This window comes from Triturus cristatus, chromosome 6 (genome assembly GCF_964204655.1).
Source record: "Triturus cristatus chromosome 6, aTriCri1.1, whole genome shotgun sequence".
Taxonomy (NCBI): domain Eukaryota; kingdom Metazoa; phylum Chordata; class Amphibia; order Caudata; family Salamandridae; genus Triturus; species Triturus cristatus.
The window spans coordinates 1,603,794,101-1,603,938,279 of NC_140589.1; positions in this window are offsets into that span (position 1 = coordinate 1,603,794,101).

The window sequence follows — 144,179 nt, forward strand, 5'->3', positions numbered from 1 at the left end:
CATGTTCGCAGTTGTGCAGGCCAGCCAGATGCCGGTTTTCAGAAGCTTTGGGGGGGTGTATCTTGCTGTCCCATCTCACCCTCAACATCCAGCAATCACCAGGCACCCCCCAGCACCTCTTCGTTTTCTTGAGGTGCGCAACAAACGGCATGTGGACGAGAGTCGGGATCACGGGTTGCACTGTGGGCTGCAGGTCTAGTGTCCCGGCGTTCCTGGGCACGAGGCCGGACTGCTTAGTGGCTCGAGGTGGCTGGGCCAAGCAGTGGATTCAAGCTGGCCGAGGTCAAGGGCACAGCAGTTATGGGCAAGTGACGTGCTCCAGATTCATGCGCGGGCCCAGATGATTTATGGCGCGGAGCACCAGTGCCTTAGGATATGTTCTCAGAATGGGGACGTGGGCTTTATGTAGTGGGGGTCGCGGGTTGGAGGCCCCCTCCCTTTTTTTAAAACTCCCTTTCTTCCTTAAACCTAGGTGGGTGGTAGCTGAGCCACTCGCAGTTGTGACATCCGTGCTTACGGTGCCCGCACAGGCCAGAGTCAGGCACACCAATCGCGCAGCAGCTGCTGGTTCACAGGCCGACGCACACCTCAATGATATCGAGTCACCCGGGTCCACTCCGATGCGGTGCAGCGGGAGCTCTGCAGGCCCACCAGGCACCTGGGCACCCACAAGTCGGAGCGTCGCTGCAGGAGACCAGAAGCCGCAGCACCGGGGAGAGGGAAGGTAAGGCCGGCCCGCCCGCAACCACAGTGAGCCCCGCAGGCCCTCCACTCACCACCCTCTGCAGCCCTGCGCCCTTGTATGCAATGCTGGTAGGCCCAGTTTTGCCACGTCACCTGAAGCGACCAGGCCTGAGCAGCGTCACGAGTCCTCGGTCCTCCGGCCCCATGTTGGGGCACTCCGGTTCAGCATATTTGCGTAGGTGGTGCAGCCAAGCCACCAGCGCCACACAGTCTCTGGTCTTGATGCCTCCTCTTAGTGCACGGGCCACCCGTAGAGGCCTAAGCTCTCTCCGGGCCTTGCACAGTCAGCGGCCACGCCCGATGATGCTGGGAGGCAGGAACGATGCTGCCTGGCCAATGCCACTAGTGCTCACAGGACACTGCGGGTCAGTGGCGGGGATGGATGGCCTCCGTTACGGCTGGCTCATGTCGGATGTTTAGCTCAGGCAGCAGAGCTCGCCTAGAGGGCGGCCATCTTGCACCGCGGCGTAGCCACGCCCCCCAAGTTAGAGGGACTTACTAGCAAAGTGTCAAGATCCATGCCACTGTCACAGACAAGACAGCCTGACTGGGAGTTCTGACTAGGCCAGAACCCACTTCAGAACCAAAGTTTAACCCAACTAATCCATTGGGAGCTGTACTACCACTTGTACAGGTGCTAGGGGCAGCGGTTGCCTTAGGGGCAGTGGGGTTGTAGCTTCCTTGGTGTTGGCCTTAGGACAATTAGCATTCCTTGGCCTAAGGCCTTTTACCTTGTACAGGTAGCACTAAGATTTATTTTTGGAGTTGTTGGAGTTTTGGGACTCACCCTCAGAGGCAGGTTTTTGGGGACCCTGTGAAGGCTCTCTTTTGTCTTTACCCTTCACCCACCCTTAGGCCTTAGAAGAATCTTGCTTCTTTTGGTCAGCTCCACCACCATCGCTTTTCTGCTTAACCCTGGTGTGGACACATTTTTCTGCCTTCTTTCCCAATTCTTGGGGAGAGGTCAGATCAGAGTCTATGAGGCACCGGTGCAGTTGTCGATTCTGATGATTATTAAGGATGTGCTCCGTCATAAACAAATTGTACAATCCCTCATAGTTCTGTACCTTGCTTCCATGAAGCCAGCCTTCCAGAACCTTAATAGCATTGTCTATGAAATCAACCCAGTCTTGAGTGTGTGCCTTCTGGGTATTCCTAAACTTAACTCTGTACTGTTCAGTAGTTAAGCCAAACCCATCTATGAGGGCACTCTTTAAGACTGAGTAACTGTCAGCATCCTCTTCTCTAACAGTGAGGAGCTTGTCTCTACCTTTGTAAGCAAAGGAGAGCCACAGGATAGCTGCCCACTGCCCTTGAGGGACCGTCTAAACTTTACAGGCCTTCTCTAAAGCAGTAATCCATTTATGGATACCATCCCCCTCCTGGTAAGGAGGGACTATCCTGCTCAGGTTCCTAGTAACAAAAGATTATTTCCTGACTCTAGGTACACTAGTGCTGCCACCATGGGGCTCTAGTCCCGAATTCTTCCTAACCCTCTGGACTTCCAGGGTCTCTTTTTCAACGGCCACTGTTCTTGCTTGAGTTTAACTCTCTCAAGTTTGATCAGGTGGTATTCACTCTCTAAAGAGTCCTCCCTCTTGCTAGCGATGGAAGTCCCTGTGGAACTAACAGAAGCATTGGATAGGACAGTGGAGGATTTAGACCTCTCCTGTATTCTCTGCACCCTCCCAGGAGGAACAAAGGTGGACCTACCTCTAGGGACTTCCTCTGTACCATCAGTACTATTCCCTGGGGGATCAGAGTTCATCAGGGTGGAGTCATCAGACTCCTCCTGGTCATGCTCAGAATTAAGGCCACTAGGTACAACCCCTACTGGCCCATCTTCTGGAGCATCCCCACCCACTTTGTCCTGCTCTTCTGACCTATCAGGATTCTGGAGGTCATCTAGGATAAGCAGCTTTAAGAGGTGCTTAGTGGTGGGGTTACTACTTTTCTTTAACTTTCTAGCGGTACACAGGGTCCTTAGTTCTTGGAACTTACGACCACTGTATCTCGAGCTTTGGGACCCACTGGGTTCCATAACTAAAGACATGGGGGGGTCATTATGATAGCGGAAGGCCCGCCACCACCAGCCATGCGGTGGTGCGCCTTCAACCATCAGACCGCGATTTTGCCCCCCGACAAATTAGGATGGCGGGGTGAATCCAACCGCAACCGTGGCGGGTGCAAAGACCACCCGCCACAGATCTGCCACATGCAATCAGTCCGATTGCCTGGCAGAGCGGTCAGCATTTGTAAAATGGTGGCGGTGCCTAGCAGGCACCATCCGCCAAATTACAATGCTGCATCTCCACCAGCCGGTGTATGGCGGGGATTGTATTTGGGGGCCCGTTGCGGCCCCCCCTGGGGTGAGGGGGTGGGGTGCACTGGGGGGTACACCCTCTACATGTCCCTGCACTAAGTGGCAGGCACCGTGTGGTGCCTGCCACGTAGTGCTGGGAAATGCACAGCATGGCACTTTAACATTGCAGAGGGAGCGGCAGCCAGCAGCACCCGCCGCAATGTTAGAGATACATGATGCAACCGCCACGGTGGCAGGCACATTGTAATATCATGTGCGGGATGTCCACCTTACAGGCAGCCGGTCCCAAGCCCGGCAATGATGGCGGTCGGACTAAAGTCCAACCGCCATCATAATGACCCCCATGGTGTCTAGTTCTAGTGTGGTATAGCATCTACCTACCCTAGTGGAAATTAAAATTGCACAGACTGGAGAAAGGGTTGTACTGGACCCCTAACAACCAATCAAAAAGTTCAGTAGAATGTACTGGTCTACAAAAATATTTTATATGCGCCTAATGCTAGTGAGCGTTTTTCACCTAATCGACACCTAGATTAGCTGGTAAAACAGTGCCGGCTTAAATCCCCACCGCTGCACACCAATGTAGGAGGGTGGCATAGTATATGGTGCACACTTATTCAAGTTAAGCACCCTGCACTAATCCAGGCAACCCTATGGTGATTTTAGTGGTCTTAGACAACCATAGAAAGCTCTCTAAGTGGTAGCTGTGGAGATCAGCATTCAGGCTTAGTCCAGAAGGAGTGTTAAGCAACTTGTTTTACCAGGACTAATCATGTAGTGTAGGTTAAACGAAAAAGAACCACACTGTGTGATTATAAAAATCGTTATATTTATTATACAGACTCACTAACGCATTGGTACATCTCCTACCCGAATATATCAACACAGTACACACAATATTTCAAAAGGAGAACAGGTAAGTAGCACAAATTCACAGTGGTCCCCAGGGAGAGACCAAGCCATATGCTAATAAAGTGGAATGCGAACTGTGACCAGAGTCGAGACTTGCCTCAGAAAACTTAGAAGAGCTGCAGACCCAAGGAACTCCCGAGGTAAGTGCCCAGGAACCCCACAAAGGCTGTGTGCAGAGTGTAAACAGCTGTGTACTCAATGCAAGTCAATAGGAAAGTCATGGTTGCAGTTTTCGAGAAGAAGGGCCCTTACCAGAGGACCCTGAAGAATCCCCGTGGAAGATGGAAGGTTGGTGAGTTACCCCACCCATGGATACCCCAGGAACCGGGATACCTACGCCAGGGAAGCCGGGGGCATAGGTGCGAAGTGACGTCGGAAGCCGCCATAGACCACAATGGAGGACTTCAGTTAAGATGAGACATGCGAAGGTGAAAGTGTCCAGTGGAATCCAGGGGTGGATTCTTGAAGAGGAGTACCTGCAAGCAGAGGGGACAGAGTCTATGCTACTCAGGAGTGACCAGGATGCACAGAAGATCAATGACCACAGATGACGGAAAATGCAGGAGAGTTGACGGTGGCCGTGTCACTGGAGCTGTGATGACCAGGCAACACTATGGAAGACCAGGAGCCATTCACGAGCTGTCCCACGCCCCTGAGATATACATATAGGAGAGCCAGGGGGAGGCGGGACCCTGCTTGACAATGTGGAGACTATTTGATTTCTCTTTTGCATTTTGTATCCCACTGCATTGGAGTGTACTTTCTTTCTTGCCTACTGCTTGCCTACTGTCTATACAGAAGGGCAGCTAATTCGAGGCATCTGTATTGCTGTGACTCACTAGGGCTTGGATGGTTTACTTGGCAATCTGAGTTGAACGGATCAGGCTCCACTCAGATGTTAAGTAGGTGGCTACAGTCTCCACATCTTTGGCAATTGTGCAAATAATCCTGATAACAAACATGGACAAAACGGATAGAAAACAACAAAAGCTGTTGTTTGAACCACACAGGAGAGCAAGGAGGTTGATGGTAGATAAGGCCCTATTAAGAGACCAAACTCAGTTAGCCAAGGTGAAGACATGAAAACACTCCTTAAGGCCTTGCAAGCAAATCTGAAGTCCATAGATCATCAAACAGATACGCTTAACACAAGCATAGATACCATCTCCCGGAATTTTTGAGAGGCATGATGGCAGACTTACAGAGCAGGAACAACAAATTTCAGCTGTAGAATATATTCTGGCTGCTATTAGAGATATGCTCTCTAACATGGAAAAAATCCTCCATGTTATAGCTGCTAATAATTTTAGATTTAGAGACGGGTCTTGTCAGAACAACATTCGAAGAATGTATGATGGTATTCCACATGCGTTTAGCACGCATGCCTTCTGAACGCCGTCATTAGAACGAACACGTCTTAATTGTATTGTATTGTAATTGCATTTATATAGCTCTTCCTACCCCTGATGAGGCGTCAAAGCGCTTTTTCGGTGAGTAGTACGCTACTACGGAACCCTAAAGGATTAGTGTTGAATTATTATAGTGAACTATGAAAGTAATTTGAGTGGTGGATATGTTAGTCAGTTATTTTGATTGAGAAGGGTAGCTGAGAGATGGAAGAGGGGAAAAAGGTTTGCATTTAAATAGTGCTTGTTACCCCTGATGGAGTGTTGAAGCGCTTTTTGGCGAGTAGCACGCTACTCCGGAATCCATAAAGGATTAGTGTTGAATTAGTATAGTGAAATATGCAAGTAATTTGAGTGGTGGATAGGTTAGTCAGTTATTTGGATTCAGAAGGATAGCGGAGGGGTAGTAGAGGGAAAAAGGTTTGCATTTATATAGCGCTTATTACCCCTGATGGTGTGTTGAGGCGCTTTTTTGGCGAGTAGCACGCTACTATGGAGCCCATAAAGGATTAGTGGTGAATTAGTATAGTGAAATATGAAAGTAATTTGAGTTGTGGATATGTTTGTCAGTTATTTCGATCAAGAAGGGTAGCGGAGGGATGGAAGAGGGGAAAAGGTTTGCATTTATATAGCGCTTGTTACCCCTGATGGGGAGTTGAAGAACTTTTTTGGTGAGTAGCACGCTACTCCAGAACCCATATAGAATTAGTGGTGAATTAGTATAATGAAATGTGAAAGTAATGTGAGTGGTGGATAGTAGTCGGTAATTTGAATTGAGAAGGATAGCGGACGGATGAAAGAGGGAAAAAGGTTTGCATTTATATAGCGCTTGCTGCCCCTGATGGGGTGTTGAAACGCTTTATTGGCGAGTAGCCCGCTACTCCGGAACCCATAATGGATTAATGTTGAATTAGTATAGTGAAATATGAAACTAATTTGAGTGGTGGATATGTTAGTCAGTTATTTGGATTGAGAAGGGTAGCGAAGAGATAGGAGAGGGAAAAAGGTTTGCATTTATATAGTGCTTGCTACCCCTGATGATTTGTTGAATTGCTTTCTCAGCGAGTAGCATGCTACTCTGGGACCCAGAGAGGATTAGTGGTGAATTAGTATAGTAAAATATGAAATTTGAGAAGTGGACATGTTAGTCTGTTATTTTGATTGAAAGGATAGTGGAGGGATAGAAGAGTGAAGGAGTGTATTTTTTTATTTTTATTTTGGAGGTCATAGCCATAGGAGGAGGATTGGGATGAGTAAAAAGGGAAGTGGAGGGAAAGAGTCAGAGGGAAGAGTTTAGAAAGGCTTGTTTTGGGGGATCGGTATAGTAAAGAGGTGTCAGATGATGCAAGGAGGGTTGAGTAGGGGTGAGTCTAGAAAGGGTTATTTTGGGGATCATAGTAGCGGTATGGGGTTTGGGATGAATGAGATAGTGGCTGCAGAGGATATATTGATAGAGGTATAGGGTGAGAGATAGGGTAGTGCATTGGAAAGATTAGTAGAAAGAGGTTAGAGATGAGCCACAGTTGAGGTAGAAGATATATTGAGAGAGGCATAGGGTGAGGATAGGGTAGTGCATAGAATATGCTGAATTAGAAGAAAGTAATAAATATATAGATCCATAAGTACATGGAAAGAATATAGATGCATAAAAAAAGTAAGTATATGTGGATTAAAGATTTTGAAAGAGGTGTAGGGTGAGAAATAGGGTAGTGCATTAGAGAGAGTTTGAGATGAGTCAAAGAGTTGAGGTAGAGGATATATTGAGAGAGGTGTAGAGTGAGAAATAGGGTATTGCATTGTATGCTTTTTTATGAGAAAGGTAATACATTTATAGATCCAAGAACATGGAAGGTATACAATTGCATAAAGTAGGTAAGCATATGTAGATTAACGATGCATTAGATAAACTCTGGTTTTCAAGTGTTGTTGTACTTAAAACATTTTTAATTTTATTAAAACATAATTATTCTACATGTTTATACAAAGCAATGCACATATATAGGCACATCTTTATAATACAAATAAATGCTCATACACAGAGTGATAAGCTGTATATTTCTGTTTGCGTATGGTGCTTATGTGGGGAAGAGTTAATTCTTGAGTAGTTTTCTGAAGATAAGGTGGTTGTCCGTGGATCTTATGTTGGGGGGTAAAGAGTTCCATAGTTTGGCTGCTTGAACAGAGAAGGATGTGCCACCCATGGTTTTTTCTTGTATCTTGGGATTTTGAGGTGAGGTGCCACTCTAGACCGGAGGTTCCTTTGTTGAATGTGTTTGGTGATTTTATTCCTGATGAAGAGCGGTCCCATTACATCTATCGCTTTGTGGGTGATACAAAGCAGCTTGAAAATGGATCTTCTGGCAACTGGTAACCAATGCAGGGCTTTCAAGGCAGGTGAGATGTGGTCTCGCGGTTTGATATGCAAGAGCAGTCTGGCAGCCGAGTTCTGAATCTGTTGTAGTCTTTTCATGGTCGTTAAAGGTGATCCGTGGTAGAGGCTATTGGCGTAAGCGAGTTTGGACAGAACAAGGGAGATGGTAGCTTGGACCTTGTATAGAAAGCACAAATTGTGAAATATTTGTCGCAAAGTTTTTATAGTAGCAAAGCTTGAGCTTGCTAGTTTGTCCACTTGGGCATTAATCGATAGCTTGGAGTCCATGGTCATTCCGAGGTTTCTTACTTCATTTGTTACTTTAGGTGGTGATCCCAGTTCAGGCCAGACGGCAAGCAGGTCATAATGTTTCCAATCGTCACATGTGAGTATTTCCATTTTGGAAGCATTCAATTTGAGATGGCTCCAAGTCATTCATTGATCCATGGCTCTGAGACAACTGAAAATTGGTGAGTTTCCAATTTCTTTGGGGTATTCCAGTTGAAGGAATGTTTGTGTGTCATCTGCATAGTTACAGCATGTAAGGTGAAATTGATTGACCAGTACCGCTAATGACTTCATATAGATGTTGAAAAGCATGGGCGAGATGATAGAGCCTTGAGGGACTCCTGCTTTTGTGGAGTATGGTTTGGACGAGAAAGGTGAGGTATGGATGACATTAGTTCTGTTTTGAAGGTAGGACGTGATCCAGTCTAGAGCAGTCTCCTCTATGCCGGCTTCGTAGAGTCTTTGTATCAGAGTGTCAAGGTCAGCCGTGACAAAGGCAGCCGACAGATCCAAAAGGAGTAGCGCAGCAAGCCTGTTGCGGTCAACTGTGTTCTTCAGGTCATCTCAGATGGTAAGGAGGGCAGATTCTGTGCCTCTTCCTGGACATAATCCTGTCTGGAAGTCTGAAAGTATGGCATTCTCTTCTATGAATTGTGACATATAGGCGAATACTGCTCTTTGTATTAGTTTACCCAGGAAAGGTCCATTTGTAATGGGTTTGTACTTGTCAGGGTTCAGCGGGTCCGAGTTTGTTTTCTTCAGTAAAGGGCGTATGTATTACTTTTTTTTAGTTCTTCTGGAAATATTCCGGTAGTTAAGGAATCATTGATGATCCTTCTTACTGGAGTGGCAGCAGAGGTTGTTAGAAGAATTGTCTTGAAAATTTGGGGGAGACACAGGTCAGAAGGCCTGCCAGCAGGTCGGCTTGCTTTGACCAGGTCCATGAATTCATTGTGTGAAATGTGTTAGAAGGAACAGAGAGGTTGGGTTCGGGTATTCTTGGATTTTCTTTTGTAAAAAGGTTAGTGCTGGTGCTTTGACCCTGTTTTAAGTTTGACTCCAGTGTGTCTGCTTTGTCCGTGTAATGATTTGCCAGTTCGTCTATGAAATCTTGAGTAACGGAATGAGTTTCTTCTAGGAAATTAGGTTTACAAAATTCATTGAGTATTTTATAGAATTCTTTATTTGCACATTTAGCATTTTGAATTCTGTCTGAATAGTACCCTTTTTTTGCTTTTTTGATTGCTGACTTGTATGATCTGTTAAGTTTCTGTAGGCGAAGTTTGTCTTGTTTGGCTTTTGTTTTGAGCCAGGCGCGTTGCAGATTTCTAATTTGTTGTTTTATTTCTTTTATCTCTGTATTTCTCAAAGGTGCTTGTTTTCTTTTGTTGTGTTGTGTGGTTTTGAGTGGTATCGGGATATCAAAAGCTTCCTGTAGCCACTCATATAGTTTTTGAACAGAATTTATTGTTTCCAGATCTGTACTGGATGTTAGTTGTGTTTCTAAGTGTTCCAAATTTAATTTTTTCCATGGTCGATAGGTGGATGCATGTAAGGAGGTTTTAGGTGAGTTGCTTTGTGTTCTTTTATGTTGGAAAGCAAGCAAGTGGTGGTCTGACCATGTGACTGGAGTTATAGTTTGAAATGTAACTAGTTCGGTATTAGCAAAAATGACTTCTAGGAGGTGTCCAGCGATGTGTGTAGGTTTGTGGACAATCTGATGCAGGTTCAGTGCGTCTAGGCCAGTGATGACAGTTTTCGGATGGGACATATGGGGTCTGTAAAGGAGCAGGAAGTTACAGGAGGAAGACGGTGTAGAATTGCATCTGGTGAGAAGAGCCTCACAATTTTTTATGGAGATATCGTCCACTTTAGTGATATGTAATGTTTGCCTGAACATAACAGCTAGCAAAAGACACAAAATTGATGGACGGAATGCAGAACAAATCAAAACATTCACCCCCAGTCAAGAGATCTGGGTTAAATCCATCATTCTTTTGCTGACCATGCCAACCCAGTTTAGACCTGGCCATATGCAAATCAGTCTTGAACCTGTGCCTCATGGGAACAGTCTAGCCCAAACTGCCAAACCAGGTCCTCCCTAGACCGGAAACAAGCATCCTAGGACCTGTTTCTAATTAGTTGGGAGCACTTGAGCAGTCTATGTGTTTCAGAGCTGCGCCAGCATCTTTTGGACAGTAAGTTAACTGATCCCAGTGAGCTTGCTAAGGAGGTGGACTGCTTGACCAGCACCAAGGTCCACAAGGGGATTGTGGGTACCACAGCCAAAGGTGGGCAGGGTCCCCAGCAGAAGAGTGGGGGGGACAACGGTAACCAAAAGGAGTTCTCTAAAGGGCCCCAAAACAGTTCAGAGGCAAAGGAGTCCCAGCCCCCCCAGCCTAAGACGCGCAGCCCCCTAAGGGCAGGGTAACTTGCAGGGTCCTACCAGGTGTTACAACTGTGGTGAGAAGGGCCACATTGCCCCAAGGAGCCCCAAGAAATCCCAAGCACCCACTAGTGCTCAGACACCGAGTTTTGTGAGTGTAGCTTTGGGGGAGGTATTAGTTTCCAGTGAAAGGCAAGAGCAAGCAGTTATGACCCTTGTCTCTTTAGGAGACAGAGATATGGTCCAGGAGACCTACCTGCCTGAGAACACTAAAAAATACAGGCAGTGGGTGACCATCAATGGGAGGAGGGTGGTGGCTCTGAGAGACACAGGAGCCAGTGTGACATCTGTTAGGTGTCAGTGGGTGTCTGAGGAGCAGGTAATTCCGAATGCACTTCACCCTGTAGTTGCAGCAGACAACTCTGTGCGTCTCTGCAAAGTGGCGCTAATTCCCTTTGAGTGGGGGGTCTCAGGTTCCTTGAAGGTTGTTGTCAGTCCATCCATGCCTGTAGACTGTCTGCTGGCTAATGACCTGGAGAGTTCCCCATGGAGGGAGGTGGAACGCCAGGCTCATTTGGAGATGTTGGGTCTGCCTGAGTGGGTCTGTGTGACCACTCGTCAATGGCAGCCAGTAGGGGTAATCAAGCGGACCTGGAGCCTGAAACAGTGGCCCAGGTGCCTGCCAGGAAGAGAAGGGGCGGGGGGCGGGGGAAACCAGCCCCAGACGTTCCCATGGTCCAGGAGGAAGCAGAACCTGAGGGGGATGCCCTGGAACCTACAGGGGAACAGGTGGTTGAACTGTGAGACCTTCCTGAGCTGACCCATTGGCAGCATGAAGGAGGTCCCTCCAGGGAGGAGTTCTGGCAGGTCCAGATGGAATGCCCTTCTCTCATTTGTATGCGGCAACAGGCTGCAGTGCAGACCAAGCGGCAGGTGGCGAGTCCAAGACTTATCTCATTTACTGGGAAGATGGATTACTCCATTGTGAGCCTAGGGTCGCTGAGCCCGGTGCAGCCCGTGTTCTGGTGGTACCCGAGCTCTTCAGGGCCTTCCAACTTGGTCTGGCTCATGACGTGCCTCTAGCAGGACATTTGGTGTGCGACAAGACCTTTCAGAGGCTTGCCACCCACTTTTTCTGGCCCCAAATGAGGAAGCACATCAGTACACACTGCAGGATTTGCCAGACTTGCCAGGCAAGTGGCAAGAGTGGAGGAAAGTGTAAGGCTCCCCTCCTTTCCTGTGGTGAGCACCCCTTTTGAACAGGTGGGCATTGATATTGTGGGGCCACTGGAATCCAAGACAGCCTTAGACAACAAGTTTATCTTGGTCTTGGTGGACCATGCCACCAGGTACCCGGAGGCTGTCCCTCTCTGGACAATCACAGCCCCTGTGGTGGGCCATGCATTGATGGGGATCTTTTCCCGTTTGGGGTTCCCCAGAGAGGTGGTCTCCGACCGGGGTACCAACTTCATCTCGAAGTGCATGAAGTCTTTGTGGGAGTAGTGTGGGGTAACTTACAAGTTCACCACTCCTTACCATCCTAAAGGGAATGCGTTGGTTGACAGATACAAACGAACCCTGAAAGGCATTATAATTAGGCCTGGGCGAAAATTTCCGTTCCGCTCGCGGAAGTTGCGAAGTTTTGGCATATCCGCATTCCGCGTAGAACGAGGAGATGTGGAAACTTCCGCGACCCACTGCAAAAGCGGAAATATTTTCTTGTTTGTGCTTTAAAAATGCATTCTCGCGCATGCGGTAGTGACTTACTGGATCCCTGCGTTCGCCGACAAGTTTTCCTATCCGATCGCGTGCGCCATGAGATGTTGGATTGTTGATAGCCGGTCGTGCTATCCCTTGAGAGTTTGCGATCACGAACACGTCATTCGACCCGGAACAGAAAATAAGCATCGCGAGCAAGATGGCCACGCCCATTAGCACCCGCTATATTTCCCCGCGAGCACGCACAAACACATCGCGAACGGGCGGGAAAAGCAATCTCTGCGTCTTCGCGAAAGTTCCGCGTGCTCGCAGAGATTTGGAGCAATTTTGCGATAACTTGCGTAGGGCAACTACGCAAATTCTGCCCACCCCTAATGATAATGTGCCTTGCGGAACCCATGAGAAGGAAGTGGGACGTCTTTTTGCCATGCATGTTGTTTGCCTACAGGGAGGTACCTCAGAAGTCCTTAGGGCTCAGCCCCTTTGAACTCCTGTACTTTCACCCTGTGAGAGGACCTCTGAGTCTGGTGAAGGAGGATTGGGAAAGGTCCCCTGGTAAGACCCCCCAGGATGTGTTCAGGTATATGCTGGCCCTCCGCAACCAGACTCAACGCTTCAGGAAACTCGCTCAGGCGAACCTGGAAGCTAGCCAGGAGGAAAGGAAAAGATGGTTCGACCAGAATGCGACTCTGATCGAATTTCAATCTGGACAGAAGGTGTGGATGATGGCGCCGGTGGAGCCCTGTGTGCTCCAAGACAAAAGAACTGGGCCATATGAGGTGGAGGAGCGCAAGAGCGATGTAACCTATCCGGTTGACTTGAAATCTCCCAGGAACCCTTTGAGGGTCCTACATGTGAACCGCCTGAAGCCACACTTTGAGAGGTCTGATGTGACAATGCTCCTGGCTACAGATGATGGGATGGAGGAGGAAAGTGACCCTCTGCCTGGCCTCCTGTCAGCAGAGGAGCAGGATGGGTCATGGATGGGGTTAACCTCTCGCCTACCCTGACCCCAGAGCAGCAGAGGGACTGTCACCACGTGTTGGGTCAGTTCGCCTCCCTCTTCTCCCTGACGCCAGGAGTCACTGGTTGGTGCATCCAAGATGTGGACACTGGGGACAGTCTACCTGTGAAACAGAAATTGTACAGGGTAGCTGACAAGGTCAGGGCCAGCATCAAGGAAGAAGTTTCCAAGACGTTGGTGCTAGGGGTAATTGAGCCCTCCAGCAGACCGTGGGCTAGCCCAGTGGTCTTAGTACCAAAAGCTGCTGCACCCGGTGCCACTCCAGAACTGCAGTTTTGTGTGGACTGCCGTGGGATCAATGCGGTCACCAAGACTGACGCACACCCCATCCCCAGATCTGATTAGATCGTGGATCGGTTAGGCGCTGCCCAGTACCTCAGTATGTTTGATTTAACATCTGGGTACTGGCAGATTGCCTTAACTGAGGGGGCCAAAGAGAGGTCAGTGTTTCCAACACCAAAGGGGCACTTCCAGTTCCGTGTCATGCCCTTTGGGTTGAAGAACGCCCCTGCCGCCTTTCAGAGACAGGTCAACCGGGGGCTGGAGGAATTCAGCGCTGCTTACCTGGATGACACTGCTGTGTTCAGCTCCAGTTGGGAAGAACAGTTGCAACACCTCTGTGAAGTGTTGAAGGCTCTGCAAAGGTCAGGCCTCACTATCAAGGCCAGTAAGTGCCAGATAGGGCAGGGATCTGTGGTGTACTTGGGACACCAGGTAGGGAGCGGCCAGGTGGCGCCCCTAAAAGCAAAGATTGATACCATTCTGGCTTGGGAGCCTCCCAAGACCCAGACAGAGGTGAGAGCCTTCTTAGGTCTCACTGGGTATTACAGATGGTTTGTGAAGGGGTATGACACCATTGATGCCTCCTTGACAGAGCTGACTTCAAGGAAGCAGCCCAGGAAGGTGATTTGGACCGATGCCGGCCAGACCGCATTTGATGCCCTGGAAGCTGCAGTGTGCACGGCACCCGTGCTCAAGGTGCCTGATTTCTCCAAAGAGTTTGTGGTGCAGACAGATGCTTCAGAGCATGGAGTGGGAGCAGTACTCTCAAAATTAAATGACATGGGCTTGGAGCAATCCGTAGCTTTCATTAGCAGGAGGCTACTTCCCAGGTAACAGAGGTGGAGTACAATTGAAAGGGAAGCTTTTGCTGTGGTCTGGACGCTGAAGAAGCTAAGGCCCTACTTGTTTGGGACTCACTTCCGGGTTCAGACAGACCACAGGTCCCTCAGATGGTTAATGCAAATAAGGTGCGAGAACCCAAAACTGTTGTGGTGGTTCATCTCCCTACAGGGAATGGACCTTACGGTGGATCACCGCCCTGGTACAGAACATGCCAATGCTGATGGTCTGTCAAGGTTCTTCTGCCTTAGTGATGAGAACTCCCAAGAGGGTGGGTAGTTCTCCCCACTTTCAGCTGGAGGGGATACGTGTTAGACCGGCATCCTTGGCGTGGTTTCCTCTGACTTTTTGCCTTTCCCTCCTGTATTTTTGATATTGTGCTGGATTTCGTTTTTGCTGGTTTAGATGCTTTTTGGGCACTTTGCTACTGCTGATCAGTGTCAAAGTGCAAGTACTCTCTGTGTAAATTGTCATTGTGATTGGTTATCCATGACTGGCTTATTTGTTTTACCAGTAGGTCCCTAGTAAAGTGCACTGAGTGTGCCAGGCCTGGTATTTCAAATGCTACTAGTGGGCTTGCAGCACTGATTGTTCCACCCACATGAGTAGCGCTGTAAAGAGGTCTCAGACCTGCTTCCGCAGTGCCTGTGCGCAGTTTGTTAATTGCCCTGTTGACCTGGCCAAGTGTACCCACTTGCCAGGCCTGACCCTTCCCTTTCTTACACATTGGACACTCCTATGGTAGGCCCAAGGTACCCCCCCGCTGGGCAGGGTGTGTTTATGTGAAAGGTAGGACTTGTACTCGTGTGGGTAACATGTCCTGATAGTAAAATACTGCCAATTTCGTTTCCCATAGGAGCAAGATGGAAAATTGGGGTCTGGTATCCCTGAACTCAGAATTTAATAACATCTTTTAGTAAAGATGTTTTTTAAATACTGTGTTTGAAAATAGCACTTTTAGAAAGGGGCTATTTTCTTGTTCAACCTTTCTGTGTGCCTCTGCCTGTTAGTGGATTGATGTCTGATTTGAGAGTGACAGGGGCTGGGGTGGCTCCAGGAGTCTGGGTGAGTCGGCACTAAGCTGAATAGACCTATCAGCATTTGGAGTGGTGGGAGGAGTAGCACCTGGGCCTGAATAGGGCTGTGCATGCCTTCCACAATGCTAGTTCCACCTCCTGTGGTGTGTCTAATGGCCCTGGCCCACACTCACAAAGGAAGAAGATGTGCACTGGCAGAGTGCCCCCAGAACTGGTTTGGACTGGGTCCAGAACCCCTCACACATGGAGAACAAAGAATGTTGGGGTATAAATATGATAGCTGAAACCCCTGAAAGTTAGACTGCTTTGTGATCAAGAGGAATCCCTGCCAAAGAAGATCAGCTGAAGAGACTGAGGACAAGTACCTCCCTTGCTGTGTGTCTGGGGTTGGCCTATGGTTTGCGGTTTCTACTGAGGAGAGGACCAAGGGACTTTGCTGTGTGCTGTGTCCCCTGCTTGAAGAAGGCCTTTGCTGTGTGCTGTGTCCATCTGAAGAAAAGTCTCCAAGGGCCCGAGAAGAGCTGGCCTCCTGTTTCTGAAGTCCCAGGCACAGAAGGACTTCACCCACAGCTTCCCTGAACTTCCTTGCTGGGAGTTCCAGTCTGCTAGGAGGGCCTGTAACTGTGTGTGAGGCTTTTTTGCTGTTGGGAGCTGGAAGCATGACGCAGCGAGAGAGAAGCCTGACGCCGCCGCAGCAGCCGCTTTTGCATCATCAAGGAAGCGTGTCGCAACTGCCGCTGTTCGCCGTCGCATCACCGGAGAAGCGTGCCGCCACCACAGAGGGTGCCGTCGCATCACCGGAGAAGCGTTTCACAGGGCCGTCGAATCGCTGAGGAAGCGCACTGCCGCAGCACCGGAGAAGCGTGTTGCAGTCGCCGAGGGTGTTGTCGCATCACCAGGGAAGCGTGTCCCAGGGCCTGTCGCGGCAGCCGTCTGGCGTGCACGCATCGCCTCCACGTTGCATTGCAGTAGAGACTCCATTTTGTCGCAGCGCACCAGATCGTCGAAAAGCATTGAGGCTCCATCTTTCTGCATCGAACCGAGCCCAGGAAGAATTGTTTTGCGTTACGCATCCCAGGTACTTTGAGACTAAAGTGTCACATTTATCATCTACAAGTTTATTTTTGCAACAACCCTTTTTAAAGATATTCTACTGAGTTCCTGTATGTTGGATTTTTGTTGTTTTGGTCTTGTTTAGTTTAGATAAAGATATTTTATTTTTCTAAACTTGTGTGGTGTCCATTTGTGGTGTTTTCACTGTGTTACCGTGAGTGTTGGTACAAATACTTTACACGTTGCTCTTAGGATAAGCCTGTCTGCTCGTGCCAAGCTACCAAGGGGGTGAGCAGGGTTTATCTAAAGTGTGTATCCCCCTTGCCCTGACTAGAGCAAGGGTCCCCATTTGGTCAAAGGTACCTATCTCTGCCAACTAGAGACCCCCATTTCCAACTCAAGTGCTTAATTTGTAAAAAGTAAAAAAAAAAAAAAAAAATGCCAGGTCTCTAGTCAGCAGGACACTTCCACTTGCACTGCCCATTGCCGCATAAGTAATAAGGCACACTCCTACAAGTATGAGAATTCTGACTATTTCAGGCCCCCAAAGTTAAAAGAAAGGCTTTGGCAGCATGCATTGCTCATTGTTAATTTATACTGAATTAATAAACAACAGTTGTTGTGCTCATCTCTGAATTTAAAAAAACAGTGCCACTGTGTCACAGACTGTCATAGGTGCTGGTGCTGACAATTAAGTTCTGGTGCTGAGTACCGGAAACCACCTGCTCAAATTAAGCACTGGAAAGTCCAAGGCTCTACAGGCACACACTTGCAGCGAGCCACCAAAGGTATAACCTCTGGGGCTCTGATTATGATTTGCATGCTATTGAAGAAGATTTACTGCACAGTCAATTCGCATGAAAATTTACTTGTGGCATAATCGCCCTTGTACAGTGGGTGGAGTAGGGAAGTAAAAGGAAGGTTTTTTTCCAGCTGGCGGAAGCATTGTATTCTTACTCCATTAAAAAAAGCAGGATGAAACTTGGCTCTGCTGCAGCAAAATACTCAGGTAGTTTTTCCAGATGGTTTTACCTGCCAGAGAAATTGGGTCAGGTTCTTCCACAACCAGTAAAACCAAGAAAAACTTAAACAGTAGTAATCAGGCGGAGCTAAATTCATGCATAAAACCATGCATCAATTCCGCTCGCTTGACTGTTAATTGGACCATGGATGATGTCATACTCTCAGCAGGACTCAGTGATTGGCCTTTGTGATTAATCTGTATTTTCAATAAGGAGCTATAGAGGGAATTAATGTGCCAGGTCACCCTCCAATCAACATTAAATCAAACAAAAAAGACCTGTAACTAATAGGCAACCTCATCCATTTTATAAGTATCTTGGATTGATATGGGGTGATGCTCATCATTTCCCACATTCAGATGCTATTGTATGCACTCTGACCTAATCCACTATGCCTGGTTGATAAATAATTTAAAACAACCCACAATGAGAAAACCAGTCGTCTGTCAGATCACTTGGAAGACAACACTCACAAAATTAAGTGTATATCCAAAAGGAAAAAGTGTGGAGAAAAGGAGAAAGTGTCTCACGTATGCACCACCAAACAGGCAGGTACACACATACTTATAGCTTCTAATCCAGCACGTGAGTTCGCCCAAAATTAAAAACACGGCATGTTGTGAACCACTTCAAGGACGGACAACATGTTTAATTGTCAAATCAATAGTAGCGGCAAATTCGTCAGGGCAACCGAGGTCACACGTCACCTCCCTGGACGTCTACTGTAATATCAAAAGCGACTACTGAGAGCCATGGGCCAACATACCAGCTCTCAAAAATCACAGGGGTGTATACCATATATACCGTTCTCCCCTTTCCTGTCAGCACTTTAGTTGCTCATAGAATAATCGCTTTGTGTAAAGATCCTCACGGTGAATCGTCCCGGGGTCCTTCGTGATTAATCAACAGTTGCCCCGTAGTTTTGAGGAGCTGATTCAGTTGTTTGATAAAGGAAAATTGGCGAGGGAAGGAAGTCATCTAAGAACCTAGCCCAGGGCAGATCCTGCAGATGCCATTGCTGAAATTGCCTGCATGAATATTGAGTGAATGCAGTTGAAAAGTGCAAACAAAGAGTGAATACAGTTGAAAAGTTCACAGACGTTCTTCTCTGCTGATGAACTGAACTACACAAGATGTGTTTCCACTGCACAGTGGAACTTTGTGTGCTCACCTTTTGCTTAATCGCACAGACATCCTTGCACCATCTCTTCTCCTGGCATGATGTCATCTTGAGGTCACAGAGCAAATCCTGGGTTCAAAGGAAGTGTTCATTTCAAGTAACAGCTGTTTTTGGCGCGTGCCACTAGTTTGAGACTGCAATCAACCCCACAAGCACTGTAGACATATACATCACAAATAGGTCTCTTCTACAGTGTACATTGGTAGGCGGACACAGCAGAAACGGCTCCTCCGTAATGGCAGAGGAGCGTCGCCCCACCTGCCAGCAGCTGAAAAAATTAAAAATAACATTTTTCTCTCAGAGCTGAGGCTTGGGGGCGGGGCCAGGGTGATGTCAGGCTGGAGAGGGTGTATTGGGCACTGCTACTCAAGTGTGCATGGCATCGGCACTGCTACTCAAGTGTGCATGGCATCGTCTGCATTGGTTGCAGAGTTCGTTTTAAAGCGCTCTGTATGACGCATAAGATATTCTTACAGGCATCGGCCCAGGAATCCTGAGTAATCTATGCGCCCATTACGTACCCTCACGAGCGCTGCGCTCGGCGGATCTGCTCCTGGCAAGAATTCCACGAATACGAAGGACCGGATCGGGTGGTCGATCTTTTAAACGGCTGGCTCCCGCTTTATGGAACTCCCTCCCTCTACATATCCGTAGCAATCCTGATCACCTGGTCTTCAGAAGGCTTGTAAAGACCTGGCTTTTCTACCACTACTATTTCTCTGCCTTGCTTCCTTATTCTGTGCTCTGCTTCAGCGCCGGGACGCCTCGTTGCTGGGGCAGCCATGCGCTATACGAGTATTCTAATCTAATCTAATCATGGAATGCTCACTGAAGCTCTCTTCAACCCCAGGTGCGTTGCCGGGATGGAGAGAGAAGGCACAGGCTACCAGTCTAACTGAGAGCACAAATCATCAGCACTCAGGCCAATTCTGATGCTGCTTTCAGCAGCATGAAAGCAGCAACAGGATTGGCCGCAGTGCACTCTGGGAGTTTGTGCCTGAAAAATCGAGGGGTGCGATGTGGCGAGCAGGTAAGTGCTTTTTAAATATTATTTGTCTCCCCCTATGTCCGTTGTACCCCTTTGCCCTCACCTGTTCTCCACCTCTTCCCTGCCCTGCAACTCTGTTAACACCCAGGCAGCTACTGGGACACAGATGAGCTGTGCAGGGAACTCCGGGTAACCTTTAGGGGGCGCAGGGCATGTGACAGAAACTAAACCCAACATGGTTTGCAGACTACTCTCCAGACGTGGTGCACATGAGTGTTTGGTGAAATAACTGAGATATCATTTTTTTCAGGTGAGCAACGCTCAATGGGCTGTAAGGGCTTCAGCCCTCCTCCCCTATGTGTTCTGTAGCCTGGGCTGCAGCTGTGTGGGTGTCTGTCCCAGGGAAAGTCTGGGCAAACTACAGCTGATGAACAGAGTGTTTGAACAAACATTTTCTCCAACAGACCCCTTCAGCTTATCTTGCTTCTGCAGTGTCCTTTTACGGAGGTGATAAGGGTCACAGATGAACCACCACACCCAGGACAAAAACCTCACAGTGGGGGTTCAAATGTGTAAGGCAGTGTGCTTTACTTATCACCATTTGTTTTAAAGAGAGACAATGCGTGCTCTTTAACGCTCTATTTAAGGGACTGCGTCTACACTTCAAAAGCAGTTTCTGCCGTCCTCCTCTGCTTTCAAGCAAACAAGGCAGAAATAGCAAATTGGCTTGCTTTGGAATTGCATTTATAAAGTGCTTACTACCCATATATGATGAGTAATAAGCAATAAATAAATGCTAAAAAGATAAAGAAAGACATTTTGTTTTTTAAATGCAGCGACCAGACTCTTCTGCCAATAGCGCTTTCATGATGGGGGACTGGGGCTCAAAGGCATCATGGCACTTTACACAAGCACCAGATTAAATAACACAAAATCAGATTTGTTTTTTAAGCACAGGGAGAATAAGTGATCTGCCCAGGATCACAGGACACTGAGCTGACGCTGGGATTCAAACTACCCAGTTCCAGAGTCAGCAGCTCAGGCTGTTAGGCCACATCTCGCCTATTGGTATTGGCGTGAATGGCTGCTGATCTTTGAAAGTGGTGGGGTGCAATACTCCCCAGGAGTTCAGCCCATCCTTTTCAAAATTTGGGATGGGTTTGCATCTCAAAAGGGACGCACACCTACTCAAAATGTGTTTTAATTTACTTTCCAGCACAAAACCTGTTTTGCACTGGAAAGTTGCCTGAAAGTAATGCAAAGCAGTGCAAATAGCTGCTTTGCTTTATTCTGTGTCAAGGGGGCGTTCTATGGGTGGAACATGGGTGTTACTGTGCAACCACCTATGGTTTTTGATGCAAACCCCTATCTACTAACAACAATTGAAAGGGTTTGCAGCAAAATATAAACACCACTTGAAAACAGGCATTAAAAAGTAGTAACACCTTTATTTCTCATAACTTTTCCCGCTTTGAAACTGTACTACACTGTACAGCACACATCCAAAGCAGGAAAAGTTGTATTGTTAGACAAAGCATAGTATTTAGTGCTGGAAGGGCTCCCTTCCAGTACAGAAGCTATGCTACAATTTAAACACACATCTTTGCACTACAGTGCAAAGCTGTCTGTATGACGCTTGGCTGCCTTATTGTACACCAGTGATGCGGAGAGGGCAGGATAGTACCACATCTTTGCAGCTATGGTGCTTTCCAGCTCTCTTATGCAACACAGCAATGTTGGGTGCTGTTCTGCATTGTGTGAAAGTATTGATAATCTGTGCCTTAGTCTCTTCCCCTCACTCACTCCAACTCACATTCTGTCACTTGCTCATTTCTTCCCACTCAACATTACTCATACACAAACGTACTCTCAATCACTGGTTCTCATTCTCACTTGCTAACACACTTATACACTCTCCACACACAGGTCCTCATACCCAGTGGTGGCTGGACAGAGTGCAACCTGAATCCCCCTGCCAAAAAAATAATCTTCACCCTCTCGGTCTCAGTAATAATTGGCCTTTCTCCTTATTACCTGGAATCTACAAACTCTCAGAAAAACAGGTTAATAAAATCTCTTCCCTGTCCTCGAATCCAAGGAAGTGCTTCATCCAACTCAAATGGCCATCCGCCCACAGCACTGAAACAGCTCTGTTGGTGGTGCACCAGGAACTGAGACATCTCCTTGATCAAGGAGGATCTGCAGCCATTATTCTCTGTGCTGCCTTTGACACCGTGGACCATCTAACTCTCACTAAGAGGGGCATATTAGCAAGGGTGGTATCGCCGCTTTAGCTGCACTTGGATATTTCTATTGCCCTATTAGCAAGCTGTCGCTAACAGCCGTTAGAGACAGCTTTATGCCACTTTGCATGTCAGCGATATTTATCGCTAATGACATGCAAAGTTGGCATTCCTCCACACAACTCCTTGGCAAACACTCGCTAACACAACTTCGGGATATTAGCAAGGCTGCACAAGACCCCCTTTACCGCCCGTTTTTAACACCTGCTAAAAATAAAACTGAGCCATCTTTAACATGGGAGGTGGATTGCATGGCTGAGTCCATGCCTGCCTATCAGCAAGGTATGCCGTATCGCAGGGAAATCATCGCTTGTTTTCCCGCGATACAGCATGTTATCACGGCTATCGCTGGATTTAATATCGCCTTGGAGATACGCGTTGCTAATAACGCAGAATCTCGGCGATAAAATCCAGCGATATCCGGCGGTAAAAAAATGAGCGCTAAGCGCGCTTTGCGATATTTATCGCAAAGCGTTGCTAATATGCCCCAGAGAATTTCAAAGGCCGGTGTCAAGGGCCGGGCACTAGAAGGGCTCGACTCTTTTCTGGAGAACCAAACTTTTCAGGTCTCGGATCAGTCCTATAACTCAGCCAGACTCCCCCTTAGCTGTGAGGTTCCTTAGGGCTCCTCCCTGAGCCCCAACCTTTTTAATCATTATATGCTCCTCCTTACCGACATCGTGCGCACACTTGGGCTGTCATTGGTCTCAAATGCCGATGACACCCAGTTGGTCATGTCAGTTTCCCCCGACCCCAACTCCAGACACCTGTCTTTGATTCCATGTCTCCAGGAAGCAGCCAGTTAGATGGCTGGTTGTAAATTTAAACTCAATGAGGAAGAAGTGAAATGCGATGTTCAGGAAATAGGCAACCGTGTAGCGACCCTTGAAAACCATGAAAAGAGAAGGGATGAGGAACTGAATATGATGCAGCAAGAAATCCTCCGACTCAAAGAGCAGAATATTGAGCAACAGGGACACAGAGAAGATCTGGAAAACCGCTCCTGCTGAAACTATGTGTGCATCAGAGGTGTTAAATCAGGTGCAGATGAAGAGGACATTAGGGAGTTTGTTGTGGCCCTCTTTCGAAAGGTGTTGGGTGACAACCACACGGCCGACATCCAGATTGACAGGGCCCATCGGGTGGGGTTGCCGAGAAGTGGTAAGGCTCCACCGCCGGACATTCTGGTTTGTGTAAACGACTTTCAGCTGAAGGAACTGATTATTAAGAAGGCGAGCACCGCTCACCCCTTGCAGTTCCGCGGTCATTCGCCTACATTTTTCTAAGATCTGTCGACTGCCACCCTGTTCAAGCAACGTGAAATTCGGCTAATTACGATGCACCTGAAAGAGAAAGGAATCACATACTCCTGGGGTCAGCCCTTCCGTAATATCTTCTGCTATGAGGGTAAGCTGCGACAGATACGTTCACTTCAGGCCAGGGATGTCCTGGGAATTACGAAGCCCATGTCCCCGGAAATGCAACGTAAATCCCTGGAGGGATCAAGGCACACTCAACCTCACTGCAGACGGTGGGGAGGACCCCCTCCTTCCACAAACCAGACACAACGACTATAGTGAAGGGACAAGAAGCAGTCATTTCTTTGCTGGCCACTAGCTCGGGGTCTTTCATCCCCCAGCTGAACGCTTAGAGAAAGCACGATGAGCACAACTAAGTGGCAGAGTCAGAGACCGCCCTCACCTTCCCTTGAAGCTCGGCCGTGGACACATGCCCCTTTACCCAGTTCTACCTAGACAAACTTTTGTCTCCAGGAATGCTTGCTCTTGTTCCACCCAGTCTGATGGGAAAGTTTATGTTTTCTTGCATGGGGTCTATTTTTTTTTGTGTAACCTGCACCGGTCATAGGGAGGCCAGATATGTGAGGATAGCGCCGCACACTCCCTGGCCCACCCCACTTCACCCATCCTACTATGCGTACACCTCCATATATCACTTAACATCTGATACACCACATGGGTAAGGATCAAAAGATCGTATCCCTCAATGTACGGGGCCTCAACCACCCTGTGAAATGCGCTGCCATCCTCTCGCTGCTGGGGAATGTAGACGATTACATGTGCATGTTACAAGAAACCCACTTATTATCTAGAGACACGGCCCGCATGCATACATGCCGATTTCCACACCAGTACTGGTCCTCGAGTGCCACCAAAAAAAATGGAGTGCTATCCTGTTTAGAGCAAACTTCGAAGGGAAAGTTCTCTCTACCCTATATGAGGTGAAGGGGAGGGTTCTCGCACTTAGAATTTAATGGGGCTCCACTCCTTTCACCTTAATTAATATCTACACACCAAACACGCACCAAGAACCCTTCATTATGAGGACCCTCTCAGAAGGTCTAGCATCTCCTGACGCAGCGATCCTGGTGGGAGGCAACTTCAACTTAGTAATAGATAATGCCAAGGACCATTCCAACCAGCGGTCAGCTCAGATAGGGGCACTCTCCCCAGTGGGTAAACAATGGTTCAAAGATAATGGGCTGCATGAAGTCTGGCGCAACCACCACCCAGAGACAATGGAACTACACACAATACTCAGCTACACACAAATCTTATGTGCGCCTAGACCACTTACTAGCCTCCACAGCGCTTCTGCATAGGGTGCGTGAAGCAACTATAGAGCCACAGTCCCAGTCGGAACATGTGCTGATCACTGTCACCATTCAACCAGATGAGGCCAGCCACAAATACACAAGATGGCGCCTGCGGGAGGGCCTGTTGCAGTCTTCGGAGACGGTGAAGGTGATCTGGGCCAAAATTGTAGAATACATACAACACAATGATGGGGAGGACACTTCGCTAGCGGAGATATGGGAGGCCCTGAAATTAATAATGAGGGGGGAATTTGTAGCTGTCTCTTCCGCTGACAATAGAAAGCGTCGGGAGATCCATCAGAACAAAGAACAAGAGGTGAGAGAGCTGGAAACTATACATAAGCGCACAGGTGCACCATGGGTATGGAGAGAACAGGAGAGCAAAACGTCTCCTCCTAAAGCGCCTAGACCTGGATAGGGTGGAATACGCCCTACTCTGTCTCCGCCATACGTTCTACCTGTGCAGTGACAAATGCGGGAGGTTGCTTGCTCAGAGGTTTAGAGCTTAAACTCTGCCGGCGGCTATACCGTCGATAAAGAAGCCCTGAGGTGAGGAGGTGAGCTCGGACTCTCATATACCGGCGACCTTTGGTCAATTCTACCGGTCTCTGTATACCGAGGAGGAGGCAGGGCAGCCGGTAGCCCATGCGTACCTGGAGGCAAGTAATTTCATGCGACTACCCAGGCCCTGGCCAGCCAACTGGACGAGCCCAAATGCCCGGAAAAAATGATCTCAGCCATCGCTAGGCTGAAATTAAATGAAGCCCCTGGACCCGACGAGTTTCCTTCTCTGTTTTATAAAACCTTCTGCGTGGAACTGGCGCCTTTGTTGATGTAGCCTTTCAACTCCTTTTTGGAGAGCGGTGCGGTGACTGACTCCATGGCAGAAGCTGCGATCTCAGTAATCCTCAAACCTCACAAGGATCACAATGTATGCAGCTTTGATCGACCCAGACCAGGTGGAGTTCATCCCCACACGACAGGAGATTGATAATACAAAGCGACTCCTACACATTTTGGATAGTATACATAGATGCCTTAAGGAAGTCTTACTTCTGTCGATAGATGTGGAGAAAGCATTTGACAGAGTGCGATGGAACTACTTGTTTGACACACTTCATTGCTTTGGCTTCGGCGAGCGCTTTATAAAATGGGTTTGATGTATCTATCAGCCCCCCGTGCATTTGTCAGGGTGACTGGGGTGTCTTCGGAACCCTTCCCAATAGCACGAGGCATGGGTGTCCACTTTCACCCCTCCTCTTCGCTCTGTACATGGAGCCCCTTGCCCAATGGATTCGGGACCACCCGCAGATACAGGGACTACGATTTGTAGGCGATGTCTATAAGATAAGCCTTTATGCGGACAACGTAATTCTATCCCTAGTGGAGCCACTCACCTCTCTGCCCGTCTTCGTGGCCGAGCTGGAGGCCTTTGAGGAAGTGTCAGGATTTTTAGGTGAACCTAAGGAAGTCACAGATTCTTAACCTTTCCACCCCCCAGGCACATGAAGAGATTTTAAGGTAGAGATTCCCCCTAAAATGGGTCAAGCAACCGATAACTTACCTGGGCATCCGCCTGGCTCCAATGATTGCGAAAACCCTGGGTATAAACTACTCAGCAATGGTGGAACAAACGACTAAGGCCCTGGATGGGTGGTCGAGACTAAAACTAGCCTGGTTTGGGCGAATAGCCGCAGTAAAGATGATGGTGCTACAGCAGATTCTATCAGTTTTCCAGAATCTACACCTGCCCACCCCCCACCAAAAGATATACGCGCTGTGCAATTAGCCATTAACAAATTTGTCTGGGGAGGGAAGAAGGCACGATTACCCATTTCCCAAATGACGCAACCTAAGCAGGACGGAGGGGTGGGTCTCCCGCTGGTGCATAGATATCTTCAAGCCTCCCACCTTCTGTATATTCTGGAGTGGAATCGTCCGCTGTCTGAAAAACACTAGTCCTTTATGGACCAAGCAGTAGCTGGAGCAAATATATGGAGGGAGGCATGGCTCCCGCATAATTTAAGGGCCTGGGGTCTCTACTCTTTCCCTGTCACTGTGGCAACGCTAAAGGTACGGGATGCAGTGGCATTAAGGAGAGGCCTGAGAGAACATCCATTACAGGGCACACCATACAGCCTATAATACTGCAGGGGCCGAATCAGCATACAAAGTCACATCCTATTGGTATTTCACTCCAGCCCGCATTCATAGCTGGGACAAAAATCATACTGAGAAATGTTGGAGGGAGTGTGGCCTTTACGGCTCTTTAGTGCACTTACTCTGGCACTACCCAAGGCTGGAGCGCTTCTGGCAGGGGGTGTTGAATGATATTGACAAAGCCTTTGATACTGAGACCCCACGCTTCCCGGCATTCACACTACTGGGGCTATCAAACGCGCTGACATTTCCCCTTCGCTCACTGAGAGGTAGGCAGATGGCACTGGCATTGCTAGCAGCACGCCAAACGATCCTTGCACAATGGGGCTCCATGAATGTCCCTGACCACACGGCCTGGCTGCATAGACTTTGGCTGACTCTCGCCATGGACCGCCGCTCACTAGTTAAAGATCACAAGGGCGAGACCCTATGCCGAATTATGGGCCCCATTCATCCAGCTTCTGTCGAAGGAGTTTAGGGAGGTAACATGCCCCAAATATCTCAAAATATTGCATTTGATTCCTGAGGTAGAAGGGGCGAAGACGTCCCGCATGTAGTGGGGCACACCTTATAAGAAGTCTAGGAGCTTATGGTGGGCGGTATCAACGCTAATGAATCCACGAACGGTGCAGGTCTTTTTTCTTTGAGGGGTGGGAGGGAGGGACTTTTGCTTATCTCTTCATTCAGTCCTGTGCTGTTTCTAGATTTGTTCTCATTATTGTAGTTAGGTTTTCTACACAATCCAGACGTCGCTGCCAGCCCTCGGGTTGTAGGCACTGAAGCTGTGTAAATGTAATTTGCTCTTTGACCCCACGCTGTCAGCCAATATGGTTGTAGGCACACAGCTGTGTATTGCCTCAGGATTGTCGCCTAATATTAATAAAAAGATTGGTTCCATAAATTCAATGAGGATAAGATGAAAGGTATGCTGCTGGGTAATAACTTCTGCAGTAATGCCCCAAGCCCCTTACCAGACTGGCAAGTTGCCTGCTCCAAAAAGCTCAATAAAGAGCTTTGGGATGTGGCTGGGCCCCAATCTCAAGATGGACCATCAAGTTAAAAAGCTTGCTGCCAGCTGCAATAGCATCTTCACATGATTGAGGAAGGTTCTTAACCTTCTTTCATTTACAGCCAGAAGAGTGATCATACAGGCCATTGTCCTATCAGGCCTTGATTACGGGAATGCCCTGTATCTTGGTTCACCCAGTTACGTTGTCAGAAGGTTGCAGATTGTACAAAATTCTGTTGCCTGACTTCTAATGAACATACCCAAACATCAGTCTGCTGATAAGGCTCTAAAAGACCTCCACTGGCTTCCGATGGAACGCCAAGTTCAGTTCAAGTGCCACTGCATTATGCATAGGGCAATTGATAGGAAAAGCCCTTTATTGTTAAGACCATTGGCCTCCCAATATCTGCCTGGGAGACTTCTTCGATCTTCCTCATTTATTGAAGGTTCCCTGGATTCGTAGACCTGGTTGAAATGGATGCTCCACCTCTTTTCTGGCATCCAGACTTTGGAATACCGTACCTCTTGAACTGTGTCTACTGAAGCACCAATTGACCTTCTGTAAAGCCTTGAAGGCCTGGCTGTTTAGAGATTAATCCTTTGCAGCCCACGATGATCTACGGTTTCTGTTGCAGCACTGGAAGGGCCCCCGGGTAGCCATGCACAATATAAAAACTGCAGAATAGAATAGAATAGTTGTGGAAAATCATTTAATCAAAATCTGCCTAAAATGTAAATGTGTGAGATACTACTGTAAGTATGGGCAACAAGAAGATTTAAGCTACCACTTGAAGAATACAATCCAGCATCATTTTCCATCACTTCCCATAATGTGCAACGTTCTGTTGCTCTGAGGCTAGGTTCATGCTATAGGAATACCAACACATGCGTGCTTTTACTTTGTGAACAGGTAATTAGCTTATATTCTCTGTGGCTACTCCTTCCTTTTGAGCTGTTGGTGAGCCCCCCTCATGTTGTGACAGCCAGATAGAAGGTCCCTACAATTGTCTTTATTCCAGTTTATTCTTCACACCTCAAGTCTACTTCTCGATGTGTGTGGGAGCACTTTCGTGGGCACATTGGGAGATTCTTCCCACACTCATCTTCTTGTTCCTTGGAAGCATTTTATCATTATGCAGTTCATGCTTCTTTTAATCAGATAAGACACTTTTCTTTTCTGTGCCTCGGATAGGGGGCATAGCTATCACTGGTGCAGCAGGTGCAGTGGCACCGGGGCTCAGAGCCCTGAGGGGCCTGTTGAACCCTGACTATTGCTGTATTTACTACCACACCAGCATTCAAGGTGGCCATTTCTTCTGCTTGCACCAGGGCCTATGGCAACCTTGCTAAACTGCTTCCTCAGACATGCATAGGACCTGCTTGCTAGCAACCATCTTGCAGAAATCTGATGCTCGCAGATCTCGTGTACACACTCTGCGCCCCAGTAGCGCTCGGTGTCTCAGAGGAATGCTTTGGTGAAGATAAAAGATCTGGCTTTAATGTGCTTACATTATGATAGAACAGGCATGCACACTTGCCTTTTCCATGCATTAACACATTAAACCTGGACCTATTGGCCTTCCAAACGTGTCTGGTTCCCAGTGTGCGAAACTGTGGCCCCACCATCACTTTTAAGTACTAGTAGCCACCCCCCCCCCCGTCCACCCCCAAGTTCAGGTCTAGTTGTGCCCCTGATTGACATCATAGCTAGCTGCATCACAGTGAGTTTTAGTGTATTCATTAGCATATATTGTAGGATCCGCTGCGTTTCTGCTTAGCGATTTGTTGTCTGCTAAAATACATGGAAGAACGACAGAAACTTAGAACCCAAGATGGCAGCCGTGAAGAATGCTAAATTAGGAACTCTGCTCCATATGCCAAACAACTTGAAATGTTCGTCTCTTGCAAAAAAGTTCCACCCCAAATCTAAACGCCAACAGAAAGCATAAGAGAAACTGGAAACTAGTGCCGCACTACCAACAAACAGTCCATTTAAGACATCTTGGCTCCTTCTCTGGACATATTCTCCCCACTGGCTCACCCCCATCCACCAGTGATATATGTGCTGACTGGGACTATGAGAATGTTTTTTTTTTCATGTGAACTTCAAATATTTCCCAATAAAACTATGAAAAATGTGCAGTGGCTGTGAACTTCTAAGCAAGTTATGCACTTGTGCACAAAATCCATGCGAGTTACTGGTACGAATATGTTGAAGGCGCTCATGAGAAAGAGCCAATCAGCATATGCACTCCCATAAAAAATGACTAGAAGTTGCTCATGTGACAATGTTTCTGAGTACTCGAAGAATAAGCTGAGCAAGGTATGCACTAGCAAACATGATGCTTACGAGCTCCTGGTACCAGCTAATGTTCAAGGCAGGAGAATGGCAATCAGGAACATCTGCAAACACCTTGCAAGCCAGTAATTGCAAACTATGCAAACCTATATTTATGCAATGAAAACTGCACATCCTGGTGTGGTGTATTCTGGCGCTGTTATGGATTAACATATGTAGTTGACTTTAACATAATGTTTATTTACCATGAGTTTTGCTCGTTCAGACTCTGCAGAATAATCTCTTTTTTATGTGCATATTGCCACATGCCTCCTGCTCAACACTACTCGGCTTCAAGGGCGCGTTACACTTCTGCACTGATAAATATTGAAAACATCAAGGAGGGAGAACTTTACTTGCAGAACAATCTAATGAGGTCGCCAGTTTCCGGAATAATGGGGGTCCAAACTTACAAGAGCACTTCTGATGCTTCGAATGATAGTTGTGTCCATCAATATCTGGCTATTGCCCAACATGGGGTTCTCAGTTTGAGAGGTGCCCTCACCAGCTCCACAGAGCCGCTATAGAATGAAGTCTAGATAGGATCCCCTCTATTAGAGAAGAGGGAGAGGGATTGTTGCAGGAGTCACCAGTTATCCTAAATGGGGTGGGGGGTTGGGAGGGAGGGTGTGTGTTTGTGTGGATGTGTGTGGGGGGATGGGTGTGTGTGTGTGTGTGTGTGCGTGCATGCGTGTGTGTGTGTGTTAGTTAGATGATAAAGAAAAAGCGCAGACAGGACAATCACATATTATTATTATTTTTGAATGCCAGCGAATGGGGATTACTAGCCCACACCACCTCCCTTGAGTAAGTCTTGGACTGCTCTACTCACTCCCCTAAGAGTCAATTGCTACAATGGGGTGTTTGGCTCCTAGGGCAGTGGGAATGTAGACCCATTGCTTGGGTAGGCCACACAACTAATGGCTTGTTCTCTTAGAGATGCTAAAATTGCACACATGCATCATGTTTCTGCATGCATACATTTTACCCATTTGCGTATTCCTGGAAATGTATCCCTGCCTTTCATTTCTTGGAGCAAGTGGATCCCATAAAATGTGTAAATTCACTCCTAATTTAGGAGTAGCTTTGGGGAATACAATCACTAGCTCACTGTTTGCCACGTTACATATTTTTATGGTAGCACTCTGCAGCTGGCAAAATGACAATTTCTGTGTATGACCAGACCTCTTTTATTCCAAGGCCTAAATGGTCCACTGGTTGAGCAAATTAACACTGCTCCCATAACCCCTGAAAACAAATACTTATTTCATCAGGGAACTTTAAGTGAGATGAAGCGTAAAACACGAATACGCTGCTAGCATTCCACCTGGGAGTAATTCCACTTCAGGCAGCGTTCCTTGCATTAGTAAAAGAGTATGCTCTTAGAAGCTAAGAGTGAAAACAAGCAGACGGTGATTAAATTCCACAGGCAAGCAATTACTTTCTCATTTGGGGAGGTGTGCGTTAGTGAAAGTATGCTTTTATAAAGCAGGCAGGTTACATTGCTGTAGGAGCATGCACATGTTTTTTTTCTTCAAATAAAGATGTCAGACAGGATTACATTTTGCACCCTTTCTTTTTCTCTTTTATATAAATGCCCTAAAGAAAGAACAGACACTAAGATGCAAAGATCTCCCATGGATTGCGAACCAGGTTGTCCCTGTGATTCTTTACGCAGACGACGCAGTCCTTTTAGCCCGCAGAGCGAATGGGCGGGAGCTGTTTGTGAACACTTTTACCGGCTTCATGAGAGACCTTAGCTAGAAAATTAACCATGCAATGTCTCAAACCATGATGTGCAGGACTAAAAAGACCCCTCCTCGTCTTCATAACGTCGCAGGTGCCCCTATTTCTGGAGTCCAGAACTTTAACTACCTGGGGAAAATGTTCTCTCCCGATTTAAAATGGGAAAAAACTCCTGTCACTGAGAGTTGGCAACATGGCGGGGCAATAGAGGCTATACTTTGGAAAACATACGGGGGAAGAGTGTGGAGCTATACCTCACCTGGTATACTACAAACAATCGAGAACAAGTTTCTCTGTAGGCTTTTTAGCTACACCATGGACTACAGCCAGTCTAATCACCCACTTGGAATTTGATCTCCATTTTCTTGTAGATGCAGTCCTGATTTTGTGCAAGAAAGTCTAGACTTCTCTGGTTTGCTCATTTTCCAAAGAGATCTTGGTGGACTGCCTAAACCTTGAACAAACAAACGCTATTCTTTGGTTATCTTATGTTAAAAAATCCTTCTTGGCCCTTGAACTTTCTCATTTTTTTTTCTCTCCAATCGAATTACTGGCAGCACAAAATACAATGTGAAAACTGCATTGTATTAACTTAGAGCCCAGATGAGACTTCGCAATCAACAATCTCTAGTTACAGTATCACCTTACCTAGGTTTTAAACAAGAAGTGGGGTTGAACGTTATATCCTTTTGGTTAACAACACAGAACACAGGTTCTATCTTACCGTTTTAGGCTAGATTTGGTCCATTTCCTAGTAGCGCACTCACAAAACAGGGATCATGGTACTACAGTTTACCACCCTATTTCTGTGATGGCACCTCAAAACAAACACTCAGGTTTTTTGAGCCTTTTACATCCAACCTAGAAGGTCTTTTCTATGACCCATCTTGCAGTCCTCTGGTGTCAGATCTCACAATAGTTGTTTGTCTCGCCTTTTCTGCCTAGAGTCAGAATTATGTGGTCTTGCTATCATTACATTTATTTTTGGGGCTGTAAATATCAGGAAATCTCTGAGCTAAAAAGTTTTTCTTCTTAATTGCAGCATTTGAACATCGCACTTGCACTTTGAGTATTGACTATTTTAACTTTATTATGCCTTTTAAGACTGATTCTTACTCCTGAAGGCTTTTACTGGTTGCTGTCTCTTTTTTTCTTAATACGTTTTTGCCCATGTGGCAGGTTTTTATTATTATGGATTTATGCAGACCTAAATAGCTCTGATTGATATAAATCTATGATAGTTAGCCGTTAAGCTATCCCGGGCAACTTGGCGGATCCCTAATGTGCCTTTTTTACGGACAATTTGGAGGTTTTTGTTTCCTTGGTCTCGGTCTTAAGTATATGGCACTTTATTATCAGCAGAGGTATTATAATGATTGTAATTCATTCCATACATTTTGCATTGTGATCTGCATTTATCTTGTTTTACATTTTTATCTTGTGTTCTTTTATGTCTCAGCAGAAATAAAATTGATTGACTGACTGACTTCAGCACAAGAATATTTCTCCAGTTTCTCAACATTTAAGGATAAACTATTCCCCTGAATCAAATCTCTTATCCAGGACAGAATGATCTTGTGGAGACACTTTCTCAATATTTAATCTATTGGCTACAGTCAACTGTGAGGCACCCCTAACCATGCGGTTTGCCCTTCCAATGACACAGTTGGCCTGGGGATTATATAAAGCAGTGCGTGAATGCCTCAAACTACAAGTATTCAAAAACTCCTTCATATTCTGGGATGTTAATTGGGTACCATTGTCGTTGATGAAAACAGCATGAAAACCCAACTCCTGAAAACCCTCGCATAACACATTTATGGTCGTCTTGGTAGAGATTGCAGAAAGAAATTGAGAGAGCAAAGGTGTTTCCGCTCATCTATCTACAACAATTTTAAACAGAATCGATTTGGGATACTATTCTACATGAAAATGACAAAAATGTGTATTAGGCTTCACATTTCAAGAAACATGCGAATGAAGTTCTGATTTAGATGCCTCATCGTAAAAGCATGCATAATGTTAGAAATAGCTTTCTATAATACATAAGTCAATAAGTAGATGTGGAATCTGACATTTTATTGACGTGTTCTTATGATTTATTAAACGTGATCAATAAACGATAACAAATAAATGTCCATATGAAAATTAATCCTTCATGTGTTAGGTAAGAATAGCAACATTAGGATGTATAACGTGAGCACTAAAAATGACAAGAAAGAAGTAGGTGCTACATGAGGGTATGTTAAGACTGCATTACGTAAAGCTAATCTTTGATGTGCCTTTAAAACGTATGTGCTGTAATAACATATAAAGTGCAAAAGAAAGTAACACAATTATATGGGAAGAGATAGTGATACATTAAATTTTTATGAGTACCCTATACCTACATAAAGTAACTGCAATTCATATTGAAGTGATATTAATACATTTGATTGAATAATTAATGCACTATTCTAAGTAACGCAAGATTCATATCATATTTTAGCACAATTTCATTGTGTATGAGCTGTACTTCATGAAGGCCTTAACTTTGCTTCCTTTTCCTAATATGAACTTATGAACTGAATAGTCAACTAATGGGGCAGAGTGGTCTGATAAATTTGGTGATGTCAAGCGGTGTAACCCTGGAATCGATGGAGTATAATTGCCCACATTTTTGAACTGGTGGTGGTCACCTCCTTCACACATCTTGTGGTATAGAGACTGACAATTTGGACTTCCAGAAACACGGACTGTGACGGCATACTGCGATTTGCCATTGGCTGGTGTACTAGCCTTTTAGCAGAAAGGGTTCACATAAGAGCAGCTGTAGCGATGATGCTGCAGTGTTGGACAGAGGCAGGCATTCTGTCTATGAACTGGAACTGGTCATTAGGTACTCACTGAACACTCCTGAAGGGTTAGTATGTGACGCAACTGAGTTCCCAGTTAATCAACTTTCCTTAAGATAATAATCTCCCTCGGCTGAGGAAGATTGCTCTCTTCACATTTGAATCTCGCAGAGTTTGCAAATGCTTAATAAACCTGATCTAATTTGAATTTAGGGTTGTGTGCTATTCCTTTGAAACCAAAATAGAAATTCAAAAAGTAATATAAATTACTCTTCTGATTCTGACTCATTATTTGTTTGGGGCTAAATCCATTTTTATTTTAGGGGCTCATCAGAACTAGAGGTGGGATCAATTGAGAGGTACACAGAATATTAAATGCAAGCAATGATCTTATTCCTAGTCCTCATTTGGTAATTGCTCATCCTCTAAATATTCCAGTCCCTTCCAGCACATAACAAGAGGACCGTAGAGGTTTCATATGGTAACTAAAGTTAATCTGAAATAAGAGAAAATTAGACAAATTATAGTTTTTGGGGCCCAAAATCTTAACGCTACAACAAAATCTTACAACAACCATCTCGAGTGAACATCCATCATAACAATGCCTGACATGGAATCAATAAAGTCAATGCAAACACTGTGCCACACCCAGCTTGGGTCACGAATACTGCCTAAATTTGCCTGAGAACCAACTTTGAGCCTTTTCACACATCCCTTGCACATATCACAACATTCCACCCAGGAGACTACAGTACCATCCATCCCAGGCCACCAAAGTTCATCATCAACCTTTTTTTGTAACAGTTTGCCACAAATGCCCTTCATGTGCTATATCAAACACCCTCTTCCATACATCACTGGGCAGTACAATCTTGTCACCACGCAATCACATTACCAGCAGCTAGGGACAATTCGTCCAAAACGTAACCGAAAGACCTCAGAGTGCTGGGAAATGTACTCCCTCTCCTCCCACCTTTCTTGATCATCTTCAACACAGCCTTCAACCTATCATCCTTGTTCATAGCTAAAGACCACTCTGAGTCACTAACAGCTCCATGACGCCTTCAATGACATCCACCTCACGCAAGTCAATGCTCCATCGTTTTCACTCCTAACCATGCCTTCCTCATCTACACTCTTCCAATGCAAGGGCATCTGCCACAAGCAATCTGCTTGGGCGTTCCTGCTCCCTGGTATGTATTCAATGGTAAAGTTGTATTCCTGTAAGCGCGAGGCCGACCTGGCAAGCCTTGCTGAACCCTTCCCAACTCCACCTGGCGATAAGATTTGTACAAGAGAATTGAGGACTGTGTGGAGCACTATTTGGTATCGCCATGCATACGTTATAAAATGCTCTGCCCCCAAAGCTGCAGCTAGTGCTCTACTCCGCCGCCCGAAGAGTCAAGTGCAACAATGGGGTGCTTGGTTCCTAGTGGAGGGTGAATGTGAGCCCATTACTTGTGCAGGCAACACTACTAATGGCCTGTTCCCTTACAGGTGCTAATAATGCACATGTGCATCATGTAACTGCATGCATACATTTTACCCATTTGGTTACTTCTGGAGATTTATCACTTCCTTTTATTTCCTGGAGCACGTGAATCCCATTAAATGTGTACATTCACTCCAAATTTAGGAGTAGCTTTGCAGAATCCTATGTCTGGTTACATACTTTAAGAACCTGCTTGGTGCACAACATAGTATTAATCTGTAGCTAGCAAAATGACCATTTCTCTGTATGACCAGGCCCCTGTAATTCCGAGGCCAAAATGTTCCACTGGTTGAACTAGGAAACACTTCTCGCATCTCACCTGTCAACAACTACTTATTTTATCAGGGAACTTTCAGTGGGATGAAGTGTAAAACACAAATACACTGCTAACATTCCACCTGGGAGCAATTCCACTTCAGGCAGCGTTCCTTGCGTTTGTAAAACAATTGTGTTCTTAAAAGCTAAGAATGAAAACAAGGACACGCTGCTTAATTTTCACCTGTAGGCAATTACTTTCTGTTTTGGGGAAGTTTGTGTGAGTGAAAGTATGCTTTTATAAAGCAGGCAGGTTACATTGCTGTTGGGGAATGCAAATGTCTTCAAATACTCCAGTGTCTAGCTCCTTTCACGCAGCCTGCTATGCACAAAACTCCAGCTTAATAACATTGTGCAGCATTTCTTTGTTTCATGAAGAACAGTGGCATAGCAAATGTGCTTTGGGTCCTAGTGCAGGCAGGAAAAGACCCCTCTGGCCGCTAGTTAGGTGGAAAAATAAATAAAGAAGTGTTAAAATAAAGAAATAATCAGGCTTTTCGGGCACCTTCAGTCCACTGAGCCCAGGTGGCACTGTACCTGCTGCGCCTCTGAAAAAGAATGACTCAGAAATACACCTTATCAAAACCGTCTTAAACATTTAAAATAGTCAGATTACATTCATGAACTACTATAGTATCAGCCCACACATTAGTACTTAATGCTATCCATCCTAGAATATTAATGAGAAAAACGTATACATTAAATACTAACCAAGATATATCAGATGGCATTATCTCTCCCAGGGTGATTTGTGTGCATTAATAATGAGCTGAGTCCCTCCTGTGGAATCGCACATACGTTACACAGCCAGACCCAGAGCAGTGAACAGCCGGTGGCAGTGAGCCCCTTGCCAGATGCTTCCAGCGTGAGTCGCCAGGACTACTAACATACATCCCACTGACTGCAATTGCTGCTGAGACCAGACATCCGAGCCCTGGGCAGAACTTATCATGTGTTGAAATCAGGTAACAGCCCAATACCTACAGAACTTCAACACATACGACATTCTTTTCTTAGAGTAACATCCAAAAGGAAATCACAAAATATTTCCCTTCTTTATTAACACAAGCTGACGACAATTACAATGTATGGGAAAGCCAAATAAAAAAACAAAAAAACATTAGCATGAAAATAAAACAATGTTCATTGAAACAATGTTCATCTTACAAATTCTTGCAGATAAATCAGAGGTCTCCGGATTCTGGGTATTCTTTCCATTTAATTGATACTACCTTTTTTTTCTGAGACCATTTTCCTTTCAGAGACTTACCCTATTACTGGTCTCACCCAAATTGTCACCACTTTCACCGGGAGTGGGAAGGTTGGCATTCAGCCCTGTATCACCCACTACTTGATCATCCTGCATCAACATAACTCTACTGCACTTCCACGTCAGCTCCTCTCCCACATTACCTTACTTCCACATACCCACGCATGCCATACTTTGATACCCTTCATAAATTCTATCTGCCTTCATTGATCAAAACTACATACCACTGATGGGCTTCTTGGACTTCTAGGCACCAACAGAACTTGCTTAACCCCTTATTCACACGTCCAGTATGTACTTTGACCCAATCACCTGGATTCAGGGGCAGCTCCTCCATGTGGGCGGAGGAGCGTCACCCCACTGCTTTCTCGCAGTGCGAGAAGCTGAAACATAAAATGGTGTTATAAATACCATGTTATGTTTCTGCTTCTTGCACTGCGAGAAAGCAGAAGAATTTGGTTGGGAGCGGGCGGGTGGGCTGTCCTGCTCTAGGGCAGGGGAGGAGTGGCTTACCCACTCTGAGGGTTCTGACTGTTTGGTCGGCCCCAGGGCTGACCAAAACAGTCATACACACTCTCCCTTTTCTCCATGTAGGCTGCATGTAGCCTATATGGAGAAAATGGCCTCTCTATAGATGCCTTGTTGGCTGGCATCCCAACCAATCACAATGCTACCATTGCAGCATTGTGATTTTATTAGGGGAGGGAAGGGAGGCTTTCTGCTCCCTGTGTGGAGCAGAGAAGCAGTGACGATGTGGGACCGGACTGGTGAAGGTAAGTTAACTTGAAAAAAAACAAAAAAAACCCTCCCACGCGCACCCTCCTCCCCGCGCCCCCTCTCACCCCCCACCCGTGAGTCATGTTGGCCGCGACTGCCTGGATTGATTCTCCCTGTAACATTGACTTTAGCATGAGAATATTTTTCCATTTTCTCACCATTTAAGGATAAACTCTTCTCCTCAATCAACCTCTTATCCAGGACGGAATAAACTTAGCGGTGGGTTTCCTTCCTTTCATTACACAAAAAAGGAAAATGTCCCTTGACTGAATTCTCTGTAGTGCAATATGCCCACACCGAATTGGAGACCACTTCCTCAACATTCAATCTATTGGCTGCAGCCAACTCCAAGGCACCCTTAACTATGCAGCTTTCCCTCTCAACAATACAGTTGGCCTGTGGATTATATGAAGCAGTGCGCGAATGCTTAACAGTCAAGTATTCAGAAATGCCTTCATATCCTGGGATGATAATAGGGTACCATTGTTGGTGATGAGAACAACAAGAAAACCCTCCCGCTGAAAGACCTTGCGTGACACAGTTATAATTGTCTTGGTAGAGACCTGTAAAGAAATCTTGCAACCAACCATCTCGAGTTGACATCCACTATAACAATGGCAAATCTTCCATGATCAAAGCCTGACATGGAACCAATAAAATCAATGCAAACACTGTTCCACACCTGGCCTGGGTTACGAGTACAGCCCACATCTGCCTGGAAATCAACTTTGAGCCTTTTCTCATATTCCTTGCACACATTTCAAAATTCTACCCAAGACACAACATCACCATCCATCTCTGGCCACCAAAATTCCATCCTCAACCTTTTTTTGAAACCGTTTTTCCCAAATGCCCTTCATGTGCTATATCAAACAGCCTCTTCCTTATATCACTGAGCAGTACAATCTTGTCACCACACATAATCACCTTACCAGCAGCTAGGCGCAACTCCTACAAAACTTTACCAAAAGGCCTCAGAGAATTTGGCAAAATACTCTCTCTCCCTCCACCTTTCTATATTATTTCCAGCACAGCCTTCAACACATCATCATTGTACAAAGCACAAGACCACTTCAAGTGACATCCCCCACGCTTGCCACTGCTCCATCCTTTTCCTCCTAACCACACCTCCTCATCCACAATCTTCCAATCCAAGGGCATCCACAACAAGCAATCTGCTTGGAAGTTCCTCGACCCTGGTATGTATTCCATGTTAAAGACCAACCAGGCAAGCCTTACTGAACCCTTCCCAGCTCCACCTGGCAATGATATTTTTACAAGAGGCTTGTGATCAGTGCAGAGTACTATTTGGCATCCCTACACATACACTCTCAAATACTCCCCCAAACTTCAGCGAGTGTCTCTCTCTCTCTCAATTACAGAGTAATTACGCTGAGTTGCAGTCTGTGAACTTGAGGCAAATGCAACAGGCTTCTGCGAGGACCTATATATTTGTGATAACACTGCCCATATGTCAGTATCAATCGCATTCACAGTAATATTCATTTTCTTTTTTATGTCATAAGAAATGAAGATCCCAGCCTTGTAGACCTCCTGTTTGAGCCTCAAGCTTAACTCTGACAAGACCGAAGTACTCATCCGAAGACTCACACTTTCAGTCTGGGATGACTCTTGGTGACCAGCCGCTCTGGGATCCCTTGCCATCCCGACGGACAACGCACGCAACCTCGGCATCATACTGGCCTCGTCGCCCACAATGGACTGCCAAGTCAAAGCAGTTTCTTCAGCCTGCTTCCACATGCCCTGCCTGCTTCAAAAGACATTCAAATGGATCTCCACAGAATCCAGAAAAACCATCACTCATGCACTCATCACCAACAGGCTTGACTACGACAATGCATTCTACGCCTGCATCACCCAGAAACAGCTCAAGAAACTACAGAATGTCTAAAACGCTGCAGCCAGACTGGTCCTCGACATTCCTCGCCGCAGCCACATCATGCAACACCTCCGACACCTCCATTGGCTCCCAGTCAACAAGAGAATCAACTCTGTTCAGCTCAGCTAACCCTTGCCTCTGTCCCCAGGATCCACAGGAGCAGAACCTGAGGAAGATCCTTCTCCTAACTCGCCGCCAACTCCTGGAACACCCTGCCCCTCCACCTCAAGCTATCTATTCAAGACGAACCTCAAGACCTGGCTCTTCGAATGATCCTACCCCCAGAGGGACCAGCAGCCCCCCCGTGCCTTGAGACCCAATTTATTGATTGATTGATTGATTGGCACTCTCAAAACATTTTTGCTGGTCCAGTCCCCACAAAACCTTTTACTCCCTTTCTCATCAGCACTTTCAAACATTCAGTTTTGCTTGCAAAATTTCAGACACATATTGAATAATATTTGATGAATCCAAGAAAGGACAGTAATTGATGTTTATCCTGCTGCATGGGTGCCAGCTTTATCACTGCAAGCAAATCCTTCTTTGGTTTAACATCCTCATTAGACAAGGTATGTCCCAAATATTCAACCTAAGACACCAAAAATACACACTTCTCATTATGCAGTGTCAATCTTGAGTCAGGCAGCATATCCAATGTCTGCTTTAAGGCAATATTGTGACTTTCCACACTGTCGCCAATATGTAATTTGCAAATATATGACATTGTTCAAACCCCTAAACACCTTGCTAATCATTCTCTTGAAGACACTGGCCATGGATGCCAACCCAAACAGCATCCTAATAAACTGGTAGATACCTTCCCTTTTTATGAATGCTGTTAAGGGTTTCAAACAATTGTGAAGATGACTTGACGATACGCATGTCTGAGGTCTAATTTTGAAAAAAACCTTCCCTCCTTTTAGCAACAAAATAAGCTCATTTATGATTGGCAGAGGAAAATTATCAGTGACAATGTTCTCATTGAGTCTCCTTAGATCCACAGAGAATCTTAATTTTCCATCCGCTTTCACTATTATGACTACCAGAGAGATCCATGAAGATATTACAATGGGTTCAATCACCCCATTTTTCGGTCTAGCATCAGGGCGCATGCCCTGTCTGCAAGACCTCCTGTAATCACTCTACAGAGTGAAAATACAGCAGCTGCTTGCCATTGGTTCATAAGTCTATCACTTTTGTATCCTGACTCCTTATTGGCCGGTGCTCCAGATACATCACTTCCGTTTGGAAGATAGGAGCACCGGCCAACTACAGTTTCCTTACACTGTAGATCTTATGTGTTTATTTATGAACTACTGAACTATTTTCATTGTTTTAATGAGCGCCCCATTCCACGCTTTCACTTTCATGGTGGCCCCACTACTTTCTTTAGACTGGGCTCGTCTAAACAAAGGTGCGCGGCTGCTATTACAGTGAAAGTCCGGAATGGGGCACTTTTATTTTTTTAAAAGCATTTGTTTGTCGACTTGATAAACAAATGCTTTGATTTGTAAAAGCACCCCATTCTGTGCTTTCACTTTAATAGCGGCCACGTACCTTTGTTTAGATGAGCCCAGTCTAAAGAAAGCAGCAGGGCCACCATGAAAGTGAAAGCTCAGACCCGCCACTTGTTTCATGTTGTATTCAACATTCAATGTCATCTTCTTATAAACAAATCACTTCTGAGTTCCTAGTGTGTCTGATTAAATAGCGGAAAATGGTCAAGAGTCGGAAGGTAAAAGGACCATTGCTGTGCTTTTTTTATTCAGTGTCTATTATAGAGCGGCAAATATTGTGCCTGAGATTGGTTACACCAGTGAACAGTTTTGTAACAAGTCGCACCATTGCATGCTTATTTCGCAGAAAGGATGACAAACAAGATTTCTAACCTCCAAATGTTGTTTAAAAAGTGAGACGCTCACAGTGTGTTGTTCAATGGTGCGACGCAAATAGAAGCTTCCAGAATAATACGGTAGTGGTGTATGTTGAATGAAATCGTTCGTCTTGTCCGCTTGACATTGTCATTTATACGTGTAACTTGTCCACTGGAAACTGGACAGATGTTTCTACGAAGTCATGAACCCAAGCATACAAAAATGCTGCAGAAAGAATAAAGTTAATTAGTAAAGTCTGCACATCACAGAACCTCCACTGCTGAAATGGAAAGATGTGCTTTGAAAACAATCTAGAGACCTGCAATGTTCATCTGACTGCCACCGCATTTGGTGCCAGAAGTAGTGGGTGACAAGCCTGTCAAAGGTCTTGTCCCGGGCCAAATGTCCTGCCAAAGGCACGTCATGAGCCAGACCCAGTAGGAAGGTCCTGAACCGCTAGGGTACCACCAGCACACTGGCTGACCCAGGCTCAGCGACCATAGGCTCACTATACAGGAGACCATTCTCCCAGTAGATCCAATGTGATCCGAACTGATCACCAGCTGCCTGGTCTGCAGCCTGCAGCCGTAGACCCTCCAGAGAAGGGCAATCTTTCTGCTCCCTGCAGAATTCCTCCCTAGTGGGACCCCCTTCTTGCTGCCAATGGGTCAGCTCAAAGGTGTCCCCCAGTTCAGCTACCTGCTCCCCTGTAGGCACCGGGTCGTCCCCCTCAGGGTCCACCTCCTCCCGGCCCGTGGGATCTTCAGGGGCCGGTTTCCCTTGCCCCTTCTCTTGGCAGGGACTTGGGCCACTGTTTGAGGCTCTAAGTCCTTCTGATCACCCTTTCTGGCTGCCATTGACCGTGTAGACACGCATACCCACTCTGGCAACCCAAGCATCTCCAAGTGAGACCTGAGCTCAACATCCTTCCATAAGGACTGCTCCAGGTCGGTACCTAGCAGACAATCTACAGGCATGATAGAGCTCACAACCACCCTCAAGGGACCTGGGAACCCCCCATTCAAAGGGAATCTGTGCCACCATACACTGGCGCTCCGAGTTGTCTACAGCAACTACTTGGTGCAATGCCCTGGGGACTATCTGCTCCTCAGAGACCAGGTGACGCCGGACAGAGGTCACACTGGCTCCAGTATATTTGAGAGCAGCTACCCTTTTCCCATTGATGGTCACCCAGGTGCTGTATTTCTTTGTGTTAGGGGGCACCTGGTTTCCTGGGACCATCTCACTGTCCCCTAGTGAGACGAGGGTAATTTCTGTGGGATCTCCACCCTCCTGTGGGTACCTCTCCTCCCCAAGCGCTACACTAGCCAACACCTTGGACTGCCCACCGGTGGGTGGCTGTGCCCCCTTTGGGCACTTGGGGTCCCCCTTCATGTGACCCACCTGGTCACATGCAAAACACTTGTGGGGGCCGGTCTCTGCAGGCTTTCCTGAAGAAACCACAGCTTTCTTGTCTCTTGGGGTATGGGAACCCTTACCCTGGGTATTAGTTTGGGGCCCTTTACAGAACTCCTGTGCTTTACCCTTGTCCCCCCCACTCTTCTGCTGGGGACCCTGCCCACCTTAGGCTGAGTCTCCCCCAAACGCTTTCTTGTGGACCCTGGTACTCACCCAGCGGTCCGCCTCCATAGCAAGCTTCCTGGGGTCAGTCAACTTACTATCAACTAGGTGCTGGCACAGATCTGCAAAACATAGACTAGACAAGGGCTCCCATGCAATCAAATTGTAGAGCCCCTGAAAATCTGTCACTTTACTGCCCTTCACCCAGCCATCCAGTGACCTGCAAAACGAATCTACACATTCCAACCATGTGTTGGCATCAGACTTCTTACTGGACCTGAACTGATCTCTGTCCTTTGCAGGAGTGAGACCATACTTAGTGAGAAGGGCCTCCTTCATGTCAGCATAGGTGAGGTTACACCCCTTACCCAAGGCTATCAAAGTATCCCTTGCTTCTTCTGGAAAGAGGCCACAATCCTGCTCTCCAATTCTTCTCAGGGACCCAATTCATGTGTATCGCTGCCTAGTAACCCTGAAACCACCTTTGTATGTCATCCCCCTTCTTGAATTCCTTGCCTACATTGTTAGGGATGTGCTGCTTGTCCTGACGGGTTGCTGCCACCATCTGAGATGGATCTACTTCTCTGATCCAGCTCCTTTATACTGATCTCATGGTCTAACATCGTTCGTTTCTCCTCCATGGCTAACTTCAGCTTCTCTAGTTCCATAGCAACTCTCCTTGCTTCCCGCCTGTCCTCCAGCTCCTCTGGGGACAAGCCACTGCTGCATGGTTTAGGGGGTGCTCCCCTCCCAAAAGCACAGCCACCCTTGGAATAGGCTCCTCTGCCTCCATGCCAAGATCCCCTGACAGCTCACTAGCATTTCTGGCTGCTACCCAGGCCCTCAGCGCCTTTTGTAGCTCCTCTTTTCTGGTGAGGCCCCTGATTTGGACTTTGAGGTTTTTGCAGATAGCCTTCAATTCCTTCACGTTGTAGGTTTCTAACCTCTCCTCCTCAAAGGCCACTTCCAAGGATGCAACAGATGATGCAATTTATTCAGGCATGTTGTACTAGAAAGTTCAAGTTCAAGACCAATGGAAAAGCAAAAACAGAGCCCCAAAAAAGTATGTGGTACATAATGGTCTGCAATATGGTAGTAGTGCACACCATTCACTTTAAGTCAAGTGCAAACACAAGTCCTATCCTCACCGCTGACAACCAATGATAGAAATGGGGGTCTCTAGTTGGCAAGGGCTTGCACCTTTGTCCAAGTAGAGACCCTTCTTCCTAGTCAGGATAAGGGAGTTACACTCCTAAAATAACCCCTGCTCACCCCCTTGGTAGCTTGGCACGAGCAGCCAGGCTTATCTTAGAGACAGTGTGTAAAGCATTTGCACATAACCAACAGTAATACAGTGTAAGCACTACAAAAGGACACCAAACCAGTTTAGAAACTATCCAATATTTTTATATACTTAAGACAAGACCAAAAACGATTAAAAAAATCCACAATACAGTACTTAGAAATCTTCAATTATCACAATAACCTTGAAAAACAGTTCCTTGAAGTTGATAGCTCCCTCTGGGGCTATTACGGCGTCGTGAACAAACAAATCAAAATAGTTCTGGCTGACCGCAGCGTCGCAGACCAGCTACGGTGTCGGGGAGACCAGCAAAACAGTACTTTTTGAATTGCAGGGTGTCTGCGACCTCCTGTTGAGCTTCCAAAAGCACGGCATCCACAGGCGTCGGTTTCGGAGGTCGGTGCGGTAGTCGTTTGGCCCTTGAAGTCACACGCGTTGCAGATCAAACTCCTCGCGGTTGCAGTCAGGAGCGCTGGCGTCAGCAGGCGTTGGGTGCTGCGGTGCGAAGTGCAGTGGTGCGGCGTGCAATGCCCTCAGGTCACAGTACGAGCAGTGGCTTGGTGGCGGCATCAGATGGTGGCGGCGGTGAGACCAGGTTAACGGTGCAAAGTGATGCGGTGCTCGTCGCGGTGCTGGCGGGTCCCGGTTCAAGCAGCGGCATCGTCTTTGCTGAAGCGCTTTTGTCGGCTGATGAACTGGAGCGGGCGTCGGTAGGCCAAGGCTGCGGTTCAGGAAGAGAGCGATACATTGTGTAACTTTACGAACGGTGCCCCCGAACCACGGTGCAAGCAGCAGTGTCGATTTTGGCGTGGGGCGACGTTGTCGGGGATACCAAGGCGGGGACATGAAGCGAGGTGATGCAGAGTGTGATGCCCACAAGTTGTGGTGCGAGCAGCGGCTCGGTGGTGGCACCAGCAGCCCTCGTCGGTGATATAGGGTCGTTGTGCGACTTTGCGGCGGTGCCCTCTGCGGTGCCTTCAGGACACTGAGTTGGCAGCAGCGTCGTAGACCGCGTTGGGTTGCTTATTCTTCTGTTGCAACACAAAACTCACAGTCCCCAGTGCTGAGGGAGAATAACTTGAAGTCTTTGCTGTTCCTGAGACTTCTTGAACAGGGGGCCAGCTCTACCTCAAGCCCTTGGAGAAACTCACAAAACTCACAAAAATAGATTGCAGAAAGATCAATCCAGTCCTTTCTCTGCCCAAGACAGAAGCAGCCACTGCAGGCCAACACAGCAAAGCACTCAGCAAAGTGGTAGTTCCTCCTCACAGCTTCTACAGCTCTTCTTCTTGGCAGTCTTCTTGGTCCAAAAGAGTTCTAAAGTTCAGGGGTTTGGGCCGCAATATTTATACCACAAAATCCTTTGTCCTCTCAGGCAGAGAGTGTCTGTGCCCAGCCAGAACCAGTTCTGCCCTCCCTGGTGTGGCTTCCAGGCAGGAGGTGGAGACGGCATTGTCAGAGGCAGACAAGGCTCATTCAGGTGCAAGGAAATCTCCTCCCCCTACTCTAAATGCAGCCCAGGTCTTTTGAGCCCTTTCCTGACCCACCTATAATATCTGGAGTCTCTGCTGCTCCCCAGCCCCAGTCATCCAAAAACCAGACAGTCAATCCACAAACCCAGCAGAGGCCTGCTGGATGGCTGAGCAAGAAAATATCTACTTTCTAAAAGTGGTATTTTCAAACACAGAATGTAAAAATCACCTTCACTAAAAGATGCATCTTTAAATTCTGAGTTCGGGCATACTAAACGTTATTTTCTTACCTAGTTCCCAGGGCCAGTTATGTTTAAAAGATGTTATAAATAAACTCCCCATTCTGTCCTATGGTAACAGGTAGCCTTGCAATAGTGAAAAACAACATTTGCAGTGATTCACTATCAGGACATGCCACACACACCAGGGTATGTCCTACCTTTCACATATACTGCACCCTGCCCACAGGGGTACATTGGGCCTACCTTAGTGGGTACACTTGCTGAGTCGACATTGCAGTCCCAGACTGCACACAGGCTCTGCAATAGCAGAGTTACATTTACAGGCTGTTTGTGTGGGTGGCACAATCCAGTGCTGCAGCCCACTAACAGCATTTGATTTACAGGCTCTGGCACACTCATTGCACTTTACTAGGGACTGACACATAAATCAAATAGGCCAATCATGGAAGCACCAATCTATAACACATTTTACCACAGGAGCACTTGTACTTTACCACTGATCAGCAGTGAGAAAAGTGCGCAGAAACACTAAGCCAGCAAAAACAGAGTCAAAACCAGGAGGTCAGAAAGCAAAAACTCAGGGGAAACACACCAAAAGATGTCAAGTCTAACACCACCTAACAATGGTAGCCAGCAGATGCCCAGGTCTTGCCCGGTCGATAGAAAAGTGACTATAAATCTGATACCTAACTGGGTCTACCATTTGGAAAAAAATCATCTTAATCCTGGGGTTAAATTAATGAGGTTAGCCAATTTACAAGCCTCACCTGGTAGCCCTACAAAAGGAAAGGTCCCCCATAAGGGCTCAGAAGCTCATTAGAGTCCAGCCTGTCTCTCTACCCTGCATGATCGAGGTTGGCGAGGTCTACATATTCTATCCAGCCACTCTGGCCTGGCTAAGACTTGGGCAATATGTCACTGGGCACCCTGTCATGGCTGAGTGACGAGGGAAACAAAGACACCCTTGCAAGCCGTCCAAAATATTTGAACATAAATATACATACCCTAGAGTTTTAGGTTATTTTCAGAGTGCCACCAGGTTAGAGGCTTTTTTGGGGCTAGGTGCATGCATCGCTAGGGTCTGCTGGATATCCCAACTACCCCAACCCCATTATAGCACAGGGTAAAACCCACAAAATTGTTGGGACAGGGTCTACCCACACAGAGTGACAGAAGCAGTTATGTGGCGTAGTTCCTACAAATCTATATAGGATCTGTGCGTTTAGACAACATAAACTAAGGATTGGTGTCCAGACTGACTCTAGGCACCCCCGAAGGATATGTTAGTCTGTAGACCAGCTAGCTCACAGTGCCACTATGAGCCTCTGTTATCAAGGAGCAAATAGTTTCTGGCAACTATCGAACATGACAACCCTGACCCCTCAGAGTTCGTGTCAACAGTACAGTACTTTTTGCCCAGTCACTCGTGCTTACCTTGTCTCAAAGAGATACACAGAATAAACTGTGTCATTCTAGTATAAAATGCATGTGCTGCAACAACCATTAGACGCAAACAGATATATACGGTTATGAGCACCAATAGTGTAAACAAAAGCTAGAATTCTACCATAGTGCTAAAACAATGATAATATGCTGACATATATAAACATAACAGTAATAATGTCTACTCCTACGATGAGAACCCTAACTAGTTGTACCTAGCATGTATGTAGGTGTGAAGCCAAGAATCCCCTTAGGATAGAGCCAACTGCATTACCTGATGTAGGAGAGCAAAGCACCCTGTCGTGATCTCGAGATGGACACCCCGCAAGGGATGTCATACCACTGCGTGCTGGAGTATCTGAGAGCAGGGACCTCAGTGTCTTGCGTCAGGGTGTCGGCATGTAAATCTTTCTCCTCTGGTTTGCCCAGCGAAGATGTAGTGCTTATATACGCAAAGGGTACCCTCAGGGGTTCTACCTAGAAGTGTACTGTTGGCATGTCGGTCAAGGATGACGATACAGAGTTATAACGCAGAAGATGGTAATCCTGATGTGATACTGAGAATCCTCATGTATAATACATGACGCTAGTTTTCAGAGAAAACCATATGACAGTCATGTGGCACCTAACTAGATAAAAGGTCAGTGCCAACCTGTTATGTAGAGCAATGGTAGGACAGATGTAGATAAAGGATTGTTTAACTACCTAGGCCTATATTAGTGTACATTGGGTTTCATAACACCCACTCCTCATCCGATTGGATGACATAATGCTAAATGCTAAAATATGCCTGTTTTTAAAGCAAAAACAATTGCTAGAAATATGAATTTAGAAAACATCTAAAAACCAAAGTCAATATACTGCAAGATCAACTGAACACGCCAAATGCCATAGTGCTCAGTGAGAGATGAAGAGGAAAAATAAAACAAAAATTATGTTTTTGAATTCCAGATTTAGTTGCTTTCGAAAAAAGGCCAAATCGTTCCCAGCACACGGAAAGCCAAATATTTGTGTGTCCTGTGCGGGAGACGCAAAATCACTGTTGCCAGGCCGTCACAGACAATGGTCCTGGTAACACTTCTTGAATCAGGTCAATGGAGCAAAGGTGATCTTCTCTGGTTTCCACAGCCGTTGCTGAGGAAGCTTTCGATGCCTGTAAGCCTGCTGCAGAGCCAGTGTCCATTCCAACAGGAGCTGAAGCATCCTGTGGTGGTTCTAAGAATGCCAACATCGGATTGTAATACGCTGAGGACACCACACTACATGGGCCTTCAACGGGTCCAGCAGTACATCCCTGTCTGGAGGCGCAACCGATGGAAGCGTTAGACAGATGTCCAACACACCTTCTTGTCCGCAGAATAAGCAGCAGAGTACAGGCAAGAGGCAGTCAACCGAGACTGATCTGAATGACAGAAATCAATGCTCACTTAGTTTCGGAAGCCGAGTTGTGCCCAGATGGACTACCATGCATTCACGGCAACGTCGCTCCAAGAGCGCTTTTTCCATCTCCTTGGTATTTGGGCCATCCAATGCGTAGCAGAAATATTAAAACCAGGATACCCACTACAAATAGCAGGATCAGTGGAAGACCTCCAAAAATGCTTCCAAATACGGAGTGTATTAAAGATGAAATAACTCTGAAATTCATCTGAAAGGTGCTTAATAGCCCAGAATCTATGTTCTATCCAACTTTTATCAGACATGTTAAAGATACGATGTACCATTTCCCTGAAATGGAGCAGGAAGTTCGTTTGGACTAAGGACTGTATCCAAAAACCAACTGAAAGGTGCTTAATAGCCCAGAATCTATGTTCTATCCAACTTCTACCCAACTTGTATCAGACATGTTAAAGATACGATGTACCATTTCCCTGAAATGGAGCGGGAAGTTAGTTTGGACTAGGGACTGTATCTCAGCTGAAGACCTTCCAACCTGTAGATCAAAAGTCTTGCAGGCCGATGTTAGGGCCACCTCTTTCTGTAAAATGATGGCTTTCAGTCTGCTCAGAGAATCTCACCGTATCAGGGAAAACATTCACCGAAGGCCATAGTGGCACCTCACTGACTGTGCGGGTCTGTGGAAACAATACTTGCATACAATAAGAAACACTGGAACTTACTGTGACCAGATATGCGATGCCCGGCAGCATCCCACAACAACCTTGATCATTCAACATCAAATAACTCTTGTTTAAGAGTAGTTTGAACACCGGATGAATCACGGCAGCTGGGGACCCTTTTAAGTGACAAGATAGGTTTGCAAGCGAAGAGTTGCAAGCTCCGTGAAGCATAATATCCTGACAAATTAAAGATCCATTTTACGAATTCTCACAGTCTGAACTGCGGAGAAAGACTTCAGTGTCACTATTTGTGCATCTAAATCTATACGGTAACTCCCAAGATTCATATCTGCCTATATGGTGGTATTGTAGACAACATTGAAATTGAAATGTTGTCACCAGCAATGTTATATGTCCATGGATTAACCATTCTGTGGAAGGTGATTCAGCCACGGTGAAAGGTAATTGGTCTCATTTTTCAATGTGCAACATTGTATATTTTGCATCTCTTCGTGCCATTGTTGTCTAACATTTGGTTAAATTATAAGCAGAAAACAGAGACATGCTGTTGATATGTTGCCAGGGCACATGACCGGAGCGCAATGATTGTAACATATATCTTAGTAACAGAATTGATAGTCTCTGTGATTGCCCATGTTAAAGAATGGACAAATCCTGTTCCATAATATCTATAGCAGAAGACACAATGTTGCCCAGTGAATAAATCCTTGATGTAAGGGTGGTCATGTCATCGTCGACCCCTGGCTAAGGCTTTTCTAGGTTAGCTCTATCAATTTCACTTAATCTCTCCGCAGGCTCATGTTGACAGATCTTCCATACTTTGTTGTAAATGGTGTATAAGATGCGTTTTCAACGTGGTTTTCAGGGACCTAACAAAAAATCCCTAAGATCCATGACATCTGAAAGTAAGTGTTGTTTCATCTCGGACAGTGTTGAGGTTTTTAGCCAATCTAGGTATAACTTCCCAACACTGTAGGATGTACCTGCTGTACATAGTGTTGATCAGGCCTATGGATACTAAGAGCCTCATGTACGTAGCCGAATACCGGTCGGTAACGGCCGATTTTCGGTAATTTTACTGTTACCGACCGGTATTTAGGCTTGTGACATGTAGGGGGCTCATTTCTGTATTCGGTAATTTACCGATTCGGTAAAATTACCGAATCGGTAATTTTACCGATTCGGTAAATTCCGAATACAGAAATGAGATGTAGGGGGAGTGTGTGGGTGTTGTTTGGAGTCGGTATTTACCACCAACTAATAGTTGGTGGTAAATAAAGTATGGATGTGTAAACGCTTGTTATAGCGCTTCGAAGTGTGCAATGTGGCAGACATACATGCCCTTAGGGCATGTATGTGTGCCACATGTGCACACATGTCCGAATCAGGGGTGCAACAGGGTGTCAATGTGACACCCTGCCACCCTTGCATGTGCTCCCCCATTACCGAATCGGTATTTACCGATTCGGTAATGAGGCATACCTTCCCATCAATGGGAAGGTATGCCTCATTACCGAATCGGTAAATACCGATTCGGTAATTACCGACTCACTCCGATTCGGTAACATTTACCGAATTTTTACCTACATACACTTTACCGATTCTTAAATACCGAATCGGTATGATTCGGTATTTTAGAATCGGTAAAGTGTATGCCACCTACATGAGGCCCTAAATCCTTTGGTGGTACCCCTGAATCTTGACTGACACCTATTTGTGTCTATTGGCCAAATCTGTTTTGTGGTAGTAAGCATATTTTTCCTTGCAAGTGTAGGTGCAACCTTGTAATAATATGAGGTTGGGTCTGAAGTATTAAACTCAGAAAAATAAGCAAACTTGTGTGCAAACGTTTGTGAACTACCTATTGGTGGTGTCCGGCAATATTCCCATTGATTGTAAGTAAGCATGTTACGTTGGATACTTGTTTTGTGCAAAAATTGATGACCATAATGTTGATAGCAATACATAGGGCCCTACTTCAATGCGGTCGGAAACAGCCAACCATCTGTCAGAGCCATTCCGACTACATCGAAATGTCACATTCGGATTCCTTTCTGACCGACCAATTTTGATGGGGTCGGTCGAAAAGGAATTCGAACTGGATTTCGGAATGCCCTCCGATGAGCTTGGAGGGCTCGACTGCCATTTAGGAATCCTCCATCAATCTCTCGGGCAGCTCTTTCCAGCCGAGGGATTGCGATGGAAGAGTCCCAGAGCCTTTCTGTGCCGGCCTTTCTGACACAAAATACTGTGGGAATACGACTTTGGGGGGCCCCAGTAGGGCCCCCATGGGTGCAAGGCCTCCAGATGGCGGCCATATGTGCCCCCCTGATGACCCCTGCACCCTGTGGCAGGCACCTTGAGGTGCCTTCCACGGGTTGCAGGGATGACCTGCACTTCTGCTCTTTACAATGAGAGCATGCATTCCGCTCGGAATCAGTTCTGATTAAATACTAGAAAGGTTTTACTCTTCCTACGTAATCTAAAATGTATGTTCTGACAAAATTTAGCAATCCTAAAATGGATTGTTAGTTTTTCAGAGTCTTCGGAGGTTAAAGCAGCACACACATAAAAAAAAAAAAGTTAGCTGCTAGGCTTTTTCCCTCACTTGAGAGCTCATATCCCAAAAATAGGACATTGAGGTGGGCAATTTTTGATTTTTTAAAGTTAAGTTTGTATCCCTCAAAGATGAACCCCAAAATTATGTTGTTTACCCTGTTCAAATGATCCAATAATTCATTGTCCGTCAGATAGATATCATCTACATAGGACAATGCCTCCTCAAAAATGTTAAGTAACTCTGTTACTCTTGCTGAGAACAACCCGGGGCTATTCTTATACCCTTGGGGCAGTCTACAGAATTGACGCCGAGAGTCTAGGGCTGAGAATGGTGTCAAATATCTGCTCTCAGGGGCTATATTTTGGCAAAAGAATCCATTTGAGATATCTAGTGTTGTTTTGTATTTTTTCTGCACAATGTTATTCATTAATGCGGCATTGTGTGCATTCTGTACTGCAAATGTTTTTTTGCATGTGCTCAAATACCTGTAATCGAAAACTAGACAATATGAATTATTGTGTTTCATTACAGGAAACAAAGGATTATTCATGGAAGAGGTACAATTCGATATTACACCTTGATATTCAAGTTGATCTAAGATCTCCCTGACTTGTTTTTGCGTCATTTTTTATTGGGTACTGTCTCGTTGGAGTCGTTTTCACTGGAATTACATGGTGAAGTGACTCAGCATCCCACCCTGCATGATTGCGGAATAATGCAGGAGCTAGTGCTACCACCCACTCCGGCACGCATGAATGTTTCAGTGATTCTGGAACGAGGTCAGAGAAAGCTGGTAAAATTACAGTTTCTCCTTTTGGGCAATCCATAACAATCTCAGGAGGCCAATATTTTTTTTGCTAAAAGAATGTTGTATCCAAAGGACAAAAAGGGACCTTTAACCTTCCTAGGTAAGTCCCCCTCCATATGGAATGTTATTTCATATAACTGGTGTGGGACACTTACCCTAGTATCAGGTGTGTCCACTGTGATATGTTCATTCAACACCACTGTCACCAGAAATTCCATCAGGTTCTGGCGAGCTATTGTTACTTCTGCTGTGCTGTCTAGCATCGTCAGAGCCCATTCCCCGTTAAGAAGCTGAGTCCTCAGTAGCCTGGGCATTTCTCATTTTAAGGCTTGATACCTTCTAATTTTTAAATTGAGGTTTTGAATTTTGTTTATCTTCTTTTTTTATATTAAAGGCTAAACTGCGATGCATGTCTCTTGACTTTGTTCGCTCTTCTAATCTGTGACCTGACCGTCCTTCTCTCTCTGAGGTTTTGATGAACCCTGAAAGGAACGAGAGGAACGTGCATCAGTATCCTGATACGTGTCAGGTTTTTTTTAGTTATGTTATGATGATTTCTAAGGTAATACATCCTTTTGTAGGGCTCCTGCTGAGGAGACCCACCTCTTGATTGTGATTTATTCTCTCTATATTTTTGTTTTTTATTATCCCATTTCTTCTTGGAAGAATCAGGTGCTTGCTAGATGTTATCCTTTACAGGACTATCCATTACATGTGTTTTCATAGCTCTGACTCCCATATTATTTCTAACTAATTCGGCGTATGTATCTTCAATAATTATTTGAAATTCGGGGGCGTGGCCAAGCACCAGCGAAGATGGACGCGCGGTAAGAGAGCTCCGCACTTTCTTGCTCTAATATCTGTACAAAATCTAGCATAGTTGGAAGGAGGGAACACTCCAGCCCGCAACGGGGCAGCGGGAGTCCCCTTGAACTTCAGTGGCTGCCTCCGACATCAAAGTGAAGCCGGTGCCTAACACACTGCAGAAGCCCCACTGCCGACTGCGGACTTGCACGCAAGACAGAGCCGGACGCGAGTCCGTAATTAATTCCCCTGGGGGCACTGAGAAGCCCAGTCAAGTGGAGAAAACGAGGTGAGGAGAGGTGGCGACGGGCCGTGTCTGCCACAGAGGTGCGGTTGAAATCAATTCCCTCCCCCTACCTGAAGATAATGGAGCGCGGAGCGAGGTCTTGTCTCAGCCGAGGCTCCCTGGGTGATCGTCTACAGGAGCAGGTGGGGTGGGCGGAGTGGCTCCCTCCATCCTGGCCACCGAATGAGGAGCGCCTGGTCAGCCGGAATGGACACAGCCATGGCTGTTACCCCCACCAGCTAAGAACTGTGGAAAATATTGAAGAGCTTGTAAGGCTGCGGGGTGCAAGTCATGTCTGATATTGGAAAAGTGACTCCAGTAAAACACAGGCGCCCTTCCATCCTAACATCCTAACCGGCACCGGGGAAGTTGATGAACTGCGCAGTGGCGCTTTAAGGGATGGGCCGACCTCAGACCCCAATGATTTGATTAACGCAGGGACAAGAGAGGGACAATCGAGTGAGCATTCCCCAATGAGTGTGTGATAACTGTGGCCGGGACACTGATCAAGAGCCAGTTTGAGGAGATCGTGAGCCTGTGTAGTGGCAACCGGGACCAATATTGAAATTTCTTTACCGTTGATGCCCATAAGGTGAGAAAAGCCCCAAACATGGAGCTGCGGCACCAGTGAGACTGCCTCAACAGGCCTACCAACCCAACTCACTCCCTGGGGGCGTACCCCGACAGGCCGCGTGGAGCGCAGAGCAGTACACTATGACTAGGCTGCGGGCAGTACCCTCTGGGGTAGTGAAGGAACGGCGAAGTGGTGTTCCGCTGGCGATCCCTTCCCCATAATTGGTGGTTCGAGCATGCAATGTCTGGGAACAAGGGGACAAGGTCTACGCATCAAATGAAAATGGACACATATGCCTCCCAAAAGCTACGGAAACGGAGGGCGCAGAAAAAAAAAGCAGAGGAGCGCACCTAGACAGGAGTCGGATGACCCATCCCTCAAGGACATTATGGATGCAATCACTGGTGTACAAGCATCAATAGAGGGTAAGATGGATTCCATAATGGCAGAAGTGACGCTCATAAGGGCCGACCTACAGAAAATGCACGACACGGTCAAAACAATGGAAGCAACAACAACGGAGCTCGGCCACGATTCCAGGAAGATGCATCAGCAAATCGATGACTTGCAGGCAGCAACGAAGGCAATGGAACTCAAGTTGGACGATTACGGCAGAAGGTTACGTACGAACAACATTAAAATAATTGGGGTGCTTGAGCGGGCAGAGGGGCCCACGCCCGACCTCTTTGTAGAAGACCTTATAATCAAACACCTGCAACCCAAAGGTCTCTCCAATTTCTTCTCTGTTGAGAGAGCATATCGTGTCCCTGGGGGCAGGCCGAAGCCCGGGGCTCCCCCAAAGTCAATCTTGGCTCAGCTTTTTAAATTTCGAGATCGAGATGTGGTCCTGCAAACCGCCTGTACTGCGGAGTCAATCAGAATAGAAAACAACGTGGTGACATTCTTTCCTGATTTTACCGCGAACTTACAAAAACAACGTTGCACCTTTATAGACGTTAAACGTAAACTCAGAGAAAAGGGCCTCAGATACTCTATGTTGTTTCTGGCACGTTTACGAGTGGAGGCAGAGGGAAAAATCTGTTTTTTTTGACACTCTGAAGCTTGCACAGGAATGGATTGATGGATGGAGACTAGTCAGGACAAACGTAGCCGGATCGAGGAAAGAGCAATCCCCTAAGAAGATAACATAGACCGAAGATCACATATGGTGACAGGGAGGGGTGAGAGACTGCGGAACTCTCCTGCTCGGGGGTTGATCGGGGCACAGCGGGGGCGGGCTCCGGCTATGGTCTGAAGTGGACAGAGCTAGCAGATCATGAAGGTCTTTTGTCAGCTTCACCCTGGTAGACTATCAGCTGAGTGACCTTTAGATTCGTAATTGGTGTATATGTATGGTGGGACTCCACGTTTCTTTTCCTCTCAACTCCAACGTGACTGCGGCAGTGAGTAGTTAGAGAAGGCACCGCACTTATATAGTTAAAGTTTTAAAATGGGCGACAGGCACTCTGCAGAGTTGGGGATAGAGCCAGTTCTCAGTCCAAATTGCTGGGAAGCAGGGAGGGGGGAATGGGGTTACAGTTATTTCTTAGTTATAGGTTAGATGACACTATTTTATTGCAGGCAGGGGCATCAGGTGATTCCCTCAGGAAATGTTCATTATTGATGTGGTCGAACTATCTCCCGACTTCACCCATACATGCACATACCATTCCGCTGCTCGCGAGGCCTCCTAACACACTGGGGGGCATAGGTAATAATGGCAAAGAGCAGTATTAAACTACTGCCTTGGAACATAAATGGGCTGGGGTACAAGATAAAGAGGGAGATTGTGCTCCAATATATCAAAAGATACCTGCCGGACGTGGTCATCCTGCAGGAAATGCATTTGATTGGTAATGCATGCGGGCCCTGACCAGATGGGCTACAAATTAGTAGCACACTCAGCATTTAACGCCGGGTCCAAAGGAGTAGGCATAATGATTAGACAGAGATTTCCAATGATAATTGAACGTACCTGGACGGACACATTGGGTAGACATAGAGCCGTTTCAGGGACATGGGAAGGCAAACCACTCATAGTGTTGTCCGTATATGTACCTCCGGGTCTCCAGGCGTCAGCTTTTAGAGACTTGGGGGACCTCCTCCTTATATTCCCTGAAGGGTTACTACTAATGGGAGGAGATTTCAACTCATTCATCTCCGGAGAGATGGACCACATCCTCCAAAGGAGGTCCCACCCACACATACACAACTCAGCGAATTCATAGATGCCATGGGTCTGGTCGATGTATGGCACACCCTACACCCCACAGATACCCAGTTTACTTATCTTTCTGGGGCGCATGGGAGCATATTCAGACTAGATTATATAATAATGCCTGCGGGCCAGTTGGGCCATGTCGGTGGGGTGAGACACTTGGCCAGGGGAATATCTGACCATTCCCCCTTGTGGGCCCAGGTAGAAACGGGAGAGTGACAGGCGGGCAGAAATAGGATTATACTTCAAGGAAAATGTGGGATCAGTGTCATCGGCACAGTCTCTATGGGAAGCCTTCAAAGCAGTGATAAGGGGGCAGGCAGTCTCCCAGATAGCAAGGACTCGAAAAGAGAAATCCGCGCAACTAGACAAATTGGAGGGAGAAATCTTACACCTCGAAGGGAGGGCCCAGGAATCCAATGAGTCAGAAACCCAGCATACGCTGGAGGTAAAGAGGAAAGAATACAAAGATCTAGCTTCAGATGCTGCCCGGGCTCAACACAGAGCCACGCAGAGCAGAATATATGAAGATGCGGACAAAGCAGGGAAACTGCTGGCGTGGCTCAACAGAAGAGAACAGGCCAGCAGGTTAGTAGCTGAGCTGCAATCCACGTCAGGGTTGCGCTTAACGGACCCACAAGAAGTAGCGGATGGGTTCGCCGACCACTTCCAGAGCTTATACAAGTCCCACACTGCCTTTACATCTGAGGAGGCAGAGGCCCTGTTGTCGGACATGACAATTCCCACTCTATCAGAGGAAGATTCAGCCATGCTCAAAAACTAGCTCTCCCACCTTGAGGTAGAAAGGGCAATCTGTGGCCTACGGTCGGGAAAGGCGATGGGCCCCAATGGGCTGTCCATAGAATTATATAAGCTCGCGCCCAGCCAAATAGCACCACATCTTACCAAGAATTTTAAGGAGAGTCGAGAAAGGGGGATGCTCCCAGCCGACCATAGACTGGCCACAATTTTAGTCATTCACAAAAGTGTCAAGCCCAAAAACAAAAGCGCCTCTTACAGACCGATATCGTTACTCAATGCGGAGGTTAAGATATTGGCCAAAACACTGGCCACTCACCTCTTAGAAGTGATTTTTAAATTAGTGCACCCAGACCAGTCTGGCTTCATGCTGTCTCGAAACACCTCCCTTAACCTGCAGCGACTACACAGTGTAATGGGCAGGATAGAAACACTAAGGGAAGATGCAGTAGGGGTGTCGCTAGACGCCACCATGGCATTTGATACTAAACGGCGATGGTTCACCTGGGTTGCACTAGGAACCGCTACATCTGATATCCGCTGTAATACTCACTGTGATGAACGCAACTCTTAACAGTCTTTGAGAAGGGGGATGCCCACAGTGCTCCGGATGCCTTCCCCCCACGCAAGTTCTCTTTATGGGATTAAAGCACTCTGCAAAGTTGGGGTGGCGGGTAGTTGGGAATCCGTCCAGCAGGGAAGCAGGGAGGGGGGTGGGAGGGAAGGAGATGCCTCCTCAACATATGAGAGCCAACCGAACTTACTCACGCAGAGCAGATATTTATGTTCGAGTTGGTAACTATCAACTCAGTTATGTGAGCACATCAAATGCTGATGCAGTACATTTCAAGGTTAGTGCAAGTGGACGCTGATAACCCGCAAATACGACTCCAATGCCTTACAACCGCTCATATGCCCAGGGGGACGTAGCTCCTGACCCGGTCTACTCACAGCCAGAGTGCGCCCACACGCTGAGTCCCCCTCTTACATTAATATCATGGAACGTAAATGGCCTATCTGATAAGATAAAGAGGGGGCTGATACTGTAACATCTTAAGAGGCATGCTCCATCAGTGGCCCTCCTACAGGAAACACACTTGATGGGGACAGCCACAAAGGCTCTGGATAGATGGGGCTTTAAGATTTTATTTATTTATTTATTTTTGCTATTTTTAAAGCGCGCAAATACCCATACAGGTGTCTCGGCACTGGTGATCACAGAACTCCCTACAATATGACGGAGGGGGTTAAGAAGAAGAGAAAAGCCATGTCTTGAGGCTTTTTCGGAATCTAAGGAGCATAGGAGCAGTTTTGATATGGAGTGGGAGGGTGTTCCACAATTTAGCAGTGGCTGTAGTGAAGCACCTGTCTCCCCAAGTGGCCTTTTTTGTCCGAGGGACGTACAGCATGAAGGCTGTGGAGGATCGAAGGATCCTGCGTTGCTCCAATGGGCGAAGAGCTTCTTTTAGGAACTTAGGCCCTGAGTTATTAAGGGTCTTATAGGCTATACAAAGAGCCTTAAATTTTATTCGGCTCCTAATTGGGAGCCAATGGAGCTCTTTGATGTGATGGGAGACAGATGTGAATTTGGAAATAGAAAGCAAGGTTCTGGCCGCCGCGTTTTGCACGGTTTGGAGTTTGTTGAGAACTCCTTCCTGAGCATTTAGAAACAGAGAGTTGCAATAATCCGTTCTTGAAAACACTAAAGTGCTGATGAGTGTTTTGCCGGCTGACTGTGGTAGGTAAGGAAGGAGTTTCTTGATTTTTTTGAGGGTGTAGAAGGCAGATGATACGACGGTATTGGCGTGATGGTGGAAAGTCAGTTTATTATCAAAGGTGACTCCCAGGTTGCGGACCTTAACCACCGGTTGGGGGGGGATCCCAACTCCGGTGGCCACCATTGTGGGGACCATGTTGGTCTCAAGCTCCCGAATGTCATCACCTCCGTTTTATCGGAGTTAAGTTTGAGGCAGTTTGATGACATCCAGGAGCTTATCGCCTTCATTCCCTCCTGAAAGTTGGCTGCCACGCTTGCTCTGTTATTGTACACCGATAGTACTAGTTGCGTGTCATCGGCGTACGTGGTAAGGGCAATACCATAAGATTTTATCACCCTCGCTAAGTCCGAAACATAGATATTATAAAGCGTCGGACTTAGCGAGGAGCCCTGTGGAACGCCGCAGGGGAGTGAGAAGGTCTGGGAGGTAAAATTACCCATTTTGACAGTCTGTGGACGATTGGCGAGGAATGAGGCAATCAGATCTTTAGCTGTTCCTCCTATTCCCAAAGCTGCGACACGGTCGATCAGGGTGACATGATCGACCGTGTCAAATGCAGCGGAGAGATCTAGGAGTATCAAGACGGCCGTCCCTCCCTTGTCCATGGTTGTTCTGATTTCGTCTGCGGCTTTCAATAGTGCTGTCTCTGTCCCGTGTCCCTGCCTAAAACCGAACTGTGTGTCATCGAGCAGATTGTTGTAGTTGATGAATTTTGATAGCTGAATGTTCATGGACTTTTCGAAAATCTTTGCTGGAAATGGGAGACAGGCGATGGGTCTATAGCTTGCTGGGATGAGAGGGTCTAGCGTTGGTTTTTTCAGCAATGGCTTTATGATCGCCTCTTTCCAGACTGAGGGATATATACCTGTTGCGAACATAGTATTGCATATGGTAGACAACGGAGGGGAAATTGCTTCCGGGATACGGTTAAGAATGGACGGGGGACATGGGTCGAGGGGGGAACCGGATTTAGTGCTGGCCACCAGACGTTGAATGTGGTGGCACACTCTGAATTCACATCGGGATCCAGGGGGGTAGGACTATTGGTTCAGAAAAGTTGCCCACTGGTGATACAAGGAACTCAGACAGATGATCAAGGTTGCTTTGTAGCGCTCTCCTGTCAGTGGGAAGGGCGAGCGTACAATCTAGTTTCAGTCTATATTCCCCCTGCGCTTCACAATCTGGCTTTTCCGGCCCTCAGTAGATTCTTGCTTTCACTCCCTCAAGGAGAATTGATCATAGGGGGTGACCTGAATGCCACAATGGATGCTGCATGGGACAGACATCCACCTAGAGGCCAGGGGACGTCTTCCCCACACCTAAGAGAATTCATAGACGCGCTTGAGCTGGTGGACGTTTGGCGCACACACTACCCCACGACACATCAGTACACATACCACTCAAGTGCACACAACAGCATATCTAGGATAGTCTACGTTCTCACCTCTCCAACAAGCCTAGAGAGAATCCTGGAGATTGCACACCTCCCCAGAGGAATATCTGACAGTTCCCCGATATTAGTGACCTATACATCAAATCACACTGGAGGGAGGCGCACGTACCCCATAGACCCCGGATACCTGAAAGTCCCAACCGTATGCAAAGGCCTACACAAAGCCTCGGGGCACTATTTTCAAGAAAACATACATTCAGTGACCTCTCCCGTCACCATATGCGAAGCGTATAAGACGGTTATGCGTGGACAAGCCATAACATTAATCACCTCACATAGGAAAGACAGGGCACAGCAGGTACAGGAGCTTAAACAAGCGGTGAGCCGGGCGGAAAGCGAGCACGCAAGGGACCCAAATGACGACACAGCCCACACATTAGACCTTGCGAAACAAGCATACAGGGTTCACATGTGGGAAGATGCTAAGGCCAGAGCTACGAAAACACAACACACCATATATGAAGTGGGAGACAAAGCCGGCAAGCTCCTTGCCTGGCTAGATAAAAAGGAACAAGCCAGTCGTTGGGCAGCACAATTACAATTAGCCAGTGGAGAGACAATAACAGACCCACAGGACATAGTCACAGCGTTCGCGCAACATTACGAGACAGTTTACTCACCCACTGCACAAGCAACCGTAGAGGAGAATCTGGCATTTCTTAGAGATATACGCCTGTCCAAGCTAACGCCTCAAGAGGTACAAACACTGGAGGCAACCCTCACAGTTGATGAAACTACGGCGGCCATTCGGGGGCTCCAATCAGGTAAGGCACTGGGTCCCAATGGTATTCCCGTAGAGTTCTACAAAAGAGAAGCAGATACACTGGTGCCCCACCTGTTGAGAATGTACAAGACCAGCCTTGAGGGAATGCTCCCCAGAGACCACAGGGTGGCGACACTTGTGGCGATCCCTAAACCGGGCAAACCCCCACAGGAATGCACCTCATATTGCCCAATTTGACTCCTCAATGCAGAAGCAAAAATACTAGCGAAAGTACTAGTGAACAGGCTCCAGCCTTCTCTTAAAACCCTTGTACATCCCTGCTCAGTCTGGCTTTATGCCGGGCCAAAATACGGCAATGAACCTAAGACGGCTTCACGGCGCGAGTACTATCAAGGAGGAGGCAGTCATCCTCTCTTTAGATGCCAGTATGGCCTTTGATCGGGTGGGATGTCCCTTTCTGTTTGCAGTGCTACGGCACTTTGGTTTCGGCCCCAAATTCTGTGCTTAGGTTCAGCTCCTGTATACACAGCCAATGGCCCATGTAGTGGTAAACGGGCGAGTGTCCGATGACTTACCCCTGGGGTGCTGGACCAGGCAAGGTTGCCCCCTGTCCCCACTCTTGTTTGCTCTGGTGCTCAAGCCGCTGGCGGCGTGGATAAGGGGAGACCCCGTAATAATAGGACTGCGATGGACTGAGGGGTGGGAGGACCGCATTTCCCTGTATGCCGACGATATCTTGTTATATATGGCGTCCCCTAGATGATCAATCAATTGCTTGTTAGACATTTGCAAATCATACGGCAGTGTCTCGGGATACACGATTAACTGGGTGAAATCGGTCTTATACATTCTTAATGGTCCCCCCCCCGCGCCTGCCAAGAGATGTCACGATACAAATCGCAAATGATGGTTTCAAATATCTGGGCATACACATCACGCCAGATCCTACTCACTTCTACGAACGTAACCTACTGCCACCCCTTAAGAGACTCCGCAGTGATTTAAAACATTGGCATTCCCTGCCCCTGACGCTTTTGGGCTGAGCGGCCCTGTTCAAAATGATGGCCCTTCCCAGGTTTTTATACGCTTTGCTGAACACGCTAAACCCGGTCCCCCACTCTTACTTTAAGTCAATTGAGGCAGAAGTAAGCCACCTCCTCTGGGAAGGTAAACCCCCCAGCATAGCAATGTGCAAGCTTGTGAGGAGCTGGTACGATGGCGAAATTGCCTTACCCAACATTCAACTCTCCTATTGGGCCTCCCAACTCATAGTGGTTAACCAGTGGCTGCATGTCTCACAGGAGGAAGCAGCCCTACGCCTAGACGGGCACACCCTTGGCACAGACGGACTCCTTGATGCATTATTCAATAAGGCTCAAACAACCACACTGATTGGCCCCACAGCACATACAGTGCGCATATGGTTTGTGGCACTGCGGTCACATGACTGGGAGGGATTGCTTACACAACACACACCACTGTGGGACACCCCGAGACTAGGAACACTGCGCAACAGTAAAGGTTTCAATCGTTGGGACCTTATTGGGATATCGAGGGTGGGAGACCTATGGATGAAGGGGAAGACGATTATGTTTGCCCAGTTACAAACGACATACCAAATGGCCGACACAGAACAATTCCGATACATACAAATCAAACACACGCTCACTAGAGCCATACCCCAGGGTACTGGTCTGCCCAAATCTTCACCGCTCGAAGACCGTCTACTAACTGACTGCCTAACCAAAAGAGCAATCTCTCTCACGTACCGTAAACTAATAAATAATCTGAAAGATCCCACACACCACTTGAGAGAAAGGTGTCAGACTGAGCTGGGAGACATGGACGAACAGGACTGGCAAGAGGCACTAGCATCCCGAGTGAAGTGGTGATCCCATCCAGACTCCAACTGGTACAATTGAAAATACTGCATAGAACATACTACACCAGACAACACTTCACAAAATAGGAAGGACTGAAACACCTCTATGTCTGCGGGGCTGTGGGCTTGCAGGCACTTTTTACCACATGCTGTAGGACTGCCCCCAAATCACACACTACTGGAGGGCGGTCATGAATACAATCACCCAGGTATGCGGCTTTGAGGTCCCCCCAGAACCACGGAGATGCCTCCACAACATATGGGAGCCAACCGATCTTACTCACGCAGAGCAGACATGGGCGACCCTAGGGATTACAATGGCAAAGAGAACTCTGGCTCAGCACTGGGGAGCGCCAAGTGTACCTCTACATCAGCATTGGTGTTGTGACTTAGACAGAGTAATGGTGGCAAAAAAAGAGGTGTTTATTCATAGAGGGTGCCCCCGTAAATCAGTGCGGATATGGGGGAAATGGAACTTGTTCAGAGGAAACATATGCGCCCCTCCACCGGAGGAATCCGATCCAGACCTCAGTGACTAATACCTACTCACGGTCGGGGAGCCACAAGGCCTCACCTATATCAGTGCTTGAACAATGCAAGTTGAGAATGCTGAAGAGACACAAATATCCTCTCCTTGCCACATCCAATGCACTACCTCGTTCAATGTATGATCCTTCAATTGTAAGTGTTGTTTGTAATCAGCAATGTTGTAAGCAAATATCAATAACATTTTTCAACAAAAAAAAAAATACAAAAAGTTCTATACAAAGTTGATGTTTAGGATTCAGAAAAAAGAAATTGATCACAACAGCGCCCAAGTTCTATGCTGGGTAGACGACGGCGTTTCAACCTGATTGATTTCAGGTCATCATCAGGACAATGGTCATTAGTTTAGGGTAGTGCTGAACTGGGGAATGGTAGATTCAGGCATCAGGTAGGAGTGAAGTGGTAAGGGAGTCAGGAATCCACGTAAGCTCCAGTTCATCAGGTTGTCTCAGCGTGAGAATCCGGAGAAGGAGTGCTGCGAGCCAGAAGCTGAATCCATGCGTCTGGCGGTCACTGGAATTTGAGTGGCGGTCGAAGTTTGCAGTTGCTGCAATGGAGGAATCAAGCCTTCGTGTTTCAAGCCGGTCAGGGACGAATGAAGCGTTGGCTTAATTCATAGATGAATGGCTCCCGGACGCTTCATTTGTCCCTTGACTTCTTGCAGTGGATGAATGAAAAGAAGTGTGGTCAGTAAAGAATGGCAGAAAGGGTTTGAGAAACTCAAAGGCTAAAGTCAGCAAAAGTGGTTAATGATTAAGAAAGGAAGTCAAAGGGCTTTGCAAATCATAAAATTGTAGCTTAGGATCATAATAAGGTTCAGATGAGCAGAAGAGGTGATGTGGGAGGCTCTAGATAGATTGTCTCAGATGGCCCAGAGGGCTCTGATTGCCAGCTGTGTTAGCAACGGGAACCAAAGCCAGCAGTGAATGCTTTAGCACCAGATGAGTGTCCTGTGAAACTCTAAGGGCCAGATGAAGAGTGGTGGCGATACAAATACTTGAATTTATTTATTAACTGTACAATTACTTAAAATCATTACAGTAAAAACAATCAGCATATGAAAGCTAAAAAAAGTAATAAAAACTGCTAACCGGCATGCATCAAAGTTTATAGACTTGGTCGAGTGACCTTGCACATGTTCATGGAACCCCCAATGGTCTATGGAAGTAGGCTATGCTGTAAGTCTTTAGGTTGTTAACCTTGATGCTCTAGTTAAAATGGCGTTGTCTTGGGGAGCGTACTGGAGGTGTGAGAGCCGCAGTGCTAGGTGAAAACCTGTCAGATTTTTCCTGCTGGATTTGCAGTGCTCTTAGCCGAGGGTTTGCTGCATTCAATTAGTGGCTTTTAGGGTGGTCCTGATTTGATGGATGAATTTCCCTAGTCCTGCTAGGGTCAACGTATTTGTGTTGGACAAGCATAAAGCTGACGCTTCGCTACAGGACTTAATCCCATTGATAATACAGATTGAGTGCAAAAGTCGCTGACGTTCGTTGTTAAGGTTGGGGCAACAGCATAGCAGAGGCAACCAGGATTTCCTCTTGTAGGGGCATAATCTACAGTTTGGAGATTTCCCCCTTCGGGCCCATGTAGGGTTGAAATCAACAATTCCTAGTATGGTTTATCTCATAAAAAGAATTTTACTTCGGGCCTGAGGAGTGAGGGCCTCACTTAGGTAAGGTTGTGCTTTGCCTGCCATATAAGAGTTATTCAGCGGAAGTGGGAGCTTGAGCATAAAGATTTGAGGTCAAGATCGAAGGATATTGCTCGGACTTGTTTGGTTATGACTCTTTTCCAAGCAGTCAGGGGGATGTCCAGCCGCGGAATACTCTCTTCCTCAATCTTCAATCTTTTGATCACTTTTCCTAGGCTGGTGGGCCAGACCGTGTATGACCCCTCAAAGATAGATCTCAATTGATATTTTAGAGAATTGCATGAGGCCCTTAGTATCCTTAGGTAAAGCTTTATGATCTCCCCTGGCATATCAGATCTGGCCTCGCCAAGTCTAGCTCCAGTCTTAACCTTGCTTTCCTTGCTGACCTTGGAATATGGAGCACTGATTTGTACGCTTTAGCTTGGGAGTTGAGGAAGGCATCCTGTAACCCAGGGAAGCCCAGGTGACCATAGCTAATAGCTGGAAGAAGTTTCGCTTTTAAAACAGTCAGTATTGGGCCAGCAGATGGGCTAATCAGATGATGGCTTAGTTGCTTTATTAGGTGTGTGACATTATTGGCCTTGGGACGCTGCTGTTTCAGGTGGGCATTCCCCTTAGCCCATTCCGTGAGCCATACCCCTAGATAATTATAAGAAGCCACCATGTTGATTTGCAGGTTTCCCATTAGCCACTGTGCTTTTTTTTTAGGTAATGGGGCTCAAATATGACAACCTTGGTCTTTCCTTGGTTAACTGACAGGTTGTGAATATTGTTAAAGCAATTTAATGCATTTAGGGCTCCTTGTAGGCCCACCTTCGTGTGGTCCATTATAGCTGTATCATCAGCATATTGTAGCACTCGCAGCCTCACACTTCCAATTCTTGGTGCTACTAGACTGGCTCATTTTAGGGCATCCCCCAGGTCCGCAATGTATATATTAAACAGGATGGGGGCCAACATGCATTCTTGCTTCAGCCCATTCTCCGTGATCATTTTAGGGGACACTGTGCAGGTACTAGTTTTAACCCGCACCCAGGTATCTTCGTAAAGCGATCTAATTGTCATGAGGAGGTTAGGTGGAATGCTCCAGTTTGCTAGCTTCCACTATAATCTTCTGCACACAACTTTGTCAAAGGCTGTGCTATATTCCACAAAACAGCAGAAGAGTGGAAGATGATCCTTCAAAGTTGTCTGGGCTGATAAATACGATAGCGCCAGTACATTGTCCATGGTCGAAGACTGACCTGAAGCCAGTCTGGAAGAAGGGTATAATGCTTTTTTCTTCCACCCACTTCTCCACATCCTTCAATAGTAGGCGGGCATAAGCCTTAGCTTCAAGATCAAGCAGGGCAATGACCCTATAATTTGATGGTTTTGAACGGCCCCTTTTTTAAAGATGGGGACCAATATGGAGCCCTTCCAGGAATCAGGGGTTATGGCTGTCAGGAAGGAATAGTTGTAGAGCGGAGTTAGAGTTGCTGCCCAGAATGTTGGGGGCCATTTTCAAGACCAGTGCTGGGACCCCATTAGGCCCAGGGGCCCCATCATTCTTCATGTTCTGGAAGGTCTTCATGACCAATTAGGGGTTTATCTGAGCTGGCGAAGTACACTGTGCCTCAGCCAGAGTTCCATTACCCATGGGTGAATTACCTGGGCTGGAGATCGTAGGTCCTGGCTTTGTGCTAGATTGCCAAAATCACCCCACCCCTCTGCTGGTCTCTTCTGGTCTGTCTTTATTTAGAGGAGCAAATGCGTATAACTGCTTCACATAGAACATCCAATCTTTTTCTGCTACTCCATTGTCTCTTAGCATTCCTCGGCTGCTCAGCTGGTTTATGTATCTCCATAATTGTGCTGGGTTCTTCTGCTTAAGCAGAGAGAAGACTTTAACCCATTCCCTTTCCATGTTGGCTTTTTTATGTTCCCATAGTTTCTTCCGTAGGGCTGGCCTCAGATATGCAACCGACGGTCCTTCCGTTTGACTGCCCCCACTTTTCTTAAATGCGAGGGCCTTACGCAGGAGCCGTTTGCTTTCTCGTAGATCTTTGTTTGGCCGGATACTTCCAGACCTTGATTGCCCTTCATACCTAGGACATTGTGGCTGGGGGTTCCCGAGGTTTGCTTGTAAGTCCTCAATGATGTTCTCCCAACCCTTCATGGGTGAGAAAGACAGAGACAAAGTATAAATACATTTACATTACAACTTATATTGCACAAATCTGACCACAAGTTGATATGAGGTGAACAATTTAACAGCATACTGTATTTTTCACATTCTCTGTTATCAAAACACAATTTACAATAAAATTGAAATCATATAAATAAAACACTGGTAGTGATTTGAGGAATACCACCAAAGCATTTCGGCAAATGCCTTCTTCAGGATTTTCTTTACTAGTGAATACTTTATATTAACACAGACATTTATTCTATGTTGACGATGTTGTTCAGGATGCAAAGGTAAGTTCAACGTATTTGTTTTATTTTATGACGCCTTTTTTTCCTTTTTTGTCTTGTATATCTTGTCTAATTCTAGTGGTCGCAGGTCTGTTGAATCTATATGTATATCTCTTCTAACATTGGCAGGAGCATTTCCACTATAACATGATTACTGTTTTCATTATCTCACAGATGAGTAGAACTATATGGTGAAAGTTTTAGGATCCTAGAATTTCATGCACAGCCATTTCTTTCTTCTTTGGTTACTTAAATGATGATATTTAATCAGTTTTCAGACCCTCCATGGGCTTATTTGTTTATATCAGGGCCACAGTGAAATGGCGTTTCCTCTTCCTGCCTCCGACCGGCTTTTCCGTCTAGCAAACCTAACTTCCAGGTGGAACACCACTCTTAGTGGCCTGTGATCACTTTCCGTCCTGTCTTCGACTACGAAGTCTTCCAGTCTGTCTGCCATCACCTCGCTGGCCATGATGTAGTCGATTCTTGAGATGTACCGGAAGGTGGGTTTAGGGTGCCAGGTGTTCGAGCGGGCTTTTTTCAATTTGTGGATTGTAGTCATCTTATGGTTGTTAAGAAAGTCGTGAAGTGGTGCGGCCTTGCCTAATCCCCGAGGGGGGGATTTAACTGAGTCGAGATCCTTTAGATTAAAGTTCCCAGTTAGTATAACCTGGTGAGTGTTATATTTATTTAAGAGGTCATCTAATTTCCATGAGAAAGCCTCCATCTGACCTTTCATTGTGGTCTGCACTGCGCTTATGTAACAATTTATTATCAAGCGGCGCATTGGGTGTAAATTGAGGTTCAGGCCTCTGATCTGTAAAGCTTGCAATCCAGGTGAGTTCTGATTGATATCTGTAACATCGAGAGCACATTTGTGTTTTAGGAAAACTGATAGGCCACCTGCCGGATGGCCGAAGAGATGCCTTTTTATAGCTGGGACAGAGTGTTCATGATGACACTGCCAATGGAGTGCTGGATAAGGCCCAAGTCTCTTGGAAACAGAGTATATCTCCAGTTTCCAGGAATTGTTTCAGATTTTCGTTTTTGCTGATTTTACTGATTCCTGCTATGTTCCAAGAGATTATCATTTCAAACTGTTTAGGGGGTGCTCCTCGCCTGGCCTCTTCCCAGCCGAGCTGGGTTTTGCCACCATTAGGGATGCTGCTGGCATCTTCTTAAAGATCCAGTTTGGTCCAGTACAGGGGGGGCTGCGCAAATGTCTCATTGGTTGTTTCGGCATTAGATCCTATACCCGTTAGGTCCCTGGGTCCCGTCCAACTTCTGCTCAGGGATCCTAGGCTATTTGTCCCATGCAGGACTGACCAAGGGGCCTTGCTCCCAATATCAGGTACTAAGACGTGTGGATATTTTGGGTCCGGCATCGTCTGGATATCAATGCCCCACTTAGCGAATAGTGTGGAATTATTAATGATGACTTGTAGTATTTCTTTGTGCTTCAGGCCCACCACTGTGGAGTCGCCATGTGTGTCCCCCTTTATGCTTTTCACCCATTCTAAGTCCTCTGTTTGTATTTGGTCTAACGTGGCAAGATGCTTCAATAAACGTAAGATGTTGCTCCGGTTCAGGATGTCATGCTGGCCCGTACTAAGGAACCTCGGCGTAAGGACCACCTCGTGGACAGGTGTTGGTAGGCCTGGAGTTTGAGCCACTTTTCCCTTTCCTGGGGCTAGCTCTACCGGGCTTGATCCTGAACTCTTGCTTCCTTGTTCAATGGAAGCGGATCCTGCTTGGAACCACTTGCTATGGCCTGGATTACTCCTAGTGCCGGACTGAAGTCCAGGTCTTATCTGGAGAGGATTTGGATCATCCGGCTGCGTTGGCATTATGGCCGTCACTGACTGAGATATTGTTTCAGTAGGTGCTGAGCTTATTCCAGCAATTAAGTCATTACCTGTGGGCTGGTCTGAGCTTACTTGTGACTTTTGGCCCTCCGCGGTGGAAATGCTCAGTACGTTGTATGCGTTTGCTGATCTCCCAGAGACGGTGCTGCCAGAGAGTTCCTTTTGCCCCAGTTTTTGGCATTAAAGATTGGATAAAGCTGAGTGGTCAATCTTCTGTGGCTGCTCTGGTCTCCATCTTGCCTTTGTATTTTTTTCTTAATTTCTTCAGCTTCTTTTTAGCTCTCCTTGATAGGATGGGTTTGTGTGTAACCAGTATGCTGGAGGTTTGTTCCTGCAAGACTGTTGCTAGGACGCCGCTGCCCTCGCTGTCCCCAACGTTTGGGCTTTGTGTTCCTTGGGCAATCTTAGATCTAGGGGCAGAGTTCTCGAACGTGAGAGACGCACTTTTGCCCTGAGCAACTGTTGTCTTCTGTCCTGGTGGGGACCCTGCTGTCTGTCTCCTCTCTTGGGGATGGCCACCTCCCTGCGACCTTTGGCTATCTCAACTATGCCTGCTAGGACCTTGGGGAGGGAGGCCCATTTCTCCATGAGGATTGAACAGCGACAGGAACAGTCCCCCAGGTTGGGAACCAGGTGCTGGGAAATCCTTTTGTCTAATTCTTCCACCCTGGAGCTTATGTTAACTAGGCGGCCTGCGATTGCCTGTAAGAGATCTATTTGAGGTTCCATCTTGGTTGATTGCCACAAAAGGGCTTTGTTGGTGGCCCTGTTTATCTTGGTCGTAGATGTTTTTTCCAGATCCACGTCTGCACTGTCATTGCTGATGTTGTGGGCTGCTTTTGAATTGGAGTCGCGTGGAGGCGCTGATGCCAACAACAGATTTGGGGTTAATTCTAGGGTCCTTTCGATCTTTTGGCCTAGATTATGGAGAAACAAAGCTGTGAGCTCCCCTGCCACAGGGGACCCTAGGTCCAAGGTAGCTGGATAGGACCGAGGACTCGTTGATTTTTGTAGACGCTCGGTGGTCTCAGCGGTATGAGGGTCTGAGCCGTAGACTTTGGGCTGATGGATTTGCACCATCGTCACTCCTGTAGAGACATCTTTGGTCGAGACTGTTTCATTGGCCTTACTTGTTGTGACGTTGTGCCCCTTGTCTGTAAGTAGAGAAGGGGTTTGGCTCCTGAATGGGTCACTAGGCTGCATTGAAACAGGCTCCCCACTAGCTATGCCCCCATTTCCTGCTCGATCCTGGGCTCCTCGCAGTTAGGGGAGATGTCCTTGAGTGTGCAAGAGTGGTCAGGTTTCTGTCCGTTCCGCCCTTTTGGGCTGTCGTCTTGAGCCTAGCCCGAGATACAAATATGGTGGAAGTGTTTCGAAGGACAGCAAAGAGGCAATGGGTGTCAAGACTGGAAAAGCAGTCTGTGTGGCTAGCAGACTTTGAGTTGATATTCCATGTGTATATTTGTGTGGTGGATATGTAGAAAGTGTGTAGCTGTAAGACTCAGTATATGGTGAAAGTCTAAGGGCCCGGACCTGTTCTGCATGATGCTATGAAGAGTAGATTTAGCTTCCCTAGATAGTGAAAGTATATTGACTGCATACCTGTGGATGGAGGGTGGAAATCCATACATTGAAGTGAGAGAGGATAGATAAAAGCTTCTCACAGAAAGTCTGTTAGGTCCTTGTTAGCAAAGAGATGCTGATTAGTTCTTTATGAGTCACAATTTAGGGGGGATGTTAAGAGTGAGTGGAAGGTCAGATAATTCTCTTGTTAAAGGTGACAAAGCACCCTAATTAGAGTTTGGTGGTAGGGGTACCCCCATCACAAATGGTGACAGAGTATCCTTTCTGCCAAAGTTAATATCTACCTGCCTCAATTAGAGTCGGCAGGAACTTCAGTACGTCAACGGTGGATACTACTCTGTCTCCATTGCTGGCATACACCTCCAGCAGCCTGATGACGTAAGGCCCTTGTTAGAGTGGACGAGCAAATGTCAAGTTTTCACTGTCCATCACCACCAGGTAAATCTGGCGTAAGAGGCAAAATGACCTTCATACCATGGGGGAAAATTCCTATGGTGAGGGGTTTATTGCCTTTTTTATGTTCAAAAGCAAATTCCTGCTTTGGGATTTTGAAAATAAAATAAAATTAAAACTTTGCCATATGGCTCTGTCATGTTGACAAAGCCATTTGACTACTTTTCAAAGCATTGACAGGAATTGCTGGTCCTGCGAATGCAAAAGATGTAGTAAGGCCCGGCAGACATGGTACATTACTCTATCATCTTGACATCTTGAATTCTGTCTGCTAAACACCAAATCAGGCCCAACGTTTGTAGGCAGGGCTGCCCTTTTCTCTGTGCCTGACTGCTCAGGAAGGCTAATGACAGCCAGATGCTGAGATCTCATGCTTCTTTATATTCTTGTTGTGGATACACTTGCGTGGAGCCAGCATTATTGCTACTGCTTTGAGAGCCATCATCTAGCACAAAGACTGTGACTGAGCTGCAGCAAAAAAATTACATTTGAAAGAGAATTACCCTAAATTAGTTCTGAAGCTTAATAGTGGATTCACATCCCCTTTCTGGAAATTGAGTATAAAGTAGAACTGTGAAATGATCACTCCATAGGTCACAAGAATCAAGGTAATAAAATGGCCGTTTATTCAGTGCCTTATTCCTTACAATATTTGTAAAAAATTAAATGAATAAAATATCTCTCTGAGTTTCTTTTCTTTTATCTTTGATAGCTACATGGCTTTCTCCGATTTACTGGGATTATTCATTCATATTCCAATGACATTCAGTTCAAAAAATCATAATCCCATACTTTTGCTGGTGGCTCCTTTTTTATTTTTTATTTTACAGATTTTTATATAGCGCAAACTTGACCCGAATCGGGTATCAGAGCACCTTACATAGCACCAGTTGCATTACATGAGGACACATTCATTTTTTTGTATTTTTTTTGTGTTAGGCAAGGGGAGATTAAGTGATTTGCCCAGAATCACAGGATGTTCAGCATCATTGCCTGAGACTCGAACCCAGTTCCCCGGGTTTGAGGTCGGCCACCCTAGCTGTTAGGCCAACTCCTCTCTCCTTGATGGAATACTTGTTCTGGCAGCCCAACTGAGTAGATGGTCGTTGGAGGGTGGGCTTTACACTACCCACCCTGATTGGAGTGAAACCTGGCTATAAGGGTCAGGAAAACAAAAATACCCCCAATAGCCTGGGTGAATTAAAAAAAATTTTTTTTTTTTTTAAATATCCCCCTTCTTTGGGAGTTTTTTTTTAAAAAAAATAAAAAGCTTTTGACACGTCTGGGCATACCCGGTGCACTTGGAGAGAGAAAGCCACTCAAGTGATGGGCGGGATGTTGAACAAATCAAAACATTCACCCCCAGTCAAGAGATCGGAGTAAAATCCATCGTCCATCATCTGTTCTTGTCGCCCTAAGGGATAATCCACCAGATTCAGGCTAGCCTGGCTGATGGGGGATGAAACCCCGAAACCTGTCCTAGGGTGCTTTTTTCTAGTCCAGGGGGGACCTGGCCTGGCAGTTCAGACTGGACTGGTCCTATGGGGAACAGGGTCAAGACTGATTTGCATATGATTGGGTCTAAACTGGAATGGCGTGGCGTGCAAAACAATTATGGATTTAACCCAGATCTGTGACTGGGGGTGAATGTTTGATTGGTTCAACATTCCCTCTATTATATGATCTTTTTGTAATGAATATTAATTAGGCAGGTTGTCTTGCACCCCCTGCAATTCAGTATTTTTTTAACCAACCTAATAGTACATTAGCCGGTTTGTAAAATACTATTCCATGAACAAAAAGCGCAAAAAGTACATATTCAATTTGTAACCAGATTTTGCAAATTAATTTAATACATCTTGACCTTAACTTTCATAAGAAAAAAAGGATGCCAAATATATTAACTCCTTGCTTGCAGTTCTAACTGGTGGGAAGTACCTGTTGAAATCTGCATAAGGCATTGTAACACAAAATGTAAACCATGTAGACAGCAGTCAGGTAACTAGCTAAGCTTCTCTGCTATTTACATGGGTGCTGGCCAAGCGTGCATACTGTCGGTTAATTTAGCCAGCCACCAGGGAACAATAAAGTTTATTTTCTATTTGCAAGGCCATCGGCCAAACAGTCCATGATTTTGGCTATTTAGCCGGCACCTGGGTAAATATTAGAATTTGTTTGCTATTTGCCAGTCTACCAGTGAGTTGGTAAATAATATCTGCTATTTAACCAGCAACCAAACAAATACAGACATTTGCTATTTTCAGGGCTGCTGGCCAAAATTTAAATAATGTCTGCTGTTTTGTCAGCAGCCGGGTAATGAGTGAAATTTCTCTGCTGTTTGCTTGACTGCTGGCCAAATAGTTACCTTGTTATTTGCATGGCTATAACTTTCCCTAAAACCTATGGTTTTTTTCAGTGAATTTCTAAGGTTTTTTAAATGCTAATTCCTAACTATAACGCCCCTGAAACCTATGGTTTTTTCAGTGAATTTCAAAGGTTTTTTAAATGCTAATTTCTAACTATGCCTACAGAGGTAGGACATGTGATGAAAGAAGAAACAACGCACAGAAAGTGAAAAAAGAAACGCAGAAAGAAGCAACAGAAGTCCTCAAAGACGAAGAAAAGTGCAGGAAGAAGCAAGACATGTGCAGAAAGAACCAACAGAGGAGCAGAAAGAGGACTTGTTACAAAATCATCCTGTGCCCACAACTTTTTCAGACGGGTACTGGTGTTAACTGACTCTGACTAACCAGGCCTAGAGCCAGTGGTATGCTAAAAGGCACTTAGATTACAGTGAAAACACCTACATACACTAGGGAATACTATGCGTTGGGGTACCCCTGTGATAAGCATAAGCTCCTCTGTGAGCCCCTAGTACATAATAGGGCAGGGGGATTAAAACTACCTCTTACAGGGTGCGTTTGCATACCGATGAAGGGAGGGAAGGAGCCTGAGGTGATGACTTAAAACGCGCCACAGGGTGTGTTTGCACACATGTCACCTCAGGCTCCGCCCCCTCCCATCACCACTGAGCAAAAACGCACCCCGCGGCGCGTTTTGAGTTGGGGGATTAACTCCTCTTGAATCCTGCGGGTCCCTGGGGTGCAACTAGCCCACCAGGTACCTCCATTAAGCACCACAGAGCTGTGTTGCAGAGAGGTGTAAAAAGGGGCGTGGCCTCTGAACACCTCTCTGCAACGCAACTCCCTGGCGCATACTGGAGGTTCTTGGTGGGCTAGTTGGCCCCTAGGGACCCCCAGTATTCCAGGGGAATTAGTTCCCCATCTGCAAACGCGCCAGGGGGTGCGTTTGCAGAGTGCTGCAGGGAGGGGAGCTGTGTGGCCGTGAGCCCCCCGCAAATATTTTTAAAAAGCCCCGGGGGTGGCGGTCCCCGGGGCTGGGGGTACCTTTGGGCCCCACATTACAATATAAAGATTGCCCCCGGGACTTGGCCCACCCGGGGGCTAAATTATAACAAAGCGCGGGGCGGCCGAGAAAAAAGGGGGGTCCCAAAACGTGTTTTCTCCATGCAATTTCCATAGGAAACTTTAGACAAGGCTACAGGTTGAACGGGTGAACGTAAGTACCGCAAATTTGGCAGGGAGAAGGGTCTTGGTCTAGAAAGCACGCTTTTGTTTATTTGGTGTAAATCCGTGGAGTCGTTTTTGAGAAATATCGAAATTTATAGATATCGATATTTGGGAATTCTGCCATCTGATTGGCTGAGGCGTTACGAGCACGAACTTGCTGCTTATTGGCTGCGAGCGGTGCGAGCGGTTGCAACTAGGAAGTGTTGGCAGCCATTTTGTGATTCAGTTGAAGCAAGTAAGGGGAAAAACGGGCGAAAAGAGTAGGAAAGAGGAGGGTAGGAGCGCTGTGAGGTCTGTGAGGTGGTTAGGATGTGCTAGACAGGAAGTATGAAGCGATGTATTCACCCCTACCAATGTGAAAGTGCTGTTTTGCCCAGAGTAAGATGGTGCTGAGGTGAGGAGCCTGTACACTCGGGCATGAAACCATGAGCTGATTGCTGTAAACTGATCTGGGCGCTGTAGCATACTGGCCTCTTTAGCATAGCTGTGCAAGTGGTGTTAGTATGGGTTTAGACTATAGCACTGTGAGCTCTGTGGGGTGGTTAGGGTGTGTTATACAGGGAGTGTGAAGCGAAGTATTCACCCCTAGTGGTATGAAAGTGCAGTTTTGCCCAGAGTGAGATGGTGGTGAGGTGCCGGTACACTCGGGGATGAAACCGTGAGCTCATTGCTATAAACTGATGGGCTCTGGGCACTGTAGCATACTGGCTGCTGTAGCATAGCTGTGCAAGTGGTGTTAGTATGGGTTTAGACTATAGCGGGAGTGGGAAGCAAACTACTCACCCCTACCGGTCTGAAGACTCGAATGGAGTGTTTTAGCAAGCAGGAATAAAGAAATAATCATGAAGAATATAATGCAGAATGTTGCAATGCCACAGAAGACAAATGGTGAAATCAGGTGTGTTTAAGAAAGTGGCTGTGTGGAATAAAGCGATGAAGTCTGCAAGTTATATACAAAGTGTCCTTATTTAAGTGCCATAAATGGACCCACTGGTGCAAGAACTAAGGCATCCAGCTATGGCAAACTCCAACCACTTCTGCTGTATTCAAATCTAAGCTCCTGCATCAGTCAATTCCACATTACATGTTACAGTTCCATGTGACATAAACAATGCCTATTGGACATGAATGACTGTAAATTGTAGAATGAAAATAAAGGTAGGATACGATTACCACACTGTGCCAACCAGTTCCAAAACAATGCCGTGTTTTTTTATCTTGATCGCCAGCTCGTGAGCAGAGGCGGAGGATGAGCTAATTTGTGTGAAAGGGCTTCGTGGATGACAGGCAGGCAGAAAGACGTGTGCACCAAGAAAAGACATAGTTTCAAAATGGATGGCGGGTTTAGGCTAATTTAGCAAGTAAATAGCGTATTTGCATAGGCCATACATCATCCATCCCTGGTTAGTCTGGAGACGTAAGGGGCAATAATGAAAACAGAGTTCAAATGCCTAAGCATACTTAGAAAGTTATTATATGAAAATAGTTCAATTTAAGTGTATTAAACATTTTATAGGAAAAAGTCAAAAAAGTTGGAAAAAATCAATCCAAGAATAAAGTGAATTTCTTACAAGTCTTGGAGATTGCAGTCCGGAAGTTCTTCAGCGGCTTGAGATGCGTAATGTTCCAAGAGGCGATTGTTGCCATCATGTGGAAAAGCGACGTAATCCAATTAATATCCTCGAAGGGACAGTAATGGTTCTCGAATGTTGGAGCGGCAATTTTGAATTGGTAGGCAATCTGTGATGTTGTCAAAGGTCGGACGTTGCAGGAGATTTTTCACGGCTGCGCAGAAATCCCATTCCGCCAGGATACCTTTTTGCGTTGTAACCGCCATTGCTCCACTGCCCGAACAATCAAGTTCATGGTTTTCAAGATACTCCATTACCTGCTGGATATCGGGAGCGTTTGCTGGGATATTGGCAAGGCATAGATCCATTCGCCAGTCGATTGGGCAAGTTTTGCAATAAAATGATGATTGCACGCAGATTGTATCAGATTGTATATGTGTAAATAAATGTCATGTTGTAGCTGGCTCCGATAATAGATAGAGGCAGGCAGCCAAAAAGATGTAGCTTCGCGTAGAGGCGTATTCTGTCCGACATGCTTGTTACCACAGGCAGCGTAGCAATTTTTAACAAGCTAAAATAGTAGTAGGATGGCCGCAAACAGAGCGAGAATTATGGGCACTGTTCCTGTTATTCCAGAGATCATCGAATGAATGAAGTCTGGTATTAGACTAACAGTTTGAAAGCCTGTGACAAGGCCGGAGTGTGCCAGACCTTAAATGTCAGATGTGTTGAAAATTGTGCAACAATTCACAAAGTGTAATGGGAGGTTCATATTTAAAAGGGAGTGTATTTTACTTGAAGTTCATGCTATCTGCAGTCGATAAATTACTTTTGGAGAAGTGAGGGACACTTCTGTTTGAAACAAAAGCGCTTTCAGTTTGCTCCATTTAATAAAATCTGTTTTCAAAGTAGGTATTGAAGGCCAAGTTGAACTGTGGGAGTTACTTTGTGTGGGTGGGAATAGAGATTGCAAGACAAAGTTATCTGGTTTGAAACAGTAAGGACATACGGTATGCCAGCTCATATTGCGTAGCAGTCCATGTGATTAAGAAGCAGATAACTGCTGTTAGAAAGCTTTATGAATGTTGGTCTGATTGTGGGAGTTGGCGCTTTTAAGAAAGCACGCAAGATTGGGGGCTGTAAGCTTAGAAGCGTCGTGCAGTTGGACATTCTTGCATAGTATTGAATGACTGCCATAGTGGTCCCACTTTTTACCTGTGAGAAAAACTTCTGTATGTTTTTATTCGAAATGGTTGTATAGGTAATAGGGTGTAGGCGCCAATTGGTAATTTCACATTTATCAAATATATGGTTACGCTCTAATTTGGAACGGTGCTGAAGGGATATGAGAGAACCACCTGCCTCTCTATTGTTTGTGGCCGAATCAACAAAAGAACATCGTACACATTTCCCAGCACACGTAATCTCAATACATTTTCATTTCTGATGTTATTCGCATGAGAAAAAACATTAAATCAAGTGGTCAATTTCTTCTTATTGTTTTTCCAAGTCGTTTAATGAGTGATTTCTTCACAAGCCAAAGCCAACACGTGTTTCGTCGCCTCAGTATGATAGTACATGCAACTTGTTCACGGCTAGGTAAGAAATAATAACATAAAGGATCTCATTACTCATTTGTATGCATCTCTTTGCTTAAAAACAAATGTGATCCCAGCGAACAAACCGGTGACTGTGTAAAGGCCACATCCTTGCACCTTCACAATCTGTGTTTGTGCACATATGAACATTTCATGTCGTGACATTTGTGACCAAAACAGTAATAATGCGCATAAATCGAATTACATTTAACTTCACACCATAAATACAGTGCACGTTACATCGTGAAATTATGTGAGCGCATCTAGTTCTATATGTATATCTAATATCAAGCCACCTAGACCATCTCTGTATCACCCAATCACATGAGTGAAAAAACCGCAATCACCAAACTTAGAATCGCTCCAGTGTCTAGACCAAAAGTCATGATCCATAATACGGTAAGGAACCAACCTGAGATGATTAACTGAATAGTAGTCTGAAAATCAAACACAAGGACATATAGAAAATCACTGTCCTTAAAGAGCTAAATTAATACTGCAGACAGCATTGATAATTATTATAAATGCCTAGGGAACTAAGGTTCAATACGTACTTCTAGTGCGGCGATAATTCCATGCCACACTAATTCTGTGGCGTGAGGTAAAGTGATAATATGCTGGGCATCAAAAATTATGTTTTGGCCCGGTATTCTTGTTTCAATCCATGGGAAAAATCAATAACGAAATCTAGTCTTAGGGGGGGTTTCAGACAATCCCCATCCTGTATGTAGTAACAAGACCTAAAGTTTCGCTATATGTCAGCACAAGAGGCACCGTTCAGTGCGCACTCCTACCTTCAATCTCGGAATGCCGATCCGCGTCCTCGCCCCTCACGCCGTCTCTCCTTGAGTGCGAGAGCCGGCATTACCCATATCCGCACTATTTCTAAGAAAAAGGAAAGGAGGAGCCCAGTAAACACGTCATCGTATGCGTAGAACCAGTCAAAACTAAAAACTGCACCGCTATCTTGGAAAGTGCAAAAAAGCCAAAATCAAGCAAGCAGGACATTCTGGTCATTATTCTATTTGTTCTAAATGAGCCTAAAATGGTGTGGTAACTTAACCAGTTGTTAGTCCCTCACAGTATTACGTATGCAAGGTGTAATCGCCATGTACGAGTGTTCCCGAGAGTCCAGGATACTCCCAGTGATCGATATTCTACATATCGAGGCGGCCATCTTGGAATGGTCCCGCTGTGTGTCACAATATCTGAGAGTACGAATTACGAATGATATCATCCCCCAATGCGTAGTGACTTCTGATAAGAGCACGATCTGTGTAACTTTCTCCAAAATCTGTAAACAATATTTTTAAACGTAAAATATAGGTATTATCCGGTAGGTGGGAGAAAATCAGTCCCGATAACCACATCACTAAGGCTGCCATCTTAAGAAAGGTCCCGCTGCTGTTTTCATATGCCTAAAGTTGGGATTGCGATGACTGTCATGAATTGTGTAGTTATATGCGCGGTCTATATTCCTCACAAGTAGTAATGAATACTAATACTCCAAAATTGCCAAGTCAAATGTAAGCTCCGTGGCTGACTTGATGATAAAGCCTATTATTAATATACAAAGGCACCCGTGGCTAAGGGTGAGCTGTGTGTCCTTAATGTCACGGTTATGTGTGTGTGCTTGACAAATCAGTTTGTATACATATCAGTGACTAATGTATTCATTAAATGTTTATACATGCTACTCAAAACAAAATTTAAAAAACTACAAAGCATAAAACCAAAATAGGGGATTTTTTTGTACATTGTAAATGACATCTGTCTCCTCTTATATCACACATTCCTTGTGATATTCACATTGGAGTACATCAGCAACACGTTAAAATACTACTTCCTGTGATCAAAATTATTCCTTATTATGTTTCTCATTTCCCCAAGAAGTAATGCATCTCGTGATCAACATTTATCCCAAATTCAGTAGTCCGTAATTTGAGGATCCACGATGCCTCATTTCTACATAATCTCAGCCCTCTATTCCCCCCCCCCCCTTGGGTGTCTCAGAGTCTGTTCTACTCCATAGAATTAAAAATCTTTGTGTTGTCTCTGTGCAGGGCAATTGGTAATGTGTGTCGCGATAGGGTATCTGAGATCGCTCTCTTTGACCGAACTCATATGTTCCCCAATCCTCTTGAGTAGTGTCCTGATAGTGCTACCCACATACTTTTTGCTGCATCTGCATTCTATTATATATACAACAAATTTTGTATTGCAATTGATGTTCGTGTTTATCTTGTGAGTTCTGTCGTCAGGGCCTGTAAAATCCAGTTTCTTATCGGCAGCCTATTTGCATGAGGAGCAGTGCCCGCATTTATAAAAACCCACTGTGAGTGCAGTAAGCCAGTTAGTATCAGTTCTGGGTGTGGGGTAACTTGGGCTCAACAGGTTCCTGAGACACATCCCTCTCCTGTATGTGATTTCTGGTCTGTTGTTAATGTACCCGGCTAGTGTTGTGTCCTCTTTTAGAATATGCCAGTGTCTGTTAAGACTCTTTCTCAGTACACTCGATAGGTTATTGAAGTTGGTAATCAATCTAATTTTATCGTCCTCTTTCTTTTTATTGATCTTTTCTTTAAGGGTGTCTTGTCTCTGAATTCTCTTGATTCTAGTCTTAGCCTTTTCTAGAATACGTTTGTCATAGCCCCTTTGTTTGAAGCGTTTCATCATTGTTTCAGTACATACTTCAAAATCTTGCTCTGAACTACAGTTGCGTCTTGCTCTAACAAGTTCTCCATATGGAATAGCATTAATCTGATGAGTGGGGTGTGAGCTGGATGAGTGAAGGATAGAGTTGTACGCCGTGCTTTTACGGTATAACTTGCTCTGGATATGGTTGTCCCTCACAAAAAGCTCTGTATCTAAAAAAAACAATTTTCTCTTTGCTGTGTTCATGGGTGAATCTGATGTTTAAGGTGTTGCTGTTTAGGTGTTCCACAAATACCACCAGTTTATCAGTGTCTCCTGTCCAGATCATCAGACAGTCCTCAATGGACCTGCCCCAGAATAAGATGGAGTCTGTCCATTCTGAGCCCTCTGGGCCCCAGATCCATATCTCCTCCAGCCAACCCATGAACAGGTTGGCATACGAGGGAGAGAACCTGGAACCCATGGCCACTTCCTGCTTTTGGCGATACCATTTGTCCTTAAATAAAAAAACATTATTGTCTAAAATCAATTCTATCATCATGATCAGCATCCCTGTGTGTTCCCATGTGCTTGCTGAGCGCGTACTTAAGACTTTTTTAATAGCCCTAAGTCCACAATCTCTTCTAATGCTCGTACATAGAGCAGTTACATCTAATGTAACGAGTGTCATGTCCTTCTCCCAAGTTATGTCTGCCAAGGTCCCCAAGATATGCTTTGTATCTCGTATGTATGATGGTAAGTTAGCCACCATAGGTTTGAGAAAAATGTTCACATACTCTGATATTTTCTCTGTAGGGCCTTTGTTCCCAGAAATTATGGGCCTCCCTGGTGGAAAAGGTAAGTTTTTGTGTATTTTCGGGAGCGTATATATGCACGGGTAGTTGGGCCTATCTACCCGTAGATAGCTGTATTCTTTTTGGTCCAAAATGCCCATCCCATTTACAAGGTACAAAAAAATCCCCTATTTTGGTTTTATGCTTTATAGTTTTTTAAATTTTGTTTTGAGTAGCATGTATAAACGTTTAATGAATACATTAGTCACTGATATGTATACAAACTGATTTGTCAAGCACACACACATAACCGTGACATTAAGGACACACAGCTCATCCTTAGCCACGGGTGCCTTTGTATATTAATAATAGGCTTTATCATCAAGTGAGCCATGGAGCTTACATTTGACTTGGCAATTTGGTATTAGTATTCATTACTACTTGCGAGGAATATACAGACCGCGCATATAACTACACAATTCATGACAGTCATCGCAATCCCAACTTTAGGCATATGAAAACAGCAGCGGGACCTTTCTTAAGATGGCAGCCTTAGTGAGGTGGTTATCGGGACTGATTTTCTCCTACCTACCGGATAATACCTATATTTTACATTAAAAAATATTGTTTACAGATTATGGAGAAAGTTACACAAATAGTGCTCTTATCAGAAGTCACTACGCATTGGGGATATCCTTCGTAATTCGTATTCTCAGATATTGTGACACACAGTGGGACCATTCCAAGATGGCCGCCTCGATATGTAGAATGTCGATCACTGGGAGTATCCCGGACTCTCTGGAACACTCGTACATGGCGATTACACCTTGCATACGTAATACTGTGAGGGACTAATAACTGGTTAAGTTACCACACCGTTTTAGTCTCATTTAGAACAAATAGAATAATGACTAGAATGTCCTGCTTGCTTGATTTTGGCCATTTTGCACTTTCCAAGATGGCAGTGCGGTTTTTAGTATTGACTGGTTCTACGCATACGTTGACGCGTTTACAGGGCTCCTCCTTTCCTTTCTCTTAGAAATAGTGCGGATATGGGTAATGCCGGCACTCGCACTCGAGGAGAGACGGCGTGAGGGGCGAGGACGCGGATCGGCGTTCCGAATTTGAAGGTAGGAGTGCGCACTGAAAGGTGCCTCTTGTGCTGACATAGAGCGTAACTTTAGGTCTTGCTCCTACATACAGGATGGGGATTGTCTGAAACCCCCCCCAAGACTAGATTTCGTTATTTATTTTTCCCATAGATTGAAACAAGAATACCGGGCCAATATATAATTTTTGATGCCCAGCAGATTATCACTTTACCTCACAACACCGGATTAGTATGGCATGGAATTATCGCCGCACTAGAAGTACGTATTGAACCTTAGTACCCTAGGCGTTTATAATAATTATCAATGCAGTCTGCAGTATTAATTTATCTCTTTAAGGACAGTAATTATCTATATGTCCTTCTGTTTGATTTACAGACTACTATTTAGTTAATCATCTCAGGTTGGTTCTTTACCGTATTATGGATCATGAATTTTGGTCTAGACACTGGAAAGATTCTAAGTTTGGTGATTGCGGTTTTTTCACTCATGTGATTGGGTGATACGGAGATGGTCTAGGTGGCTTGATATTAGATACACATATAGAACTAGATGCGCTCACATAATTTCACGATGTAACGTGCACCGTATTTATGGTGTAAAGTTAAATGTAATTCGATTTATGCGCATTATTACTGTTTTTGTCACAAATGTCACGACATGAAATGTTCATATGTGCACCAACACAGATTGTGAAGGTGCAAGGATGTGGCCTTTACACAGTCACCGGTTTGTTGACTGGGATCACATTTGTTTTTAAGCAAAGAGATGCATACAAATGAGTAATGATATCCTTTATGTTATTATTTCTTACCTAGCCGTGAACAAGTCGCATGTACTATCATACTGAGGCGACGAAACACGTGTTGGCTTTGGCTTGTGAAGAAATCACTCATTAAACGACTTGGAAAAACAATAAGAAGAAATTGACCACTTGATTTAATGTTTTTTCTCATGTGGAAAACATCAGAAATGAAAATGTATTGAGATTACGTGTGCTGGGAAATGTGTACGAAAAACTTCTGCATCCTCTTTAAGACAGCGATATGTAAATGGGAGAAACCACTGCTTGTAAATAAGCGCGCTACATTATATAATCACATACAACATGACAAACAACATGTACACCTAGCAGACACTACGACACTACGTACTGTGGGAACCATGGCTAGCCATGTACACAAACCAAACATAGCACCTCTGCCACACAATGCGGGGAGAGATGGGAGCAAAGTATGTGCGAAGGTGGCAAGTGATTCTCGCTTTTAAAAGTATACAATGCAAAGTGTTGAGGGGATGTGCCGGACAGACTTGAGTATGCAGAGCACAGAAATGTACATGTCAACTTACACTGATGGTCTATTGAGTGAAGTGGACAGTGGATGAAACCATGATAGTACAGTCAGTAGGGAAGATTACAAAAACATAGCGCGTATGTGACCCCTCCCCCCCAAAATCTTTAGCATTGTGGGCTGGCTTGGCGTACGCAATGCTAGCGTAGGGGTATGAATAAAAGTCACGTTTCTCTGGGTGTGGTTCTCTTCCGGAATGGCGAACATGTCTGTCAGGTCTGCGCAGCTTACACCGCCACAAGGCTGACGCCGGGAGTGAAGGTGGCTGCGGGAATAATGCTCTCAGCCGGCTGGTACCCAGAAACCGCCATGGCCACCTTTCGACACCGCCGTATGTGAAAGAGGGCCCACCACGTGCCGGCGGAAGCTTTTGGGCCAAGGTCTGCGAGCTGGGAAGGCTCCTGAGATCAAAGCTGGCTACCGCGACACAGGCAGACAGCGATCAGCCTGAGGCCCAGCACCGTGGAGTGCTCTGTATACTACTAACACAGTAATCCAACAGGTACCAACAGTGGAACGGTGTCTTGATCCCACAATGGACGATGTTAGAACTGCATCTGAGAGTGCAGATTAAGGTACTCCCTTCGACCAGCTGTAACCAACTCTTGGTCCCAACAGTGGAATGGTGTTTTGATCCCACAATGGACGATGTTAGAACTACATCTGAGAGTGGAGATGAAGGTACTCCCTTCGACCAGGTGCAAGCAACTCTAGATCCCAACCGTGGAACAGTGTCTTGATCACGTTCCCTTTAAGGTGCGCGCATGTGTGCGCCCCTCTGTTGACATCAGCGCGCACTGCTGTGTGTGGAGCGTGCTCACATCCAGGACATTGCGCGAGAGAGTCACGCCGCTGCTTTAAAAAAGCAAGCGGTGCGAAAAGCGGCCACTTTCTAAATGCGTGTGCCAGACGAAGAGTCGGGACGGAGTGCAGGTAAGTGGGCCTTGGGACCTTGGGGGCGAGGGGGCCTGGGGGCTTTTCGGCATGTGGCTGATCGCACTTGTTGATAAAGCGCGGGGCAGATTGTGGGCTTTTGTTTAAGTATTGATGTTAATCAGAGCCCCTTCACGGGCTGTGATTAACATGAATGCTTAAACAAAAGCCCACAATTGCTCTCGAAGCTGTGCATTACTAACAAAAGAGTAGAACCAGTTTAAAAACACAGCGTGTACTTTCAGAAAGTACACGCTGTGTTTTTAAACTGGTTCTACTCTTTTGTTAGTAATGCGCGGCTTCAAGAGCAATTGTAGGCTTTTGTTTAAGTATTGATGTTAAACACAGTCTGTGAAGGGGCTCTGATTAACATCAATACTTAAACAAAATCTCACAATCGTCCCCGCACCGCGCTTTACTAACAAAAGAGTAGAGCAAGTTTAAAAACACAGCGTGTACTTTCAGAAAGTACACGCTGTGTTTTTAAACAGGCTCTACTCTATTGTTAGTGAAGCGCGGATGCGAAAGCAATTAATTGTGGGCTTTTGTTTAAGTATTGATCTCTGCCCCTTTCCTGTCTTCCTTCAAAAGCGGTAGTGAGTTAAAGTAAAGGCCCCTGTTTATCTTTCTACCGTTTCTGCCTATACCTTTCCCTTCTTTCTCCAGTGCCCATGATTATGCATGTGAACTCTGTGTAGTGTGAATTCGGAAGAAAGCGGAGATAAAGAAAGATCCGGCAAGAGTAGAGAAAGATACAAAGAGAGTAGGGTGGTCGAAGGAGGAATGAGGTATAATCAAGACCTGGCAGTCTCTATATTTCATGACGTGGCATTCAGCACAACAACAAAAAACGCTGGATTATGATTGTTGTTATGATGATGATCATCATCATTTTCCTAGAACAATTTCTGGAGGAGTGCACATTCCGAAGAAGCAGAGGATTGAAAAGACAAGGTGTAAGCTGTAAAGAGATGCCCGCCCTTGTAGCAAACGTCTATTCCCCTCAGCTGCCCCGCCGGTGATGGCTTGGTGAGCTCTTTATTTCACGGACTGCTGTGGGCGCTGAAACATCTTTTAATCCACCTCCTAGTAATCCAAATTACAAATGACTGAGTAAAGTGGAGCAGCAGGGAGCATTTACTTTCAATTTCACGAGGGGACAGATGCCCAGCGGCGCGCACCTGCACTCTTCTCGCCTGCACTAGTATTAATCTGTAATGTGCCTACGGGAGCAGGGATAAAACCTATAATGGTATGGTTCAGTGACTTTCGGTCAGCGGAGTGTGGGACCCTCACTCTGCTGACCGAAAGTCACTGAAGCACTGCAGCGTGCACAACCACCATCCAGATGCTCTTATACAATGGCTTGAACAGCTGTTCTGGAAATGTTTTCAGGGAGAACGGTTTATCTTTCTTTAGTAGAGGCACCTGTTACCAGGCTATCTTAGCTATGTTCCTTGAGGGTGATGTTGGTGTTCAGGGAGAATCTAAGTGACCTGACATTCAGAAAAAGATGGGGTTTACATCAGTTCAGGTTCATGTCTCTTGATACAATGGCTTTGTCATGTTCCTTGCCACTTCAGTGCACATAACTGCAGCAGGAAGATTCGATTAAAAATAAACGTAATTTTACAAATGGCCCATCGCTAACCCAACACTACCCAAACCCTTGCCCGGCCTGAATACTTAACGCTCGGGTGGTATGAATAACATACGCACATATTTAATTCCATAGGTCATATATCGATTATTCTGGTTCTTACTAATCATGTATAAAATGCACTAACTCTGATTCGTTGATTTTTGCAATTATTTGACTCATTCGGATTGTGTAGGATATTTTTGTTCAATATTCAAGTCAATTAAGAGTCAATAAATATAAGATTATGATAGAAACCATTTGTTCTCAAGCAAGGCTGGCACTGTATGTGTGAAAATGCACCATCTTTTCACTTTTTAAAGTAAACGTTTGGAGTGACATTTGGCGCTACACACATGCGCGGTCTTTGTTCCTGGCGCCCATAGCCATGGTTGCAGCGCACAGAGACCCTCCACAGCCGCACACAGAGGGAAAAAATTAGAGGGAACATTGGTCTTGATCCCAGAATGGACGATGTTAGAACTGCATCTGAGAGTGTAGATGAAGGTACTCCCTTCGACCAGGTGTAACCAACTCTAGGTCCCAACAGTGGAACGGTGTCTTGATCCCACAATGGACGATGTTAGAACTACATCTGAAAGTGGAGATGAAGGTACTCCCTTCGACCAGGTGCAAGCAACTCTAGGTCCCAACAGTGGAACGGTGCCTTGATCCCAGAATGGACGATGTCCGATATTACCTGCTGCTTGTTGTTTTTTACATAACTCCCTCTGTTGAGGTGCATCAGACTCTGTGCTTCCGTAGCTAATTGCTGCACATGATCATTGGGCTTGGCTGACTGCAGTCACTGGAGTACACCGCGGTACAGCAGGTCCGAACAGTGAAACGGGGTCTTGATCCCACAATGTACGATGTTAGAACTGCATCTGAGAGTGGAGCTGAAGGTACTTCCTTCGAACAGGTGCAACCAACTCTACGTCCCAGCAGTGGAACGGTGTCTTGATCCCAAAATGGACTATGTACGATATTAGCTGCTGCTTGGTTTTCACAGAACTCCCACTGTTGAGGTGCATCAGACTCTATGCTTCTGTAGCTAACTGCTGCACATGATTATTGGGCTTGGATGACTGCAGTCGGTGGAGTACACTGCGGTGCAGCAGGTCCGAACAGTGAAACGGGGTCTTGATCCCACAATGGACGATGTTAGAACTGTATCTGAGAGTGGAGATGAAGGTACTCCCTTCGACCAAGTGCAACCAACTCTAGGTCCCAAAAGTGGAACGGTGTCTTCATCCCAAAATGGACGATGTCCGATATTACCTGCTGCTTGTTTTTCACAGAACTCCCTCCTTTGAGGTGCATCAGACTCTGTGCTTCCGTAGCTAACTGCTGCACATGATTATTGGGCTTTGCTGACTGCAGTCGGTGGAGTACACCACGGTACAGCAGGTCGGAACAGTGAAACGGCATCTTGATTCTGTGATTGAGGATGTCAAAAGTTAAAGTCTGTGATGATTTGTGCGTACCCCCTCAGATCAAGTGCAACCAACTCCATACTTTCGAATCCAACGGCACGTGGCTGTGAAGCGTAAATGACCACTGCCTCTGACCTACACTGCCGTCAGCAGGGCTCACAATTCAGATCGAGTGGTGAGTGTTTAATTACAGAATCCAGTAGGCAACTAACTACAACTGTTGAAAAGTAATCCTCTTTGAAGAAGAAAGATGCTGAGGCTTGAAGTAGGGTGTCTCAGGTTTATTTTCAGTAGTAGGTATAAACAACTCATCCACCCAACTGTCAGTAAGATAATGATCTCACTGCTCACACACATTCCACAGCTGGCTTAGTCCTGACATTCCAGAACACTAAGCATCATCAGAGTGAAGAACATAGACAAGATGCAATTACAGGAAAAGAAAGCCATTACAACATATCTCCCTCCTTTACCCCTAAACAAAACACAAACAAAACACATTAACATCATGTGACATTAATTACATGACATAGTCCTTTAAATGGGAGGGAAAACAAGTATTCCTCCTTGGCCTTATATTAACCTCCGGAGCACCTTCCCCTTCCATGGCAGAGTGAGGAAAGCTTGATGACACATCAGTATTGCATAGAGCAACACGACCTAGATTCCAAACCCTGTGATCACTAGTTCTAACAGCATTCTTAAACACTTTGACAACTTTTACCGGTTTGGTGAACTTAGATCCAGACACAGCAAAACCAGGTCTCTTGATCCGAACCCAATCACCCACCTTAACCTTCGTTGACTTAACAGCATGACGAACATCATAGTTTTTTTTACTCTTAGAACATTTCAAATCTTCCTGTTCTTGCCATGATGTAGAATCCACCTCACGAGATCTGCTAGTCAGAAATTTATTTACCCATGGTGGATCTAAAAAAGTAACAGGGTCCCTTCCACGAAATAAAAGAAAAGGAGACTTCCCTGTAGTGGTATGTGGGGTAAACCGATACACAGACACTCTTTTCAAAACCTCCTCCTGCCAATTAAGACCATTGGACTTTGCTAAAGACACCGTTTCCTTCAAAACCCTGTTGAACCTTTCTACTGTTCCATTGGATTCTGGGTGATACAAAGAACATTTCTTGTGAACAATGCCACAATCACCAAGAAAACTCTCCATCTCACTCGAAACAAGTTGTACCCCATTGTCTGTAAGCAAAGTCTCAGGAATCCCTTCCTTGGCAATAATATCTTTTAGACATCGAATAACCGTAGCAGAATTAATATTCTTCACAAAAATCACTTCTGGCCACCTTGAAAACAAATCCATGACCACTATAACAAACGTGTCAGAACCATCCCCATGAATAGGCCCTAAAATATCAAGAGCAATATCCTTCCAGGGGCCACACGGACGAACTCTTTTTTCCATGGGCTGTGTCCTAGTTTTCAAAACCTTTTCACTAAGAGCACATTGAACACATTCCCTGACTAAATGTTCAATCTGTGTGTCTAAACCCGGCCACCAATAGCTAGAACGCACCCTCTCCTTAGTTTTAGAAATTCCTAAGTGTGCCTCATGTGCCAAATCCAAAACCTCTTTCCTTAAAGACACAGGGGGTACTAATTTGTGACCTCTCAACAACAAACCCTCACAACTTGAAAGTTGGTCTTTTACCAACCAAAAATCTCTCACGGAGTCACTGCCTTGATCTTTATGGTTCCAACCCTCACAGATTAATTTGGAGACTTCTTGAATAGTGTTGTCACACTTACAAGCATCCAACCACCTCTCACGAGAAATAACCTTATAATCTACTCCACAGACAAAGTCCTGTGGAAGACTAAAAGATGGATCTGAATCCTGATCCAGTTTGTCTTGTTGTTCGTCAGGAACTAACCTAGAAAGAGTATCCGCAACAACATTTTCTGACCCCGGAACATGTTTAACAATGAAGTTAAACCCCTGTAATCCAACCACCCATTTTGAAATTCTGGGAGATATCGAGTCAATCCCTTTTTTAGTTAGTACTTCACAAAGGGGCTTGTGATCAGTTCTTACAACAAATGAGGTCCCCCACAAAAACTTTTTTAATTTCTTAATGGCCCAGTGTACCGCAAGGGCTTCACGTTCAATTACAGAATAGCGACATTCAGCTCCTTTCAAACACCTAGATATAAACATGATGGTATTTTCTGGCAGAACACCCCCTTGATACAGGACTGCACCAATACCTTTCAGACTTGCATCAGTAGATATAATAGAGCTCTTACTGGGGTCAAAATTCCTTAAATTTGGAGCATTCTGTAATTTCATTTTTATGTCATTAAATTCCTTGTCACACAAACTATTCCAACTAAACTTCTCTCCTTTCTTTAACAAATTTCTCATATTGAACGTGACCTCAGCAAAATTCTTTATGAATTTATTATAGTATTCAGCCATACCTAAAAATCTCATGAGTTCCTCCTTGGAAGAAGGAACCACAAGATTTCTAATGGTATTCACAAGGTCAGCTTTTGGAACTACACCTTCCGCACTAATAGTGTGTCCCAAATAGTCAATTTTGTCGAGACCAAACTTACACTTTTCCTTCTTTACAGTCAAATTGTGAGAGGTAAGCCTGTCCAGCACTTGCCTAACCCTTCTTTCATGTTCAGCAACCGTAGATCCATATACCAAAATGTCATCTTGGTACACACAAATTCCAGGGATGTTAATTAAGACCTTCTCCATGACCCGTTGAAAAACTGAGGCAGCAGAAACCAGGCCAAATGGAAGTCTAATAAATCTAAATGTCCCAAACGGAGTAATAAAGGCAGTGAGATCTCTGGAGGACTCATCAAGTAAGATTTGATGGTACGCCGATGTTAGGTCAATTGTACTAAATACCTTTGCCCCACCTACCATGCTCAACAGCTCAGAAATGTTAGGTAAGGGATATTTATCTACCTGAACGCATTTATTGAGTTGTCTGAGGTCCACACAGAGCCTCAAAGAGTTGTCAGGTTTCCTTGCGGCCACCACCGGAGCAAGCCAAGATGTACCCTCCACCTCCTCAATTATGCCCTGGGACTTCAGTTTATTTAACTCCTTAAGCATGTCTTCCTTGACAGTGAACGGAACATTTCTGACTTTACAGGAAACAGGAGCTGAGCCAGGAAAAAGTTTAATCTTATGACAGTAACCCTTAAGGCAACCTAGCTTGTCACCAAAAACCAGTGGATATTGGCTTATCAAAAGAGCCTGTAGTGAAGAACCATCCACCACCGACTCAACACTTTTTTTTTCTCTCAAAATGATAGGAGGATTGCTGTTCGGGTCTAACATGACACCAAGATCTTTTTGGTGCCACCAGCTAATAATGCTATCACCTTTCTTTGAAACATAAACCTTCCCACTAGCAAAACGTTCCCCGTATTCAATTAGACCATTAAAGTAACCCCTTAACTCAATGGGATCACCTCCATATGCAGTTGGACGAATGTCTGGCTTCAATAGTTTAACTTTCTTGCACAAATTATCTTCAAAGAATCTGCTAGAAATGATAGTAATTTTGGCTCCTGAATCAAACAAAACCTTGGTTCTGTGACCCTCCACCAAGATGAAATCAAGAGGCCCCTCAGCCCCAACCTGGACCACAATTTGTCCACACTCAAAATCATGTTGATCTGATGTGCTGCCATCAGAGACTTCACTAACTTTTTTCTTTAAATTTTTGAACCTGCAGGCACTTACAAAGTGACCCTTCTTCTTACAATGAGAACATGTAACATTTAGTGCAGGACATGACTTATCATTTGCCCAATGTGAAGTGCTATTGCATCTGTAACACTTCCCACCTCTGTTAGAATTCTCATTAGATTTATTTGCACTCATATCTTTAACACGGGTCTTTACGTGAGAGTCACCCTTGTCCGCTTCTTTCCTAGACGCCGAATTTGTATTAATCAGCGACACATCTTTATTAAGATCCTTTTTTATCACCTTTACACATTGTAAAGAGTGTTCTATTCTCTTAGCGACTACTAGAACTTCATCCAAAGAAGGTTCATCTTTCATCCAGAGTTCGTCACGTACTTTCTCAGATACACAACCAAGCATAAACTGGTCACGTATTCTTTCATCCATTAGTGCGTCAAACTTACAACTAGAAGCTAAGCGTCTAAGTTCCGTTATATAATTCTCTATATTTTCCTCATCCTTTTGCATACGTTTGCCAAAATGGTATCTTTCCAAGATGGTGCTAACTTTTGGCAAGTAGTGAGCATCAAGTTTATAAATACACTGCTCATACTCATTGAGACCCGAACTGGAACTGCTAGGGACATCCGGTAAATGGTCAAAGACATCCTGTCCCTCAGACCCCAGACAATGCATCAATAAAGCTGTCTTCCTCTCCACACTTAAAGAAGTACCACAGACTCGAGCGTAGCGCTCGAAAACCTTCTTCCACTTGGACCATTTAATGGGAGGGTCACCTGGGGATTGTAGAAAAAATGGGGCTGCAGTGACGTTTTGCATGTTAAGAGGAGATAAAGATGTGCAAAAAAAACTGATCCAATAACCAAGTGTCTGGTAGCAAAGAGCTGTGCGTGTCAGCGCTGTTGAGTGGAGGATGATTGGCACACTAAATGTTAAGAAGAAGGCTGAGAGCAATTCCGTTGAGCTGAGCGTGCCAGCACTGTTAACAATAAAGATGACTGACACGCCAAAAGGCAAGAAGATTAGCTGTGCGTGTCAGCGCTGTTCGGCGTTAAGCTGTGCGTGTCAGCGCTGTTAGGATCAAGACGATTGACACACTAGAGTAACGCCGTTAAGCTGTGCGTGTCAGCGCTGTAAAAATAAAGATGATTGACACGCTAAAAGACAAACAAATTAGCTGTGCGTGTCAGCGCTGTTCGGTATTAAGCTGTGCGTGTCAGCGCTTTTAGGATCAGAACCATTGACACACCAGCTATTGAAAAGGAAGACTTTAAATCAGGGCGTTAAGCTGTGCGTGTCAGCGCTATTAGATAAAGGCAATTGACACGCTGGAGGTTGCAAAGAGAGTGCTGTGCGTGTCAGCGCAAAAATGAATATAAACACTGAAAGGAGCTTCCACGTTTGTTCACGTAACATGTGTTCAGTAGTAAAGTTATCAAAGACGGCGAAGACTCTCTCTTAAAAAAAACTCCTCAACTATTTATGACGATGTTTGCTTAGCAACCCATTGTTGTAGCATCCAGCAAGCTTTCGAGCGAATCAGATTACGTTAAAATACACAGCAGCCAATCAAGATACAGCTTCTTATCCACCAATCCAGGAGAAGTTCTGAAATTAGTGTACGCCCTTCATGCGTTTCAGCCCCCATGCATTCCAACCTGTGACGAGGGATATCCAGAACTTCAAGGCGTCAAGGCTTCTGCAGGCAGGAGAACGCGCAGTTGATAACGACCAGAGCGCGTGAAGAAGCGCGAGGGCTAGCGTGAGTAATTTGATTATTTCCCAAATTACCGTTAATGAGAAAAGTGCGTGATTAGTGCACTCTTAGTACAAACTATCACAGCTACCTCGTTATCTCAGGGAAGTAAGGTCACTGAATGCTAGTAGAGATATTAGGAAGAGTTTTAGAGATTGCGCAAATGCCGAGCAGAGCGTTCTAAGCAGTAGTTGACAGGAATAATTAAAAAAAATGTCTCTAAGCGAAATTTATTAAGTAAGGAACGTTCTTACTTGATGTAAAAGGTCTTCTTTGAAGAGAAGAGATGAAATATTGTAGTTCGCCAGAAATGAGATGAAAGTTGGAGTTGAGTTGAGATCCCAGTCGTCGCCAGTGTTGAAAAGTAATCCTCTTTGAAGAAGAAAGATGCTGAGGCTTGAAGTAGGGTGTCTCAGGTTTATTTTCAGTAGTAGGTATAAACAACTCATCCACCCAACTGTCAGTAAGATAATGATCTCACTGCTCACACACATTCCACAGCTGGCTTAGTCCTGACATTCCAGAACACTAAGCATCATCAGAGTGAAGAACATAGACAAGATGCAATTACAGGAAAAGAAAGCCATTACAACAACAACGTCTATTGAAGAATACACAATAGCCTTTGATGTATACTTTCTTGAAGATTTTTTTTCAGATGACTTATAGGTCTAGTACAATGACCAAATTATTCTTGGTAGTGGTAAAGAACACTGAATAACAGTCTACACAGTGGACAGCAGAGATCGCAATTCAAGTTGTTTTGATTGATTTATTGCAGAGTTTTGTGTAATTTATGTTGTTGTATTTTGTGAAGAGGAAGTGAGAAAAAGTATTCATGGAACACTGTGCTCACTACTGCCTTCAATTTACACTGCAGACAGCAGTGTTCACAATTTAGATTGAGTCACTATTGTAGATGACGCAGTCCTGTAGGCAAAAGACATTGCTCCAGTGCGCTCTGTCAGCACCACACATACGCATCATCACAGGGTCCGCACACGGTTTTTGTTGCTTCGCGTAAGTCAAACAGGACAGCTCAAGTCAACGCCACGTGGCTGTGGGCCCTTGCTGACCGCTCTCTGGCCTACACTGCAGACAGCAGTGTTTACAATTCAGATCGAGTCGCTATAACAGATGAGGCAGTCCTGTAGGCAACAGACATTGTTACTAGTACGGCCCGCCCGCAGCACGCATCATCGCTGGCTGTGCACATGCTGACTGCTTTTGATGTGGCTACCTAAGTGCACAATCTTTTTGTGTATTATTACAGATCTACTGCCTGTATCTCAGAATACCACAAGTTATGGTTCTTTTACGATAGAATCTTTTCTGTATTATTTCACATCTAGTGTCCCTACCTTACTGCAGCACAAACTATTGACCCTTTCATTATTGAATCTGTGTGTGATCCAATGATTACTGTTGTAGTTGATGCTAGCAGCAACCATTCCCTGAGGGCTGGTTTACACTCACCCCACACGCATTCAGCACAGACATCACTGGATATGTGACCCTGGTAATAAAAAGGAGTCGAGGGCACGTGCCCGAACCCACTTCCACTATCTATCTGTGTCCGTGTGTTCATTATCTATGCATGATACTGGCCCTGGGCCGTACCACATTACATTGTGGTGTGGACAGCGTATGCAATCATGTTACCTCTGGCAGTGGGGAAAAGTTCTGTTATGTACCTTTTAGATGCATTGCTATCACAGGTGGAAGGATACTTTACAGAGCATGAATATTTATGAAGATGATGGTTGCATGTTGTGTGTGTGTCAGATATGTGCACATAGCAAAAAGTTTTCAAAAAAGCTCTCTAAGCAGAAGAGGAGTCACTCATCAAATGCTGTAGAGAGAATGACTAAAATGGGTGGGATCCTCCAACTGTTACAATGAGAAATGTTATGAACCAATCAAATGCTTTTCTTTAAGGTCACATGGCAATCGCGCACCAAGCACGCAAGGTGGCCGCACACGACGCGATTTTCAGAAAATATATTTACCATAATATAAGTTTATTACAGTTAGAAATATATAAATGTTTAACATATTTTAGATTATCGCTTGTTCTCATATACACCTTAAACTTATTTATATATAGTTTTGAGACAAAAAAAAAAATGAGGGAATGTCGTTCCTGGCGCGACACCATACGTCTATGACGTAACACAGTGCCTGGCAGTGTGCACTTATCACATACGCAACGCACAGCGGGTGTGACCCCATACGTACATGACATAAGGCGCGGCTTCGCACTGCGTACCCGTCGCATACCAAAGTAGCAGCTGGCGCAACCACATATGTATATGATGTTACGCGGGACGCGGCGCCACAAACCTGTCGGATACGAAATGCGCATCCTTTACGAGTTTGGCAATATGGCGGATAGGATTCGCATGCTGATGAAACTTGGTACACTACCGGTACGGGACTTCAGTTTTCTCAACAAAAAAAAATAAATATAGATACTTGTTTTTTGAAGGTATAAAACATTACATATTTTTTTTAATTAACTTAAAAAAAGGATAATAAAGTTCCAAAATATTTTTTAAAAAATAGAAAAAATATAGGTTTTATAAATATTAAAATATGAAATTAACATTTAAAAAACTTTAGAAATACACAGAAAAAAACCATAGGTTTTACAGACGTTATAGTTAGGAATTAGCATTTTAAAAACCTCTGAAATTCACTGAAAAAAACATAGGTTACAGGGACGTTATACTTAGTTGGACATTTGAAAACCAGAGAAATTCGCCCGTTATAGTTAGTTGAGCTAACTATAACTCGCGCGCCCGCAATGCACTGGTGATGACGTCACATATAACATTACTCATGACATGGTCAGTGACATCACTGATGACATCATCCACGTGATAATCTGATGCACATACTGGTGGCCTAATCTAAACTTTGATACATGCACTCTAAAATACAGACTACTAATTTGAAACCATACATACAATAATGCCAGATACTACATACCACCCACTATTTCCCAGGTCTACACTCACATCCACTCACTTGTACATGCAGTTACTCATCAATTCAGTACAATAGTATGCACTCCTACACCTATACACTTTTGGAAAACGCACGGGGCCCCTGAAAAAAGGTAACACCCTAACAGGGAAATCAACTAATTTGAAAGAGCTGTAGCACCGGGTTCAGTGCGCAAACTCTAGACAATCAACCACATAATATATACTCTAACAAACAACACAGAAAAACTATGTTATTCATTTTATTAATCTTTTTTGTGTGTTTTATAGATTTAGCAAAATATATATACAAATTAATTCAATTTTTGCATAATTTGCTTCTGGATACATTACAACATATATTGCACAAGTCAATCCTCCATTTGATATGAGGTCAACAATTAAACAACATATGATATTTTTTACATTCTACATTATAAAAACACAATTCACAATACAATTGAAATCATATATAAAACACTGGTAGTGATTTGAGGAATACCACCAACGCGTTTCGGCAAATGCCTTCTTCAGGATTTTCTTTACCACTGAATGCTAAAAAGTGAAAAAATAAATACAAATAACAGTTGTCATCTAGAGATTAATCGCACTAATTCAATATACTTTAAATATTAAGTACATGACTGATGTTTGTGAAGTACGGTCTGAGAAGAATGAATCTGAACAATACTGTGAATTGCAACAGCGGGGTGCAACATAACACATTCTCACGGGTACAAATGGTTTATGCTATGTATTCTAACCCAAAACTTATAAATGAAACTATATGGCAAGGACAGAGGGGCAAAAGTTTAGGAAGCTTATAAAGGTCATACAATTTAATCTTTAAGAGTTTATCTAACTTCATTTAGTATCCATCCTCCTTTTTATCTTAATATTGTCTAATTGACTAAAAGCTCTCTTTATCTTTCAGATATGTTGAAGAGCCTTTATTGCTGTTTTTCAATTCTATAATATAAATATCAATCCCCTGTGTTTTTTTCCTTCAATAGTCTTCTCTATGGCATCCCTTTTTCCTTTATTAGGTATTAGTTCTGAAGCTGACAGTTCTATTTATTTCCTAATTGGAAAAATATGAAAAGCTTCTCATTTTATTGATAGCATTTCAGTATTGTCCAGCATTTTACTAAATACCCCCTTAGTCAGGCTTATCAAATACCTTTATCTTAATGGTAACGTTTCTTCTATATTGGCCATATTGTTCAAGATGCACAAGTAGATTCGATGTACTCGTTGTTTCTAAAAATACAAAATATAATCCATAATAATTCACTGTCTCGAATAATTCAGTAATTATACTATTAACCAGTGCTGCCAGTCCTAGTGGCTATTACTTACTTTTGTGCCACCCCTCTTATTCCATGTATCATATGTTCCTTGATTACTTCTAATAATCGCGGGTCTGTTGAGTCTATATATATATCTCTTCTGAAACAATAATGATTTAATAATTAATCTCCTGATATTGTTTATACAATTAATTTTGCATCTGTCTATATATTATATAAATTCATATATACCAACCTAGCATTGACAGGAGCATTTCCATGTTTAGCATTGTTATTGTTTTTGTTGTCCACAACTGTTTGCAGATGATTAGACTTGTATGGCAGAAGTTTGGGATCCTATACATTAAGAAAGGGAAAACGTGAAGAACCTTTAGTGATACCTAATTGGTTCTGTATCTAACTAAAGGCTGTCTACATAAGAATAAACAGAAGTAAAATTAGAATACAATGTATATTCACCTATATTTTCATACACCGCTGTTTCTTTCTTCAATTACTGTCATGGTGATGTTTTATTCATCTTTCTGACTCTCCATACATCCCCGTGTATCTATATCCGGACCACTAAGAGAAGGGAATATATAGAGAAAAGGGGAAAGATACACGATCCAAATCATGACTTGCTCCATATTTAAGAACGACACCTTCATTCATCTATAAGTAGCCCTACCCTATTATCTTCTCTACTTATCCATAAATATCTCTTTTGTCTCTTTGGTATATCTTTTAGTACCTCGCAATTCTTAAACTAATGGAAGCGTGCATATAACATGTGAATTTTTAACTATGGGCATAAAAATTACAACCTCATTTGCCAAATTGTCGCGTTCTAATTCCTAAATATTATCAGAGGTACACTAGCTATCACCCAGCTCAAGACAGTCACGGGTCCATTCTGTCTAGAAAATATACGAACAGCCAAAATTCTTTTTAGTGTTGTATAGTAGCTCTCAAAATATACAATTCATGAGAATACGCTGTTTTTCAAGTTTATTTACCTCCCAAAACGACAAACCATGTTAAATATTACCTAGGTACACTAATTATAACTGTAGCGTGCATATAACATGTGAATTTTTAACTATGGGCATAAAAATTGCAACCTCATTTGCCAAATCGTCGCGTTCTAACTCCTAAATATTATCAGAGGTACACTAGCTATCACCCAGCTCAAGACAGTCTCGGGTCCATTCTGTCTAAAAAATATACGAGCAGCCTAAATTCCTTTAAGTGTTTGTATAGTGGCTCTCAAAGCATACAGCTCATGAGAATACGCTTTAGAAAACTGTGAATTTTAAAGCGCCCAAGGAACAGCCTGAATCGTATTGGTGAGATATACATGCAGGGACCCAGTCTTGTTTTCTACATGCAAACTACTACAGTTTTAAATGATGGTGAGACTTTTTCGGATGCCAGAGATCAAGGGCGAGATAGCCTGAAACATGTTTGGTGAACTTTTCGCTGTGGAGACAAAGCCGGTTTTCCCTGCAACTTACCAATAAAGAAAGGTTGACAACATGCTTGTGTGCAGCACCTCAATTGCGGGCATCTTCTTTTGGATATTGTAGCGGCCCTGTCCGGGTCGCGAGGCGCCCCGCTGCGGAAGAGCAGCTCCAGGACACAGTGAATTTTAAAGCGCCCAAGGAACAGCGTGAACCGTATTGGTGAGATATACATGCAGGGACCCAGTCTTGTTTTCTACATGCAAACTACTACAGTTTTAAATGATGGTGAGACTTTGCTGCATCAAACTATAGGAACCACAATGCAGCTGTAAGGCACGCCAACTAGGCGGGACAGTATTTAATCGCTGCAAGTGCGGCGTAAGACTTATGCAGCTGAGTCTCTTTCGGATGACAGAGATCAAGGGCGAGATAGCCCGAAACATGTTTGGTGGACTTTTCGCTGTGGAGACAAAGCTGGTTTTCCCTGCAACTTTCCAATAAAGAAAGGTTGACAACATGCTTGTGTGCAGCACTTAAATTGCGGGCATATTCTTTTGGATATTGTAGCGGCCCTGTCCGTGTCGCGAGGTGCCCCGCTGCGGAAGAGCAGCTCCAGGATGCGGTGAATTTTAAAGCGCCCAAGGAACAGCGTGAACCGTATTGGTGAGATATACATGCAGGGACCCAGTCTTGTTTTCTACATGCAAACTACTACAGTTTTAAATGATGGTGAGACTTTGCTGCATCAAACTATAGGAACCACAATGCAGCTGTGAGGCACGCCTACTGGGCGGGACAGTATTCAATCGCTGAAAGTGTGGCGTAAGACTTATGCAGCTGAGTCTCTTTCGGATGCCAGAGATCAAGGGCGAGATAGCCCGAAAGAGGTTTGGTGAACTTTTCGCTGTGGAGACAAAGACGGTTTTCCCTGTAACTTACCAATAAAGAAAGGTTGACAACATGCTTGTGTGCGGCACCTCAATTGCGGGCATCTTCTTTTGGATATATATATATATATATATATATAGTCACTGAAAAAAAACATAGGTTTCAGGGACATTATAGTTAGAAATTAGCATTTAAAAAACCTTAGAAATTCACTGAAAAACCATAGGTTTCAGAGACGTTATAGTTAGTTGGACATTTGACTCATATAAAACCAGAGAAATTCAGCTGTTATAGCTAGTTGAGCTAACTATAACTCGCGCGCTCGCAATGCACTGCTGATAACATCATATATTACATCACTCATGACATGGTCATTGACATCACTCATGACATCACTGATGACATCTCAAATTACATCACTGCTGACATCATCCAGTGAATGTGTGATTCTGTAAAGTTTAAATATTTTTCATATATATCTATGCCAAGGTCTATTGAAGAATGAGTGGATGTATAAGTGCCTGAATGGATTATTTAGTAGATGCATGACTGACTCTATAAGCCACTGATTGAACATATGTTACTGAATGCATGGATTAGTGACTAAACTGTGTGAATGTCTCTATTAGTCTCTCAGTTGGTGGGTAAGCAGGTGTATGGGTTGGTGAGTAGCTACATCAGTCTCTATATGGGTTATTGATTGTTTGTATGAGTATCTGTATGTGTGTCTGAGTGCCTATCTGGGTGGGTGGGGGGTGTCTGACTCTGTGCATACATGTCTGAATAGCTGTTTCACTGGTTCTATACATTCAAAACTGCATCTCGGAAGGGCTGTATGGGTAGCTAACTGTGTGTACAGGTGTGTTGATTAGTGAATTGATGTCTCAGTTGTATATATGTGAGTAACTATATATGTTTTTAGACAGTATATGTGAGTGTTGGGGTGTATAATTGACTATATGTGAGAGAGAGTGATTGCAAGAGTGTCTACATACACGAATGTGTACTTGTATTAGTGATTGTATAAGAGAGTAAGTATGTGATAGTATCTATATAAATAAGGAAAGTGGTGTGTGTATAAATATGTCAAGTGGTGTGTATATATCTGCATAGGTGAGTACATTGGTGTATGATTGATTTTTGGCATGACTGAGTGGATGTGTGAGTAACTCTATGGATCAGTAGCACTGTGTGAATGTATGTATAGGTGTATGAGTGGATATTATACTGATGTAATGATGAGTGACAGCATGTATGAGTTACTGTATCAGTGTATGTCTGGCTCACTATATATAGATAGGAATCAGTGGATGGGTATGTAGTATCTGGTTTTGGTGTGTCTATGGTTTCGAAAATGGTAGTCTGTATTTTAGAGTGGGTGTATTAAATGTTATATTAGAGTGTGAAGAGGTGTGTCAGACTATCACGATGATGTCATCAATGATGTCATGAGAGATGTCATTTAAGATGTCATGAGTGATGTCACTGACCATGTCATGAGTGATGTAATATGTGACGTCATCAGCAGTGCATTGCGAGCGCGCAAGTTATAGTTAGCTCAACTAACTATAACAGGCGAATTTCTCTGGTTTTATATGAGTCAAATGTCCAACGAACTATAACGTCTCTGAAACCTATGGTTTTGTCAGTGAATTTCTAAAGTTTTTTAACTGCTAATTTCTAACTATAACGTCCCTGAAACCTATGTTTTATTCAGTGAATTTCTAAGGTTTTTTTAAATGCAAATTTCTAACTATAACGTCTGTAAAACCTATGTTTTTTCAGTGAATTTCAAAGGTTTTTTAAATATCGAACTACTATTGTGCTATTTGTCATTACTACTGTTTTTTCGAACTTTTCAACTACATAAAATAAACCGCAAAACTACTATGTAATGTAATATTTCACAAATTACAGTGAGTTTTTAAATAATACAAAATAATTTAACATTCAGAAAACAATTTTTCTCCCTTTTTTTGCTGTCATCAGCTACTACTTAACTTCACTATTCACAGTGATGTCAGAGTAGTTTCATCATAAACAGCAGGGAAAAGAAAACAATCAACTAGATTGTTAAAAAAACCAAATAACTAATTCTCACAAATATAATACAAAATCAACACAAATAACACATCCAATACTATTTCCAATCTTCAAATCTTACCTTTACTTCATAATTTCTGTGAACATTTTCTCAATACACCAAATAATGTATAAAAAAATTTGCTTTGAAAACATCCAGTATGAATTCCTTAAAGTATCTTTACACCTTCCCACAAAGCCAAATGGTGTATCTAAAATCTTTGTTTCAGAAATATCACGTATGAGTTGGGTAATTCATAAGGCAATCTCGATTTCATTTCCAAGTGTGTATCGCTGCAGTGACTCCAACCTTTATTACACTTTAAATAAACTGTATAATGTCCACTTGTGGTAGTACTTCCAGCATGGAAAACAATAGCAACTGTTGCAAAAGTTCTTCCAGAAATAGATACTTGACTAGCGACAACATTTATAATTTTGGTTTCCACTTTTCTTCCATTTGGTCTACAGAGTTGTAGCATTATAATCAAATAATGTAGATAGCATTGTTGATTTACAATGAGAACAGATCATCTTGTGATCTGCTTCTTTTAGTAATTTGTAAAATGGTACAGATTTGCAGTCAGGTATTGTCAAATATAGAAATCGTTCTCTGTCAACTATAGTGCTTGAAGTTAACGAACACTGTTCACATTTATGTTCCCATTTGTAACTGAGTCCAAATAAACTCTCAATCTGAATTCCTTCATCTTCTATTACTCCAAGCATAACCATCAGAAATTATTGTGCATCTTGTTGTATATTAGCACTGAATGTTAATGATCCAGTACATGTATCCAACAGTTGGCGAATACCAGAAGCATAATGAATCTTACTTCTATCAGTTCTCAATTCTTGAAATAAAGTATAAAGTGCCGAACATTATCTTTTTTCCTGAATTTCCATAATTTCACCATAAACATCTTCAAGATAAAATATAACGTTTAGAAAAACATTACCATAGCAGTTGACACCAGAAGAATTTTCTAATTGGAATCCGACAACATCATCACTTGTTTGCATCTTCTGCTTCTTTACATATTTTCTTTTCTCTTGATTTTGTTTCTGCTTTCCAACCATAGTTAATTCTTCACCATGTGTGCATTTTGGGAGCGACCCTTGACCTTCCTGGTAGGTCGCTCCCCCCGCCGCAGCTCCGCCTGCACCCCCGCTGTAGTGTCCTGATCGCTGCCGAAGTCGAGGCCCTCCACCACCCACAGGCTTCCACCTGCGCCTCATCCCTGGTGGAGAGTGGTGGCCCTGGTTTGTATTCGTTCCACTGTGCCTTCTCTGCCTGTCCGCTCCTCCTCTGTGCCCCCCTGCCCCCGGCTCGCTGCTCTGTTCTGTGGCCCATTACCTGATTCTGTGCCCCGCTCTTCTCTGCTGTTGCCACTTTTTGATTCTGTGCCCCGCTCTTCTCTGCTGCTGCCCCCTTTTAATCCTGTGCCCCGCTCTTCTCTGCTGCTGCCCCCTTTGATTCTGTGCCCCGTTTTCTCTGTTGTTGCCCCATTGCTTGGGTCTGTGCCCCGTTTTCTCTGCTGTTGCCCCCTTTTGATTGTGTGCCCCGCTCTTCGCTGCTGCTGCCCCCCCTGATTCTGTGCCCCGCTGCTGACTTCCATGCCCTCCTGATCCCTGCCCCTGCCCGTTTCCTTCCCGAGATCGCCCCGCTCCGCCCCTGCCCCCGCCGCTACTTCCCCTGTGGCCCCGCCCCCTCCGCGCCCATTCGCTGCCCTGCTAACACACCTCCCGCCTCCCAGCTGCTCCTCCCTCCCCTCCTTCCCATATATGGCGGCCGCTGCGCGGTGAGGAGAGCGAACCTTGACCTTCCTGGTAGGTCGCTCTCCACTGCCGCAGCTCCGCTTGCACCCCCGCTGTAGTGTCCTGATCGCCGCCGAAGTCGAGGCACTCCACCACCCGCAGGCTTCCACCTGCACCTCATCCCTGGTGGCCAGTGGTGGCCCTGGTTTGTATCCGTTCCACTGTGCCTTCTCTACCTGCCCGCTCCTCCTCTGTGCCCCCCTGCCCCCCGCTCTGTTCTTTGCCCCATTATCTGATTCTGTGCCCCGCTCTTCTCTGCTGTTGCCCCCTTCTAATTCTGTGCCCCGCTCTTCTCTGCTGCTGCCCCCTTTGATTCTGTGCCCCGTTTTCTCTGCTGTTGCCCCATTGCTTGATTCTGTGCTCCATTTTCTCTGCTGTTGCCCCATTGCTTGATTCTGTGCCCCGTTTTCTCTGCTGTTGCCCCCTTTTGATTGTGTGCCCCGCTCTTCTCTGCTGCTGCCCACCTGATTCTGTGCCCCGCTGCTGACTTCCATGCCCTCCTGATCCCTGCCCCTGCCCGTTCCCTTCCCGAGATCGCCCCGCTCTGCCCCCCTGCCCCCGCCGCTGCTTCCCCTGCGGCCCCACCCCCTCCACGCCCATTCGCTGCCCCTGCTAACACACCTCCTGCCTCCCAGCTGCTCCTCCCTCCCCTCCTCCCCATATAAGGCAAGCCCGTCTGCGCCTGTCTGCGCCTGGACCGCGCCCAGCGCCAGAACCCCTGCACCCGCAGCAGCCACGAAGACCGCCTCCGCTACGACGCCAACACCCTCGTCGCTCTCAACCCAGGAAGGACCCACACCTGCTGCAAGGCCGCCTGAAGCGCACCCATGGTCCCTTCGCCTGCCTGAACTGCAGCTTCTCCTGCCTCGAAAGCGCCGAGACGCCTGTCACGACGGAACCGAACCAGCTTAGATGCATCCTGATCAACACCCGCTCCGCACACAAACACGCCGTCGAACTCTGGGACCTACTCGACACCGCATCCCCGGACGTCGCCTTCCTGACCGAGACCTGGATGAACGAAGCCTCCTCGCCAGACATCGCCGACGGGTACAAGATCACCCACAGAGACCGCACCAACAGGGCCAGAGGAGGAATCGCCATCGTCCACAAAAACACCATCAGGGTCTCAACAAACACCAACGACACCCTCAGCTCTGCCGAACACATGCACTTCCAGATCCACACGGACCCCAAGACCACCCTAAGAGGCACCCTTTTCTACAGACCGCCAGGACCCCGGCCTCAATTCTGTGACTCCATCGCCGACCTCATCAGCACGCACGAGCTGACCTCCACCGACTACATCCTCCTCGGAGACCTGAACTATCATCTGGAGAACAACAACGACAACAACTCCTCCACCCTGATCGACAACCTCGCCAACCTCAGACTGAAACTGTTTGTTATGACGCCAACCCACATTGCGGGTCACACGCTTGATGCCATCTTCTCCTCAAGCCCCCACGTCACCTTCAGCCACGACGCCGAACTCACCTGGACAGACCACCACTGCATCCACTTCTCCTTCTGAAAACCCCTCACACACCACCGCGCCCTTCAGACCCCCCCGCCGCTGCTGGGGCAAAGTCACTGAAGAACAACGACAGACAGGCCTCGCACTCAACCCCCGACCAACCCCACCAACCCTGATGATGGTGCACTCACCCTCGAACGCTGGATGAATGATTGCGCCAACACCATAGCCCCGCTGAAAAACCCCACCAATAGAGACACCAGCAAAAGTGTCAGCTGGTTCACCCCGGAACTCCTCGACTCAAAGCGCACCTGCCGGAAATTGGAGAACATATGGCACAATGACAAGACGCCAGACAGCCGCGCCGCCCACAAAGACGCCATCCGCACCCACCACCACCTCATCAGGACCTCCTTCACAGACCGCCTTGACAACAACGCACACAACAGCAAGGAACTCTTCACCATCGTGAAGGAACTCTCCAACCCTAACTACAGCGCCAACGACATCCCGCCATCGCAAGCCCTATGCGACTCCCTCGCCACCTTCTTTCACCGGAAAATCACTGACATCCACGACAGCTTCAAACCCCGGACGACCCCTGCAGACCTCGCTACACCGGACCCACCACACCCCACCGCCCACAACACCCTGACAACCTGGGCCAACGTGAGCATCGAGGACACAATCAAGACCATGAGCACAATCCACTCCGGGTCCCCATCTGACCCTCTCCCACGCCACATCATCAACAAAGCCAGCATTTCCACCGCACCCCACATGCACAAAATCATCAACCTCTCATTCGAGACCGCTACCTTCCCTGAGAACTGGAAGCACGCAGAGATCAACGCCCTACTGAAGAAACCCAAGGCGGATCCGAGCGACCTCAAGAACTTCCGACCCATCTCCTTGCTTCCATTCCCAGCAAAGGTCATTGAGAAGATAGTTAACACCCAGCTCACCCGTCACCTCGAAGACAACAACATCCTGGACCCCTCCCAATCGGGATTCCAAAGCAACCACAGCACCGAGACCGCCCTCATTGCCGCCACAGACGACATCAGGATCCTTATTGACAATGGCGAGACAGCGGCCCTCATCCTCCTGGATCTCTCCGCCGCCTTCGACACCGTCTGCCACCGCACACTTCGCACGCGACTCCAAGACGCAGGGATCCGGGAAAAGGCCCTGGACTGGACCACCTCCTTCATCTCGGGCAGAACTCAGAGAGTCCGCCTCCCCCCCCGTTCCGGTCCAAGACCTCCGAGATAATCTGCGGCATCCCACAAGGATCTTCCCTCAGCCCGACGCTGTTCAACGTCTACATGGCACCACTAGCACGCATCGCCCGACAGCACGACCTCAATATAATCTCCTACGCCGACGACACTCAGCTGATCCTCTCCATCACCAAGGACCCTCTCACCGCCAAAACCAACCTCCACCAGGGAATGAAGGCAGTCGCCGACTGGATGAAGGAAAGCCGAATCAAGCTGAACTCAGACAAGACGGAGATCCTCAAACCCCTCAGCATGGGACGACTCATGGTGGCCCGCATCACTGGGGACCCCCCCAGCCCCCACCGACCATGCACGCAACCTGGGAGTCATCCTCGACTCAAAACTCACCATGACCAAACAAGTCAACGCTGTCTCCTCCACCTGCTTCAACACCCTCCGCATGCTCCGCAAGATCTACAGATGGATCCCGACAAACACAAAGAAAACAGTCACCCAGGCCCTAGTCAGCAGCAGACTCGACTACGGGAATGCCCTCTACGCCAGAGCCTCGTCCAAGCTCATCAACAGACTGTAAAGAATCCAGAAAGCCTCTGCACGCCTGATCCTCGACGTCCCGCGCCGCGACCACATCACCCCCCACCTGAGGAACCTGCACTGGCTCCCCGTCGACAGGAGAATCTCCTTCAAGCTCCTGATCCACGCACACAAGGCACTCCACAAGACCGGCCCAGCCTCAACAGTCGACTCTCCTTCTACGTACCCAACAGGAAACTCCGCTCTGCTGACCACGCCCTGGCCACGGTCCAACGCATCCGTAGAACCACTTTCGGAGGCAGGTCCTTTTCCCACCGTGCCGCCATGACCTGGAACACCCTCCCCCTCTACCTACGACAAACCAAAGAACTGCTGACCTTCAGGAGACAACTCAAGACCTGGCTCTTCGACCAATAGCAGCAGCACCCCTCCCCAGCGCCTTGAAACCCTTACGGGTAAGTAGTGCGCTTTACAAATTAAATGATTGATTGATTGATTGATTTTGAACACACAACACGTTTCTCATAAATGGGATATTCACCTAAACTTGGAGCATAAAGCCTTCTCAAACGATTATATTCTCTTACACAATTAACATCAGCACTAACCTTGTTCTCATCAAAATCAAGTAAATACAAACCAGACAACGTTCTAACTCGAGATAATGCAACATATACCATTTCCTCTTTAAACACAGTTCATCCTACATTTATCAAAGCATTATCTACACTTAAACCTTGAGATTAATGAATAGTTATTGCATATGCTAAACGGAAGGGAAACTGTTTTTGTAAAATTCAGGTAATAATGAAGATGAGGAGGCTCCAACAGGTGAAAGTAGAAGTTTAGTTTATTCCAGTAAAGTGATCCCATCCATCCAGAAGGAGATGTCAGCTGCAACTCGCAGTAAGCTGCAGAAGCAAGTTGTCAGTAATGAAAATTAAATATGCGAATTAAGTAACTTAAGCATATTACACACCTTCCTCCTATATACAAACTTAAATAAATAAAACAAGGAAACATAATAAAGAGAATATACATTCCAAAACATGTCACATCTGATAAAACAGAGAAACGTTATGGAGAAATTATACATTCTAAAACATATTACATCGGATATTCATTAAACCTCAGTGGCAATCTGGAAATCCTCTTGTTTATCGACCCACCATTGCTTCTACTATCCACGGTAGGACTCGATCGAGAAGCAACCGAGGAAAATGTATCTTCATTAACATTTACCTTACTGTTCTTAATAACCACCACTCCAAATACGCGAATCCTCAGTTTTGATGCCATTAGTCAACACTTTGATTACCCTGTGAGGTTTTTGAAACAAATTGGAAGATTTCCTACCCAATGGAGCCCTAATCATGACTAAACCACCCACCTCGATAGTAGTGACTTTCACAGCTTTTCTTTGATCATAGTTCATTTTACGTGCCTCTATTTTTTCACCTTCTTTGAGCTGCCAATCACTAACAGAGCCTTCCATAGCTCTTTTAAATTCTGCATCATTGATCCAAAAAGGAGCAACCAAAGTGTTTGCCCTTCTTCCCTTAAGTAGTACGAAAGGAGTCTCTCCAGTTATGGTATGGGGTGTCACTCTGTAAATTTCAACCTTCCTGATGACTTCCTTTTTCCAATCTAAGCTATTTTGTTTGGCTAAATCAATGGTCTCTTTTAAAACACGGTTGAAGCATTCCACCATGCCATTGCTTTCTGGGTGATATAGGGCACACCTCTTATGTTTGATGGAGCATTTCAACAAAAACTCCTCCATTTCACTGGAGACCAATTGCGTTCCATTATCAGTCAATAGAACGCCAGGTATCCCTTTTCTCCCAAAAACCTCCTTGAGGAACTCTATCACGTGCATGGTATCAATGAACTTGGTGATTTTCACTTCTGGTCACCTGGAATATAGATCCACCAATACAAATATATAACTCTCACAACCATTTCCACGAATGGTTCCTGAAATGTCAAAGGGCTTCATGAACAAACAAAATGGTTTGTACCCTGCCTTACAGTCTTGAGTCTAGGTAAATTCACAAATAGGCTAGTCCTTTTTGATCTCACACAAAGGCTAACTCTTCCCATGGATTCTTCGGCCTTTCCCTAATTACCATAGGTTGGATCCTAGGCTTCTGACACTTTTCTCTCATGCAACAAGGTATGCAATCCCTCACACGTCGTTCCACCTGCAGGTCCATTCCTGGCCACCAATATGTAAGTCTTAATCTCTCCTTAGTCTTGGACATGCCAGGATGTCCCTCATGTGCCATCTCAAGTAATTCTTCACAAAGTGTAGTTGGTCGAACTAATCCAGTCCCCCTAAAAATAAGGCCTTCACTCTCAGCTAATTCATCCTTCACCACCCAATACTTTTCACAGTTACCTTTGACTTTCTTGTCCCATCCATTCTTAAGCAATGAGGTTAACTCAAGAAAATCTTTGTCCTTTTCACATTCTTCTCGCCATCTGTTTTCCTTCATTCCGCCAGCCTCAATGGTACAAACCCATTCATTAATATGATCCTCCTCAACTACCGCCTTATCATCACTTTGTACCACCAATCTTGACAAAGTGTCAGCAACACTATTCCTAGCACCTGGTTGATACTCAACTTTAAAATTGTATCCCTGAAGAGCTACAACCCATTTAGAAATCCTTCCAGAAATAGCGTCTATACCTTTCTTATTGAAAACTTAACACAGTGGCTTGTGATCAGTCCGTACTTCAAATTTCACTCCCCATAGTAAATTCTTCAGTTTCTTTATGGCCCAGTGTACAGCTAAAGCCTCTCTCTCAATTACAGAATATCGCAATTCAGCACCTCTTAGGCTTTGTGATAAAAACAAAATGACATACTTTGTGTCACCATCTTTCTGTTGTAACACTCCCCCCAAACCTTTCATACTGGCATCAGTAACGAGGACAGTCTTTTTAGTGGGATCAAAACTTTTTAACTTGGGAGTTTTCTTGAGCAAACGCTTAACTGCAACAAATTCATGTTCACAATCATCTGACCAGATGAAATTGACACCTTTGCATAATAATTTCCGCACATTCACACACATCCCAGCAAAGTTCTTCATAAACGTGCTATAATATTCTGCCATTCCAAGAAATTTCATCAATTCCTCCTTGTTGGATGGAGAGGCCAGGTTCTGGATAGCACTTACAAGTTCAGCCTTGGGTTGTACACCCTGACCCCAGATGGTGTGTCCAAGGTAATCTATGGATGACCTTTTGAATTTGCATTTGTCAATCCTTACAGTTAGATTGCATTCCTGAAATTTCTTAAAGACTTCCCTAAGTATCCTATCATGTTCTTCTTCATTTCTCCCATAAACAAGCACATCACCTTGATACATTTTCACACCCACAATTCCTTTTAAAACCATTTCTAACGCTCTCTGGAATACAGATGCTGCAGACACCAGACCAAATGGCATTCTAACAAATCTGTAAGTGCCAAAAGGCGTGATAAATGCTGTAAGGTCTTTGCACTTATCTTCCAATTTTATGTGATGATAGGCAGATTTTAGATCTACGGTGTAACAGCATTAACATATCAGATATTTTGGGTAGAGGGTATTTATCTATAATAACTTGTTTATTTAATTCTCTTAAATCAATGCATAGGCGTAGATTTCCGTTCAATTTTCGTGCGGCTACGACTGGCGCCAACCACTTGGTGCCTTCTACTTCCTCAATTATACCGTCTTTTTTAATTTCTCAAGTTCCCTTTTCATCTCATCTCTCACTGATAATGGCACACTGCGGACTTTACAAGCTATGGGTGTTGCCCCAGGAATTAACCTTATATTGTGAGTGTAGCCTCATAAGCACCCCAACTCATCCTTAAAAACTTCAGGAAACTCTCTTTTAAAAGGGTGGTAAAAACACCATCACAATCTTGAGCCAACACCTCATTGGTTTGAAAATCTTCTCTTAGAATAATGGGAGGATCACTGTTGGGATGTAACATTACCCCAAGATCTTTCTGGTGAAACCAGCTGAGGAGGCTGTCACCTCTATGTGAAACATATATTTTCCCCGTGGCATATCTCTCTTTGTACTAAATCAACCCAGTGAAATAACCTAATAGTTTTATAGGTTCACCTCCATATGCACAAGGTCTTATATCAGGTTAGAGCAGTTTTACAACCTTAGCGAGTTTACTCATAAAAAATTGTCTTGATATTATGGTGATCTTTGCCCCCGAATCAAACAATACTTTACTTAACTCCCCTTCCACTTATATATCATCCAAAGGGCCCTTTCTATGACTATCTGAGACTTAAGAAACAACTTGTCCCCATAGAAATCAGATTCATTGTCACTATCACTGTTGCTGTTATCTGCAACAGCAAGGACCTTCCCTTTGTTTTTCTTGATCGTGCAAACAGAGGTGAAGTGTCCTACTTTTTTGCAAATTGAGCAAGTTGACTTAAGTCCAGGACATTTTCTATCAGTAGCCAAGTGATTCTCACTTCCACACCTGTAACACTTAAGTCTTACATCTCTCACGTTCCTCTTTTGTGTCTTTGCCAAGGTACCTTTCTTAAATTCTTTTTCTTTTGTATTAATTTTCACCGACTGAATGGCATTATCTTTATTCTCCCGTTTAGTAATTATATCCACACATTTCAGAGAATGCTCAATCTGTTTAGCAATGGATAACACCTCCTCTAGGGTGGGTTCATCCTTTTGCCAAAGGTCACTTCTGACCTTTTCAACATTGCACCCCAGCATGAACTGGTCTCTAATTCTTTCTTCAACAAGAGCACTAAACTTGCACGAGGATGCTAACTTCCTTAATGCAGTGACATAGTTTTCAACTGACTCTTCTTCATTTTGTGTCCTCCTCCCAAAATGATACCGCTCGAGAATGGTACTGACCTTAGGTAAATAGTGCTTGTCAAGTTTCAAAATGCAAATCTCATACTCATTTAAAGTTTGATTATCTACATCAGGCAGGTGATCAAACACCTCTTGTCCCTCAGAGCCGAGGCAATGAAGAAGAAGAGCTGTCCGTCTTTTGACACTAAGATTAGTACCACAAACTTTTGCGTACCTTTCAAAAATCTTTTTCCACTTTTGCCATTTGATTGGTGTGGCAAAAGTGAAAAAGGTTTTTGAGAGTTACGCAAAAGTTTGTGGTATCTTAGTGCCGAAAGACAGACAGCTCTTCTTCTGTTGTAACACTCCCCCCAAACCTTTCATACTGGCATCAGTAATGAGGACAGTCTTTTTAGTGGGATCAAAACTTTTTAACTTGGGAGTTTTCTTGAGCAAACTCTTAACTGCAACAAATTCATTTTCACAATCATCTGACCAGATGAAATTTACACCTTTGCATAATAATTTCCGCATATTCACACACATCCCATCCTCGTCGCCAGTGTAAAATTCAGGTAATAAGGAAGATGAGGAGGCTCCAACAGGTGAAAGTAGAAGTTTAGTTTATTGCAGTAAAGTGATCCCATCCATCCAGAAGGAGATGTTAGCTGCAACTCACAGTAAGCTGCAGAAGCATCACCACACCAGGTTCTATCACCATGGTGCACTTTAAACATAAGCAAGTTGTAAGTAATGATAATCAAATATGTGAACTAAGTAACTTAAGCATATTACAGTTTTCTACGAACATACAAGTCTTTTCCAAGCAAAAAACGTACAGCACAACGCGCAATCTGTTTTACCTCTGTAATCTGATCAAATTTAACTTTCAAGAATTAAATTCCATTTCTATTTTGATATTTCACAAAATCAACAACTTTCCCCATTGCTCCATTCACTAAACCTTCTTCTACATTCAGATTACGCCTCAAAATTACCCGACAGTTTAAACATACATCTAAATTTATTTCTAAGCCAGCAGTTTTCGATACAGACTTTTCCAAAGAATCCAATTTAGTCTGTAGTTTTTCTGAAAGAAGAATTGTTATTCCTTGATGCTCGATTTTATCAATAGCTACAATGTGAACTATTTCTTCATTTTCCAATTTCATAAGCTCTCTATTAAATGTATAACACTCTTCCACTGTAGGCATTAAGCAAACTATCGACTTTTTTTCTTTTATTTTCTTGTACATTACTTCTGCTGGTGTGTTTTCATTTGTAAACAAGTTCTTTAGTAGACAACTTTGAAAAGCTTCTTTACCATGTTTGCGTAGAACACCAATTCTTACATCTTTTAGAATATTTCCATAATCTTCATCTCTTGCTTGTCGCATATTCTGTGAGTGAGTTCTTTATATTCAAAATTTAACCACAGATTCACATTTCCAATACTTCCCAGAGATTTCTTTGTGTCTTCATGTAGAAGAGTTTTAAACACTGGTTCTCCTTTTACAGGTGTTAGTTGTAGAAGATCTCCAAATACAATTAAATGTTTTCCTCCAAAGAGAACGTCATCATCTGTTTTTAATACCTGCTGCAATCTTAAGTGTACAAAAGCAAGCATTAGGTTTGAGACCATGCTCACCTCATCAATAATTAATAGTTTCATTTTCTTCAGCACTCTTGACACTTCATGAGAAGCTTCTCCAGACAACTTCTGATATTGTAATTTACTATCATGCTCAACTGGTAACATCAGTAATCTATGCAAAGTAACTCATTTAACATTGTGTGCAGCTAAACCAGTTGGAGCTGTTACCACAGAACATAAATGTGAACCAGTGGTTTTTTTAAGATAACTGGTCAAAACTTTAATTAAAAAACTTTTACCTGTCCCAGCTAGACCACTGATGTATATCAGAAGAGGTTTAAAAGAGGAACACACACATTCTTTTTTTCATGCAACAAACCTTGTTCTATCTGTTTTCACACTTGCACATATATTTCTTTCTGTTCAACATTTAGTTGTTCTTCTAACTTTTCCAATGTAATATTCTCCTTGTGTGCTTGTTGCATTGCAATTTCGACTTCATGCATAGCAATCGCCGCTTCATTTTCCAGTATTGGTTGTCCAAGAGGATCTTGACTACATTGACCACTTCTTTGACTATCTTGAGAACTTTCATTGGCTATTTCAGCTGTAATAGTCTTTTCCTGTTCAACTTCATCCTTCAACATTTTTAAATATGTAGGGAAAATTGTACATGCAATGCTATCTTTACATGCATTAAAAGAATCTTCATAGCAGTCAAAGTCTCCAAGTAATTCACTTTCACTACGCCATGGTTTAAAGAGTTGGAGAAGTGCTAAATAGTAAAATTCTCGCTTATCTGGAGTTTCACAACACAGTTTCTTGTGGTTTATAAGATTTCCTTCTTTTAAATTCTGTTTAACATTTCTTTTGAAGCTGTAATGTTGAAGTACTTCATACAGACAAAGCTGTTCCAGATGTTGACTCCTTTTCAGATAGTATGTGTCCAACATATTAGTTTTAAGAATGTCTGTACTGTCTGGTTCATTTGCTGCTAAGTATTCAATTTCTTCTAATGATTTCAACACTCTATTCCGTGAGCAGGCAAGACCTAAACTTACCCAAATGATTCCTCGAGACTTTGAATATAAACTTGAAGAGCACAAGCGGTCTAAACATTCATAGGATCCAATTTCTCAGAGGGAACGCATTTTCAAAGTAAAGATGTACAATTTTTTCTCTCTTGGGCAATTTCTTCCCACATTTGTTTCACCTCTGTTTTTTCTGATTTTGTTATGTATGATGTAACATAACGGGCAACAGTAATTGAGTTATCTGCAACATACTGGATGTCCATGTTCGCATTCCACATTTTAAAATGACTGGATTGTAGTCATTGATATACTTTGACATTTCTGTTCTTTTTAAGTTGTAGGTATTCTTTGAAGATTTCCGAGTTATTGTGTGCCTTACAGAAGAAAAAAAAGAATTTACTCTTCTTTTACAAATGACTGGACGTGGAAAACCAAACCGACATTTGGTGTAAAATTTTCCTTTAGACTTGCATTTTCTTCTGCAGTACTTTCCACAACGGTGACTTTGGAAACGTAAAACTTGCTGTCTCAAGCTTCTATCTCCTTCTTCTCTCGGAATCTCACATGTCACATACTGTTCGATGAAAGACAATACTGTTTCATCAGAATCAGTTCCAAATTTAGGTGCATCCTTGACCCATAGTAGCATATGTATATAATGGGCACCTCTTGCTTGGTACTCCTTTCTCCAAAAGAAATCGGTAACTTCTCCAAGAGGTGGATTCTTTTTATTGCAGATAAAAGACATCATAGCTTGAAACCTATGATTAAAATATCTGCACACATTTACAGGATCCAATGAACACAGTTCACCAGGAGTCTTTATTTCAACATTTTGAATATTGGAATTCACTTCTCTTAGAAACTCAAGCAAATCTTCCCATGCATAATTTGCACAGCTAAGTGTGAGAAACCATGTTGGTGTACCTAGGTTCCGTAACATACACTTGAGTTCTCCATGACAACGATACCAATATTCTTTTGTTCCACGTTGACATGCCATCAAATTGATTAACTGTGCTTCTAAATTTTCATCTGTTTTTTCATCTTTCTCCACAAATTCTTTCGCAGAAAGAAGTGATTGATGAACTCCAGTTTTAAGTATGTGGTTCACTGCATATGACAGAGAAGATAAATCACTTTCAAACAAAAGGTGAAATATGTATGGAAATCTAGGATCTTCAGAATATAATCTTGTTGACCGATATTCTGAAGCTGGAATACGTACAGGTCGGTCATCATATCGTCCACCTTCTCCAGTAGGAAACAGCTGTGAAAAACAACGAGCTTCCAAGCTCTTCCAAGCTCTTCTCCCATACACTCATTGGAGTTCCCTGTGCTTTTTTCATTTGAAATAACTCAATGCTGCTTCCTATTACTTCTTTTGAATGCAAAGGACATATTGTGTGATGTTCATAAATCTCTTCAGTGCTTGACTTGTCTACTTTCTCTATTTGACCACTTGAAATTTCACATTCATCTTCTAACCTTATTACATGTTCATCCACATTTACAGTTTTGTAATAAATATTGTTCTCTATAAGATATAAGGTAGCCTTTTCAACTTTATTAACATCCACAAATTCTTGCCATATTTTCCGACTCTTTGTTGGTACACCATTTTCTAGAATGACTACTGCCTCATTTTCCTCTTTCTCTCCAGCAATAGTTTCAATATTTTTCTTAAAATCCAAAGGTAAGTACACCACTCTTCCTTTCAGCCCTCTTTCCAAGTCTGTTGGTGGCAGTTTACCTGTTTTAGGCTCCATCCGAATTATAGTTTGAAAAGGATGAACAGATTGAATTAGAACCGACTCATATGTATTCAATTCTGCCAGTTCCTCCGGAATAGCTACTAATTCTAAGTTATTATGAACTGCTCTAGCAGGCATTTTGTTCTCTTCTAATTTGTTGTAACAGTATTTACATATACGTTGATCACTACCTAACTCAAATCGACCTTCCACCAACAAGTAAGTTGCAAATTCTTCCCACTTACTATTGTTCTCCTTTTCACTTTTCAAATACAAATCAACATTCCTAGTTTGACTTTTATAATGACTACGTCGACAACAAACACAAACATAGTTTGGCATTTCAGAGCACACTACATTAAACCTTCCAATTTCTTCTTCAAACTGATCAGTGCTAATCACTTTCCCATCTCCTTCAACATCTGTAATTGTCAAACTTTCACTTTCTTTTGACTGCTCTTCTGAACCAAAATATCGCATTTCAATATCATCACACTTTTTTTGAACATCTGATAAAGAACCATTTAAAAGAATTGTATTCAGTTCACTTAAACATAATGCAGGACTTTTTACATAGTACAGTTTCCTTACAAACTTCCGCATTTCTGAATGGTGTACTGCTAAGATCCTCAAGTGATGAAAAACACTTTTACACACTTTTCTTGAAAGACAAGCCAGAGAATGCCCATGTTTCTCAGTATATTTTCTTACATTATATGGTTCTAGTCCTTGCAACAACTTAATCTTCGGTTTAATACTTTTCTGTGTATATTCTCGTAGCGAATTTCGCAATATATCAATAGATTCCTGTTGAATACAACAACTACTGCTACAACCCCACTTATACACAGGAGCTTGCACTTCTTCAACTATTAACTCTCCTGCACTTCGTAGCAATGACCTCCAGTATCAACTGCAAATGGTAAACTATTTTCCTGGCAGTAACTTTCCTCATTAAAAAAAGGCTCACTACTAGAAGTATGTTTCCAATGTCCACTAAAGATTTTGCAAAAGTTGGTTCTGTTCACAAGTCTTTTTCTTCTACTTTTCTCTTTCAACATTTTGATTACTTTATCTAATACTTTGATCCTCTTCAAAATCACAATGAATAACTTCTGTTTTAAAGTAAAAGCAGTATCCACTATACTTTCTATACGCTGCTTCTGTTTGAATTGCAGCACTTTCTTTTTATATTTGCAGCATGTTCTCATTAAATTCTGAATCACTCTAGTTCGAAAAAGTCTGACGAATTTCTTGAAATTGTTTTTGGCTCCGGGTAACAGATACTGTTTCTTTATCATGTTTTCTTTTCCTTGTATTTGAAATTGAAGTCTCCTTCTCCTTACTTGAAAAATTCTTCTTTTTCCTTTGTGTGATGTTATTTTCATTAAATGCTCATAAAAAAAATTCAGAAATTGTCTAGTGTTTTTACCAGAAGAAACTGTTTGCGTAGTCCTCTCATTTTTTTGTTTTCTGCAAATATAAATGCTTCTTTTCTTGTCTTTTTTTCTCAGTTCTTCTAGGCATTTTCAAATTTTCATCCAAACGAAATAATTTTATGGAAAAAAAAAAAATTTGATTCAATTCTTTTTTACATCAGTTCAATATATTACAATAATAACATACAATTACATACATTCTACTGATGGCTTCTAGAGGCAGTGCTGCAACATGATGGAGCACGGCAGGGGAGCAGTAGGATGACAGGTAGTGCCATAGAGCATACAGCAAGTATTCATTTAATTATTTACATACACCTTTACAATTTACATGTAACTGCACCTCATACTTTTCACCTCTCCAGCGCACCCCACCACCCCACACTCTCCCTCTGCAACCCACCGCAGACAACTTTATAGATAATAATATTAAAAATTGTAATCTATATACTTAGGATGATATTACCAACCAAACGGCACACAGAAAAATTACCATTATTAGCCTAACAATTTTATCTACAACTTAGCAAACGTAACACTGCACCCAAAGCTTTAATTGGAGGGGAGGCAGTCTGAGCACCGGCAGTTTCTTTTTGGGGGCCTCAAAACGGATCTCTATGGGGCTCTATTTTCGGGCCTCGCAAAGGTAGTCCTTTTTTTATTTTTATTGGACTGTAGTGAGACAGTGAGACCATGCACATTGCTCACTACTAAAAAGTGGAGACATCATGCCCGGTGAGTCACGTTGCAGGACAAAATAAATCCTTTAAAGAGAGCCATTTTCTCTCACGATTTCCCTTCTCTTTTTGCAGTGCAGGAGCAACATCATCGTGGAGTGGTTAGGAGATAGACCACCAGGCGCACAACGCCCATTACCCCGGACTCCCTGAGACAGCTTCCCAAGAGCACACACAGAGCCGCACACGAGTACTTCACAGGTCTTCAAAAGACAATTTGCTTCTAAATGATGCTCTGTTTTTTCCACCCCTTTTTAGAGCCCCTAGATCCCCACTCTTCCTATTCCTGAAAGAACCTCCCCCGAAATTTCACTCTGGTTGTGCCTTTGGAGACAACCACATGCAGCCAACTCCAACACAACCCTGCTCTCACCTTTCACAGGGTGTGGTTGTAGCGCTACGAAAACACACGCTTTGCCTGGCTCACTTAGGGGCATATTATCAAGAACGGCGTTAAAATTATCGCCGCTTTTGCGGCAGGAAACTGCAGCTAAAGTGGCGATAATGAGCTTGATAATATCCCCTTGTGAATTCCCATAGAAGCCCAGCTTCACACCACAACTTGGCTGGCTATGGGAATTGACAAGGGCATATTATCAAGCCCATTATCGCCGCTTTAGCAGCAGTTTCCTGACGCTAAAGCAGTAATAATTGTAACGCCGTTCTTGATAATATGCCCCGTTATCTTTCTAAATTAACTTTTTACACTGAAAAGCTGCTTTACATTTCTTTCCCTACATCAACCTTTGTTTAAAACACCACCAGAGAAGGGTGGTGAACTCTGGTCCACAAAGAGCAACTCACAGCTTTCTTGTTCTTTCTCAGAAACTTCATCTGCCTCTCAATGATTATCGCCAGCCTTTTCGGCCCCTTAAGATGATGGATGAGTATAATACACCGTATTTAGGATCGGCGGTGGAGAGTGTACAAAAATAAGGATGGATAGTTGAATAAAGGGCGACTGGATGGATGGCCACATGGATGAATGGATAGCTAGATGGATGGATGTATGGATATATGGATGAATGGAAGGATAAATGGATGCATGGACCAGTACTTAGGATACATGGGTGGGCTGATAGACGCGTAGGATTGGTTCTGGGACCGATGTATGTATGAATATATGGGCGTATAACTGGATGGATGGCACAGTGCATACCATAGGCGAGTGGGCTGATAGATACTTAGATTAACTGCAGGGACAGATGTATGTATGTATGGAGGCAGGAATGTCTGAATGAATTGAAAGATGATTGGATGGCGCAGTGCTTAGGATGAATAGATGCAGGGCTTTAAGTGGGCCGGCTCTGAGCACCAGCAGTTATTTTCAGAAAAACTCGAAATGGGTCTCTATCGAGCTCTATTTTCAGCCCTCGTAAAGGTAGTCAAGCTTTCTTTTTTTTTTATTGCACTGCAGTCAGAGCAAGCACATCGATGTACGCATGCTCATTTTGCTCACTACTGAGAAGTGGAGACATCATGCTACGTGAGCCATATTGTAGGAGGAAGAGCAATCCTTTAAAGAGCGTTTTTCCCGAACGTAGGGGCATATTATCCAGAACGGCGTCAAAATTATCGCCGCTGTAGCGGCAGGAAACTGCCGCTAAAGCGGTGATAATGAGCTTGATAATATGCCCTTGTGAATTCCCATAGAAGCCCAGCTTCACAACACAACCTGACCGGCTATGGGAATTGACAATGGCATATTACCAAGCCCTTTATCGCCGCTTTAGCGGCAGTTTCCTGCCGCTAAAGCGGTAATAATTTTAACGCCGTTCTTGATAATATGCCCCGTTGGATAATTCGAGGGGATTTTCTTACGCACCCAATGCTAGCTATCTTCATGTAGACCATGCCCCTACTTGGATAACCCAAACCCCTTTAACAGGTTTGCCCCGCCCCTTTTAGAGCACCCCCAGTTTTTTTCCCACAAAGCCCTCACTGGGGGAGAGTCGATAGATTTATTTTGACCCTCAACGCACCAGACGCGTTTCGGCAGTCGCCTTCCTCGATGGTATGAGCGCGCGCCAAAAATGGCCATATGTTATCTTTACATGTGACCACATTTCCTGTTATCAACATAGACAAAGGACCAATCCATTCATGTTACTCCTAGCGCCATATTTAAATGTCCTATAAATCATAACATTGGTGATTTACAGAAAATTGCCACAGGAAGATTACCCGATATCAGCATGGTCCAACGACTGTTTGCGCATAAACAATTGTTTTTTGCGCATGAGTATTGAAGTATGCGGGACCATTGGCCCATCCAGGGCGTGATGTGGTGACTGTATCTATTTAGATGAATTACTATTACAATCACCGGTGTCAACCTTCTTACCCCAGATGCCTAGTGACAATATTGATATGTTTGTGGATATAGTATTAAAAGAATTGATGAAGCGGAGAACAAGATTTATGGATAACAAATCGAAACTGACTCAAGAGCAGATTAAGGCCACATAATTGTGAAACCTTCAGACAAGGGGGGGAATGTAGTGCTCCAAACCTATGAGGCTTACAACGATGAGGCACTACGACAACTATCGGACCCCTGTTGTTACAAGAAAATTGACAAAAACGTCTACCTGGATAGTATAATGAACTGCCATCAACTACTTAGGAAATGGTATGAGAAAGGCTTGGTGGAATCCAAAGAATATCTGTACTTGAGGTGTTTGAATCCGATGATTCCTAGTTTTTATCATCTACCGAAAGTACACAAGGACAGCACCAAACCTCCAGGGAGACCTATTGTTAGCTCACAAGGAAGCCTGCTAGAGCTTATGTCTGTATATATTGACTATTTTTTAACTGACTTTATGAAAAAACTGCGTAGCTATATCAGAGATACGAAGGACTTTTTGGGACATGTCGAACAAATTGATTGGCGGGAGGGTGATTGTATGCTAGTTAGGAATATAGCTAGCTTATATACCAATATATCACATCCCGATGGTATAAAAGCTGTGAAGTCCTTTTTAGATACACGCTCTGTGAAATTCACAGAGCATAGCTCCATGCTGTTAGAATTTCTAACCTTTTGTCTTGAAAACAACATCTTTCTGTACCAGGACCAGTACTATAAACAACTCACGGGTACGGCCATGGGCACCTGCTTCGCCCCCAGCTACGCTAATCTTTTCGTGGGCTGGTGGGAGGAGCGGGTGGCCTGGGCCGCTACCAATGGGGAATGCACACAGAAAATAGTGGCCTGGTACAGGTATATAGACGATCTTTTTCAAGTTTGGAGAGGATCACAGGAATCAGCTTCTATGTTTACTGACATTTTTAAATGCAAATAAGAATAACTTGCGTTTTACAGCTGAAATAAGCTTGAAAAGTGTGAATTTCCTTGATTTGGAGGTTTTTATTGATGCAGGTAAAATCAACGCACGATTGTATAGAAAGCCTACTGCTGGAAATTCTATCTTGCATTCGACAAGTAGTCATCCCCCCAGATTGGTCCTGAGTATTCCCTATGGGGAATTTCTCAGGATCAAGAGAAACTGTACCAATGAGGAAGACTTTAATGCCAGTACAGAAGCCAGTATAAGGAGGTTTAAGGCACGAAGATATGGTGAAAAGTCATTGATGCAGTCCCTCTCTGGAGTGAAGGTAAAGTATAGGCAAGATCTTTTAAAACAAAAAAAGGTTGCAGAGAAAAAAGACCATTCTAGAATGATAACAACCTTCTCAAGTGGGGCAGGGGAGTTGAGAACAGTACTAAAGAAGAATTGGAATTTGCTAAGAACGGATCCTATTATTGGGATGGATATACCTAGACGCCCAATGCTTACTTTTAGAAGAGCTAGAGCTCTGAGAGACACTCTAACAAAAAGTCATTTTGTACAAACAGTTCTCAGACCATTTGGGGAGGCACCCCATGGATTCTACCCTTGTGGTAGGTGCAAATCATGTAAGAACAGTAAGAAGGTTCTGTCATACGAAACGTTAGAGACGGAGAAACCAAGGTGGATCAGAAAGTTCTTAACATGCAGTACCCCGTATACAGTGTACTGCCTGGTATGTCCATGTGGGCTTAGATATATCGGGAGTACTAGTCATCAAACAAAAATATGCATTTTAGAACACACACAAGCCATAAGAAATCGGGATGTAACGTATCCTGTTGCAAGACATTTTCAAGCGCATCATAATTGTAACAGTGACTTATTGACCTTTGCGCTTTACCATGCTCCTGTGAATTTAAGAGGAGGAGATAGAGTAGCAAAGTTAAGAAGGCTGGAGTCGAGGTACATTATACACCTTGGTACAAAGACCCCCGGTGGGCTTAATAGTAATGAGGAACTTACAGTACATCTAGGGTAGAGGGCTCTCTCCCCTTAAGAAGCAGTTACCCCTGGGGTCTGTTACTCTATCATATTTATAGATATAGATATATCTTATAAATGAATTCAGATTAGTATGCTATAATTTGATGTTTGAATACAACTGATGAGGATATGAGAGATATGATGAATTTAAATTCTTTGTGTATATAGTAATTTCTCCCTGTTTTTTATCACCAAGGGATATAGTATAGTTTAATTGATGTTTAATTTTCACTTTTGTGGGGTTTACAGAAGGACCATATATGATAATTGGTTAATAGCGCTTGAGCCCATTTAGGGCTGAATTGGTTTGATGTGTCCAGATAGTTCCGCGCATGAGTATTGAAGTATGTGGGACCATTGGCCCATCCAGGGTGTGATGTGGTGACTGTTTGTATCTATTTAGATTAATTACTATTACAATCAATTGTCTATGTGCAAACAGTCATTGGACCATGCCGATATCGGGTAATCTACCTGTGGCAATTGTCTGTAAATCGTCAATGTTATGATTTATAGGACATTTAAATATGGCACTAGGAATAACATGAATGGATTGGACTGATGTCATCAGTGATGTCACTGACCATGTCATGAGTGATGTAATATGTGACGTCATCAGCAGTACATTGCGGGGCGCACAAGTTATAGTTAGATGAACTAACTATAATGGTGGAATTTCACAGGTTTTGTACGAGTGAAATGTCCAACTAACTATAACGTCCCTGAAACCTATGTTTTTTCAGTGAATTTCTAAGGTTTTTTAATTGCTGATTTCTAACTATCACGTCCCTGAAACCTGTGTTTTTTTCAATGAATTTCAAAGGTTTTTTAAATGCAAATTTCTAACTATGACTACAGAGGTAGGACATGTGCAGAACGAGGAATAAAGGCGCAGAAAGAAGCAAGAGAAATGCAAAAAGAGGCAACAGAAGTCCAGAAAGTCGAACAAAGCTGAGAAAGAAGCATGAAATGTGCACAAAGAAACAACAGAGGAGCAGAAAGAGGCCTTGTTGCAAAATCACCCTGTGCCTCCAAATTTTTGCTGATGGGTACTGGTGGTAACTGACTCTGACTAACCAGACCTAGAGCCAGTGCTATGCTAAAAGAAAGTTAGAATACAGTGAACACACCTACATACACTAGGGAACACTATACGTTGGGGTACCCCTGTGATTGGCATGACCTCCACTGTAAGTCCCTAGTACATAATAGGGCCGGGGGATTAAAACTACCTCTAAGTCAGAGGTGCAGAAAGATGCTTCTTTAAGTAGTAGTCCTGTTTGCAGAGTGGTGGAGAAAGGGTGCTGAACCTCCGACCAGCGCTTAAGAATTCCACTGCGTAGGACTTACAGGAGGTACCAGGAGGGCTTCTTGGCCCCCAAAGTCCCTCTGGAGTAAATTGGACTTCATACCCCGTCCCGTATTCTTGCAGGAGGCATGGTTGCAGAGTGGTGGAGAAAGTGGGGCATGTCCTCCTTAGACATTTTAGCAATCCCACTGTGTGGGACTTATTGCAGGTAACAAGAGGGGTAGTTGGCCCCCAACGACAACCTAGGGGGCCAACTAGCCCTCCTATTACCTCGAGTAAGTCCCACACAGCAGGATTGCTAAGTTCTCATAGCAGGCCATGCCCCCTTTGCCCACCACTCTGCAAACGCGCTCCCTGGTGTGCTTTTGGATGGGGATTGAAGTCCCCTTCACTGCTGGGGGTCCTTTAGGGGCCAACTAGCCTACGTCTTACCTCCAGTAAGCCACGCACAGAGGGATTGCTGAGAAGTGGATAAAGGCCATGCCCTCTTTCCCCACCACTCTGCAAACGCGCCTCCTTGCGCATTCCAAGTAGGGGTATTAAGTCCCCTTCATTCCTGAGGGTCCCTGAGGGCCAACCAGCCCACCAGGTACCTCCAGTATGCGCCACAGAGCTGCAGAAGTTATGTTAGGGTGTGAGAAGATGCATGAAATTATCACATGGATGATGTCATCAGTGATGTGATCAGTGATGTCACTGACCATGTCATGAGTGATGTAATATCTGACGTCATCAGCAGAGGATTGCGGTCGCGTGAGTTATAGTTGCCTGCACTAACTATAACGGGGGAATTTCAATGGTTTTTCACGAGTGAAATGTCCAGCTAACTATAACATGTGTGAACCTATGGTTTTTTAAGTGAATTTGCAAGGTTTTTTAAATGCTAATTCCTAAATATAACGTGTGTGAAACCTATGGTTTTTTTCAGTGAATTTGTACGGTTTTTTAAATGCGAAGTTATGTATTTATTTATTTATTTTTTTAAGGTTTTTCACCGTTCGCGTACCGTACGCGCACGGTGCGCTTAGCGCACCGTGCGCGCGCTGTGGGTGCGCGGTGCGCTTTGCGCACCGCGCGGCCACGTTACGCAGTTCGCGGAATTTTTCCGTTTCTACCGTACGCGCACGCTACGCGTACTCCGCGATTTTTCGCAAAAAAATTAAAGGAAATTTTGGCCCTTGGACTAAGGCTAGGGGGTCAGGAACTGTCCACCCTGCCCCCTTTTCACGTTCTCCACCTTTGTTTTTCACCCCCTCAGACTGCGAGAGACACTTCCTGGTTTTGACCGATTCGAATGTTTACTAAGATCTAACAACCAATCAGAATCGCGCTCGCGCACGGCAGCGTGCGCGTACGGTAAGTTTTACCGTACGCGCACGGAGCGTGAGCGCGCTTATAGATATATATATGCTTTTAAATGCTATTTTCTCAGGAAATACTGAACAGATTTACACCAGACCTGCAAAAGGCACGTCCCTGACCTGAGGACTACCTCTCTGCCAAATTTCAAGTAATTCTGTTCAGCCGTTCGGGCTGTAGCTTGGACTAAAGGTCCTATGGAAAAATGCATGGGGAAAACGCGTTTTGGGACCCCCCCTTTCTCTCAGCCCCCGCTTGACGAATCCCCCCGAGACTTTCAGGGAAGGAGCGGAGCGCCCCACCTATTTTGAAAATTTCGCGAGGATTCGTCAATCGGCGCCAAAGTTATTCCAAATAGAATGTTGCGGATTTCCTATGGAAACACGGTCCTAACTACAACTATCTACTGGCGACCGCCAGTAGATTATATATATATATATATATATATATATATATATATATATATATATATATATATATATATTATACAAGGAGCAAAAGCGTTTCCCCGTTTCTGGAGCCCCAAGCCCTTCAGGGCGGCCTCACTACATGGGCACAGAGCAGCCCACAACACCACACTGGAAAAACACAATGTGAGGCCCAATACCTTGGAATTGGCTTTATTTCAAAAGTCTTTACAGAGCGCCTGTTTCCTTTGGTCCAACGTTTCGGCTGGATGCCTTCCTCACGGACAGGAATGCAAGCGCCCAGGTGCGCTCGGTCATAATTTAAAGAGTGAATCACGTGACTGCATTCGCCAATACTACCGGTCCCATAGTGCACTGTGCATGTTAGTTGAATACATGTTGGCAGTCCATATATGTTAATGGCCACACTGGCAATTATTATTCTACACAGGCACTGATGTCATTAAGGACTCGTTTTCTGCAGTCAGGTGAATTGTTTCAACCTTGCAAGTATTCGTAAATTATGACTTGAGAAAGGCTGCTTCTTCCAGGCACGATCAAAAAGGGAGATTGTCTCCTCTGAATCCCTTCCACGTGCCGTTCCTTTTTGCTAAAGTAGCTCTCCCTCGTGGGTCGCCGGCGCGTGTGGGCTAGGCTCCTCAATTAATATCCACAAGAAGCAAAAGCGTTTCCCCGTTTCCGGAGCCCCAAGCCCTTCAGGGCGGCCTCACTACATGGGCACGGAGCAGCCCACAACACCACACTGGAAAAACACAATGTGAGGCTCAATACCTTGGAATTGGCTTTATTTCAAAAGTCTTTACAGAGCGCCTGTTTCCTTTGGTCCAACGTTTCGGCTGGATGCCTTGCTCACGGACAGGAATGCAAGCGCCCAGGTGCTCTCGGTCGTAATTTAAAGAGTGAATCACGTGACTGCATTCGCCAATACTACCGGTCCCATAGTGCACTGTGCATGTTAGTTGAATACATGTTGGCAGTCCATATATGTTAATGGCCACACTGGCAATTATTATTCTACACAGGCACTGATGTCATTAAGGACTCGTTTTCTGCAGTCAGGTGAATTGTTTCAACCTTGCAAGTATTCGTAAATCATGACTTGAGAAAGGCTGCTTCTTCCAGGCACGATCAAAAAGGGAGATTGTCCCCTCTGAATCCCTTCCACGCGCCGTTCCTTTTTGCTAAAGTAGCTCTCCCTCGTAGGTCGGGGGTGCGTGTGGACTAGGCTCCTCAATTAATATCCACAAGAAGCAAAAGCGTTTCCCCATTTCCGGAGCCCCAAGCCCTTCAGGGAGGCATCACTACATGGGCACGGAGCAGCCCACAACACCACACTGGAAAAACACAATGTGAGGCCCAATACCTTGGAATTGGCTTTATTTCAAAAGTCTTTACAGAGCGCCTGTTTCCTTTGGTCCAACGTTTCGGCTGGATGCCTTGCTCATGGACAGGAATGCAAGCGCCCAGGTGCGCTCGGTCGTAATTTAAAGAGTGAATCACGTGACTGCATTCGCCAATACTACCGGTCCCATAGTGCACTGTGTCAGGTTCCGCCTCTGGATTTCCTCGGAGTTGCGCTGATGCTCAATGGGGTCCACCTCTTGACTGCCCCAAGTCCGGAATAGACATTAACACGGACTAGTGAAGTAGTCAAGTGAGGGAAGGAAAGGATGGGGACTGCAGGGAGGGAGACCTGGAAGAAGAGACAAGAAAAGCACCCTATTAGTTTTTGTTGTTCACTCCCACCTATTACCTACAACAGAGGAGACAGTGGAATTCCTATACAGTAAAACCCCCTACCTGTAAAGGAAGAAAACAAAGCGAATGCTGCCAGAAGAGAGAAGGGGGTGCAAACACTGAGTAGCCTGCCAGGGACCAGAAAGGGGAACATATCAAACATGCGCGCTACCATAAGACAGTTGTTATCAACACCCACTCTCTCCCATTACCCTGAGTACGGTGGAGAGGACTCTTCACCTACCCAAGGAAAGCAATTCACCAAGTCGTAGGGAACTGCAGTGTCCTGTGATTCACCCTTCTTGTACCTTACTCTCTCCTGGAATCAAATAAACAATTAATGCACAGGTGCACGTGATGAACATTTCATGGCGAAGTAAATCATCACAGGTAGAGCCGTGTCGTGAACCCTTACAGTACTTGGTCTTTGGTTCATGGGACACGGAGAGTTCTCTGCGTGGAAATAGCAGCCTTCCACTTGTCAAGTAACCTAACCACTACTCTCCGGTGTGGTAGGCTGTCTACATTCCTCTGCAATGGGACGGGGCAACGGTCCCTTCCAACAGAGGAGTGTACGAGCAAAGTTTTACCAGCGTTGCCCTGGTGGGGGCCTGAGCAAAGGGTCTTACCCCAAGGAGACAAGCGCAGCGTTCCTCTTGCCTCAGAGGAACCTGCAGCGTGTGCCAAACGCAAGGAACCCCAAAGAGGAGAACCGAAACTCTAAGCGACAGGAGTCGAGGGCTCTCCCCCTCAACACGGAACAGGATTGATGGAGCAGGCAGGCGCTCCTCTGCATGAGACGCGGAACGCGGTCTCGCCAACGGAGGAGCGCGTGCAGAGACAAGCACACCTTCTATTCACAGACTCCCCAAGTGTACTCACGGTACCGAGACGGTAGAAGGAGGCTCCGAGATCAGGTCAGGTACGGCCACGAAGAAACCAGGACTGCCACTCCGGAAGGAATATCCGACACCGCTTGTTCTTCCTGCCGGGTAAAGTAGCGGAACGTCGTAAGGCGTCCAGGTCACGCGGGGCGTGACTCGCGCCATGACCATCGGGAGATGTAGTTCCCGAACTAGTTACGGGAAACGTGGTCGTCAGGGTGTAGGCAGTGTTTACCGGACGCGCTGTCTGACACACTGTGCATGTTAGTTGAATACATGTTGGCAGTCCATATACGTTAATGGCCACACTGGCAATTATTATTCTACACAGGCACTGATGTCATTAAGGACTCGTTTTCTGCAGTCAGGTGAGTTGTTTCAACCTTGCAAGTATTCGTAAATTATGACTTGAGAAAGGCTGCTTCTTCCAGGCACGATCAAAAAGGGAGATTGTCCCCTCAGAATCCCTTCCACGCGCCGTTCCTTTTTGCTAAAGGAGCTCTCCCTCGTGGGTCGGGGGCGCGTGTGTATATATATATTACCTACTGGTGGTCGCCAGTAGGTAGTTATAGTTAGGACCTTGTTTCTATTCAAAAAGCATTTTTTGTTTTCCCAATATCTTTGGCGTCGTTTGACGAATCTTCCCAAAACTTTCAAAACTAGTGGGGCGCTCCGGTCAGCTCCAGTCTCGAACGTTTTGGGGTGATTCGACAAGCGGGGGCCGAGAAAAAAGGGGGTCTCAAAATGCATATTCCCCTTGTAAATTTCCATAGGAAACTTTAAACAAAGCTACAGCCCGAACTGCTGAACGGAATTTGGCAAAAAGGTAGGTCTTGGTTAAGAAAGAGCCCTTTTTGTTGAATGATGTAAATCCATTCATTAGTTCATGAGCAATTCAAAAAATAAAAAATATCTGAGCACCGAGGAGGATTCGCGACCCCTCCTGAGCACAAGCTCAATTCTGATTGGCTGCCAATATTCCAAACCAGGAAGTGTTGGCAGCCATCTTGTGACTCGGTAACCGAATCACAAGAAATCAGAAAAAAAACATAGAAAAGAAGAAAAGGGGGCAGGGTAGAAACACCCTGACCCACTAGGCCTGCTCAGGGGGTCCCACAAGGACCCCAAAAAACTGCAGAATTCACGATGGGGTCACAAATTTTGCCATCCCAATAAGACCCAAATACGTGAGGCATTAAAAGTTGGTCTTCTTATAGCAACAAATGGATATGTCTTCAGCCAGTCAACTTCTTAATTGGTCACTGGTGTGGTCTTTACTATCCAATTATAATTCAAAACCTATTCCATCTATCTCATTCCCAAACTAATGGGCCAAACCATAACAAAAAAAAACATCTTTTCACAATATATATTCACAATACTTATTAGAAAATGATATATATATATATTTATTTATATATATATATATATATATATATATACACACACATACACACACATAACTTCAACATAAACGTAGACAGGTACAGTGTACCAACACATATATTAAATATCCCTATACAAATAGGGACCCTCTTTACAAGCAAGCCGGCACAATGGTGGCCGAGGTCTTGCATTCATAAGAGTTTGAGCTATTGGCATTGTAAATGACAATGCCTTTTATGTGTCAATTATAAATAAAAGGCATTGTCATTTACAATGTCAATAGCTCAAACTCGTGAAAAAGCGAGACCTATTGCATTGCAAATGCTTGTTTTAACTGGTGTAAATCCGTTCAGTAGTTGCTGAGAAAATCAAAAAATAAATGTTTTGATATCTATGGCCGCGGTGGATCCGTGGACCCTCCCGAGCATGAGCTTTATTCTAATTGGCTGTCAACACTCCAAACCACTCCAAGCGTGGCCTCCCTCCCGGGCCACTGCTAGCCCCGGGGACCCCTTCCCCCGGGCTGGCCCTCTCCGCTGGGGACCGTGGGCGGAGCCCCAATGCCCCCACAGTCCCGCCGGCTCCCCGCCTCCTGCGGGAGCTGGCATTGCTTTTCCACATGGGGAGCTGCTGACATGCAGCTCCCCATGTGGAAAAGCAATTTCCCTGCTCTTGCTTTAATGAAGAAAAGCAGAGTTTGCTATGGTAGGGCGGGAGCCGCGCAGCTCCCGCCCTACCATAGCAAACAGCAGTGTCCGGGGGATGGGCACCCCGGACACTGAAGGAGCAGGTCCTGGGCCATCAATGGCACCTCAAGGGGGGCCGCGCAGCCCCCTCCCAACATTGTCAAAGCCCCGGGGAGGTGGTGGTCTCTTGGGCGGGGGTCCGTTACGGGCCCCTGAATTTAAATACTTAGTGCCCCGGGGAGGTTCTTTATTTTTTTTTTAAAACAAGCCCCGGGGGGGGGCAGTCCCCAGGGCTGCGGGGGGGCCAATTGCCCCCCGCAAATATTTAAGAAAAGCCCTGGGGGTGCTGGTCCCCGGGGGCTTGGGGGCGCCTTGTAGGCCCCCCACACATCAAATAAAACAATCCCCGGGGGTGGCGGTCCGCAGGGCTGCAGGGGGACCATGTGCCCCCGCGAATATTTTAGGAAAGCCCTGGGGGTGTGTGGTCCCCGGGGCTTGGGGGGTCTTGGAGGCCCCCACACATCAAATAAAACAAGCGGTGGTGGCAGTCCCTGGGGCTGCGCGGGGCCCGTGTGCCCCCGCGAATATTTTAGGAAAGCCCCGGGGGGTGGCAGTCCCTGGGGCTGCAGGGGCCCCCCTGGGCCCCCACAATTATAATGTGTCATGCCCCCAGGACTTGGCCCACCCGGGGGCTAAATAATAACAAAGCGCAGCCTTTTTTTTGGGCCGAAATTCGCGCTGGGAGCGTGAATCTCGCCGATTTTTTTTTTTTAATGCTTTTTTGGCCCTGGGGTTCCTTGTGGGACCCCCTAAGCTTTTTTCTTGTGACTCGGGAGTCACAAGATGGCTGCCAACTCTTCCTGGTTTGGAGTGTTGACAGCCAATTAGAATGAAGCTCGTGCACGGGAGGGTCCGCGGATCCACCGCGGCCATAGATATCGAAACATTTATTTTTTGATTTTCTCAGCAACTACTGAACGGATTTACACCATTTAAAACAAGCATTTGCAATGCAATAGGTCTCGCTTTTACGCGAGTTTGAGCTATTGACATTGTAAATGACAATGCCTTTTATTTATGTGTTTTGATAATTGACACATAAAAGGCATTGTCATTTACAATGCCAATAGCTCAAACTCTTATGAATGCAAGACCTCGGCCACCATTGTACCGGCTTGCTTGTAAAGAGGGTCCCTATTTGTATAGGGATATCTAATATATGTGTTGGTACACTGTACCTGTCTACGTTTATGTTGAAGTTATGTGTGTATATATATATATATCCTAATAAGTATTGTGAATATATATTGTGAAAAGATTTTTTTTTTGTTATGGTTTGGCCCATTAGTTTGGGAATGAGCTAGATGGAATAGGTTTTGAATTATAATTGGTAAGTAAAGACCACACCAGTGACCAATTAAGAAGTTGACTGGCTGAAGACATATCCATTTGTTGCCATAAGAAGACCAACTTTTAATGCTTCACGTATTTTGTGCCCGTGTCTTATTGGGAGGTTTTGGGCAAACCCCTATTTTTGATACACATGCTTGCAAAGTCAAAGCACGTATGGCGTGCTAATGTTGAGCGAAAACATGTGTGCCTGCAGTAGGTGAAACGCATTAAAGAAAGTAGAGCTTACAGACGAAATAAGACGTACCGTTGAACAACCGAAGTAAAAGGCCAGTCCTCTTCTCACTTCTGCCCCGGCCATTCTGCTATTTATTAGCCATTTCTGGATACATAAACATACAAATGCACTGTAGAAAATCTTGGAGCTGTTTTAGTGACTACTACGGTTCATGTGGCTGCTCCCACAATTTGATGAGAAGCATAGCAAAGGCGCACTTTATTTCACTGATTATTACTTTGGCCTAAAAGATGACTGTCAAAAAGAGTTTTCAAATGTGGCCGGAAGAAACCGTATAGTATTAAATGGGCTTTTAAAGAAAAAAGGTAGCCGCTCAACACATGGTAAACAGTTGGTAAACAAGCCAAGTCGGAAACAAAGCCTGCACGCGCACTTCCCCAACCTAATAAAGTGTCATTCATTGGCAGACACATGTAAATGAAATCCCCGTGGAGTTTGCTTTCAGAATAAACAGATGATACATGAAAGCCGCTCTACTGAAATCTGCCTTCAGTGCCGGATCTTAATAGGGCTCACGTTTCAGGTCGCCCAACATTTTTACTTGTAAGAGACAATAGCGTGATGAAAGCTGGGTACAAATTAATCCAACCGTAAGTGAGAATGGAAACTGCTGAACTGCTTTATCTTTAAACATGTTAATGAAAAGCGTGGGTGCTTTACACAGCAGCTTTCTGCAATAACACTATTTTTGCATTTTGGTTTCATTTTGGTTAGAACTGTGATCAGTAATTCAAAAGAAAACAAGCGGCCGTGAAAGTGATCGCGATCAAACATCAAAGCGGCCGCGAAAGTAATCGCGGAAAAGCACTGTAGCTCTAGGCTGGCCTGGTAGCACTTTTTGGAGCCCTCTCAAAAAGTCTTGCCAGACCAGCGCATGCGCTGGGTCAGGCAAGACCTAAAAGGGTGCTTTCTGAACCAAGCACTACCTTTTTGCCAAATTTGGTGTAATTCCGTTCAGCAGTTCAAGCTGTAGCCATGTCTAAAGTTTCCTATGGGAAATGCATTTTTCGACCTCTTTTTTTACAAATTTCTCAGGAACTACTGAACGGATTTACACCATTTAAAAAAAAGGACACTTTCTGAATCAAGCACTAGCTTTTTGCCAAATTGGGTGTAATTCCATTCAGCTCTTCGAGCTGTAGCCGTGGCTAAATAACGGCATTATAGAATCCTCAAAGGAAGTTTTACTACTACTGGAACCTTAATTCATGGTGCAGGGCACAATAGAAGTGAAACATGGGTTCTCTGCGAATAGTTCAGCTTTGGAGTATCTTTGCATGGGGCAGCTTAGTATCAAGGGGTCACATTTACGGCCGTCGGGGTTTGCACTTTGCGATTTTTAGCGACTCACAAAACCTAATGTACAACAGTGTCTCAGATACTGTTTTCAATTCTCATTAATATTTGTGAGGCAGGTCGCAATTTGCGACCCTTTGGGTATGGTTGACACTCACAGAAATGGTGGCCTACTGGGGTCAACAGACCACCATGTCTGTGGCTGCTTTTTAAACAAAGATGTTTTTTTTTTAAATGCGGCCCATTTTCCTTAAAGGAAAACAGGATGCATTTCAGAAATGAAAATGAAAAGTTTTCTTTTCACTTTTTTTAGAGTGGGCTGTGGTCTGTGGGAACACTGCCTGATCTGAAAACATTTTTGTGCCCCCATTCACAAAGGGAAAGAGGTCCCCACTGGGACCCCCTTCCCGTTTGCAAATGGCTTACCACCAATTTGAAATTAGTGGTAATCTGCAAATGTGTTGCACCGCATTCCTTGTCGCAAAACATTCATGCATACACGTGTGACTCGCTATTAGGAAGGGACGCTCTTTACACACCCCTTCCTAAAGCGATTTTAAACCCTATTTTGTGAGTCGGTAATAGGTTAAAAACTTACAAAATAGGGTTGGTACATAGGAAAATGCTGTTTGCGACCGGTAAAATGCGTCATACATCTGGCTCAAGGTTCATCTGAGGACCCAGGACATTTCACAGTACTGGTGCAAATCACTACGGATTATGGGTGACTTGTGAATGTCTAAGTACTGGGATATAAGTGTGGGGTAACGTATATTTGTATCACGATTCATTTTGATTCTCTCAGCACTATTTCACATTTCCAAATAAAGAAGCAGTATTTCAGGATGGGGCCTGGAAAGGTACAAATAGGCATTTTATTTGCCTGGCTGCACATTTGTTTAATCACAGTAGATAGGTTCTAAGCATGAAGTACACACTAACTCTTTGATGTGGCCTACTTGGTTTGTTTCTATCTGTGGATCCTAAAAACCTGAGTTTCAAATCTTGCATTCCCCATTTTAAGAGAATAGAAGATCCTCATCTTATGTGCCAAAAGTGTGGAAGAAAGGAATAGCTTTTTAAGTAGGTGATTATAAATGGACATCTCCACTAAATGTAACAGGTTAGACTTCCTGTACATTTCGCCCCGTTTCAAAGGTTATGTTATATTGCTGATGTATTTAGTTCTTTCCACCTCACTAAGGGTCCTTCGAAATATTAAGAAGGGGGAACAGAAGACACCTACCCACCTGGGCAAAACATGTTTTTTGATTTAGAGCTGCTGTGTCGTGGCATTATTTCTACAAGGTCAGATGGAATGAGCTACTGGGTGAAGAAGTGGTAGAACGGTTTGTGAGACTGAGTATCACACATTTTTCATCCCAAAAAATAAATAGTGAGCTAAATCCTTAATCGCTCAGTAGCTTTGAAACTGTAAAGTTCATTCATCACATATAAGTCTGATTCTAGGCCCTCAATTTAATACTTTACTTGCTTTCGGGCAGATCTGAAATTGTCTTTAACTTTTCTTGAATGTATATGTACACAGTACAGTCCAGGCTTACTTGCAATACTAAATGCTGTTGACATATAAATCAACATCAAAAATTGCATAAACTCTTTCCATACCACTGTATCAATATAATTGTGGGCAAAACAGATCTACTGCTCCCTGGCAAGTAGCAGTTGACCACACAGTGAATAAGCTGCCCATATGGATTCTGCCCTAATAGACATACTTCTAAAACAAGTGCACCCTCAAGACATTCCAATTCCGTCTCCAAACTGTCCTAAAAGGATTTCAGACACTAATTTCCTTAGCGTTGTGCTGATTTACCTATGCCCAATTGCTAGATTTGGGGGTCTCTAGTTGGCACAGGTAGGTACTTGTGACAAATAGGGACCCTTGCCTCTAGTCAGGGTAAAGGGGTACACTCCTAAAATAACCCCTGCTCAACCCCTTGGTAGCTTGGCACGAGCAGACAGGCCTATCTCAGAGGCAGTGTGTAAAGCATTTGTGAACACATACAGTAATCAAGTGACAACACTACAGATGGACTCCACACAGGTTTTATATCAAAAATAAATATTCTTTATATAGCTTTAACACAAGACCATAAACGACAAAAATCCACAATACTGTTACTTAAAATGGTATTTTTAGCTTAGTTCTCTTTAGTTCTTAAAATGTGACACTCTTAGTTCAATGTACCTTTAGATGCGACACGCAGGGCAACGAAAGTGTTGCAAGGACGGTGATGTGTTGAAGATTTTGGTGCAAAGAAATAAAGACGTGAAGATCTTCCTGATGCGGCATGCTTCTCCGATGTTGCGAGATGTCTTGGCTCAACGCGTCAGCTGCAGCGGCCACACCCTTGTCCAGTGATGCGACGGCAGCAGCTCCGACGGCGGCACGCTTCTCCGTGGATGCAAGGCGCTTTTCTTGATGCGGTGCAATGCGACAGCTACAGCGGCGACATCCTTGTTCAGAGATGCGACGGCAGCGGCTGCGACGGCGACACGCTTCTTCTTCGTTGCGAGACTCTTCTCGTGATGCGGTGCAATGCAATAGCTCCAGTGGCGACACCCTTGTTTAGAGATGCGACGGCAGCGGCTGCGACGGCGACATGCTTCTTCGGTGTTGCGGGACGCTTCTCGTGATGCGGTGCAATGTGACAGCTACAGCGGCGACATCCTTGTTCAGAGATGCGACGGCAGAGGCTGCGACGGCGACACGCTTCTTCTCCGTGAGTTGCGCTTCCAGCTCCTTGCGATACGCAGTCCCTCAGAAGGCCCAAAACAGCAGCAGGCACTTCCAAAGAACTCTGGGGAGCTGGTGGTTGAAGTCTGTTGTCCCTGAGACTTCAGCAGGAGGCAAGCTCTTTTCCAAGCCCTTGGAGATCCTTACACAAGTTGAATGAAAATGCACACAAAGTCCTTTCTCCTTTCTTTGGCAGTCAGGCAACCACTGCAGGCCAATCCCCCAAGCAGCACTTCAGCTCTTAGGGATAGTCTCTCCTCAGTTTCTTCTGGTTCCACTCCTCAGCAAAGGTTTCTTCTTGTTTCCCAACGTGATCTAAAGTTTTTGGGTTGGAGTCCCAATATTTATACTAAGTTTTCCTTTGTTCTCTGAAGGCAGAGAGGCCTTTGCCTAGTCCAAACCAGTTCTGGTCAGTCCTGGAGCACTTTGTTTACATGACTCCTTCTTTCCTTTCAGAGTGCAGGGCAGAGACATCAGACACACCACAGGAGGTGGAGCCAGCATTGTGGAGGGAAGGCACAACCCTATTCAGGTCCCAGGTGCAACTCCTCCCTCCCATCTAGATGCAGATCTCTCTATTCAGCCCTGTGCTGACTCACCCTGTCTCCTGGAATTTCCCCAGCCCCTGTCACTCAAACTCGAGACAATGAAGACACAGCCTAGCAGAGGCAGGTTTGAATGGTTAGACAAGAAAATACCTACTTTCTAAAAGTGGTATTTTCAACACAGAATGTTAAAACCAAGTTCACTAAAAGATGTATTTTATCATTCTGAGTTCAGGCATACTAAATTTGAATTTCTACCATGTTCTCGGAGTCAGTTAGGATAATAAAATGTAATAATCAAACTGAACATTGTGGCCTATGGAGAACAGGTAGCCTTGCAATAGTGAAAAACGAAAATGGCTGTAATTCACTATTAGAACATGCCACACACACCAGGGCATGTCCTAATTTATACTTACAATTCACCCTGCCCTTGGGCCTACCATAGGGGTGTCTGATATGAAGAAAATGAAAGGTTTACGGACTGGCAAGTGGGTGCACTTGCCCAGTCAGCATGACAGCACCAGACTGCACACTGGCTCTGCAATGGCAGGTCTTAGACACACTTTTACAGGCTGCTTCTGTGGGTGGCACAACCAGTGCTGCAAGCCCACCAGCAGTATTTGGATTACCAGCCCTGGGCACTCTTGGTGCACTGTACTAGGGTCTGACAGGTAACCCACACCAACCAATCATGGAATCACTAATTCATACATAAATTTACAATAGGGAGCACTTGCACTGCGGCACTGGACAGCAGTGGCACAGTATCCAAAGCATCTAACACCAGCAAAAACACATGAGGCAACAGCAAAAATGGAAGGGAGACCCACGCCAAGGTGCCAGGTCTAACACCAATATTCCCATACAACCTGGTCTTGCCACAAAGTGTATGGGTAATAATATCCCGTGAAGTGTCACACCTTGACTACAAACTCAACCTTTTCCACCCTAAATTTCTATTATGGTCAACACTCAGCAGGCACCACTGCTACCTTAAAACAATTTACCTTCTTTCCTGAGGTCTTCTGGCCCGACATTGGTTATCAGTCAGATGCTGCATAGGTTTCAAGGCACTGTGCATGTCACGCAGGGTTCGAAGTTGTGCACGACCACAATTCCTTTAGGAAAAGCTACTCTAATAAATTTCCAACCACACCCTCTAAATAGCCTTAACACATAGGATTTACATCTGTCTCTCTGCAAGCCACCAACTTTTGGAAATTGACTTTTACCTTAGGAAAATCACTAAAAGCATACACACCTAGCTGCAGAACAGTAAAACAACTTTTCATGGCAGGCAATAGAAATGTTGGTCTAAAAGGCGCTAACAAGTCTAATAGTTCATCAAATTTCATGTAAACCCCTAACTACTGATTGGGTTTCACCCTTGTTTGTGGAGGACCCAATACACATGTCGCGAGATAGATAAAGAGCATGGTCGTTCCACCTCCCTCCTCATGTGCCATTTGTCACCCAGCATGAGATACATGCTCCCAGCCAACTGGAGAGGTTATCCTTCTATATTTATGTGCTGAATACAACAAGGTTCCGCTGTGCAAGGCAAACCCATAATTCATGTTATTGAGACCGTGGACAATTATAACAGCATCTGTGATGTTTCCAAATGCAGATCAAATACAGTTGAAAATGTACTTCAGAGAAGATGTGCAAAATGCAGAGAACTTATCACAAATTGAATGAATACCTATCTTTAAAATTTCTGTATAAAAAAATAGGACAAGCCTTTGCCACCTTGAACCGCACTATTTTACGATAAAAATTACATACAATTAAATGAACAAGACTATATGACATTGCCCAAAGGTCATTTAAATATGTAAACTGATTGATTCTAGTTATGAGAGTGAAATAGTATGAACAAGACAATGAAAGACAATTTCAAGTTGTTTATCCTTGAATAGTAAATAAAATCGAATTATAATCTAGAAATAGATTTAATAAAGACCATTATTCCTTTCAAGATGATTTGTACACAGTAATAATGAGCGCCGTCCCTCTTGTGGAATTAGACATAATTTACATAACAGTAGACTGCACAACTGTGCAGTCTAGCGCACTTAAAGTCTAATCAAGCAAGCCTTCCAAATAATAGAATTCAGAAGGAAACATTTGGCTGCATGAATAAAGACCAATAGTGCCATATGTCCTAGCAATCACACATTAAATATCAATTGCCAATGGGCGAGTGTGACTTCGTTTTGTTGGCACGAGTGTATTGCTGTAGCAGGGATCTTAAAGCCCGGGGCGTGATGAAGAGGCGTTAATTTGCAGTGTGTTCCTCTCGACCCTGGTGGGCTTTTTACCAGTGGCGGTGCGTCCAGTTTTTACTGCTATAAAATATCAATAAAAAATACACCTTCTTTATGCACCGTGTTGGGGTGATTTTACTGGCAGTGAAGCATAGAATATGGACACAACACATGCCCCCTCTTAGCATTGCAGTGGGTAGCACATTATAGATTAATTTTTCGTGGTGCTCTGTCTTGCACCTTTGAAATGCTGTTTCTGGTAACAGTCAATAGGGGTACAGCTAATTTCTAAATTAAAATGGAACAGTAATAGTACAGAGCCCTCCTTTCCTCATGATTTGCAAATATTTGTACTGAATAATGACGGAATACACCCTTGCTGGCCGGATACGATTTCTCTCACCCCTCATCCTCGTTCTTTCACCCGGGGGAAATTAGTCCAACTAATGGCAGAAGCGCAACCCAAATTCAAATTTTTTAGTTTACCATTCCAACCTGGCTGTCGGCCAACTTGGAAACGTAAGGTTAATGAAAAGAAGGGGAAAAAAAGCCAAAATGCCCACCAGGCCATTATGACGTATCCCGGTGTATATGACACATACCAGCTCATGCCTTGGAATGCTTCGGGGGCCATCTTGTCTTTTTTATTTTACTGTTCCACGGTGGTTGACGACTAGGTTATCTATCTTTGAATGACTGCTTGTAGTGATGCCAAGACTCCTTGTAGTGGTTCAAAGCTCTTTATTTCAAAAGAGATACACAAGAACAGGTGAGCGCCAGGATACACCTCCACATCCTTCCCAGGCTAACCGCTACTCCACAGAATCCGAATGTCACTTACTTAGTGACATTCCATGCACGCACACTCTCACCTTAAAGATACATCCACACAGAATAACACATCAACATTAAAGTAGGACACAACACATCCCCCCCCTTAAATAACAAACACAACCAACTACCAAAAAACAAAAAAAACAAAAAATAAAATAACAGATTCCACCCACAAACACAAAAAAACAACAACAGTACTACACAATATACTCCTTGAGCCAACTTGGCAAAATCCTTTTCCTTTTCCCAATACAACCTTCACCTGGAATGACACTTCCCTGTGGAGGTACCGTGACGCTTCTCTGTGTTGGGGCTACCATGACTGGCGGACGCATCACAGACCCTTCCCCCTCCGTAACAGAAGAAGTAACCTTGGCACCCCCATGAAGTAATTCATCCTCCTGAGCCACCTCACAGTCCCGCGCATCTTCCGCAGCCAACTGCGATTGTAGATTACTATTCTCAAAATAATCCTCCACCCAATCAAAATCTCCCCTTTGATCCCTCACATGATCATCTCCATCCCGGCTGCCAACCACAGCTATGTCTTTCAAATTCCACACTCTTCCATCATTTAATCTTACAGAATTCCTCAATACCTCCATTACTTGCTTGGGTGCCTCAAATTTACTCTCTCCTTTAACAACTCTGAACGGTTTCCTGACTCGTACCCAATCACCAACCTCAATATTCACCTCCTTAGCACCATGCACTCTGTCATAATAAGCCTTTGCTGTTGAATGCACTTCTTCCAACCTTCCCCGTACATCACTAGGAGACCACTGTTGTACCTCACTTTGTACTAACCAATTTGGATTGTACTTACTCCTTGGCGTTCTACCCCTCATCATGACAAAAGGAGATAAACCAGCTTGAACTTGAGAAGTAATTCTGTATGACCACACAGCTTTCTGTACTTGTATCCTCCAATCCAGATTTTTGTTCATTGATGTCTGTATGACTCCTTTAATCACCCTATTAAAACGTTCCACCGTACCATTCCCACTTGGGTTGTACAACGCAGTGGTTTTGTGTTTAATCCCACACTTTTTAAAATACTCCTTCGCCATAATCGAAAGAAACTGCACCCCATTGTCCGTAAGAATGCAACCCGGTAAACCCTCCATCACAAAGATGTTATCTAAAAATCTTAAAACAGACTGGGTATCCGCCTTCTCCACAATTTCCACCACTGGCCACTTGGTAAACAAATCTATAGCCACCAACCCATACTCTTTCAATTCACCCACTGGTCCAAAAATGTCTACCGCAATGGTATCCCATGGCAACCCAGGAATCAATCCTTCACTCATTGTGGGTCTTAACATTTTAAGAGACTTGTCTGCCGAGCAGCAAACTGGACAACTCTTCACAAAATTTTCAATCTCCTTGTCAATTCCAGGCCACCAGAACATGCCCTTCACAATCAACTTTGTCCTGACAATTCCGAAATGCCCTTCATGGCACAATTGTAAAATCCTTCCGCGCAACGTTGTTGGGGGAATTATTCTATCTCCTCTCAACAACAAATCCCTGTCTAGAACCAATTCCATCCGTACCTCCCAATAAGATTGCATACTCCCCGTGACGCCTGCCTTCCTTGGCCATCCATTAGAAATATACTCCAAAACTTTTCCCAACACCTCATCCTTTAACTGCTCCTCCAACCATTCACCTTTACTAATAGCAGATGCACCAGAATCATGTACCAAAGCCACACTACAATTCCCCCACGGATCATCCACACATTCCTCCAACGGAGTGGGCAATCTTGATAGACAATCCGCCACCACGTTTTCCTTGCCCGGAACATGAACCATCTTATGTATGAACTCTTTCATCCTCATCGAAATTCTGGCTAATCTAGCCGAAGCAACTGCTGTACCTTCACTAGATAAAATGCGAACCAATGGTCTATGATCCGTGCGAATCAGCACAGGCTTCCCCCACACAAAAGCACGAAAATGTTCAAGTGCCCATGCACACGCCAATGCCTCTCTCTCTATGATCGGGTATTTACTTTCCGCTGGTGACAATGCTCTAGAAGCAAATAATATTATTTCCTCTTTTCCATCTTTACCTCTCTGTGACAACACAGCACCAAGCCCCTTGTCACTAGCATCCGTGGTCAACAAACTCTCCAAATTCGGATCAAAACTGGCAAGAGCATTCACCGCTTGAAGATCCACTTTGACTTCCATAAACTCTCTTTCACACTCCTTGCTCCAATCAAATTTGACATTTTTCTTTAAAAGCGATCGAATATTGTAAACCTTCGATGCAAAGTTCTTTATGAACTTTGCACAATACTCTGCCATACCCAGAAACGACCTTATCTCTTCCTTAGACACAGGAGCTGGTGACTTAATAATGTTCTAAACCAAAACAGGTTTTGGTCTCACCCCTTCCTCACTTATAATGTGCCCCAAATATGAGACACTCCTCTGTGCAAATTTACATTTAGTCAACTCAACTGTTAATCCCACAGACTGTAAAGTTTCCAAAACCTGAATCAATTTGTTATCATGTTCCACTTTACCTTTTTCCGCTACCAAAATGTCATCCTGAAAAAAACGCACACCATCCACATCACCAAACAACCTGTGCATTAGTTTCTGAAAAACCGCTGCAGCGGATGCAAGCCCAA